Source organism: Patella vulgata, chromosome 1 (assembly GCF_932274485.2).
Source record: "Patella vulgata chromosome 1, xgPatVulg1.2, whole genome shotgun sequence".
NCBI lineage: Eukaryota > Metazoa > Mollusca > Gastropoda > Patellidae > Patella > Patella vulgata.
This window is the reverse complement of record NC_065879.2, coordinates 16,990,202-17,134,380: the sequence shown is the minus strand read 5'-3', so window position 1 is coordinate 17,134,380 and position 144,179 is coordinate 16,990,202. Positions and strand designations below refer to the sequence as shown.

The 144,179-nt window shown below is 37.3% G+C and overlaps 5 protein-coding genes and 3 long non-coding RNA genes across 15 annotated transcripts; 3 read left to right on the top strand and 5 right to left on the bottom strand.

Annotated features, from left to right (window-relative positions):
* Positions 1–31,010: 31,010 nt before the first annotated feature.
* On the bottom strand, positions 31,011–47,910 carry LOC130010237 (MAM and LDL-receptor class A domain-containing protein 1-like). 2 transcript variants are annotated; one of them, XM_050558881.2, is made up of 8 exons: positions 47,753–47,910; positions 44,918–45,005; positions 43,837–43,980; positions 39,744–40,015; positions 38,887–38,971; positions 37,892–38,035; positions 36,753–36,837; positions 31,011–31,371 (listed from the first exon to the last, which is right to left on the bottom strand). In XM_050558881.2, exons 2-8 carry the CDS (start codon positions 44,964–44,966, stop codon positions 31,083–31,085), a joined length of 1,068 nt encoding a protein of 355 aa, XP_050414838.1. In that variant the 5' UTR covers positions 44,967–45,005; positions 47,753–47,910; the 3' UTR covers positions 31,011–31,082. The 2 variants fall into 2 exon arrangements, with proteins under 2 accessions (XP_050414838.1, XP_050414880.1); XM_050558923.2 differs by having other exon boundaries at positions 39,744–39,871.
* A 1,365-nt stretch (positions 47,911–49,275) lies between these two features.
* On the bottom strand, positions 49,276–60,614 carry LOC126828845 (MAM and LDL-receptor class A domain-containing protein 1). The gene is made up of 8 exons (XM_050558892.1): positions 60,443–60,614; positions 57,819–57,906; positions 56,779–56,928; positions 55,955–56,226; positions 55,054–55,138; positions 54,367–54,498; positions 53,134–53,218; positions 49,276–50,412 (listed from the first exon to the last, which is right to left on the bottom strand). The coding sequence occupies exons 2-8, from the start codon at positions 57,865–57,867 to the stop codon at positions 50,121–50,123; spliced, it is 1,065 nt and encodes a 354-aa protein (XP_050414849.1). The 5' UTR covers positions 57,868–57,906; positions 60,443–60,614; the 3' UTR covers positions 49,276–50,120.
* Positions 60,615–64,648: 4,034 nt separating this feature from the next.
* Positions 64,649–67,009, top strand: LOC126828871 (uncharacterized). Its single transcript, XR_007683272.1, has 3 exons — positions 64,649–64,721; positions 65,647–65,920; positions 66,450–67,009. It is a non-coding gene; the product is annotated as an uncharacterized LOC126828871 (long non-coding RNA).
* Positions 67,010–67,034: 25 nt separating this feature from the next.
* LOC126828862 (uncharacterized) lies at positions 67,035–72,330 on the bottom strand. Its single transcript, XM_050558940.2, has 7 exons — positions 72,254–72,330; positions 71,769–71,803; positions 71,244–71,348; positions 70,488–70,595; positions 69,417–69,802; positions 68,714–68,838; positions 67,035–68,136 (listed from the first exon to the last, which is right to left on the bottom strand). Exons 5-7 carry the CDS (start codon positions 69,748–69,750, stop codon positions 67,720–67,722), a joined length of 876 nt encoding a protein of 291 aa, XP_050414897.1. The 5' UTR covers positions 69,751–69,802; positions 70,488–70,595; positions 71,244–71,348; positions 71,769–71,803; positions 72,254–72,330; the 3' UTR covers positions 67,035–67,719.
* A 701-nt stretch (positions 72,331–73,031) lies between these two features.
* Positions 73,032–106,209, bottom strand: LOC126828816 (beta-1,4-N-acetylgalactosaminyltransferase bre-4). 7 transcript variants are annotated; one of them, XR_007683243.2, is made up of 10 exons: positions 106,008–106,209; positions 91,181–91,390; positions 90,098–90,330; positions 89,642–89,829; positions 88,327–88,449; positions 86,800–86,895; positions 86,058–86,127; positions 74,532–74,786; positions 73,841–74,159; positions 73,032–73,131 (listed from the first exon to the last, which is right to left on the bottom strand). XR_007683243.2 is itself a non-coding variant. In XM_050558831.2 (8 exons), exons 2-8 carry the CDS (start codon positions 91,365–91,367, stop codon positions 81,400–81,402), a joined length of 906 nt encoding a protein of 301 aa, XP_050414788.1. In that variant the 5' UTR covers positions 91,368–91,390; positions 95,082–95,452; the 3' UTR covers positions 79,293–81,399. The 7 variants fall into 7 exon arrangements, 3 of the variants coding, with proteins under 3 accessions (XP_050414801.1, XP_050414788.1, XP_050414790.1); XR_008787019.1 differs by lacking the exon at positions 106,008–106,209 and adding an exon at positions 95,082–95,462 and having other exon boundaries at positions 73,841–74,353; XR_007683241.2 differs by lacking the exon at positions 106,008–106,209 and adding an exon at positions 95,082–95,462.
* Positions 106,210–114,504: 8,295 nt separating this feature from the next.
* LOC126816359 (uncharacterized) lies at positions 114,505–117,258 on the top strand. Its single transcript, XR_007678321.2, has 3 exons — positions 114,505–114,639; positions 115,301–115,389; positions 116,076–117,258. It is a non-coding gene; the product is annotated as an uncharacterized LOC126816359 (long non-coding RNA).
* Positions 117,259–121,898: 4,640 nt separating this feature from the next.
* Positions 121,899–128,743, bottom strand: LOC126828051 (SCO-spondin). Its single transcript, XM_050557636.2, has 6 exons — positions 128,676–128,743; positions 126,262–126,278; positions 125,536–125,797; positions 124,867–125,015; positions 123,878–124,069; positions 121,899–122,409 (listed from the first exon to the last, which is right to left on the bottom strand). Exons 1-6 carry the CDS (start codon positions 128,723–128,725, stop codon positions 122,093–122,095), a joined length of 987 nt encoding a protein of 328 aa, XP_050413593.1. The 5' UTR covers positions 128,726–128,743; the 3' UTR covers positions 121,899–122,092.
* Positions 128,744–136,765: 8,022 nt separating this feature from the next.
* LOC126819473 (uncharacterized) lies at positions 136,766–142,251 on the top strand. The gene is made up of 6 exons (XR_007679638.1): positions 136,766–136,841; positions 137,576–137,592; positions 138,086–138,347; positions 139,641–139,789; positions 140,824–141,015; positions 141,831–142,251. It is a non-coding gene; the product is annotated as an uncharacterized LOC126819473 (long non-coding RNA).
* The last annotated feature ends 1,928 nt before the right edge of the window (positions 142,252–144,179 follow it).

The following is a 144,179-nucleotide window of genomic DNA, read 5'->3' as shown; positions in this document are numbered from 1 at the left end:
CAGAGTTGAAATTGTGGCCGATTTAACGCTATTCGAGTGATTGGATTTGAAGTGAATATATTGGTCGGTGTGGGCTGATTTCCCGTGGACACTGGTACGAATTGAGTTGTTGGTTCTGGATACACAGACATCGAGGAAAGGTAGTTAATTATCATTTTTGGTTTCCATTGTTAATTTTATACGTGGGTGTTGCCTGTTGAGGTGCTGTAACAGTGTTTCTGGATCATCCTGTTGTTTGATAATAACAAAGGTGTCACCCACTCGCCAAGAAAAACATGCTCGGGTCATGGTGAACGCTGGAAGCGCCCTCTCTTCTAAATCAGGTAAAAATATTTCTGAAATTAAGTGAGAGAGTGGGCTTCGCATGAGCAATCCATTGGTCTAGTCGTAAAAGTCGTCATCCCAAGGGAAAATATATTGAATTGATGCATTGTTTAAACAGGAGTATGATGTTGTCTGTTGATAGGGAGGTCTCCAGTGGGATGTCCAAACTATCTATGCGCTTGCGTAGAATCCTCAGAGCCTCTTCCCCAGGTACATTTGTAAACAAATCTACAACATCATATAAGCCTATCCCCCCGGGGTTTTGACTATTCTGCAGTTTCTCACAGAATTAACCTGAATCTTTGACGAAGGACTATGCTGTTGTGCCAAGGGAGGAAAGTACTTTTGAAAAGTACTGGGCTGTGTTGTAGAAGAGACTGAATCTCGAGAACACACTAGCAGACGGGCTTTCATGGGCTTTTTGTGGATTTTTATAGTAGCTTCAGAGATCTGTTTTTCTTAAAGCAAGTTTTCATGGCTGTCCCTGTGCGCGTTTGTCTTTGTGGATTCTTCTATATGTTGCCGGATCTTGGAGTAAGCCAATGACAGTGGTGAGGTACTCATCAGTGTTCATGATGACTGTTGCTTTTCTCTTGCCAGTGGAAACAATTGTGATAGTTCTATCGTCTTTTGGGTCATTGAGGGCTTTCCCTTCTTGGCGGGAAACATTGGTCGTCTGCTGTTTAGTGTTTGCCTTTGCTAGTATTTCAGTTATTAGGTGCCTTAGATAATCGGCTTTACTACCTGGAGCAAGTTGGCATAATCCTTTCTCAATATTGACAATATAAGTGTCAGAAAGTAGTAAACCTGCCCTTCAGAATTCACAAAATTTGAAGCCATTCAAGATTTCTTGCTTTAATATTTTTGTACATTCATGACTGAAAAATTACATTTACAATTCCGTACTAATTCAAGTTGTCAGTCTCTGTCTGTAGTAAAAAGTGTTGAACTCAACGAAAATTTGGGGAAAAGTGTAAGCCCGGGAAAGAGACCAGAGTTAACATCGAGTTCAAATGTAAATTAATTGTGGTCTGTATGTATTAGTTATACGGGAGTTATCTCGCTTCAATCAGAGCGTAATTATCACTCGATGATGTTTTCTGCTGGTATCGTTTGACTTAATATGATTGGATATTTTATTCTTTCAAAATCTTTTTTTTTTTTTTTTGCTGTTTTCTTTTTTTTGTATCATTTACTCGGAACCATATGGGGATGTTTGATTTCGACATGAACTGTAAGAACTGTTATTGCCATTGTGGGGTGGGGGGGGGCTTGGTGTAGATTCCACGCTTGGACCTGATAAACAGTAAGGTCGCATATTCAACCTTGTGGGTATTCTCCGGGTCCCCGCTTCCTCCTACTGCTAATTAAAGACCCCTACATAACTAATTCATTCACGGCATCTGCATGAAAAACATTAACCATGTCACCTAAGCCTCTAGTGTTAGAGTAAGGCCAAAAGGGTAAATTCTTACCTCGATTATAAGAAAGCATGAATAATGGGCACCAACTGCATGAATAACAGAATTATGGTCAACATAAACCAATTTCAATCAAGCCATACAATAATGCGATGTTTCTGGACTGACGACATATTTATATAACTTTTTAAAACAATATTTGATTCATAAATGAATGAAAATTGTAGAACAGGCATGCCCTATATATTTAACCACTCTCCTGCTAACTTATATCCTAATATCCTAATCGAGAGATTTAACGGTGACACTACAAGTTAGAGTATGAAATATGGATCTTCAATTCAGAGAAGGCTTCAACTATACCATCTCGTTCTATTTTTAAAATCCCACCTAAAATACTAAAACGTCAGACAGTCTTCTCCCAAATGTTTGAGGTTAGAAGTGTGAGGTTGTAACGTGTACAGATCATTTAAAGTAGACCAATACACCCTGTAATTATAGAATAACAATTATATAGATATTTAAAGTTAAACTATAACCCTACAGCCGATTATATCATCTCTCTCTCTCTCTCTCTCTCTCTCTCTCTCTCTCCCAAAATCTGCCTCCATGAACAAAAACATTAAACCGATGTCATTGCTTAAAATCTCATTGCGTCATTATTGTTCTATATAATCCCTCTTGCAAGCTACAATGTAGTAAACACGAGTCTCTAATAGTAATATTATGAGAGACTAACGGTTGACCTGGCAGAGCACCGGTATAGTTATGAATCTGATAGTAATATTATGAGAGACTAGCGGTTGACCTGGCGTAGCACCGGTATAGTTATGAATCTGATAGCAATATTATCAGAGACTAGCGGTTGACCTGGCACAGCACCGCTATAGTTATGAACCGGAAGTAGCTTAACTCCGAAACCAGAAGTGGTAGTCCATCGCAACCAGGCCTATGTTACTCCCCTGTCCGAGCTACCCCAATACACCAAATTTCAGCCCCGGGACAGCCCTAGTGTAGCCGCCAATCTTGTACAGACAGGCAGACAGACAAACAGACAGTCTTTTAAACAGACTCTAGATTTATGATCAATCAACTGATTAACAGTTGGCCGACACTCAGAGAACAAACCATATTAGTGTGGATTGTTTTTATTATTACGAAATTTATATACCGCCCCTCCCCTCCCCCTTCACATATGTATTCAGAGATACATTTCAATATTAAATTAAAAGAATAAAGATAAAATATAAACATACATAAAATGAGAAAGCTCTTAGGAATAAATATGTTTTGACATTGTAGCAAAAAATGTCGGAGTTTTGTCATGCCGAGTTCTCGTTAAATTTTAATTTAATCCAATCGTCCCACGCTCAGATTAATTAACATCTATCTCTCGTAAACAATGGAATAATGAATCTGTTAATAGGTTAAAAATGAAACAAAACACTCTATTTGAACACGACAAATATTTTAATAGGTTTCGAATTCAGTTACTGCAATTAGAAATAGTATATTATTTGATGTCTAGAAATGAAGCTGTTTGGACGCGTTCTGGTTTGTTGTATGTTTAATGCATTGTTTGTTACAGGTAAGAACAAATTTTTCAATTAACGAGGCCGAGAAATGTATTAATATTAGATAAGAAAGTCACATCGGGCTGCTTGCCAGACTTGATTGTCAAATTTAAATATACCCCACGCGCATGGATCTATTCACTCTCGAGAGTCACGAGTAAGGCGTTGGCTCGCTAACCTGGAGCTCCTGTGTTCGATCCCTGGGTTGCCATTGCGTCGTACTTCCCCCCTGTCAGTGATGCACGACAGAGGGTCTTGCAATGGAAACCGCATAGTCTCTCGGATGGTACGAAAAACGGGGTCCCGTGTACACATGGACGTGCTCGTAAGAGATCCCTTGGCAGTTGAAATTTGCCGCTGTCTGGGCAAAATTTCCCTCATAGCACACTGTAGGCCTTGATTTTGAATGGATTAAATCCAATCCACATTTAATAATTTAATGTAAAAACGGATAATGGAGATGTTTATTATCGTATTAATGGTACTTGACAATGAAGAATTTATTAACAAAACTTTAAACGCTCAGAATAAAGTAATTTGACTTAAATTTCAATGTAAGAATGACCAGATCTTTATCTAAATCTTACAGGATATATCTTTAACGATTTTAAGTCATACACATGTTGTTTTATATGACTCAAGTCATCATTTTTTTTATTTGTGAATTTCAATTTACCCTTTAACATGAAAACGACTAAGCCGCATTAACAAACACCATGAAGTTCCCGTATAATTTTTCCTTTGTCCAACAGTTGCTTGTTATCTCGGCAAAGGCTATTTTATAACAGGATGTTGGATTTCAAGCACCCTGCAAGTATAGCAAGCAGAAGGAGGGTTGGGTGGTCGATGGTTTAACACGTTTGCTTTTTATTTTAGTCTTGTACGTGAAAAGGAATAGGGTCGCCTGTCCAATTTCGTGGACAAAGATACCTACGCGCATACGAATCAGTCAAATATAATTGAACAATATTTTAGTTCCGAAATGAGCTAGTTAGAAGTAATTGTCCTCGGAGTTTATAAGTTTCCATTATACAGGTGTCATTCATATTAAAGGAAATGGTGTTAATATCACCAACTTGCTAATTTGCTACCAACACCTTTTATTATATATTGTAAATTTATGTTTCAGGAGATGAACAACTGTATCTGTTAACAGATAATTATGAAATGTACCGGTATAACACGAAGACCAAACAGGCAAAGCAAATTGCTGAGAAAGGTATATATCATTATTGTTACGTCGATCTTCCGTATAATTTAAATAAAAAATGGAAATATAAATGGGATGTCAAATTTCATTTTATTTCGGAGGGTTGGGATAGTCTAGTGGTCTAGAGTGTCGCACTTCGACCTCAAGCTTACTGGGTACCTCTAGCTTGCGGTCGTGGTTTCGTTCCCTGGTTTGAGGATATGTGGATTGGAGATAGGAGCATCATTTCAATCTGGTGAGTTCACTCTGGGTACAACGGTATCCTCTCACAGAAAAGGCCACTGCGCGTGGGCAAAAATACTAAAGAGCCAAATTATCTGCGATGTCACCCTCGGTGGAAGCATACATTTAAAAACCGAGAAAAACAACATTGCATTTCATTTTCATTATCATTAATACTTACTGTTCTTAAAACAGAACTAGATCATTATAGTTTTCAATTCACTCAAAAGGACCCATTAAAAGACTAACAAGTGGCGGCACATTAATCGGAGATATTTTAGAATATCTGTGCCCATGTATAGATATTTTAGCGGGTTATGTTCCGTATAGTTGAAGTTTGGTCGAAATGAAATAAAATGCATTTAATTTCCTGACATTGATTGGCATATCTTTACAGTTGAGCACATGGCATGCGATTATGAAAGAAACTTTATATACTACGTACCCACAAGAAAAAATAATCAAGGTTTAACAAAGATTTTCCGCATGAATCCAGATGGTAGAGATGTGCAAACAATACTGGATAAAGGTAACGACAATATCAAAAAGTTCATGTTATTTATACTGTTTTATTCATTCTCGGACTGAAACCAGAGATTCGGGCACAATGTTATATACACGGGGTGAGTTAGATGGGAGCGTGGGACTGCTAGTGTACACTAATGAACTCATGTTTACCCACCCTCATATAGCATCACAAACCGAAATACCATATTATGTCAATAGAATATAATCGGCCAATGTCGTTAAAGTATGAGAAGGGCAAGAACCCCAGATGAGAATTTCCGGTGTTGGATTCCGGTTCTTACCAAAAGTGGAAATGTTGCTTACACGTTTGATTACAACCACAAACCAAGGTAGAACCCATAGCTTGCATGTAAAAGAACCCTTGTGACGCCTCCCCCTGAGCACAATTTCCCTCATAGCACACTGCATGACGTATGACAGTCTTCTTTAACCCGAACAATGGTTCTAATCTTGGCAAGGGCACAGAAGAGGCTTAGGGAGTTTCTCAAGCTCGGTTCCCGGGAGCATTTTTAGGTTTCAGAAAAGTGTGTTTTTTTCACGTTTATGTCCTTGTGTATGTAGTACACTGCACTGAAGTTATTTTGAAAATTAAAATTGTGTTTGTTTGTTTATGAGAGTTGACCAAGAAACTGGAAACTTGTAATATTCTTAAACAAAAAGAATTGCTTTTCATATTAATGAAATTATTTTGAAAATTAAAATGACCCTTTACGTTTATTTTTCATAGTAGCGAACATTACAGATTCTATTAGTATTGACCAAGAAACTGGAAACCTATACTATTATTCAATAAAAGGAATTGGATTTTATTCTTACCAACAGAATTATAGAAACACAGTTATTTCTAATGCAGCAGCGCCTTTTGCTATATATAATATTGAATTGCATGGGAAGGGAGACAATAAAAGGTATCTGTATTTGGTATAATTATTATTGTGAAAGGGTTTGTTATCATAAAAGGTATCTGTATTGGGTATAATTATTATTGTGAAAGGGTTTGTTATCATTACGCCACAAGAGTTTGATTTGATGCGAGAGAGAGAGAGAGAGAGAGAGAGAGAGAGATTATAAGATTATAATTTAACTGGTATACGTGCACACACTTTCAACATCTATATAATTTATTATAAATACAGGGTGTATTGGTCCACCTCAAATGGTCTGTATAGGTTACACACTCGCACCTCTGAACGCAAACATTTGGGAGAAGACTGTCGGGGTTTTACTATTATAGGTGAGATTTTAAAACTAGAACAAGATGATATAGATTAATTTAACCCCCGATGTGTGCCGTCTCTGAATTCAAGGTTCATATTTCATACTCTAACTTTTAGTGTAACCTTTCAATTTTTCGATTACCATATTAGGATATAAGTCAGCAGGAGAGGGGTTAAATATATAAGGCATGTCTGTTCTACAATTCCCATTCATTTATGAATCAAATATTGTTTTGAAAAGTTATATAAATATGTCGTCAATCCAGAAAGATCGCATTGGTTTGATTCAAAATTATCTATTTTCATTTTTTTTTCTTTTAATGGGGGGGGGGGGGTCTATTGGCATAACCTGTGCGCGTAAATCAGGAGGTCTTTCATTGAGTCAAGTAGCGTGGTTGAACGTGAAAAGTAGTAGCGTCGCCGGTCAAACCTCGTGAACAGTTTCTCTTCGCTGCAAGGACCCCGACGCGCAAGCGCATCATTGAAATGGGAACGGGGTCTTTATTTCCGATTATCTATCATCCTTACACGAGGATACCTTGATAGTCCCTGGGAAATAATTCGCCTTGGGAAGATTATATAGCCTAGGGGCGTCTTCCGATAATGCGCAACGGGTAACCCTTGTCCCATAGCAATGCTAAATAATGTTTATGACGATAAGATGTCGTTAGGGGGTGACCGTGGTACTGGAGCGTCTAAAAACTAGAGGAAAAGAATACTTTTAAGAACAACTGACGTTTATTTCGGGTGCTAGTATATACAGTGTGAGTGAGTAAGAGAGACGGTACTTACTCCCATATATACCCTAACAGTGCTAACTCGTATCGTCAGTGTTAAGTAACTTTTAATTCTCTTATTAGTTTCTAAACTTGGTCTGAACCTATAATTGCAGGAAACCACAATTAATGTTTCGACTCTAACCATATAAAAACTGAATAAGTGATCTTGAAAACCACTAAATATTTAAATAATTATAATGTACATGAACTGTGCAGGAAAGGGGCTTTTCGGGGAGATGTGATAAGAGATGTCTGACTAACGTAATATATGTATACTATAACAGAAATAAAGAGATTGGTCTACTTAAAACGATGCTAAATATATCAACATAGCCTAAACACTTGTCGCCTTATCGCAGGCTAACTGATGACTTAAACACCAACGCGAGGAAGCCACGCCATTTGCCTCAATGACAGATCTTATGATTCCATGCACATCCGTTAAAACACTAGACACCCCCTGTAAGACTATAGCAGTCGAATAAGACATTACTTAAGTTTTCACTGTCTTTTCTTCAATCGCAATATTAGATCAGGAACATGTTATTAGAAGATTGTATTTCCTTTTGGTCTAATATTTTGCTGTGAAATATAAAAAACTTCATACTGCATAATTGTTTAACTGGATTTAATTTAACAGATAATGGTATTGTGTGCACATCAGATTTTACAGAACTGTATTTAGCAAATCTGGATGGCGTGGAAACAGAATCTTTACCAAATATGACTATCACATCATCGATACTTGACCACATTTCTTGTTCGGGGAATGTACAAGATATGATAACAGTTAATGAAAATATGTATATCCTCTGTCAACTTCCGAATCAGTTAGTAGTTATTGTATCTTTCTAATGATATTGTTCACCACGAATGTTGGTGTCATGCGCAGACAGCACTCCACCACGCGTGTATTAATTGTAAAAATGAGAATACCTGTTAACATTCCACTTTGGTAGTTAATTAGATTTGGCCAGGATGTAAGGTCAGTGACACGAACGATAATCAATAACGTTACTAGAAATTGTTTGTCTGATTAACGGGACTATCGCGAGTTGAACAGAGTCTCAAAAATAAAAGTCTGAGTACGTATGAAATTTAAGCGCCAAAAAATAGCGGAATGGCGTATTTACCTTGTCTCAAAATTTCAGCGCTAACTGCTAATCCAAATCTGGCGCCCACATGCATTAGAAACGTGGTTAGCCGCCCTCCTGGGTGCCCATATAAGTACATTGTGTTGAAATCCAGGGTAGCGTCTGTGCAACTGACCAATCCTATAAAGGAAGTACCTGGTCAATTTCCCGGGGCTCAAGACATGCACGTATTCTCTTTATATAATAAGTAAGAGCGGGGTTAACTTTGCCTTCAGACATCATTTGAAGCTCAGGGGAACGTCATACCCGCAGCCTCCTCGGCTAAGAGGCCAGGGATACAATTATCATAGAGCAGTCCGAGGGGGGAACATCATACGCACGGTCGCCTCGGCTGAAAGGCTGGGTTAGAGACAAAAAGTAGTATTTAAACCGTTAGGTCTGAGTTATAAAGGATGCTAAATTCGGACCGTAGATATTTTAATAACGCCTAAAGTTTCTATAATAGATGTTGTAATTTTCCTGTATTTAACTTTGTAGTTTGCTGTATTTGTTATATAAATTTAGTAACAACATGAACAGTGTTTCAGACTTAATTGATAATTGGAAATAGTTATCACAACGTGAAGTCAAAGAAAGTCCTAGACGATAGTATCACCCTAGGATCACGGGCCGTTCTCTGGAAGTTCCTGATAAAAGTGTCACATCTAATTCCTTATTTAGTGCCTTCACGAAGGGAATAGTCACATCGACCCCGTGGTGCCACAATCGTTTTTATTTGGTACCGTGACACAGGATAGTGTCACAGGGACACCGGTCACCATTTCCAGATGAAGACTGACTGGTTTAAGTTGTTTGAAAACGTATCACATATGTTGAGTTAGTTGCTCGGCCCTAAGGTAGAGGATTGTAAGGGATTTTAACACAAAGTTAAGCAGTTTTATTCTCCAAAATATTACCGGGATTAGCCCTTTAATCTATATGTACTTTTATTATGATCTTGGTGGTCAAAACTATTTCTATTGTGACTCAAAACGAATTAATTTCTAATTTCGAAAGATTAGGTGTACTTTGGTTTATTTACTAATTTTAGTCTCACAGACTGTTTAAACTTTCGACTGTTGAACACAAAATGGCTTCCTCCAAGGATAAGCACTTTTGAAAAAAATGAAATGAAATGGGGTTTAACATCCTACTGTTCTGGGTCGACTGGGTAATGAAGGTGGACTTTGATTAAAACAAACTGTCGTTATGATGTAGTAATAAGCCAAAAGACAGTGAATCTACTGATTATCCTATGTTCTTAAAAATATTATTTATATTTATTTACCCTGTGTCTGTTATGCTGTCATGGTGGTAAAATTCCTGAAGACGGCACATAAGTGTTTCATTTTAATAAATATATATATATTGAATCAATGCCCAGATCTATTAAGCGTAATCATACACAGATTTATTTTACATTACAGAGTTTTAAAAGTGAATATTAAAAACGGCATCTTAAAGAAGTTAAATCCTAAGATACCCAAACGTCCACGAAGTAAGCTATGGTTTTCTATATGTTCATTTCCGCTTCAGACAGATGCTTTAACTGAACAGTCAGGTAAGATGTTCTTTTTCTAGTATGCTAAGTTCTCAGGAGGACAATGGGTTATGTGAGGCGAGGACATTCCAATGTGCTAAATTATGCATAGAAGACAATGGGTGTCCAACATGCTGAGCAAAGTATAGCGGATCAAAACTGACAGTACTTATCTACCCAGTATATTATTTGAAAATGATGACTAAGGTGATTTTCTTGATAAATGACCCTACATGGATACCTATCCATCTTTTACAGCGCGAATTCAGATTTGAACGATTGTTACAGTTAACTGCCTTACTGGTAGATCGGGTGAATATTAAACGGTTTATTTTATACTAATCTACCTTGTGTTTTATTTCTAGTTTTGTTTCCTGCTTTTACAATTTGGATGGTAGTTGGAGCTGTAGTTATTGGTATTGTCCAGGTTGTAATCCTAGCATTCGGTATTCGAAAATATAAGAACACAAAAGGCTCACGAAAATCTAATAATCCCCCCAGTGAAGAACCAGAAATAGCACGATATTCCAGTACCCATGACAACACACAAGACGATCATGTGTATACCACACTCCATGGATACGTAGATCTAACTGCAGAGCCATCTCCCGTATACGAAGATATTTCTGACCTTAACTCCGGAATTTCTCATGAATTCTGAATGCAGAACGGAAGCTTACTAAAAGGACAACGTTACCATAGTAGCACATACATTACCGATTATATAAATAGAAATAATTATTATCTGTTTAGTTTAATTACACTAGTATTGTATACATTGTTTAGTTTTAGTTCACTTGTATTGTATACAGTGTTTAGTTTTAGTGCACTAATATTGTATTTATAAACAGAGTACACATTGTTTAGTATACCTGTATTATTTAGTTTTATTACACTAGTATTGTAGATATTGTTTAGGTTTAGTACACTAGTATTGTATGCATTGTTTAGTTTTAGTACATCTGCATTGTACACATTGTTTAGTTTTAGTACACTAGTATCGTATACACTGTTTAGTTTTAGCACACTTGTATTGTAAACGTTGTTTAGTTTTAATAAACATGTATTGTTTAATCAGAGTACATATTGTTTAGTTTTAGTAAACTTGTATTGTATACATTGTTTGGTTTTAGTACACTTGTATTCTATAATCAGAGTACACATTGTTTAGTTTTAGTATTGTATAAACAGAGTACACATTTTTTAGTTTGAATATTGTATACACTTATGAATTTTACAGTATTTTTCTACTAGTATTTCGTAGTGTAGATAGCCACTCATCCTGACTGAAAATCATGTCAAAGGCATGGTAGTATCAAAAGCAACTATCTTAGAAGCTTGTCTAGAACTCAGTAATGCATTCGTTACCCCTCTCGCAAACAAGAACCAGGCAAAGGAATGTCGGCATACACGCAGATATGGCAATGGAGAGGAATTGGAAGAAGCGTTCACCGATCACTAAATTTAAAGTGAAAAAAAGAACAATGAAATTTATTTAATGTTAGAAACAGTGAAGAAATTGACATAGTATTTATGCTGTGGTAGCATGCATATCAGTGTAATGCTATTGTAGAGGTAGGACTTGAGATATTTAAAGGACACGCTAGACATTTTTAGTAACTATTATTAGTGATTATTTAAAGATAATGACATGGAATGGCAATTTTAAAACGCCATTCCGAAAGTTTTTATATTGTACTGTATTTGATGCATGCTAGATAACGATGTTCATTAAGCAACGATGCTTATTTAACGCATTGTCAAGAGGCGTGTTGTAATACTAAAGGGGTTATTTTAGTGCTATGAAAGTTGCTCCGTTTAATATACTGAAGTGGTTAAACTAATGAGTGACAAAGAGAAATCGGCTAAGTAGGTATTTTGCAAGATTCGACTTTGTTAGACTAACACACAGACAGTGCACAGAGTAGTACAATTAAATACAATAATGTTGCCGTAAAACGGTGCGCATGCGCATACGACATACTTATCGAAAAATGGTAACTGCCCAGCCCTAATAACTGACACATACTTTCTATATAAGAAAGAGAGAGGTTAAATTTCCCTTTAGACATCATTCGGATTTTCTAGGGGAAAATCATATCCACAGCCTCCTCGGCTTACAGACCGAGGGAGATCATCTTATAGACATGGAAAAAAGAGCGTAACGCCCCAAACCCCAAGCTAGGGGATAGACAACTTATATTTAGCTTATATTTAATGCAATAGCTGTGCGTGTAGTTTCCTTTATATAACCATTGTATCATGGATACTTGTATCATGGATACTATAAAGATATAAAAACATAGTTCCGAATTACTGACCGTAGGGTTGACGAAGGATAGTCACATCTATTCCCGTAGTGTCACATCTGGACTGCTAACAAAATATTTATTTTTAAAATAATATTTCTTTTTGAAATGAATGTGATTGTAGACCAGGTATGACCAATATGTTTATCCCCTCTCCTGCTGACTTATATCATATCTACCAACATTCTCCTCTATGAGCAGAAACATTAAACCGATTTTATTGCTTGAAATCTCATTATTCTTCTATATAATCCCCCTTGCAAGCTGCAATGTTCTGAACACCAGTCTCTAATAGCAATATTATGAGAGACTAACGGTTGACCCGGCGTAGCACCGGTATAGTTATGAATCAGATAGCAATAGTATCAGAGACTAACGGTTGACCTTGCGTAGCACCGGTATAGTTATGAATCTAATAGCAATATTATCAGAGACTAGTGGTTGACCTGGCGTAGCACCGGTATAGTTATGAATCTAATAGCAACATTGTGAGAGACTAGCGGTTGACCTGGTACAGCACCGGTATAGTTATGAATCTAACTGAAATATTATGAGAGACTAGCGGTTGACCTGGCGCAGCACCGGTATAGCTATGAACCGGTAGTCCATTGCAACCAGGCAGATGTTACTCCCCTGCCCGAGATACCTTCAACAGACAGACAGTGTCAAACAGATGATAGATTTATGATTAATCAACGGATTAACAGTTAGCCGACAGACAGACAGACAGTGTCAAACAGATGATAGATTTATGAATAATCAACGGATTAACAGTTAGCCGACATTCAGAGAACAAACCATATTAGCGTGGATTGATTTTATTATTACGAAATTTATATACCGCCCCTCCCCTCCCCCTTCACATATGTATTCAGAGATGCATTTCAATATTAAAATTAAAAGAATAGAAATAAAATATAAATATACATAAAAAGAGAAAGCGAGAATTTGACATTGTAGCAAAAAATGTCTGAGTTTTATCATGCCGAATTCTCGTTAAATTTTAATTTAATCCAATCGTCCCACGCTCAGATTAATTAACATCTATCTCTCGTAAACAATGGAATAATGAATCTGTTAATAGGTTAAAAAATGAAACAAAACACTCTATTTGAACACGACAAATATTTTAACAGGGTTTCAATTTAGTTATTGATATATATCTTATTATTATGAAGCAGCTCGAATTTGCCATTTGTTGCCTTTCTTGTCGACCTGTCAAGAATTGTAAATGATAATTGTATATTATTTGATGTCTAGAAATGAAGCTGTTTGGACGCGTTCTGGTTTGTTGTATGTTTAATGCATTGTTTGTTACAGGTAAGAACAAATTTTTCAATTAACGAGGCCGAGAAATGTATTAATATTAGATAAGAAAGTCACATCGGGCTACTCGCCAGACTTGATTGTCAAATTTAAATATACCCCACGCGCATGGATCTATTCACTCTGGGAGTCACGAGTAAGACGTTGGCTCGCTAACCTGGAGCTCCTTTGTTCGATCCCTGCGTTGCCTTTCCGTCGTGGTATCTTCCTGTCAGTGATGCACGACAGAGGGTCTTGCAATGGACAACTTATAGTCGCTCGGATCGGACGATCAAATGGGCGTGCACGTAAGAGATCCCTTGGCAGTTGGAATTTGATATAAGAGTAGGCCGTAGCCCGGTTGTCCGGGCAAAATTGCCCTCATGGCACACTGTAGGCCTTGATTTTGAATGGATTAAATACAATCCCCATTTAATAATTTAATGTAAAAACGGATAATGGAGATGTTTATTATCGTAATAATGGTACTTGGCAATGAAGAATTTATTAACAAAACTCTAAATGCTCAGAATAAAGTAATTTGTCTGAAATTTCAATGTATTCATTTTTCATTATCTATTTTCGAACTGTTATAGTAAGAATGACCAGATCTTTATCTAAATTGTACATAATATATCTTTAACGATTTTAAGTCATACACATGTTGTTTTATATTAATCAAACCATCATTTTTTTATTTGTGAATGGTCATCGTTAATTTTCAATTTACCCATTAACATGAAGGCGACTAAGCCCCATCAACAAACACCATGAAGTTCGCGTATAATTTTTCCTTTGTCCAACAGTTGCTTGTTATCTCGGCAAAGGCTATTTTTAACAGGATGTTGGATTTCAAGCATTCTGCAAGTATAGCAAGCAGAAGGAGGGTTGGATGGTCGATGGTTTAACACGTTTGCTTTTTATTTTAGTCTTGTACGTGACAAGGAATAGGGTCGCCTGTCCAATTTCGTGGGTTTTCTCATGGTTCCTCCAGTCAGTGTCCACACTGCCAAAGATACCTACGCGCATACGAATCAGTCAAATATAATTGAACAATATTTTAGTTCCGAAATGAGCTAGTTAGAAGTAATTGTCCTCGGAGTTTATAAGTTTCCTTTATACAAGTGTCATTTGTATTAAAGGAAATGCTGTTAATATCACCAACTTGCTAATTTGCTACCAACACCTTTTATTATATGTAAAGTTATGTTTCAGGAGATGAACAACTGTATCTGTTAACAGATAATTATGAAATGTACCGGTATAACACGAAGACCAAACAGGCAAAGCAAATTGCTGAGAAAGGTATATATCATAATTGTTACGTCGATCTTCCGTATTTTAAATAAAAAATGGAAATGTAAATGAGATGTCAAATGTAAACCATGGTCGTGGTTTCGTTCCCTGGTTTGAGGATATGTCGATTGGAGAAAGGAGCATCATCTCAATCTCGTGAGTTCAATCCGGGTACTCCTGTGTCCTCCCACAGAAAAGGTCATTGCGCGTGCGCACAAATACTAAAGAGCAAAATTATCTGCGATATCACCCTTGGTGGAAGCGGACGTTTAAAAACCGAGAAAAACAACATTGCATTTCATTTTCATTATTTACATATTATCATTAATATTTATTGTTCTTAAAAAAAGAAGTGGATCATTATAGTTTTCAATTCACTCAAAAGGATCCATTAAAAAACTAACAAGGGTCGGCACATTAATCGGAGATATTTTTGAATGTCTGTGCCCACGTATAGATATTTTAGCTGGTTATGTCCCGTACAGGTGAAGTTTGGTCGAAATGAAAGAAAATGCATTTAATTTTCTGACATTGATTGGCATATCTTTACAGTTGAGTACATGGCATGCGATTATGAAAGAAACTTTATATACTACGTACCCACAAGAAAAAATTATAAAGGTTTAACAAAGATTTTCCGCATGATTCCAGATGGTGGAGATGTGCAAACCATATTGGATAAAGGTAACGGCAATATCAAAAAGTTCATGTTATTTATACTGAATTATACTCAATACTGTTTTATCCATTCCTGGACTGGAACCAGAGACCATGCAAAAGACCGATTCGGGCACAATGTTATATACACGGTGGCGGGTTAGATGGGGCATGGGGCTGCTAGTGTACACTAATGAACTCATGTTTACCCACCCTCATATAGCACCACAAACCGAAATAATATATTATGTCAATAGAATATAATCGGCCAATGTCGTTAAAGTATGAGAAGGGCAAGAACTCCAGATGAGAATGGCCGTGGTTGGACTCCGGTTCTTACTTTTCAAGGACAGCACCGAAAGCGAGAGTGTTGCTTACGCGTTTGATTGCAACCACAAACCAAGGTAGAACCCATGGCTTGCATGTAAAAGAACCCTTGTGACGCCGCCCCCTGGGCACGTATGACAGTCTTCTTTAACCCGATCAATGGTTCGAATCTTGGCAAAGGCACAGAAGAGGGTTAGGGAGTTCCTCAAGCTTGGTTCCCGGGAGCATTTTTAGGTTTCAAAAAAGTGTTGGTTTTTTCACGTTTATGTCTTTATGTATGTAGTACACTGCACAGAAGTTATATTGAAAATTGTGTTTGTCTTTTTATGTGAGTTGACCAAGAAACTGGAAACTTGTAATATTCTTAATCAAAAAGAATTGCTTTTCATATTTATGAAATTATTTTGAAAATTAAAATGACCCTTTACGTTTGTTTTTCATAGTAGCGAACATTATAGATGCTATTAGTATTGACCAAGAAACTGGAAACCTATACTATTATTCAATAAAAGGAATTGGATTTTATTCTTACCAACAGAATTATAGAAACACAGTTATTTCTAATACAGCAGCCGCTATGTCTATATATAATATTGGAGTTCATGGGAAGGGAGTCAATAAAAGGTATTTGTATTTGGTATAATCATTATTGTAAAAAATAGTAGGGTTCATTATTATCTATACTAATATTTGTGACTGTCGTTTGTCTGTCTGTTTGTCTGTCTGTTTGGGGTTGGCGGCTACACTGGGTGTGTCCCGAGTCTGAAATTTTCGGGTGTTGGGGTATCTCGGACCGGGGAGTAACATAGGCCAGGTGGCGTTAGTCAACCACTTCCGGTTTCGGGGTTATGACCCCCGAGCGAAGCCGTGCATTCTTCTAGTTATTATTATAATTTAATAGGTATACGTGCACACACTTTCTACATCTATATAATTTATTAAAATTACAGGGTGTATTGGTCCACCTCAAATGGTCTGTATAGGTTACACACTCGCACTTCTAAACGCAAACATTTGGGAGACGACTGTGGGCATTTTACTATTATAGGTGAGATTTTATATAATAGAACGAGATGGTATAGTTGAAGCCCTTATGTGTGCCGTCTCTGAATTCAAGATTCATATTTCATACCCTAACTTGTAGTGTCACCTTTAAATCTTTCGATTACCATATTAGGATATAAGTTAGCAGGAGAAGGGTTAAATATATAAGAGGTCATGTCTGTTCTACAATCCCATTCATTTTATGAATCAAATATTGTTTTAAAAAAATTATATAAATAATCCATTAAAATATCATTTCCTGAAATAAGTAATACTGTGCGGATTAGCACGACGTATTAAAGTGCGGATTAGCACGACGTATTAAACATTTACTATTGAGTCCAAATTCGCCTAAGATTCCAGAAAATACACAAAAAGTGCACTTGTATAGTAGCGCCAAATCTCGTGGTCAGTTTCCCTCCACTGCTAAAAACCCCGACGCGCAAGCGAATTATTGAAATAAAAAAATTGAACCCTCCCTCTTAAATTTTGACTGTCCTTTCTTCAGGAACATATTATTAGAGGATTGTATTTCCTTTTGTCCAATATTTTGCTGTAAAATATAAAAAGGTCATATTGCATAATTTGTTACTTGTTTGACTGGGTTTAATTTAACAGATGGTGGTATGGTGTGCACGTCAGATCTGAAAGATCTGTATTTGGCAAATCTAGATGGCGTGGAAACAGAATCCTTACCAAATATGACTATCACATCATCGATACTTGACAACAATTCTTGTTCGGGCAGTGTACAAGATATTATAACAGTTAATGGAAATATGTATGTCCTCTGTCGACTTCCGAATCGGTTAGTAGTTATTGTATCTTTCTAATGATATTGTTCACCAACAATGTTGGTGTCATGTGCAGACAGCACTCCAACACGCGTGTATCTTATACAGAACACTATGACACAAAAACCCAATTTCAGTTCGCTTATTTTACAAATGAGAATACCTGTCAAAATTCTCCTTTGGTAGTTACTCAGATTTGGCCAGGATGTAAAATAAATTTGTTTTTAAACACCAAGTTGGGACAGGAGACAGATCAGGGACCGGAACCATAATCAATAACGTCACTAGAAATTGTTTGTCTGATTAACCCACTTTAATTATGATTATGATCTCGGCGGTCAAAATTATTTCCATTGTGACTCAAAACGAATTAATTTCTAATTTCGAAAGATTAGGTGTACTTTGGTTTATTTATTAATTTTAGTCTGACAGCCTATTTCAACTTTCGACTGTTGAACACAAAATGGCTTTCTCTAAGGTTGGGCACTTTTGAATAAAATGAAATGAAATGGGGTATAACATCCTACTGTGCTGGGTCGACTGGATTAAAGAAGGTGGGCTTTGATTAAAAACAGACTGTCATTATGATGTAGTAATAAGCCAAAAGGCAGTGACTCTACTGATTGTCCTATGTTCTTAAAAAGATAATTTATATTTGTTTAACCTGTGTCTATTATGCCGTCATGGTGGTAAAATTCCTGAAGACGGCACAGAAGTTTTTCTTTTAATATATATTGTCCAGATCTTTTTAAAGTGGCAGAAGAGCACGTTTTAAGGGTAATCAATACACAGATTTATTTTACATTACAGAGTTTTAAAAGTGGGCTTAAAAAACGGCATCTTAAAGAATTTGATTCCTAAAATACCCAAAGTTCTACGAAATAAGCCGTGGTTTTCTTTATGTTTATTTCCCCCCAAGACAGATGCTTTCCCTGTACAGTCAGGTAAGATGTTCTTTTTATAGTATGCTAAGTTGTCAGGGGGGCAATGGGTTGTGTGGGGCGAGGACATTCCAATATGCTAAATTATGCATAGCAGATAATGCATTATGTAAAACTACAACATACCTAAACAGATGAAAAGTTCACCTATACTTGCTATGCCTCGGATTGTGATTGTCACAAACACGGAATGTTCTTTCTCGAGTTACAAATCTGACTTGGTGAATGGATCCTATGTGTAAATTTATTGTATATATCGCATTGCCCAACATGCTGAGTGGGTAGACCGGATAAAAATTGAACAGTTTAATATTCCAGACTTGAATGATTATTCCGGTTAACCGCCTTACTGACCTCATCGGTATCCCCACTGATCCCATTCCGTTTCACTCCACTGACCCCTGGGTTCACCTATTTATAAGACTATGGGGTCTATACTGTGGAGGTTACCCAAGTTCTGTAGTGAGGTTCTGGTTAATGTTTCGTCGTCGTTAGCTAGTGCCACTGACAACAAGAAATAGGCTAACAACACTGGTGGTCTAAAGTCAGGCAATGACATCATAGTCTGATAATCCAAATATGATAGTCTCGTGTTAGAAACTCGGTTAGCCGCCATCCCAGGTGCAGCTGACCAATCCGATAAAGGAGTTACCTGGTCAATTTCCCGGGGCTCGATACATGACTCATGCACGTAACCTCTTTATAACGAACGTGCGCGGTTGAATTTCCTTTAGATATCATTGGGAAGCTGGGAACACCACAGCACCCCGTTAAGTCGTAGGAAAGCCATATGATGTTAGGGGGTACATCAGTAAACTTGTCCTACGAAATGGTGGGGTAAAGAGAATGATGTTAATCGTAATCTAGTAAACACAAGCTGGGACAAGAGAACTTATATGTAGCTTATATTTAATTCATAGATGTGTGTCTAGTTTCCTGTATTATGGATTTGTAAAGATATAAAAACATAGTTAGCGTAAAAAGTGTTCCAGTCTTAATTTAACATTGGAAATAGTTATCGAAGAAAGGCCTAGACGATAGTGTCACCCTACTATCACGGGCCGTATCACAAAGGGGAAGTAATTCATAATTGATCTATTTAACGACACCGTAGTGTCACACATCGATGAGACACGTACACAAATTATATGCCTTTGATGATTGTGCTATTTTCTATCACTGCCCGTTTTGACTGACATAAAAAAAACATCTTTCCCACCACCAAGATGTTTTAGGACACATGTTTGCATGTCACTTCTTTTATATTAAATTTCTTGCAAACTTTCTCATAATCGATTGAACAAGCCGCCATATTTTTGTGAACGTTAACAATGGAGCTAAGCCTGGTTTGTAAACTGTTTTTTGATTGGTTCGTAGAATTAAGCTTCGATCAAGCGCAAATAATTTTAATACGTCAATGAATCCAGGGTTCAGTGAAATAGAACGGAATGAGACCGCTGGGGGTAAAGAGAAGGCCTTACTGGTAGATCGGGTTAACATTAAACGGTTTATTGCATACTAATGTAACTTGTATTTTATTTCTAGTTTTACTTCCAGTTTTTACAATTTGGGTGGTAGTTGGAGCTGTAGTTATTGGTATTGTACTGGTTATAATCCTAGTATTCCTCATTCGAAAATATAAGAAGAAGAAAGCCCCACGAAAATCTAACAATCACCCCAATGAAGAACCAGAAATAGCACGATATGCCAGTACCCATGACAACACACTACAAACAGATCATGTGTATACCACTATGCATTCTGTTGGATACGTAGAACTAATCACAGGTTCATCACCCATATACGAAGACATCTCTGACCTTAACTAAGGAATTTCTCATGAATTCTGATTACAGAACAAAAACCTGCCAAAAGGGAAGCGTTACCATAGTAGCATACACATTACCAATTATATAATAGAAATAATTATTATTTGTTTACTTTAATTACATTTGTATCGTATACGTTGTTTAGTTTTAGTACACTTGTATTGTATACATTGTTTAGTTTTAATACACTAGTATTGTATGCATTGTTTAGTGTTAGTGCACTAGTATTGTATGTATTTATACTAGTACATTTGTATTTTTAAACAGTGTACACCTTGTTGAGTTTAAGTACACTTGTATTGTATACATTGTTTAGTTTTAGTATTGTATAAAAGGACTACACATTGTTTAGTTTGAGTATTGTATACATTGATGAATTTCACAGTATTTGTCCACTAGCATTGTGTAGTGTAGATAGCCACTCTACTTGACTAAAAAACATGTCAAAGGCATGGTATTATCAAATCAAATTACTCCCAAATTACTAGAAACTTGTCTAGAACTCAAAAATGCATTCTTTAACCACGCCCACTCCTCTTTCGAATTTTCCATTGGGAAGGTTCACAATATATCACGTATGATTTTTGAGAAAATCATCTTAATTAAATTGTTTCCGCTATGTACATTAAGTTCAAGTATCTATACTGACAATATATTCATCTGTACAAAGATATCCCCAACTAGATATTGGTTTAATATCAACTTAGGAATCAGGATGTCCTGTGTTGACGAAAAAACTTTATCGGAATTTTCCGGCGTGGTACTCCCTTTTCCGTGATGCATGGTGGAGAATCTGGCAAGGGACAAGGTATAATCGTTCGGAAGAGACGAAAAAACGAAGTCCCGTGTACACATTGGCGTACAGGTAAAAGAACCTTGACAGTTGGAATTCGATATAATAATATGCCGTAGCGCTGCCTGGGCCAAATTTACCCCCAGGCATATTGTGTGGTATATACCCGCCTTCATTAACACAGTCGGAGAAGAACAGTATGACGTTAAACCCCATTTCATTTCATTTCACACGTCAGCCTTGCAGGCCCCATGCTAACATGCCGTAGGTTGTTTTTGGCTGATGACGAAATTTAATTTCTTTAATTTTTGACACAGATTTCAGTTTGTATATTTTAACAGAGATGAGAAACAGACATGGAATTATCAGTCTCACAAAAAGTGTCAAAAATCTTGGGATTCAAATTTGTAAGTCTCTGATAGGTTTGTGTGCATTTACGCGTGATTTTTACTGGAAAGGAAAACATTTGCTATGGCAGCCCAGAATTAACTGTCTTTGGGACGTTCTTTGATTTATAAATTGTCATTTTAGTCTGGGCACAACCCCAGACCCTTGGCCATTTTCCTGGAAACAAGATTTGACGATGTTTTCTGATAGACGAAGTTTTCTGATAGAACTTTGTAGTTTGCTACCTCTGATAACGACGAGATAACTTCAGATGTACAGAAAATCCAAGATGGAGGCCACAAATGATCTGAAATAGAGTTTAACAAACAATGTTGACAAAATGACCCAGTAGTATGTTAGTTTGCAGGTTTTATTGGTCACCGGACTCATTTGTGATAGTTTTCAGTTCATCACACAAACGGTTGATCCAATATGGCGTCCAAATCCAATATGGCGACAGCAACTGGCGCGAAAGTATTATTTTAATGCTTAACAATATACACGTGTGTACTGGGGGACGCGAAACACGAATATGTCATTTCCTAGCGGATGGGGCTCACAGGAATTGAACAAATGCGCGACTACAGGCCTGCACCGGTAATAATAATAATTACATCGATAACGGTGGCTCGGGATGTAAGTCCCCGTGTTTTCAGTGGTGCAGGTCAGAGGTCCAGACAAGAGACAACATATAGTCGTCCGGATGGGACGACCAAACCGAAGTACCGTGTACACATCGGCAGGGAGGTGGCAGTTGGAATTCGATACAAGAGTAGGCCGTAACGCCTAACCGGGCAAACTTCCCCTCTCATGTAGCACACTGTATAATGTATGCCCGTCTTCATTAAATCCCATTTCATTTCATTTCATAAGGTGTTTTCCATAAGTATGTTGTACAGTTTATAACAATTTTGACCATACAACAATAATACATGGCTCCTTTAATTGAGATAATTGCAATTTGTGATATACCTCATAATAGGTGAAATCCCAGATCTATTTCAATGCTCATGTGTGGAAAGCTTTTAACGAATCCTTTATCTTAGTTTAAAGGAATACAAAACACCAGTTGTCAGTACGCCAAATTGTTCATGGAACAAACATGCCAAGTTTCATGTCCTCCATACATATATTGAGTAGCGTTAGACTTTTTTTTAGAAGAACAATAAGAGGAATAACGGCTGGGGTCCAGGTTTTGGTCATTAAATTGCGCTATCTGAATTACATAGATTATAAATATTAAAGCAGGTCGAACAAGTGCGCAACCCAATAATATACGAGGATAATTAGTCAGAAGGGATATCAAAGACTTCGACTGATTCAGGGGCGTGTACCGTCGCACCCTACCTCTCCAAATAGATAAATTTGCGACGAGGATTAAATAAACTACATGTTACAAAATATAACTGCGCCAAATTCCCTTTAATGATAAATCATCGGATAACTGAACTTCCACAATCCATTTCGTTCCCCATAAGCCCGGACCAACACGTTTAGCTTTAACTACCCTCGTTTTGAACTGTAAATTAATAGAACTTTGGTAAGAATTTAAAATTTTCGGTTCCCGTTAATACCACCACACACCCCAGCTAACGTAGCTTAACCCGGCGTAATGATCGCATCATTCACAAGACACTAAAATCTGAAGTAATTATCAGAAAATTATTTAGTTCTTTCTACTTTAAGATTGCTAGACATGTACCGCTACCATTAGCGAAATGAAATGAAATGGAGTTTAACGTCCGAATGGACTAAAGAAGACTTGCAGTGTGCTGCGAGGGCACTATCACTACGGCCTAATCATATACCGAATTCTAACTTACAAGGGCAATTTTACGTGCACGCCAATTTGTGCACAGGGCCTCGGTTTTAGTCCCATCCCAACAACTATTATCTGTCTCTGGCCAGGCCTTCAGTCCTGTACCACTTACAAGGGGGACCGGGATCGAACACGCGACCTCTACCATTTGCTGTTTGTGTTCCGGGATTTCGTTAAAATAGTCTCCGATTATTATGCTAACCATGTACCGCTATCTTCACAGTAATTATAGAATATCATTGGAAACTTTGTGGCGGACGGGTGGCACTGAATCCGCGAAATTTTGAGCCGTGTCGAACATTTTAGAGTTGATTTGCAGCATATCTGATACGTGGTATTATGATGGACATTGGTTGAGCTTTATAATTATCATTAAAGCGTTGAAATTTACATTAGAAAAACATAATGTTGTCCACTTGAGAGGGGACGACTCAATACAATGACGCAAAGCTCTTCATTTGACCCCTTCATGTAAACCTTGTACTGAATGCGGTCAAATTTCAATGTTTTGTATAACAACCAAATTCCTGATACTGCCTTTGGTAATTGAGGAAGACGGTAAGTAAATTGCATAACTTAATATGACATGTAATTAATTGATGTAAAGGTGTTAATAAAACAAGCACACATCATCCATTTGTGCCATATTCGAAACACGTGTAGGTCTAATTTGTAAACGTATGAAAAAGTAAACAAATAACAGAATGTTGCGTTCATGTCTAAAATATTCAAACTGGAATGTAGAAACAAGAATCATGAATATTGTCCCATTTGGTCTTCAATAATAATATACCTAATTTAGCTAATGAATCCACAGTCGCTAAAGTTCAGTATGCTCAGATATGAATCAATTGCATTACTGGCCGCTCTGTTACCAAAAACCCTCGATAACCCCATTTTGAATAATTCATATTGAATAAGCTACAGCTCCCAGGGAGTAAAACATTAACACATCAATTAGCTACAGCCTTCAAGAGAGCATATCCATCGCACATCAATGGCACCCTTTAGTCTGCTTACTAAAATGTCGGGGTGGTGTCTAATGTTAAGGGTGCATTGACGTGGTCATTGGAGGTGGATGAGTACACTCAATTTTTAAATCCAGATACGAAATGAAATTGGATCTTAAATCAAAATAAATTACAAAACAAATTATTCATAAAATTATAAAAACAATTAAATTAAACTATTTGGTAAAACAAGATAATAGGATTTTAAAAAAATAAAATAACATAACATAAAAATCATAAAAAATTAGAATTAAAACTATTTGGTAAAACAAATAAATAGCAAGGTACAGATAAAATATAAAACATTAAATTAATTGGCAAAAGAGATAATTATTTGAAGGCTTTTCGTAACAATTCTGTTTTTAGGTTCTTTTTTTTTAAAAAAAACAACGTCGAAACTTGAACTGGTCCTTGTTTAAAGGATGTGTTTTTCCAAAGTTTCGGTGCTGCTACCGAAAAGGAGCGTTGAGCGAGGAGTGTTTTACTTTTTGGCATCTCAAGGAGGTGAAGATTTGAAGAACGAAGTTGGTGGAAGGTTTTATAATAGTTAATAGTGTGCAAGTCACATGGTAAATTTATAGATAAGAGATATTTATTAAAATAATATACCAGTAGTTTATCAAATCAAAAGGTTGAGTTTGGATAAATTAGAAGTACATCCGCTTGCTACAAATTATCATGAACATGATAACAATGTGTTTATGTTGGTGATATAAAACAGGAGTTGAATTGTAGATTAATGATAAAATAAAATGTCTTGCGAATATACAGGCCATTGTTGATTGGCATTCTTGATATTGTGTAGGTAACACTGATGTTGGGAAAAGTGAGGACCCGCTTGTCTCACATTGTGTGTTTGTGGAGTCGATATCAAAATGGAAGTGAAACTTGTACAATTGATAGTTTAGGTCAAAAGGTTGAGCTACTGTTTTAGAGTATTGCTATTGTTTTAAAGAGATACATCAAGGTTTATTAATAATTAAATGAAGGTTTAATTTTAGTATAAATAAGAGTAAGGGTTAGGATATAATAATGTCAGACTAATATTAAAATAAAGTTTTAAATTAAGAATAGTTAATTCTTGGTCTGATGGCAATGACATGTTTTGATTTGACGGATGAAATGTCCACCCAACCAATCATCAAAGAAGAGTGAAGAAAGTTCTTGGAAGTCCGAAGACTTCTGGCTAACCTGATAATCTCAAGAAATCAAAAGATTCATTGTTGAGAATTGTGATAGCTGAAACAGACCAATGGAAATCAAAGATGATGAATTGCAGAAATTGAAGTGAAAATTGAACGTTATAAATACTATAGGACACTTCAAAAGCATCAAGGAACATTTTAAATACGTTTATCTACATTTTGTTAAAGTACTTTATTATAGGACTTTGTAATTGCGGTGATGAACTGTTGAAGAGCTTTTGCATGCGATTTTAGATTTTTGATTATTTGTGTTTTCAATTGATGACTTTGTTTTATGATTTTATTGAATGGTAATCGTATAGTAATCCTAAATAGTTGCACGTTGCATGAATAATTATATAATTATATGGATGTTGAATTAGAAAAATTGAAAGTCTTCATAGAGTCTCCTAACTAATAAGTAGCACAAATCCTAAAGCAGGGGAGGTAATGTAGTAATATGGAGGGAAATAATTTGTGCTTTGAAACATCTATGTAAAATAAAATTAGGGTTTTGGTTAATTATTTTTCATTGTCAAAATATTAGCTATGGTATAAGTTAATTCTGAAACGCAAATTAAAGTTGGTTAGGAATATTGTGACAATAACAAGACATGGGGTCTAAAGACAAGAATGTGGAAATATGATGGCTGGAACAATAGCGTTATCTTTCATATTATTGATTCTAACTTCATAACCACAAATATAGAAAGTATATGCTGGTTATTTTGATACGTTAACTAAGCTATAGATTAATGAACATGTTGGTCATTAACATTTTTCTTTGTTATAAAACATATATCATATTTGTTGACTAAATTAGGAAACAATCCCTGTCGATATACAGGGTTGGGGTTAATGTCCATTCCATATTTGGAATTTAGCTGTTATCAGTTGTTTACGTAAATAACAGAGACAAAAGAATAAACAGAAACAAAAGAATATGCACCTATATAAGGGAGCGGGGCTAGAATAATTCAGGGAGATCATGTGGATTCTTTAGACGACTATTTCATGCGGTAGTGTTTTTCTGGGTCTAGCCATGCTGGCTAGATTTTTACAGGACTGGGGTTGGAGAGAAAGAGATGTTAATATTGTAATGTAGACTACTGTGTAACTGTTGTGACATAAAATGTTTAGCAAAAACACTATCGTTGTTCCTGTTACTTATTTGAGTCGGTATCGTGAGAAAACACAATGGTGAAGTCCTTTAAGAAGAAAGATACAACAGTAGCAGTCCAGAGCCAACCAATCCCCAATTAGACGATCAGGCCAAAAACTAAGATGTGTAGTTGGATAGTACTACAAACTACCCCTTTGTTTGGGTCATACTGGAGTTATGTCCCCTTATTGACGTCGCTCTGTTATGTATGTAACTTAGGCCCCCGCCAGACCATGGTGGCGTTCTTACTGCTCTGCTGTGACCACACGGCGACCAGAAAATGCACGAGGTCGCTGGCAAATGTTAAAACAACGCAAGAAAAATGTCCAAAAAAATTACAAAATAGAAACAAGTCGCGATCTCGCAGCTTTCCGGGTCAGATCGCAGAACCTTTGTTGTTTGTTTTGAACATGTTCAAACAAAAGCCGTGACTCGGTGATCATTTTCGACCATGGAGAGCACAGCATGATATCTGGCGTTTCCACCACGCTTTTACCACGCTTATGGCGATCTTGACGCGCTCTGGGCCCATTTTCCGTTTCCTTAGCAGCGTAGTAAGGACGCCACCTCTGTCTAAGTATAAGTGACGTTATTGTCTTTTGTAGATAGCCTGAAGACGCCATGAGGCCGAAAGATCTTGGCAAATATATAAATGTAATTAAAATATAGATTTTTCCATCCAAATCTTAGTATTTTGGGTATATATATATATATACTGAATCAAGTTATATACATTATTAATATCTGAAGACGCCGATAGAGGACAGACAGCTAGCTTATAAGATTTAATGTATGTCAGAATGAAGTAAAGTGGAGAATATTTTACCTGGAGTACTATGAGTTGTGTGAGGCGAGGACATTCCAATATGCTAAATTATGCATAGCAGATAATGGATTATGTAAAACTACAACATAACTAAACAAATGAAAACTTCCCCTATACTTGCTATGCCTCGCATTGTGATTGTCACAAACACGGGATGTTCTCTCTCGAGTTACGGGGGGTTGGATGGCTGAATGGTTAGCGTGTGCACGCTGTATCATAAAGTCTGTCATTGAGTCAACTGGCGTGGTTTCGAATCCCCGGTTGTACGTGGCAAGGAGTAGGGTCGCCTGTCCAACCTCGTGGGTTTTCTCCGGGTCCTCCGGTTTCCTCCCACTGCTAAAGACCCCTACGCGCATGCGAATTATTGAAATCAAATTAAACCATATGTTAGTCCCGAAATGACCTAGTTTGTGTCGAGTGGACGTTAAACTCCATTTCTCTCTCTCTCTCTCGAGTTACAAATCTGACTTGGTGAATCGATAATAAGTGTAAATTTATTGTATATATCGCATTTTCCAACATGCTGAGACGAAAAACCGAGGTCCCGTGTACACGTTGGCATGCACGTAAAAGTACCTTGACAGTTGGAATTCGGTATAATAATATGCCGTAGTACCGCTATCTGGGCAAAATGTACCCCCCAGACATACTGTATGACATATACCCGCCTTCATTAACCCAGTCGCAGCAGAACAGTGTGACAAACCTCAGGTTGTTTTCGGCCCATGGAGAAATATAATTTCTCTTAAGTTTTGACACAGATTTCAGTTTGTATATTTTAACAGGGATGAGAAATTATAGACAAGGAATTATCAATCTCACAAAAGGTGTCTAAAATTTTGGGATTCAATTTTGTAAGGCTCTGGTAGGTTTTTGTGCATTTAAAGGGATGTGGTTTAGCGTACGCGTGATTTTTACTGGAAAGGAAAACATTTGCTATGGCAGACCAGAATGAACTGTATTTGGGTCGTTCTTTGATTTATAAATCGTCATTTTAGTCTGGGCACAACCCTGACCCTTGGCCATTTCCATGGGAACAAGACTTGACGATGGTTTCTGATAGAAGGGGCCCTAGTTTAGAAATTTGTAGTTTGCTACCTCTGAAAACGACGAGCTGACTTCAGAAGTACAGAAAATCCAAGATGGAGGCCACAAATGATTTGAAATAGAGTTTGATAAACAGTGTTGGCAAAATGACCCGGTTGTATGTTACAGGTTTTGTTGGTCACCGGACTCATTTATGATAGTTCCCAATTCATCACACAAACGGTTGTTCCAATATGACGTCCTAAATGCAATATGGTGACAGCAACTGGCGCGAAATATTTTTTCAATACATAACAATATACACGCGTGATATGTCGTTTTAAAGGTTCTGGCTGACGCGGAACACGTATATGTCATTTCCTAGCGGATGGGGCTCCTGGGAAATGAAATGAAATGAAATGGGGTTAAAAGTCCTACTGTTCTGTTCCTAACCTGTGATAATGAAGCTGCCAAGGGATCTTTTACGTGAACGCCAATGTGTACACGGGACCTTGGTTTTTCGTACCATCCGAACGACTAGACAGCTGTCCTTGTCAGGCCCTCCGTCCTGCATCACTGACAAAGGGGAAACCACGCCGGAAAATCGGGATGAACTTTCTCGGCCAATGCAGGGATCGAAAACCCGACCTCCAGGCTAGCGAGCCAGCGTCTTACTCACTTAGCCACGTAATTCCCGGCTCCTGGGAATTAAACATTAAATTACAGGCATACACCGGTAATAATAAGACATTGGCTCGCTAGCCTGGAGGCCCACGTGTTGTCAGTGGTGCAGTGTTCGTACAAAATCGAGATACCGTGTACACATTGGCCTTTTATGTAGCACATTGTATGATGTATGCTCGTCTTCATTTAATCCCATTTCATTTCTTAAGCTGTTTTCCATAAGTATGTTATACAGTTTATAACAATTTTGACCTTTCAGTAATACATGGGGTCTTTAAATATGCGGGTGATTAATAGATGTATTGTAAAGATGAGTAAAATGTTATGAGATAAATTCACCAGGTTCATTGATTGTAACTTGAGATAGGTACGCATATCAAACGAACTATTTTTCATCATTTGTGTAAAATAAACACTCTCGTTAAATATTAATTTCTAATAGGCATTAATACACTTCAACCTTAAAATAATAAATAAGAAAACGGTCTAGCACCAGCAATCTAACTAAATCGTGACTTTTTTTGTTTTTGTTCCGTTATTTTGATGGTTATGCTAATAAAGTAAAAGATGCATAATGTAAGATTTAGATAAAGAGCAGGCCTGTTCATGCTATAATAGTTCAAATTAAAATAACTTTAAGCAAAGTTAAAACTGGTAATAACCGATTGTCAAGTACGTTTATCATGATAATAAACGATGTCTCGATCGCCAGGCCTTTTTTAACGACTTCCATTTTAAGTTATGGCCTTTTAAATAACAGTGTAGTCTCGATTGTAATTGCTACCGTTGTTAAGATAATAAACAGTCTCAATTATCAATTTTTTAAATTAATTTATTAACTGGTCCGTTGAAAATCAAAACAATCCGATAATCTAGAGAGTTGATTATGGGCTTGGCATTTGAATAAATGTCTAATTAATGATTTATATAAAATTTGAGGCAAAACGAAAGATCTGCATTAGGCATATTTTGCTCTTACATAAGGCATCTTTAAGTAAACAGAGTGATAAACTGCATTTATTAGCGGGAACAAAACAACAATATATAATAAATCTAACCCTAAAGCTGCCCTCTGATCGGTTCCTAATCCACATGCGTAATAAATATATAAGAAATAAGCAGGTTACGACTATCACTGTATATATGAAGTCGGCGAGACAAAAACATGGTAGGTCAAAGCTTATTAAAATGGGGTTTTATTTGGGATTCTAAATAGTATTTTCCACAAATATGTCATAGCTTTTGATACCAATTTTCGTCATACCAGCATCGGAATTGCAGCTATTTTGGCACATTCCATCTGTTGTGGTACATTTTCCTGCCAATGTTTATGTAGCACTATATTAGCCTATGCATTAGGGTCGAGGCTACTATATTTTAACTGGAGCTACAGTTCTGCAATGACACCATACTAATACAGTTAGAAAGAATGAAATATATACAACCATAACATTAATGAAACCACTTAACTGAGAATATTTGTAACATTTTGATTAAATTCATAATTAGTATATAAACAAAAACTATGGCATATGGTTCAATTTTATTTCAATAATTCGCTTGAGCGTAAGAATCTGTGGCAGTAAGAGAAACCCAACGAGGTTGGACTGGCGTCTAAAATCAGTGCGCAAAAATAACCAGTAATTATATTTAACAGAATATTGACCTGTATATTTCAAGTTTAATTACTAAATGCCACTGAAACAACGGTGGATATTGTATCTAGGTAATGTGTATATTATTAAAACCTGACTGAATCGTCTGGATCATCTGAACCATTGATCGCCTGAATGTAGGTGGTTGGACCACAAGGTGGGGGTGGTGGTGGTGGAGGTGGTAGAATGTATCCACCGTCTTCAGGTAACGTTTGGTAATCTGGATTACCAAGATCAGTTTGGTTTTCTCTCATTTGATTATCATCTATGTAATCGTAGGTTTCTTCTTCTTCTACTGGCCTGTCGTAACTTTGGTATTGTATGTTTGAAATCCGGCGGCCGTAACGCGGAGGTTGAAATATTTCTGGCTTCTTCCTGTAAAAAGATTAATAACAACACTGCAGTCCCCTTAAAATACAAACAGCCCATACCAACACCTACAAAATCCCTTAAACCACAGAAGAGGTACAAGGTATACGAGCAGAGAAGCAAAATCCCTTCATGGCACAAAACCCGAAATTGATAATAACCTTTGCTTAATATGTTAACCAAAATGCACGGGATTTTTCGTTATCTCTTAAAATGTAAATCCAAACAAGGTAATGCACGCGCTTCTTCAAGTTGTTATTGCTTTCTCTGATCTCATGACAATCAATTCTTTTTATGAATATTTCGTTTAGGACTGATATCCTTTCACGGTCTCATATAACAACTCGTCGTCTTCACATAAAATATCAGTGAGGTGCAAATCGACTGTGTTTCTGATATCGCTCTCTACTGCAAACAATAACGATAACTGTTTTCATTTTTATGCGCCACTTCCCGATTCTTCAAATCGTTGTTACAAATCAAACGTGACAAAGATCTCTTTGTTACAATTATATTGGGAATATGTTTAGCCAATTCTTTCATGTAATATTGGTAGACACCAACATTATCCTGTAAAACGACAATAAGTTTAAGCGAGTAGGAATAATGTCCTGCCATTAATCAGCCTTTTATTATACTAATTAACAAATATATTACTTTATAAATTTTGAAAATTTAAAAAGAAACATTTTCAAGTAACGCCCATTGTTTATTCTTTAAAAACGCCGTTAAATGTCAACATGCGTTACTTTGGTTTCCAATCAATTAAAGAAACGAAGTTTTCAAACGCTTATTATTACTACCATTATTATTATTATTATTATTATTATCATTTCATTTATATAGCGCTACAATACATATGAAAATATTCCTAAGCGCTTTACAAAAACATAAAACTAATCATAACACTGTTCGAAGAGATGAGTTTTCAATTTACGCTTAAATATATGATACGAATTTGATTGTCTAATGGTTACAGGAAGATTGTTCCTGAGCTTGTTAAATTTTAGGATATAAAGGCCTGTTCTGTTATCAAAGATGTAGCCCAAGTTACGCTATGCAAATATTAAACATAACAGGAGTTATACGGATTAATAAAATTATTACTACTTTGGATAGACAAAAGCAGTAGTGTAGACTTCAAACAAAAATGACCCTAAATAGACCGGGAGCCCAGGAGGTTAGCCTAGCTGAAAAGTGTACCAATTTTCGCATATATGGTATCAAAGTATGCATATCTGGTATCATCAAAATGTAAGTCTGCCGGGTATCTGGTGGTGGGTGTGGCTGTGAGGGCTTCGATACTGGGTATGAATTCTTGAGCTAGATTAGCTCAAAAGTGTACCACATGAAAATGGTACAGCAGTGTACCATACATCTTCAAGTATTACAAAAACACTCTGACAGACATTTCTAGTTGTGGGGTACCCCCGACAGAGTTATGTAATTGCCAGACCACAGCTAGGCTAGATTAGCTGAAATCTGTACCACTTAAAACTGCTTGGAAATTGTTCAGAATCACCACAGGAATCAAGAATGATCACTGCCAGACAATTTGTGCGGTGGGTTATCCCTAACAGAACAGACACACCCAATATACCACGCCTCCCAGCTAGTCTAGATTAGCTTAAATCCGTACCGCCTAAAACTGCTTGGAAGTCATTCAGCACCACAGGAATAATGAGTGATCATTGCCAGACAGTTTTAGGTGGGCTACCCCTAACGCACATGCCCAAAATGCCAGCCCCGCCCCTCCCCACCTAGGCTAGATAAGCTGAAGCCCGTACCACCTAAAACTGCCTGGAAGTTGTTCAGCCCCACAGGAATCATGAATCATCACTGCCAGGCAGTTTGTGCGGTGGGTTACCCCTAACACTAACAGACACGCCAAAAATGCCACGCCCCCAACTAGGCTAAACTAGCTGAAGCCCGTACTACCCAAAACTGCTTGGAAGTTGTTCAGCACCACCACATCAATCAAGAATGACCACAGCCAGACAGTTTGTGTGATGGGTTACCCTTGACAGACACACCCAAAATACCACGCCCACCCCGCCCCCCAACTAGGCTAGATTAGTTGAAGTCAATACGATCTACAATTAATTGGCTGCTATTCGGCAAAACCTCAGGAATCATGGATTACCACTGCCAGACCGATTGTGCGGTAGGGTAACCTTGACGACCGGCCAAATTGCCACGCCCCAAAACTAGGCTTAGCTGAAGTCGGTACCACCTAAAACTGGAGGTTATTCAGCGCCACCGCAGGAATCAAGAATGACCACTACAAGACAGTTTGATCGTAGGGTACCAATGACAAAAAGCTCAAAATGTCACGCCCCGCAACAAGGCTACATAAGCTGAAGGATGATGCCACTCTGGGGAAATGTTAATATTCAAGATGGTCGTCATGAGACATTTTCTGGTTATTTACTTTAATTTAGTGGGGTAAAATTCGGGAGAGATTCTCTCGAACCTTGGTATGATGGTAGTTTCTATAAGAATTTGACCCATTGAATCTGACGAGCTTGGGTGTTCCTCCTAAAAGTGACTGCTAATTCCAGTAGGAAGCCAAATTCACAATGGGGGCTCAGTTTTGAAGGAAACTCATAATGTTCCCTAAAACAGCTTGTAATTTATTGAAATATAGGTTTTCGTTGTCAATTACTTCAAATATAAACATAAAAAACACGTTTCGACCAAAACGTATTCCAATCCGATGATATTCTGTCCCCTGTATTCTTTGATGTTGGCGTACCATTATTTCAAATAATCGTACGGGCAACTTGCCAATCGTACCTTGTCAAATATTAGACTCGGGTGACGTATTTCACTGTAAACGCACGTGCGGAGTGTCTGTATTTTAAGATGTTTAATGGTCTCGAGTTGACGGTCCTCTTGTTGTTACAATATATAACTTAATGTCTCGCTCTCGACCATTAAACAATACATAATGTATGCTTGACAATTCGCTCTATGAATCCGGCGAATCAGAAAACTTATAGTTTAAAACATTACTAACATCGTTATGTCTCGCGAAAATTGGCCACCACTTTGAATATGACCTCAACCTGGAATACCTTTTGGTCGGAATATGTTTTTATGTTTATATCTGAAGTAACTGACACTGAAACCCTATATTTTAATATACTGCACACCTTTGTTGGGGGACGATATGGGTTTCCCTCCAAAATAAGCCTCCATTTTGAACTTGGCCCCCTAGTGGAATAGCAAAACTCATTGGATTCAGCGGCTCAAATTACGATAGAAACCAGCTTCATACCGAGGTCCGAGAGAATCTGTCCTGACTTTTACCCAACTAAATTAAAGTAAATAACCAGAAAATGTCTCATGTCGGCCATCTTGAATATTTAAATTTTCCGAAGGGGGCCAGTGTGGCATTACCCAGATTCTGAATCTACACATATTAAAGACATATAATCCACGCAAAAAACCTATGGTTCGTATGTCAGTGGTCACTGAGTTGAACCACTACTTATTATTCTTTATACGATTACTTAATCTTTAATAGATATTACATACCCATGAAAATATGTAATACCTAGAATTCTCAATATGCCTGACCCAGATTTTTGGGAGGGGGGCTGTCGTGTCTCTTGGGAGAACCCCACCAAACAAACTCTCTAGCAATGGGCAGTGTGATCCCTGGGGTGCTGAACAATTTCCAAGCAGTTTTAAGTGGTACACACTTCAGCCACTCTAGCCTAATTGCGAGGCGTGTCATTTTGTGCATGTCTGTTAGGGGTTACCCACCGTACAATCTGTTTGGCAGTGATCATTCATGATTCCTTTGGTGGTGCTGAACAACACCAAAGCAGTTACAAGTGGTACATATTTCAGCTAATCTAGCCTAGTTGCGGGGTGGGGCATTTTGGGTTTCTTTCAGGGGTACCCCACCGCAATATCTGTCTGGCAGTAGTAATTCATGATCCCTGTGGTGGTGCTGAACAACTTCCAAGCACTTTTAGGTGGTACGGACTTCAGCTAATCTAGTCTAGTTGGGGGGGGGGGGGGTGGCGTGGTATTTTCGTCGTGTCTGTCGGAGTAACCCACCGCACAAATTGTCTGGCAGTGATCATTCTTGATTCCTCTGGTGATGCTGAACAACTTAAAAGCAGTTTTAAGTGGTACAGATTTCAGCTAATCTAGCCTAGCTGTGGTCTGGCAATTACATAACTCTGTCGGGGGTACCCCACCACTAGAAATGTCTGTCAGAGTGTTTTTGTAATACCTGAAGATGTACGGTACACTGCTGTGCCATTTTCATGCGGTACACTTTTTAGCTAATCTAGCTCAAGAATCCATACCCAGTATCGAAGCCCCCACAGCCACACCCACCACCAGATACCCGGCAGACTTACATTTTGATGATACCAGATATGCATGCTTTGATACCATATAATTGGTACAATTTTCAGCTAGGTTGACCCCCTGGGCTCCTGCTCTAAAATGAAATGACCTTTAACGCCTCTCTAGTAGGTCTGGGATGTACGTAAAGCCCAAAAGAATAAGCCCAGTACGCAGATACTAATGACGTATTACGTAATTATTCGCGCGAGGTTTTTTGGTATGTTTTTGATGTTGCCAAACGCGCTGGTCTAGTTCCAATTGAAATTTATAATTTTGGTAGGACACAATTTGGTATGTAAACTAAATTTATGTAAAAAAGTAGATAAAACACCCCTCTTTAATGTGGCTAAACTTTCCTTCCAACTAAGTCATATATTGAGGTGTATTTGTAAATTTATTAGAATGTTATTTACTTGCTGCCCACGTGTTGCAAATTGGCAGCCATAGCCCCATGCCATATAGCATGAAATGATTAAGTTTTGATGTGTGTCATTTCATATGAAAACGTATTTGTATTGATGTAAATGTAAGCATGATTTCTGTCTAAGCTGTGGAGTTTAATTCACGTATGTCTTGTTAGAAATCTATTATTTGACAGTATGCAGAAAAGGCCTAAATCTTAGGGACAGAGTCTAGTCCACGACAGATTAAGTTTACATTTTTAGATGTTGGGGTGTGTTCTTATGGTTGTCTGTTGTCTCGTTGCAGCTAATGTTATCACTTGTGTGAGTTTTCCCATACATCAAGCGATATTGAAATGAAGTTATAATGGCATAATTAATTTAGAAGAATGTCTTTGCTGATGTGATGTTAAAATGCTGTTAGTCTGAATCTGCAGTTCAGATCTATGTCTGTTATGAGATTGATGTCCTGAAGTATTATTGTCATTAAACATTGTCATCGAAGAATATTGTTCTGATGTTTGGAAAATTATTCAGCAAACCTACCGCAATTCTAGCAGCCGCAAGTATGTCTAGTTAGCAGCAGCTACAAGTAGATTTTGATAAAACTGTACTTACTTGTTCTTGTAACAGATGAAGGCTACCACACCTATTAGTATTAATACTGCTATGGGTATACAAGTAGCATATATCAAAATATTATCTGAAATAACAAAAGATTTATAATAATTTTAAAGTAAACAAATCTAGTCTCTGATCGTCCTCAATTTCATTAGCCCAGTCATAACAGAAAAGCAGAACGTTAAACCCCATTTCATTTCATTTCCTTTCCCTTGTTAACCTAAAGTGTGCTACTGTGCGGCGTATGACTCTCTTCGTTAGGACGTTAAACCCCATTTCATTTCTCTGGTCGTCTTTTGATATTAGCGGAGGTTATTGGTGACGGTGGCTTGTTTTGGTCATACCATGTTGGGGGGGGGGGGGTGATGGCCGAGTGCTTAGCACGTGCGTGCTGTATCATACGGCCTGTCATTGAGTCAGTTGGCGTGGGTTCGAATCCCCGGTTGTACATGACAAGGTGTGGGGTCGCCTGTCCAATCTCGTGGGTTTTCTCCGGGTCCTCCGTTTCCCCCCCACTGCTAAAGACCCCTACGTGCAATGAATTATTGAAATAAAATTAAACCATATGTTAGTCCCGAAATGACCTAGTTTGTGTCGAGTGGACGTTAAACCCCATTTCTCTCCCTCTCTATCTCTCTCTCTCTCTCTCTCTCTGTCTATCCCTCTCTCTCTCTCATATCTTTGAACGGAAGTAAACCATTTTTGTACCGATATCCCTTTTACAGATTCAATTTTTACAAGACACCCAGTGACTTTACATGTGCACGAGCCGTTTTTAACCTGGGAAACTTGAGTTTAACGTCCACTCGACACAAACTGGGTAATTTTGGGAGTAAGTTATGGTTCAATTTTATTCGTCCCACCCGAATTAATAGACGCTGTCTTTGCTAGGGCCAGCGTCTTGCACGGCTGACAAGGGGGAACTAATGGTGCAGGAGGGAGTACCGGAAAGGGACAGCGTCTAGTCGTTCGGATGGGAAGAAAACAGAGGTCCCGTGTAAATTTTGGCATGCACGTAAAATTTCCTTCCTGCCACAAGGCATGGCGTGTGTCTGTCTCCATTATCCCAGTTGGACGTTAAACTCCATTTCATATCATTTTGATATATTGGGTGGTTAAATGATTTAATAGAGTACCTGTAACAGGATTAAACGTCTCTTTTGTCGTCCCGGGGTTGCCTGGTTGTGTTGTAGGTGACGATCGAACAGGACTCGTCGAATTGGTTATTATATTACTTGGTAATGTCGTAGGACTGTCTGGTGATATAGTACCGCAACTTGCTTGAAAAGATAAACAACATTAAAATAACCTGATAATAACCAAATGCGTTAACGCCATTACAGTTTGAGAATATTTAGAGTTTTGAACGTACGGTTTATAACACAGGCGCCTGTAACGTGGAAATTATTTTAAAAAAACATTAAGCTATGACTAAGTATAATGTCTAAAGTCTGTTATATCCATGTTCCTAAGCGAGATTATCAAATAACTGACACGTAAAAGATCCCTTGGCAGTTGGAATTCGATGTAAGAGTAGGCGATAGTGCCGCAGCCCGGGCAAAATTTCCCTCATAGTACACTGTATGGCGTATGCCCGTCTTCATTAGCCCAGCATAGGAGCAGAACAGTAGGACGTTAAACCCCATTTCAGTTCATTTCAAATAACTGGTCTGATTCCGATTTCTAACTCCGGGGCAAATAACTCGTCTGAAACCGATTCTCTTTCAGCAGATATAATAATACCAAGGTGAGAAACAGATTGGATTAAAATAATTGGGAACACTGATTACTCTAGATTTCGTCAACCGGTGGCAATACTCACTAATTTGCGCTAGGTAGACAATCGAGTCTACGATGACGTTATAAAATTATCCACGTGGCCCTCTTTAAGTCACGCGGAGAATTTTTAAACATCATCGTAGACTGACGAGGGGGCCAAATTAAGATGAACTTTCTCAGCCAAAACCGGAATCGAATACGGGACCTCCAGGTTAACCAACCAACATTTGACCCACTGTGCCACAGCGGCTCCCAAAAGATAAAATAACACAAGGTGCAGATAGCAGGACGTTTTTTTTCTTCATTTCCTGACGAACGTCGAAGCTGAATAAATCAATAATTTAATACTTACAGTTACATTTGCCTTGGATTATCTCCAGATCATCTATAGCTATATCTCCAAATATATTCTCACCAGTTACTGCTTCAATATAGATCTAGCAAATAAAGTTATTTAAATATATCAATCATGAAATGAAAGGGGCTTTACCATTCTACTTTTCTGCCCCTACCGGTCTAATGTGCTACGAGGGGAAAGTTTCCCGAATTCCAACTGCCTGGGCTCTTTTACACACATATTAACCTGTGCACATTACCTCAGTTTTGTATTCCACCCAAACGACTAGACACTGTTCCTTGTCTGGCCCTCCACCCTGTATCACTGACAAGGGGCAACCATGCTGAATAACACCAAGGAACTTTCTCTACCAACACGGTATCTCCTGTTAAAGCGAGCGCTTTACTCAGTGAGCGACAGTGTGTCCCGCTTTCCAAGGCACTCATGCACTGAAGCTAATTATGCTGACGCTATCAACAAGTGGTACTTGATGACAATAATGCTCATTAACTACTACGGCGATGACTATGGGGTTGCTTTATTGGGGGTGATGATGGGTGATTGCGACGAAAATGGAGAGGTACAGGAGAGAGGAGGGTCTGATGCCCTTTTTATACCAACATTGAAACCACTGATAATAGAACAGGACAAGGGCGACAATAATAAGTTTGAGGGTATCGACAATGCCATAATACGCGATAGACGCTTTACGACAATTACGGCGTGGACGATGGCGATGGTCATGATGATGCTTTACTGGTGGTTGTGATGATGGGTGATTGCGACGAACATGAAGGGGTGCAGGATCGAAGAGGGTCTTTCTTACCAATCTTTATCGAAAATCAGTTATAAAGTCTTATTTTTCAACATACCTTTGTATTTACTGTCGTCTGAACATCAAAACTACCACAATGCCATGAATTATTTTGATCTCCAGTTTTAATAAACATCTGCTGCTTTTTACTGTCATTCAAAATACCCATAGATAGTCTATTTATAGCTGCACCGTACATATGATAATAAAACCGAAAGCAGATATCAGAATTAATTGAAAGACTCTCACTGACTAGTACAGCTGTTGTGTTAGGTATAACTATTTTGTTTACATCTTTATAATCTCGTACATTTAAGTAAGCAAAATAATCTAAAACGAAAGTAAACAATATGCAAATAAGAGAAAGAGAAATGGGTTTAACGCACACTCGACACAAACTAGGTCATTTCGAGTTTCAAGTTTATTTCAATAATTCGCTTGCGTTTAAGGGGTCTTTAGCAGTGAGAGGAAACTGGGGAACCTAGAGAAAACCCACGGGGTTGGACAAGCGACCCTACTCTTTGTCACGTGCGTGCAAGCGGGGAATCGAAACCACGCTGCTTGACTCCATGGCAGCCCTTCTGATCCAACGAGCACGCGTTAACCATCTAACGCTGAAGCTAGCCATCATGCTTACCCTATCCCTAACCTACAATCTCGCCAACAATCATTTGCCATAAACCTTTTTTACATCTCAGCGACCTTGATGAAAATTGATCTGGCCTTAACAAATAGATTTAGCCGCCGACATAGGACCTTGTCGGCCATGTTATTAAATACCCTGATGTTCACTTTGTGATACCATCAATCGATCTGAGTCAAACTATACTCAGCCAAATTAAAAACTTGACACTCGGGATTTTTGGGACTAGATTTTTAATATTTGGTTTAAGGCAATTATTTTAGTGTTATGTTGTGCACAGGCGACCTTGACATCAACAGAAAGCAAGAATACGTCTCGCCGAAAGTCCTTGACGTTGATAACGTTCGTGATGTCACAGTACCCCCCAAAATGAAATTCACAGACTTGGAGTGTTTAGTAACGGTTGTGGCCTCCTCTAGCGTCTCGTACTGCCACACAACGTCTTCTCATGGATCTCAGAACATTAGTAAACACTACCCGAGGAAGACGTCGTCACTGCCCAGCAAGAGCATGTTGAAGGTCCTGCAACGTCAGTGGTGGATTCACTTGCTGACGAACACGTCGACCCAGTTCGTCCCAGATGTGTTCAATAGGATTAAGGTCAGGGCTAAGCGACGGCCAATCCAGGACTTGGACACCGGCATTTCTTAAAAAATTCTGGGTAGCAATTGCTGTATGGGGTCGAGCATTGTCTTGTCGAAACGTTAGTCCAGGCACATGCATAAACGGAAGAAGAACAGGTTGCAAAATCTGATCCCTGTACTGGACAGCATTTAATTTCCCTTGGACAACAACAAGAGGAGAACGTCCATGTGCACAAAAAGAACCCCAAACCATGACGCTGCCGCCACCAAATCGGCCAACTTCTCTGACGCATACTTGAGCGTAACGTTCACCTCGTCTGCGGTACACTCGGACCCTGCCATCGGCAAATCTCAAAGTGATCCGAGATTCGTCACTAAAGACAACCGAATTCCACTGTCTTTGAGTAAATCGTATGTGTCTTGTGGCCCACACAAGTCGGTTACGGCGATGAAGAAGTGTCAATATTGGTCCATTGTAGGGCCTCCGAGCTCGAAGACCAGCAGCCTCCAAGCGATTTCGAACAGTTTTTGCAGTTACCCTTCCACCAAACATCTCTCTACTTTTGGAGGTTGCAGTGACAAATCTGTTTCTAAGATGACGTAATCGTATTGCTTGATCTTCCTGGAGTGACGTCACACGTGGCGCTCCCGTCCTTGGGCGGTCGGCAATAGTTCCAGTTTGAAGCACTCTCATTCTAAGATTAATTATTGTCTGGCGTGAACAATTAAAGGCTCTTGCAACAGTGACCACAGACTCACCAGCATAGAGCCTACCTATAGCACGTAGCTAACAAAGATGAAAATAAAAATTTTAATTTGTTTTTCCAGTTCAAGTTACGTGTGCGTGTTCAGTTTAAGCAAACTTGCATCGATTGACCTCACGAGTTTGTGTTTGCACGTGTTTTTCAGGTTTTTCATCTTTATATGCTCAAAAGTCACGTGATCCATGTGACTTTACAATTTTATGAAATTAAAGGCTTCTTACTAATTACTATCGTTAGAAACACTTTAAAATTTATTTGACTTACCAGAAAAAAATTTTTGTTGAAATTCATCAGTGTCAAGTTTTTAATTTGGCTGAGTATATTATTAAATTTTAAAATTTTCTAACTCAAATATTTATTGTCCAAAAAAACCAATAATACAGATTCACGGACCGACATATCTCCCCACCACTCTTTCTACATGAAGGTTATAGAACAATTTAAATTTGACATGTCAGCGATTTCAGCCGCAGTGTCTTTTCGTCTACTTTACCTTCTTCGCTTTCTCTTTTAATTTTTATTGAAATATAGGTCTTTTAAATTATATGTATTCCTATACAGTAAATTTGGTAAATTTGCCAACTTTTAACAATACAAGTGAACAGAAATCAATAGCCCGCAGAATCATATGTACCGGTATTTTGATTATTTGTAAATTATTTATTTTAGAAAATTCGGGAATGAAAAGTGAAGTAAAATTAATAGCCTACGGAAAATGTTGTATTTTCATTTACCGGTATTTATTTATTTGTTAATTATTTTTAGAAATGTATTAAATTGAAAAGGGAAGAGATATAAAAAAAATAAAAAAAACAGCCTGCAGAAAATGTTGTATTTTTATTTGTTTACTTGTTAATTTGTTTTAGAAAAATATGGAATGAAAAGTGAAAAAAATTTAGTAACTTGCAGAAAATATTGTATTTTTATGTATTGATTTGTTAACTATGGAATGAAAAGACTTTTAAAATAGCCTACATAAAATGTTGTTTTTGTATTCTTTTTATTAGTTCCGATGCCTCATTTTAGCGGTAAAGGAATCACTTGTAAACAACAATGAATGATGAATCTCTAAAAAGAATATCAATCCAAAAATGGTTAAATTCCGTTCAGTATTTACAAAGATGTGTGGAATTCAAATGTCATCGATATGTAATCTCAATTTATTTTAAATCAGATTGAATTCAAGCCGGGGTATTAGTATTTTGAATAAATAAATAAAAATACAACATTGTCTCTTTATTTTTCAGTTCCATATTTTTCGTTAAGATATCAAATTACTCTCAGCTTAATCCATGTTAATATATACCCAGATTAATTATCTAATATTTAATAAAGAAATCAATATTAATTCGTTATAACGAAATATTAGTGAGGTTTCGCAGGCAGTACGAACTACGAACTACAGAGTGTTTATGTGCTGACGTCATCACTTCGTGTGATGTCATTGACATAAGCGGCGTTCAGTTCGTCCATTTTCTACGAAGAAATCGGGAAAAGTTTGTGGTTAAAAAACAAAGTACGACATCGTGATTTTCTCGCTGATTTGTGGATGAAATTCGTATTTTTTGCGGTTTTATAGAAAGCCTGAACATTTACACTTCAGAAGAAGGTTGATCAGCGTCAAAGTGGTCGGCAATTGTTCTAATTTTGGGCAAATTTTCGGCGGTGGGAGGAAACAATTACAACTAGTACAAAAAACAAATCCATTAATCTAAACTTCAAGATTTTTCCCCGGAACATCTGCGTTCACATACGTTTAAAAATGTAAATAATGAATTAAAAAATAGGTCTTCGTGTTCTTCATTATTCCATATACTTAGGAACATTGTCGCAGACATACCAGGAGCTATCTCAAAGTAGAATAAAAATTCGGTACTAAAATTTCCGACATAAAAAAATGGGGTGGCTAGGAATTGAGCGCTGTCTTGCCAATACCTCGCCATATAAACTCGATTCTTTGCAGAATCACCGTCAATTTGCCGGAGCGGGATGGCCAGCAAGATTTCCGGTCACGTGGGAAATTTCAATCGCCATTCCACCTGGGTGACCACTTCGACTCATCTCAGAGTAGAACATCATATTTTCCATTAAGTTGTGAATATTTTCCGAAAAATGCATTTGCCTCTCAGCACTTTAAATGTAAATATTTGTAAAACTTACTGGTTGTATTCGTTGTGTGTCCTCGATCGGGGCCTGTAGATGTTGTTTCAGTAGCAGTATTTAATCTCTCCCAGATGGCGCTGGCCTCATTTGTCCAACCGCAGAAATCACTTTCAAAGTCACAGCTTTGACTGGATACCAACCCTATAAAACATGAACCCGTCTTCATTAGTCCAGACGGACCAGAACAGTAGGACGTTAAACCCCCATTTCATGTCATTTCATAAAATATGAAGGGACATTATCACTTGGGCAAAAAATAGGAAGGAATATTATCACTTTGGCATAAAACAAAATGAAGTAATATTGACAACAAGTTATTTTACACGGTCGTTTATTAAGATCCTTGTAAACCACACAATTGTATTATGGAAATGAAACGTTGCATTTTTCTGAATCAACCAATCTAAAGAAGACTGGTATACGGGATATTTTGGCCGGACCGCGTCATTTCTACCTACTCGTCGTTAAGGGTATTTTTACGTTCACGCTAACGTGGTTTGTTATCCTAAGACAAAACCAGCCTGGAAAATCCCACGGAACTAGTTGGTGATTCTGCGCCTTAATCACTGAGGCCGTTTGGCTTCCCGAAACATGAAACCTCTTTTTCTCAGCAAAGGCATAGAATAATTGAGGTTTTGCACATACAATTTTCAATGTAACTGGTTAACAGACTTTACTGATGTTAGTATTTGTTCCTAAACACTATCAGTACAGGTAATATCATTGGTGGACGTTTCCTGTCATTCCGGGTGACTGCCTGGTCTAACGCGTGCATTTTAGTTCATAAGTGACGTGGGTTCGATCCTACATTTGTACGTGACAAGGGCCACCTGTCCAACATCGTGGGTTTAACGTCCACTTGACACAAACTAGTTAGTCTTTCGAGACTAACATAGGGCTCAATTTGTTTCTTAATTCGCTTGCGCGTAGGGGCTTTTAGCCATTAGAGGAAATGGGAACCGGGGGGAAATGATCCTATTCTTTGTAACGTACAAGCTGGCAATTGAAACCGCACCACTTGACTCAACAACAGACCATATGACCTAAAGTCAATGAGGAAATAACTAGTACTACATACCAGCAAAAATGGTTATCCATAAAGTTGTATACAGTCTTGATCCTATCATTTCTATTGTTGTACCTTCAGTAAATGTTCATAATAATATCTGAAACATGACAAAACAAGAGATTTAGATGAACAATAGAAATCTAGATGGGGTAAAATTTATTTTAAATTGGAGTTTGTTTTGCAAGATGAATACTTGCCTTTCTGAAGGGGTGTAAGAATTAGGCGGCTAATTCTATGCCATGTACGTAAAAAAAAACAAAAGGCATCTAGATGAACAATCGTAAATTGAAGTTTGTTTTGCCAAATGGATACGTGTCTTCCTCTAGGGGTGTGAGGAGTAGGTTGATCCCATTCCGTGTATATGAAGAGTAACAGGAGGGACGTAAGAAGTGGGCTGATTACGAGTTTTGCTGTGGAAATATAAAAGTATAGTGAAGAAGAGAGGTATGTAAATAGAATAGTAGAGGTCTGTCTCCAGATATGTAAGAAGTAGACTGATTCCATGCCAGGGACGTATCGCTGCACTTGGATATTAGAAGTGGGCTGATTCAGAGACTTGCTGTGGATATGTAATAGTAGTGATGTAGGATATGCGACTGCATAAAGGATACGTGGGTCAAATACGTGGCACAGTAATAACACGTGTGCTGACATTAGAACCTTAACACAATTAGCCCCCTCTAGAACTGAGCTTGGATGACAACACGAGCCAGACAGAGCACCCACGCAATCCCCTCAGCGGTATGGATTAGACACTGCCCTAGACTATAATGTACCCAGGAGCTACGCCTTTGGATGTAAGAAGTGGGCTGGAGGCGACTGCACAGACACGTGGGCCAGACACGTGGTACAGTGATAGAATACACGTGTGCTGCCTTTAGAACCTTAACACAATTAGCCCCCCCCCCCTCTAGATAGGAGCTTAGTTTATCATGGCAACATGGGCCAAATACTAACTAAATACTACCAAATACCACCACGTACTACCTCAATATTGTGAAAAACTAATATAATATTTCAATTATATAATTAGTTCCCTTGATCACCCAATACTAACAAATATTAACCCATACTATCAGAAATCTCTCTCCATTTCTGTAAAATAATGGTCAAGTATTACTCAAAAATGTGATAAAAGTACAATTATTTGAAAAACAACACGATTCAATGTATTCAATGTTTAGCCGTTTAATTTATCACTGTTAGTATAAATAGATATTTCAAATGTTTGCACTTTTTATAGGAATTAACTCATTGATATTGAAGTAATTATAGAAGTTGACTAGACTTTTAAACGCTTGAGCTACCGGGTCTGATACTATAAACAGACTTTTCCATTTTATCATAAAAAATGTTGCTATTTCACCGATTTAATTCAGTTTTTTATATAATTGAACTATTATGTTAGTTTTTCGCAATAATAAGGCAGTTTTTGATGGTATTTGATTAGTATTGGGTGGTATTGGGTATTATAGGGTAGTATTGGGTAAATCGTCCTATCGTTTAAAATTGAATGAAATTGAAGCAGGTTGAATCCGGAAATGTACTTTAATAAAAGAAGGCCGACAAAGGAAATGAAATAAAATAAAATGGGGTTTCGTCTTACTTTTCTGCACCATTTTGGATAATTAACACGGGCATACGCCATGAGGAAAATTTTTCCTATTCTTATTTCGAATGTCAAGAGTTCTTTTACGTGCACGCAAATGTGTACACGGAACCTCGGGTTCTGATCCCGTTCGAACGACTAGACACTGTTCTTTATCAGGCCCTCCGTCCTAAACAATTAAAAGGGGGGGGGGGGCAGCACCAGAAAATCCAGAAGAACTTTCTTGGTCAACACCAAGAGAGAACCCAGACCTCCTGGTTAGCGAGCCAGTGTCTTACTCACTTGGCAACCGCGGCTCCATACACACAATAGATTATAAGGATTCGATTTTAAAATGGGTTGCGAATTTTGCCCCATACTGAGAGGGGTCAAGATGGATCCCATAGAATAATAGGCAGATAAACGGTAATGAAACATACAAGGTTTGTCTAATTTGTACATACGGTTTGTACAGGGAACTGAGCCAAACCCAGGAAACAAGCCAAACCGGCACGTCATCTAATTTCGACAGTTCCATCCCTACATATGTACACGGTACTGGGTCAAACCGGTAACCAAGTCAAACTGTGACACTGGGATCCAGTGACACTTTTATCTCACTCTCTATCATAGTTGCAGGGGCGGATCCACCCCCCTGATTCAGATACATATTTTTTTTGTAAACCAACACTTTTTATGAGAAATGTTTCTCGGCCGTGTGCTTTATCCTTTATCGTCAGATGTGGGACAGGATGGGCACTCAAAGCACGAGATAATGATATAGACATTATGTGATATTTGAATCACAATGTAATTGTATTAATTCATAATCAAAATTGACGTCAAACGAGGTGTTGAATTTCTCTGTTTAAAAAGCTCAATGTGTATGTATACGCCAAAATGACAACAGAGGCCATGGGGGGGGGGATACATTGTCTCAGGCACCTGGCAAACCACCTCCTGCAAAAATTCCTGGATCCGCCCCTGAGTTGTTGTTTTCCATAGAGGTCAATGTCCGCTTCCACCGAGGATGATATAGCAAGCAAATTAAAGGCATGTGAGAGTACACTGAAGTAGCCGGGGTAAACCCACATATACGCTCACACCTGGTTTCGAAACCACGACCACAAGCCAGAGGTGACCGGCCAGCTAGATGTCGAAGCGCGACACTGCAGATCACTAGGCCACACCAACATACACCTCTCAAAGCCTGCCCCGTACTTAATAGAACACCTTGTATATTCAGTGTGACTTACCCATTCCCTTTAATACAGCGTGACATATCCTAATGATCTAGACCTTCTAAAAACAACAGCATGTTAAATCACAGAGTCCCTATTTAAACAGATTTAAAGGTTCCAGCACCTAGATTTGTTACAATCTACAATCTATCAATCTACCAATGGATGCTAATCGATCTACTTCCTGCTTGGGAAATGTGATATGTATAATATATTTGTTTTTATTTTGTTAACCAGTTTATGTAAATACCTTTATATGAATAGCTGGTGTCATATTTAGGTTACAAGCAGTGGGGCGTACAGTGAGTGATTTTGTTGAAGACAAACTAGCTTTATTGTGTCACTTACGAGAGATAACGTTAAGTCATTTAAACCGAGGTCCCGTTTAGACAATGACTTGCACGTAAAAGAACCCTTGACAGTTGGAATTCGAAATAAGAGTATAGGCCGTAGTGCCGTTGTCCGGGCAACATTTCCCTCAAAGCACACCGTCTGTTTTAACCCTGTAATGTGAATTCTCGCCAACTTGAGAACCGTCGTTCGAACCCGGTGTCAGCCGAGCAGACCCTCCGGACTTTTACGACATGCCTCCTCCCCGCTTGTCAGTGGTACAGGACGGGGGGTCTGGCAAGGATACAAGTCGTTCGACGGGGCAATTACTGTTATATCGATGGGGTTCCTCTGCTGACAGCACCAATGGTTCACACACAATTTGAAAATGAAATGTTAAAAACTGTAGCCTCTATCGCTTTCAGATTCTTTCGGCAATACGGTTGCAGGGCTCATCCATTACGAACCGTTTGTTAAACATTTCCTTTCCTACGAAGGGTCCATTACCCAAGAAGTTGCGGTATGAAGCGCATTAAAATCGAACTCTGGTTCCACGATCATACATTCTCATGTTTCATCTGAATCAGACAAAAATTGTCGCCTCTGGTCATTTGCACATATTTCACATTTTTCATAAATTGTGGCCTCCCGTCAGAAAACGTCGTCCATATTTCACATTTTGCGTAAAAGGCAGGGTTCAAAGCACAACATCGAACTCATCCAAGATCTGGTGATCCTTAAACCTGCATTATGCAAGAGCTAAATCTGCCTATTGCAGGTCATTCTCTGGGCCTAAAATGCTATTTAAATTATTAATTAGACGTTAATTAACTTATCCAGACCATAATCAACTCTCGATGGCATCGTTAGCCTTCGATATTTAGTGGATTGGAAAACATTTTGCGATGGATAATTTAACGTAAAAATGGATAAACGTTAGTAATGACGATCGAGCTCTTTATCTAATCTTACCTAATGCTTCTTTAACATATACATATTTTATGTTGCATTGTAACATCTAGAGGGTGCACAATTTTCATCTGATATACTCTGTCACTATTTGCGTAATGGAAAAATCCTAACAGGAAGTTACCGTCCGATTTCAATAACATCGAAATCACCCGCGAATTTTTTTATAATAAACATATGTGAACGGACGTCCGGTACGATGACATTACATGAAAATGTTGGCGTATATAAATAAAAAATTGTTCAAAACCAATTTATTTATTTTTAGGCATCTTACACATAATACATACAGTAACAACGTCTTTGCTTTGGAAGCTCTTAAATTGCATGACAAATACCAAAGTTAACCTAACTGAACTGAATAATAAACTGAGTTTATTAGAGAAAAAACTTTTTTTTTTAATAAATACATATATAACATGCGTAATAGGATATAAGAAATAAGCAGGATACAACATCACTGTATATATGAAGTCAGCGATACAACAGCGCAGTAGGCCAATCGCTTACTAAAACGGATTTTTATACGCCCACATTTTTATGTGGACGTATTATGCCATCGCCCCTGTCCGTCCGTCCGTCCGTCCGTAATTTGTTTGTGGACACTCTACAGATTACAATTTCTATCCGATTTTGACGGATATTGGCATGTATCGGACCATAACTTCATGATTTACATACTTAACGATAAAATGGATAATCGAGACTTAGATTCGACTGTCAAGTACAGTTGCTACATCTTCAAACGTTCATAACTTCGCTCAGAATAATTTGGATGAAATTTTCAATATATTCTCTTTTCATTATCTAACTCTTTATCAAAATCGTACATAATGCATCTTTAACATTTAAATTAAAATCATAATTAATATAATCATATAAACACGAGCTAGGATATTCTGAGACTAACATATAGTAGAAACTTCACGAGGTTGGATGGACCACTAGAAACGTCGTTCAGTATATACTTAGCAATGATATTTAACAGAATTTTGACCTGTTTATTTCAAGTTTAATTACTAAATGCCACTGAAACAACGGTAGACATCGTATCTGGGTAATGTGTCAACAGTCTTGTATATTACTAAAACCGGACTGAATCGTCTGGGTGATCTGAACCATTGATCGCCTGAAGGTAGGTGGTGGTACCACAGGGTGGAGGAGGTGGTAGCTGGGGTTTTACATATCCGTCTCCTTCGGGTAACGTATCGTAATCTGCATTGCCTAGATCAATTTGGTTTTCTCTCATTCGATTATCATCTATGTCATCGTAGATTTCGTCTTCTACTGGAAGGTCGTAACCTAGGTATTGTGTGTTTGACACCGGATGGCCGTATAGGCCGTAACGTGGAGGTAAAAATATTTCTGGCTTCTTCCTGTCAAAAGAATAATAACATGTACTACAGTCCCTTAAAATGAAAACAGCCCATGCCAACAAAAGAGCCAACAAAATCCCTTAACCAAACAAACAAACAAACCACAGAAAAGGTTCAAGATCTACGAGCAGGACCGTGGTGACGCTGATTTTGCACGAGACACAGAATCTAGTCATGGCACAAAATTTTTCATTGCTTTCTCTGATCTCATGACAATCAATTCTTTTTATGAACATTTCGTTTCGGACTGATATCCTTTCACGGTTTCATATAACAACTCGTCGTCTTCACATGAAATATCAGTGAGCTGCAAATCGAGTGGGCACCTGGTATCGCGTTCTACTGCAATCAGTAACGATAAACGTTGTCCTTTTTATGCGTCACTTCCTGATTCGTCAAACCTTTGTTACGAAGCAACTGCAGCAAAATCTATGTGTTGAAATTATATGTGTTTAACGAGTTCTTTAACATATTATGTAATTTTGATAGACACCAATATTGTCCTTTAGAATGGCAATAAATGAAATGAAATGAAATGGTGATTAACGTCAACTGTTCTGCTCCGACATTGTCCTTGAAAGTGCCCACATTGTCCTTTAAAGCGACAATGAGCCAGTAAGAATAATGTCCTGCCATTAATCAGTCTTTAATTATACTGACAAATATATTACTTTATAAATTCAAACAATTAAGATTCTTTATTTTCAAATAACACCCATTGGTTATCCTTCAAAAACGCCGTTAAATGTTAACACGCAAAATTTTGTTTGCTAACTAATTTAAGAAATACAGAAAGCTGAAAATAACCATAATATGTTTTACACTATGCAAATATTGGACTTGGTTTGGGTTATATGAAGCACTAACAATATTGATTTGGGTTATATGTAGTGATAACAATATTGAGCATGATTTGGGTTCTATGAAGTGATAACAATATTGAACATGATTTGGGTTCTATGGAGTGATAACAATATTGAACATGATTTGGGTTATATGAAGTGATAACAATATTGAACATGATTTGGGTTATATAAAGTGATAACAATATTGAACATGATTTGGGTTATATAAAGTGATAACAATATTGAACATGATTTGGGTTATATGAAGTGATAACAAGTTTATCAACACAAGCATTTGGGATTGACTTTTCAGAAAAACTGCAAATGGGACAAACACGTTAACAATATTTTGACTAAAACGAGTAAAATGATTAATTGTCTTACGTCTTTAAAACACCGCCTCAATAGAAATACCTTGAAAACTATATATACCTCTTTTACTCTTCCACATTTTGACTATTGTGACGTCATATGGGATGGGTGCACAGACGAACTAAAAAATAAATTAGAACACTTACAACTAGATGCACTCAGGACTATATGCGGGGCTGTGAAGGGTACCAGACATAGGTTATTATATGAAGAAACAGGATTTATCACTCTGCAAGAGAGGCGAAGGCGTCACAAACTCATCATAATGTACAAAATTATTAATCAGCTAACCCCTCCATACCTCCACAATTTAATCCAGTTTTCCAAAACTCCTTATACTCTTCGTAATAGCAATAATTTAACTGATTACTTTCGTCGAACAACTTTATTCTCTAAATCCTTTATACCTTCCACCATAAAAGAATGGAATAACCTTGATATAAATATTAAAAATGAGACCTCTATAAGTAAATTTAAAACTAAAATAACTGATAAAGATAAAAATATACCACCGTGTTTTAACTTTGGCAAACGTAAAAATCAAATATTACATAGTCGACTTCGTCTCTCTTGCAGTGACCTAAATGGGCATAAATTCTAAAGACATATTTCGGACAGCCCCGAGTGTGATTGCGGTCATTCCTTCGAAGATACCGATCATTTTCTTTTACATTGCTCCTTACACTCAGATGCACGCAAAATATCTATAAATCTTTTACCACCGAATTTTTATTAATACACATAATCTGTTATACGGTGTAAGCAGCAATCATATTTCGTTAGCAATCTTTGAAAAGGTCCACATGTTTTTTGAGAGCAGCAGAAGGTTTTAAGATCAGTGTAACATCTATATCGATTAAAATGCGAACATGAACAACTGCGTAGCCAATGTGTAAATATGTATATATAAAATGTTGATGATTAAGTATTCATTTTATTGTTTTGTTGTTTACTCACTTATTCCTTTTACATATCTATATTAATTCTTGTATTTAGGCTATGCCTGTTCCTCAACCCCTTTCAATTTCTGAATAAAATATTGTTTAAAAAAAACCAAACAATATTGAGCATTGAACATGATTTGGGTTATATGAAGTGATAACAATATTGGGCATGAATTGGGTTATATGAAGTGATAACAATATTGAACATGATGTGTCATTTATATGAAGTGATAACAATATTGAACATGAATTGGGTTATATAAAGTGATAACAATATTGAGCATGATTTGGGTTATATAAAGTGATAACAATATTGAACATGAATTGGGTTATATGAAGTGATAACAATATTGAGCATGATTTTGGTTCTATAAAGTGATAACAATATTGAGCATGAATTGGGTTATATGAAGTGATAACAATATTGAACATGATTTGGGTTATGTGAAGTGATAACAATATTGAACATGATGTGTCATTTATATGAAGTGATAACAATATTGAACATGATTTAGGTGATAACAATAGTATTACTTTGAAAATAATAAAAGTGTATTTACTTGTTCTTGTAACAGATGAAGGCTACTACACCTATTAGTATTAATACTGCTATGGGTATAGTAGTAGCATATATCAAAATATTATCTGAAATAACCAAAGATTTTTAATAATTTTACAGTAAACAAACTTAGTCTCTGAAGGAAGGTTGGATGACCGAATGGTTAACGCATGTGCGTGGTACCAGACGGTCTGTAATTGAGTCAAGTGGTGGGGTTTCGATTTCCCTGCTTGTACGTGACAAGGAGTACTTCGCCTGTCCAACCCTGTGGGTTATCTCCAGGTCCTCCGGTTTCTGCCCACTGCTAAAAAGCACTACGCGCAATCGAATTATTGATATACAATTGAACCATCTGTAAGTCCCGAAATCAATCTCTAATTAAATTCCAATAAATTATTAAACTACCAATTTATTTCTTTTTGTGATTTATTTTCCCGATTGTATCTTTATATGACTGCCAACAGAGATAATTAGGGCGTATGCTACAATCTATAATATGACTTATACCAGTATTAAGGAACCGCGATGGCTCAGTGAGAAAGACGCTGTCCGCTAGTCTGGAGGGGTTGAGTTCGCTCCCGGTGCCGTCCGAGAAAGTTCCGTGATTTTCCAGCGCGGTTTCCCCTTGTCAGTGGTGCAGGACGAACAGCCTGAGAAGGAAAGCTGTCTAGTCAATCGGATAGAACGACAAAACGAGGTCTCGTGTATACATTGGCGTGCACGTAAAAGATCCCTTGGTAGTTGGAATTTGACATAAGAGTAGGTCCGGCTAATTTTTTCTAAGAGCATACTGTATGGCGTATACCCGTCTTCGTTAGCACTGTGGGTGCCGAAAAGTAAAAAGTTAAAGCCCGATTCATTTCCAATACCAGTATCAGTGTAGAGACGAATGGTTTAAGGCGTACGCTTAGATCATAAGGTCTGTCATTGAGCCATGTTTGTGGCGTGGTTTCAATTTCTAACTTGACCAGGAGTACAATTGTCTGTCCAATTTTTCGTGTGTTTTCCCCGGATCTTTCGGTTTCCTCCCACTGCTTAAGACCCCTACGTACACGCGAATTATTGAAATGAAATTGAACCATATGTCAGTCTCGAAATAACCTAGTCTCTCTCTCTCTCTCTCTCTCTCTCTCTCACTCTCCATTAACCGTATGGTGCAGAACATCAGTAGGACGTTAAACTCCATTTCATTTCATTTTGATATATTGGATAGTTAAATGATTTAATAGAGTACCTGAAACCAGATTAGAGGTATCTTTTGTCGTCTCGGAGTTGTCTGGTTGTGTTGTAGGAGTGGTCGTCGGGACGTTTCTTGTATTACTTGGTAATGTCGTAGCACTGCCTGGTGATGTAGTGCCGCAAGGTGCTTGAAAGGATAAACAGCATTGAAACAATCAACAAATAACATAGCACAATAATCGAACGCCATTACAGTTTGAAAAGATTCAAATGGTAGATGGACAATGATTAACAAAATTAAAATTGACGAAAATGTTAAATATCAGATAATTAAAAGGTAAAATAAAATCTTTAACGTCCTACTATTCTGCCCTGATTGTAATAGTGAAGACGGACATATACGAACTCCATCTATCGTGGGATCTTTTATGTACACGCCAATTGGTACGCGGGACCTCTGTTCTCCGTACCATCCGAACGACTATTCGTTGTTTCATGCCATGCCCTATGTCCCGCGCCACTAACAAGGGGGAAGATGCCGACAAATCACGATGACCCTTCTTGCCCAACATTGGGATCGAACACTGGATCTCCTAGTTAACGAGCCAATGTCTAACCCAATGAGCCACAGAGACTCTCAACGGATAAAAAAAACAGGGTTTAACGCCGGTGCAGAAAGCAGGACGTTATTTCATTTTATGACAAATGTCGAAGCTGAACAGATCAATAATTTAATACTTACAGTTACATTTGCCTTGGATTATCTCCAGATCATCTATAGCTATATCTCCTAATATATTCTCACCAGTTACTGCTTCAATATAGATCTAGCAAATAAAGTTATTTAAATACATCAATCATGAAGTGAAATGGGGTTTAACATCCTACCTTTCTGCACCTACCGGGGATAATGAAGACAGTCACACTGTGTGCTAGATGGGATATTTTGGCCGAACAGCGGCGTTTCGGTCTATTTTGCACCAAATTCAAACTGACAATCGTTCGTGTAAATGTATGAAAACGTATATACACCGGACACGGTTCTTTGCCAGGTTATCCCTCATGCACCACTGAGGAAAGAGAAGCCACGTAATCGAACCTGGAATGTTCTAGTTGATTGGTCAGCGTTTTACTCACTGAGAAACCGTGGCTTTCGGTATCCGAGGCACGGATGCCCTTTTATCTCAAAACCGAACTTTTTAATCAAATATACAACTGACGGAATACGGTTCTAGCTGAGTACGAAAAATGTTCTCTGTTTTTTATTTACGTCTTTTTTATGGATTAATGTGTTGTGATTGTTGTAATTTTATATTAGTTGTACTTATGTAAAGCGCCCAAGAGCAGCTCGCCGAGTTGAATTGTCGGTGCTATATAAATAAATATATTATTATTATTAATGCCAACATTGAAACCATAGATGATAGAACAGGGGGAGGACGACAATAATGAGGTTGATGCTATAGACAATACTATAATGATAGACGCTTTATGACAATGCTAACGATTGATTACGACGACGACGGCCGGCGACGACGATGGTGGTGCTTTACTGGTGGCTGTGATCATTGGTGATTGCGATGAAGTACACATTCTTAATGAAACAAAATAAAAAGGCTTTAAAAACCTGCTTTTCAACGTACCTGTGTATTTACTGTCGTCTGAACATCAAAACTACCACAATGCCATGCATTATTTTGATCTCCAGTTTTAAAAAACATCTGCTGCTTTTTACTGTCATTCAAAATACCCACTGATAGTCTATTTATAGCTTCACCGTACATATGATAATAAAACCGAAAACAGATATCAGAATTAACTGAGAGAGTCTCACTGACTAGTACAGCTGTTATGTTGGGTATAACTATGTTGTTTCCATCTGTATAATCTCGTACATTTAAATAAGCAAAATAATCTAAAACGAAAGTAAACAATATGCAAATAAGTACGAAGAATGGTTGGTCCAATAGGCACAGTAGGACATTGCGCTAGGGATCACGGGTGCCTGGGGGCCCACTGGAATCAATTTGTGAACGCGTATAACATTGTTTCAAGTGTACACCTAAAAACATTGGGGGCACACTGGCGAGTTTGATCAGTAGGTAAAAGCGGCCTTGAGAAGGTTTTACATGTAGAGATGTCAGAATATATACTGTCCGGAGACAGTTGTACCTGAACTCTGATTAAAGATGCGAGGAGGCAATAACGTGCTGCCGCTTTAAAAATAGCTCATATAGCTTACAACTGGGACAGTTATTAGCACTTCCTGGGCAACAACTACCTACCCCGCTCCATGCTAATGTGGCTATGGCTTGGCTATGAATTAGGCGCTGCCTGGACCACAATTACCCACTCCGCTTCATGTTAGTATGACCACTTCAATTCGTCTCAGACTAGAGCACCATAATGTCCATCAAGATACATTTGCCTCACATAGACTTTAAATTTAAATATTTCTAAAACTTACTGGTTGTATTTGTTGTGTGACCTCGATCAGGGCCTGTCCCCTGTGTTTCAGTAGCAATATTTAATCTCTTCCAGATGGCGCGGGCCTCTGGTTCATTTGTCCAATCGCAGAAATCGCTTTCAAAGTCACAGTCTTGACTAGAAACCAGCCCTATAAAACAGGAAGGGACATTGTCACTTTGGAATTAAAAGAAAATGAATGGATGTGATTTTGAAACATGTCATATTGAAAATGACCGTTAGTCCAGGACTACATAGAAAATCCGAGGACTACTGACAACTTTATTTTAAAATTTATTTATTTTATTAAGATCCTTGCGAATCACTAAATTGTATTATGGAATTGAAACGTAAATGAAATGGGGTTTAACTTCCCATTTTTCTGAATCAACCGATCTAACGGAGATTGGTATACGGGATATACCTACTCGTCATCAAGGGTTATTGTACGTACGTTCCCGCCAACGTGTACACGTGCCATTGGTTTGTCGTCCGATCTACACAGCTGACCAGGCAAAACCAGGCTGGACAATTCCGAGGAGGTCGTTTGGCTTTCCGAAACATGAAGCCGTCGTGTCTCAGATATGCCATGGAATGCTCGAGATTTTGCATACACAATTTCCAATGTAACTGTTTAACTGATTTCACTGATTTTAGTATTTGTTCCTAAACACAATCATTGATATCTGCACACTCAGTACAGGGAATATGATTGGTGGACGTTTTCTATCATTCAGGGTGGCTGAGTGGTCTAACGCGTGCACTTTAAATCGTAAGGTCTGCAATTGAGTCAAATGACGTGGTTTTGATCCCACACTTGTACGCGACAGGTGCTAATTCGTGGGTTTTCTTGGCGTTTAAATTCCACTCAACATAAACTAGGTCGTTCGGGACTAACATAATTATGTTTCAATAATTCGCTTGCACGTAGGGGTGGTGGATCGAGAGAAAACGATCGAAGTTTTACATGTCACGAACAAGCTCGCAATCGAAACCGCGTCACTTGAACCAAAGAAAAATCTTATGACTAGCACAACATACCAGCAAGAAGGGTTATCCACAAAGATGTATACAGTCTTTCTCCTACCATTTCTATTGTTGTATCATCAGTTAATACTCAATACAATATCTGAAACATGATAAAACAAGAGATTTAGATGAACAATGGAAATCTTGATGGGGTTAAATTCACTTTAAATTGGAGTTTGTGTTGTGAGACTGGTACTTGTCTTCCTTGAAGGGGTGTAGGACGTAGACGGCTGATTCCATGCCATGTATTTAAACACAAAAGAGCGACGTATTCCGAGACTTGCTGTGGAAATATAGAAATGGTCTGATTCCGAGACTTGAGGTTGTAAATATAATAGAAGAGGTCTGTATCCAGAAATGTAAGAAGTAGGCTGATTCCATGTCAAAGGGACGTATTATCGCTGCATTTGGATGTAAAACAAAATAGACTGATGCCATTTCATGCATAAAAAGGGTCGTATGCTGCACTCGGGTGTAAGAAGTGGGCTTATTCCGAGACATGGTGTGAAACTATAAACTGTAGGGATGTAGGGTGCAACTGAATAGAAGTACTTAAATAAAAGACACGTGGACTGCCTTTAGAACCTAAGCTTAGTAGATGACAACGCGGGCCAGTCTGTGTACGCATGTCAACTGCTCAGCGGCACTACCCTAGACTATAATGTACTCAGGAGCTACGCCTTTGGGTGGATGTTTGGAATGGTTTATTAAACCCTGTATCTCAAAAGGCACACATGGAATCGGTAAACCATCTTAATCGCTTCTTTATCCGACCTAATGTTAGATTCTCACTACCACCGTTCGCGCTACGGTTGACATCGTGCTTTTAATCGTGGAGTAATCGTAGTGATCCTGTCAGGTCTTATCATATATCCTATCGTAACGCATCACACGACAGTGCGAACCTGACATAAGGTAGGGTCCCACTAGCAGGATTCGCGCCACGATTGTCGTCGTGGTTTTAACTGTGGAGTAATCGTGGTGATCCTATCGGGTCTTAAAGGAGCTAAATCGCTAATATTTGAGACCTAGAAATTGACACGAATCGGACGCAACGCCTATAATAATGTAATATGAATATATATAAACGTCTGGGTATTCCAGCCTACACCGATAGTATTTATTGCGCAAGCTCTCGAGATAAGAATATGGCGTCACTGTTTGACATGACTTGTGAAATATGTCTAGTCTCGTTTTTCGAGTCCGTTGTTACAAATGACACTGAAACGCATTATGGTACACGATTCGTGTATCAATGGTAAAATGTTTATTTGATGTTAAATATTGGATATCAGAATCCTACCCTTTCCCGGCAAGATCACATCAATGTTGATTCAAATTGACAAATAATTCGTGTTTTCAGTGTCGAAGACTTTGGATGATACTGAGTTAGAGATTTGGCTACTTTAACATATATTGAGGTCAGTCGTAGTCATCGCATTGGTTGAATCAAAACGTATCCGAACGTATTTACACGTACCAGATCGTGGACTCAATTGGGACAATTCTATCGTAACGCATCGCACTATATTGGGAACCTGGCATCAGGAAACATTAGTCGGTCATGTCTCGCTAGGTGGAAAAGAACGTTAAGATCGAAAAAAACAACAATATTTAATTTCCGGTAATGTAATTGGCCAACCAGGGATGGGATCAAACGTCCTACTTCTCTGCACCGTTTGAGCTAATGGGGGAAATTTTGCCTAGTCTTATTTCGAATTCCAACTGTCAAGAACTCTTTTACGTGCACGCCAATGCCTACCTCGGGTTCTCGTCCCATCCAAACGACTAGACACTATCGATGTCAAGCCATCTATCCTGCCCGATTGACAAGGGAAAACCACCCGGAAAATCCCGAGGAACTTTCTTAACCAACACCAGGAGCGAACCCGAGACCTCCCGGCTAGCGAACCAGTGTCTTTCGCGCTGAGCCACCACATCTCCATACACACAATATCGTACATAATAAATTATAAGGATTCGGAAACACGTTTTAAAGCTTATATTTATTGGTTTCCTAGTGATAAACAACGTACAAATTACCGATTTTTGGGTGGTGTTGGGAATTTAGCCCCAAGTGAGATAGATTCCATAGAACAATAAACAGATAAGCTGTAATGAAACAGTTCTGTATATACATATGTACAGGGAACTGGACGCAATCAAAGAACCAAGTCAACCCGTCACATCATCTAATCTCGACAGTTCCATCCTTACATATATATAAGGAACTGAACCAAACCCGGGAACCAAGATAACCGTGACACGTAAACGGTTTATCGTTCCATCCCTAAATATGCGCAAAGAACTAAGTCAAACTCGAGAACCAAGCCAAACCGTGACACTGCGATCCAGCGACCCTTTTATCTCACTCTCAATGTTGTTTGTAGGGTTTAAAGTCCACTTCCACTGACGGTGATATCGAAGACAATTCTTTTTTTATTTTTAAAAAATGCGCTTGCGTAGGTGTCTTTCCTGTTAGAGGAAACCCGGAGTAAACCCACCTACGCTCACACCAGGGATCGAAACCAGCTAGAGATCGAAAAACGTCACTTTAGACCACTAGGCCATACCATACCCCAACTCACAAGGCCTGTCCCGTATGTTATATAACACATATATTCAGTGTGACTTACCTATTCCGTTATATAGCGTGACATACCCTAATGATCTAAACCTTCTACAAACAACAGCACGTTAAATCACAGAATCGCTATTTAAACAGATTTAAAGTTTCCAGCACCTTGGTCACTTTCTTAAAAAAAAATTATTTGTTATAATCTACAATCTATCAGTCTACCAATGGACGCTAATCGATCTACTTCCTGATTGAAAAATATGACGTATATTTCTTTTGTTAATTTGAATGACTTATTATAACGCCCCGTAACGTACCTTTATATGAATAGCCGGTGTCATTGTCGGCGATATTAGTTCGGTGGAAGCGAACGTTATATAAAGCTATTCCACACAATAGATCGTGTCATATTTACGATATAAGCAGTAAGGCGAACAGTGAGTGAATTTTGTTGAAGGCAAACGAGCTTTATTGTGTCACTTTGTAAACAGTTCAATATTACAAAGTAGTACTTTTTGACAATAAGAATAGGCTGTAGTCCCGCTGTTCGGACAACACTTCTCTCATAGCACACTGTCTGCCGGACTTCATTAGCCGAGTCGGTTCAGAAATTAAAGACGTTGAACTCCATTTCATTCATCGTTAAGTCACTTAAATGCCTCGATCGATGTTTGATTTCGATTAATAACACCATTTTAAAAAATGTATCATTTGAAATTTCAGGTAGGTATAGAAAGCATAAATTAGTTGTTTTTAGTGGGGGTGGGTGGCCGAATGGTTAGTGCGTGCGTGTTGCAACACAAGGTCTGTCATTGAGTCAACTGACGTGGTTTTGATTCCTCGGTTGTAAGTGACAAGGAGTAGAGTCGCCTGTCCCACCTCGTTAGTCCCACTGCCAAAAACCCCTACGCGCAATCGAATTATTGAAATAAATAGAACCATATGTTAGTCCCAAAATTACCAGTTTGTGTCGAGTGAAGGTTATCACCTCCTCTCTCTCTCTCTCTCTCTCTCTCTTTAGCTTCATCTTTCCACGTACTCATTGATCCACATAGTCGCGTCACAAACAAAAGACTCGAACATTAAATACTGTATGTGCTATTATTAATGGTAATTTTCATAAACACATAGATTTCCATAAAACAACCATTTCCGGTTTCGAACAGTTGATCCCCCTTGCCAGATTCTGATTTTTGTTATGGTTTTATGCGATGGCTTTTATAGTCATTACATATGGATCACATTTTCTGCGTCCAATTGATTATATATGTTTTAAAAATATATGTTTTTATATTATTCTTATTTTTTTTATTTAAACATGCATTATGCAAGAGCAAAATCTGCTTATTACAAGTCTTTCTTTAGGCCTGAAATGTTATCTAAATTATCAATTAGACATTAATTAACTTATCCAGACCATAATAAACTCTCGATGTCAAGGCTAGCCTTCGATGTTGGCTGGATTAGATTCCTATATGCTGCTAACGGCCATTGATAATTAAATCAGAAAAAGTGGATAATCGAGACTATGCTGTTTATATTAATGATTTTAGTAATGGTGACCGAGACTATGCAAAAATTTCACCCGCTTCTTTCTCGGCTCATAGTGGATCAATTTGACTGAACTTTTCAGCAAATTACCTTTACACTATCTAGTTTGTATCTATTATAGCGAGAACTGCCATCTCTTTATCTTATCTCCCATAATGTATCTTTAAAGATACATTATGGGAGATTCAATAACGAGTTGGCAGTTCTCACTATAATAGTTAAAAAACTAGATAATATAAAGGCAATTTGCTGAAAATTTCATTCAAATTGATCCACTAAGAACCGAGGACATAGCGATTGAAATTTCCGCGTAGCTTCGATCATCATTACTAAAGTCAGTACAATAAACAGCATAGTCTCGATTATCCAGTTAATCGTTAAATAGTGAAGTAAATCGGCTCATAATCCACTAAAGATCGCAGGATAGTATGGAAGGGGATCGACGCCACATTAAAAGACATGTAAACACGAGTAGAAGTTACTATGTCAGCATATGAAAGTGTTGTTTTGATGATTTTTCCATGATTGATTTTACAAAATAGAAAAGTATTGTCCACTAACGAAAAAACACATGTACAAATGCGCCTTGTAACGTTTGTATTTTCTACATCTGATCTTTCAACTGTTGTAATTTCTACTAGTGCATAATCAACATCGGTAAATTCGACATCGGTATTTTCTTCCAATGTAATTTCTTCACATGTCACATCCATCAAGGCGTGGTTCCGAATGCACGTCTTGTACCGCCCCTTTTAAAATATCGCTATCTCAATAATAAAGTCTCCCGGGAAAGGGCGATAACTGGCATAGAAAGTAGAGACTTTTGTAGAATATCTTTATAACAATTAACATGACCGATAACCTTTTGTTTTTCGAGTTACACAGTCGGATTTTGAAGTTAGCAAACTGTTTGAACAAACCTAGCGAATGTATTTCGTCTGTATTAAATGAATGTCGGAATGTATGGAAGGGGATCGACGCCACATTAAAAGGGCGATAACTGGCATAGAAAGTAGGGATTTTGTAGAATATCTTTATAACAATTAACATGACCGATAACCTTTTGTTTTTCGAGTTACACAGTCGGATTTTGAAGTTAGCAAACTGTTTAAACAAACCTAGCGAATGTTTTTCGTCTGTATTAAATGAATGTCGGAATGAACTGGAGCTTGTTGCTGGTGTTATATCGGAAATCAGTGTAGAGTGTGAAGCCGAAGAGATGCAGGTTTATTTGTCGCACTTACGTCGAGCTTTCGATTTACTGGAGCTATCTGTTAGTGTACGTAAGACCCAGTTATTTAGTGAACCGAGAAAAATCTATATTTCTTCTGGAAGTGTTGGGCCATCTTCAGTGTTCATTCCGGAAGAGCAGTTGTGCTATTTTGCTGACAGAAACTTTAAACTGATAGAGATTGCGAACTTTTATAATGTCTCGAAGAGAACAATTTGCAGAAGACTAAATGAATATGGTATTTCTCTTTTAAAGAAGTACAGTACTTTAGATGATGTACAGCTGGACAATCTAGTGACAAATATATTATCACGCTTGCCAAATATTGGTTATAGAAGTGTCCAGGGTCATCTAATTAGTGAGGGATACACTTTTCAAGAGGAAAGAGTAAGAAATTCTATGAGGAGGGTTGATTTGGAAGGAGTCCTGTACAGACGACTAACCTTGTTGCCGGTAAGAAGGCGAAGATACTGTGTCAAAGCTCCAAATTCCTTGTGGCATATAGATGGCTATCACAAGCTTATAAGGTACTGTACCATTATGTACTTGATTGTCTTTCTTTTAATACAAGCCACTGTAAGTGTAATATATATTGCTCCAGTGTACAGTAGAAGAGGATAGAGCCCCAAGATCACTGCATTACAACAATACTGAAGAGGGGGTGTAAGAGTGTGTGTGGGCAGTGCCGTATTTACCCAGGGGCCACTTAAAAGAATTGGATCTAGGGGGCCCCCAAGAAATTTTTTGAAGAACATGAATTTCAAATCAAATGCGTGTTTTAAATGCAGAACATGCTAAGTTAAATAAGGGCCCTTCATCAACTTTTAGCCCAGGCCCGCCATAGTTTTCAATGCAGCCCTCTGAGTGTATCCAATATATTTCCAGCTATTTGTTATTCAACCAACCAGCATTCAAGTAGGGACCATTTAGAGCTAAACCTCTCACTTGTTTGTTTCTACATCTCTGTATTATTGTCTTATAGTCAAATATCTTGGTCAGCACACAATATTGATGGAATGATTTCATTTACATGATATCTATAGATAGACCCTTATTGGCGTATATAATTAGAAAGAATAGTGTTAGCTAGATCATCATCACCTGTTTTACCAAAAAGTATATCAGATACCCTATCTTAATATTGTAATTTAAATATAGCTTTGAAATTTTACACATTTCATGCCAAATAACTTTGTATGCACAATCATAAAAGATATGTTCTATATCTTCAGTTACTTCATTAAGCCAAACTGCAGATGTTACTGTTCATAGTTTTCTACCAAGGTTTGATAATTTAACATTTCAGCTGGCGATTTGTAATCCATGGTGGTACAGATGGGTTTTCAAGGCTACTAACAGTTTTGAATGTTAGTGACAATAATAGGTCTGCAACTGTTCTAGAATGTTTTGAAGAAGCTGTTGCTGAATACGGTTTGCCAGAACGTGTTAGATCGGATAAGGGTGGCGAGAACATAGGGTTAGCAGATTTTATGGTCAGACACCGGGGAGCTGGTCGTGGTAGTCATATCACAGGTCAAGGTGTGCATAATCAAAGGTATGATCTTCAGGGTTTTTTTTCTGGGAGCCGTGGTGGCTCAGTGAGTACGGTGCCTGCTGACCATGAGGCCTCGGGTTCAATCCAAGGCGTGAAAGATCCTCAGGATTTACCATCTGGCTTCCCTTTGTCAGTGGTGGGGTGGGTCTCAAATCCATACCGCCAACCGGCCCCTACCGCCCCAACCGGTGTTGTTAAATTTAAGGAAATGTGTCAAACACGAAGGGGTTCCCTGTGGCAAACATATCCGTGTGTCTTGGTTATATTTAAAGAAGATTGCGAACGGCGTGAGCCGTGAGCGGAGGATCGGTGTTATACCGGTTGGGCGGGTTGGCGGTATGGATTTGAGACCCACCCTCAGTGGTGTATTCAAGAGAGCAATTGACATGTGCTTCAATGTTTAATGGAAAAGCAATCAAATGTGCAATACTTTCTGTGCTGGATGGCCTTGTGGTCTAGGGTGTCGAGATCTAGATGGTCGGTCACCTCGGGATTGCAGAGTGGGTATGATTCTGGTTGTGGGTGTTTGTGGTTTGGAGATCTAGGGCCATTAAGTTTCCGTAAAAAGCAAAGATCCCTGCGCATGAGTTGAATTCAATTAAATAAAGGTACCATGGGTTCGAAATGAAATGAAATAGGGTTCAATGTCTTACTTTTCGAGACCTTTTTGGGCTAACGAAGACGGGCATATGCCATGAAGGAAATTTTGCCTGGACAGCTGGCAATAACTCGCCTACTCTTCTTAGATTTTCAACTGTCAGGGAGATTTAAACAAAATGATGTATTTAGAATTATCGCTGTGGATAACTATAGAAGAATAACATGAGAACTACATGTCCTTCCCCCTAATTCTTTTACAAGCCCTCTTTTTACATAAATTACAAGTATGCATTAAAATTATTTAACATCACCATTTTTGTTTCAGAATCGAAAGATTTTGGCGTGATTTATGGTCTGGATGTGTGTGTTACTTTTATAACATATTCTGCTATTTAGAAGGACAAAATATGTTAGATGTTTCAAGCGAATCAGACATGTATTCACTTCATTACATATATCTACCAAGAATTCAAAAGCATCTAGATGATTTTAGAGCAGCAAATATAAGAAGACCACGTAGAACTGAAAATAATAAAAGTCCACTTAAGTTATGGATAGGGGGTCAAATGATAGATACAAGAGAAAATCTTATTTCAGAGGTAAATAACTTAAACTCAATCTTTCTGATTGTGAAGTACACACCAGAATTTCATGAATGTCCGAAATTGATTAGCCTCAGGCCTGAAATCTGAATTATATCATAGAATCGAGACAACCCATGGGGCAAGTTTGACTAAATGTTCAGAGCTGTTAATGCACACTTTCTGCTCTGTTTCATTGAACATAACAGTATTTATGCATCTATTTCCACATAGGCGTTGCTCTTTATACTTCATAGAGTTACATTGCAAATATCTAGGTTCTCTTAAAGGTACAAGTCATAATTATCTATATCATTCAGCTTGCAAACCTATTACAATCGATGATGGACTGGGACATATTCAAATGCCAAAAGACTTTTCACTTTTCAAATCGATCCATATTATGAGTATCTACACAACTTGACACAGTTCTTTGTTAGGTTATTTGCATATGCACTCCAAAAAAAACTATTTGTGTATGCCGACATTCTCTTAAATACAGTTTTAAAGACCACATTTTAATAAATATTGTTCTCTATATCTCTAGGAGGACATTTCACTCTATGGATCAAGTCAGGAAGGTTTATGGACAGAGGAAGCCACAGACAATGTTGTACAAGTTCCAGATATGTCTTCATTATCGCCACAAAAGTTTGCTGACTTAAAGAACTTAGTGCAACCAATGGCAATATCAGAAAATCAAGGGATGGATTTATTTCTGATGACTAAGGAATTCGTAATTAACAACATGTAAACTTTGAAACAGTCAGTTCTATGGATATACTACTTCTGCGTTTATTTACATAGTAGTAGTAAAATGTGTTTAACGTTGTGGTATCGCAGGCAATTGTCCCTGCTGGAACTGACTCGGTTCCATAAGGTAGTGCACGACTGAACCATCTACTCAAGTTAATCGTGCATAATGACAGTCCATAACAGGGGCAAGGGAAACCATTGGAGGGGTACATATCTTTCATAGCCAGGGAGGATGAAATGAACTGGGATTTAACATCCTACTTGTTCTGTGCTAATGAAACAGACATGTGCCATGCAGTGTTCTTCTTTGCATCTCTATAACACTATTATTCATACCAAGAAGATATACAATCATGTTTATTAAGGAATGTTTTACAGGCAACTAATAACAAACAATAAAATCATAATCATTGAAAATTTACAACATATTTTAAGACAAATTCAGATTATTCAAAATCATTGAATACATATTACCGGAACATTTAGGTAAATAACTGAATTCACTAAGACCTTAATTGGAATAATGTCTTCAATTAAGTTACTTATAAAACTCTTAATGTATGTATTGTATGAATAAACTTTGAAAATATGGATACATTTTTTTTTTTTGGGGGGGGGGGGGACCCCTGTACATCTGTGTATAAGAAATATCATTTACATAATTATATTTTATGATATCAATTTCAAAAAAATGAAATTCAAGTAATTTTTGTATGGTAAATGTTCAATGATTCACATTGAAATTGTAATGGGAGAGTGAGAAAATGTATTCCATAACTCAGGTAAATTGTCTACTTCAGAGAAATTCAAATTATAGTATCTTTAATTAAAGACATGTAATGTATCTCTCAAATAAAAAACTAAAATAAAGAAAAAACATTTATATGATCAACAAATATTAGATTTGCATAAACGATGTAATTTTATCATAAAAATAAAAGAACGATTGGCACGCCAAAGTCAAACTATGCAGGGGCAATAATTGTAGGTTAATTTTTCATACGGATAATTCCTACACCTTCCCAATTCTAAAATTCTGAAATCAAATTGTGTCGATGCCATTATACAATACCGAAATATGAATTTGAAAATGCATAATCAAAAAGATCAAAAACCTGATCCCTGGTTTTATTTCCTGTTTGTTTGGGGAGAAAGAGTTTAACTGAGCAAGTGCTGCTTGTAGAGATAATTGATTCAGTGTCTACAAAGCAAAAGCAAATTTTAGGAGGAAGTTTATACCCGAGAATCGGAACTTCTGGAGATCCAGTCACAAACTGCAACAAACTTTGAATACCTGCAACCTCTTTCACATAATCAAGAAACAACCTATAAACGGCCATTTCAAACTGTCTGCCATTAGACCCCTCTTCAGAGAAATTAACTTCAAATAACTTTATTAAGCTTGAATACGTGAGAATATTCACTTTGGGACTGTTGACATCAAATAGCCTTAGAATCTCTTTCTTCTTAGAGCAAAGCTGGAAAATAAAATTAGTTTGACAGTTAATTAATATCAGACATAATTTTCTCATTTCCTGTAACACAGAACATTATAATAACTTGAGGGGATACCCGTCCTACGAACCCGGTTTTTGGCGACCATGTTGGATTAATATATAAGATTATAGAACTCGCCCTATAATCAATGTCTAATGTCAATCGGTTCAGCTGTTTTAGAGTTTACTGGTGTCCGACAGACAGACAGACATTCGTCAAATTATAGTATAGATGACATGTTGAACATAAGAGTAATAATAACACTAAAACCAAACTTATGATTTGTTAACATCATCATTATTCACCGTCTCCGCCTGTGGCAGATTGTGCACTAACATGAGACAGTTGCCTCCAAAGATTTCTATTTTGTGTGATCGGACCTGCCTCGTTTGGAAAAAATGTTGATTTTCAGTCAGATGAATTGATATAGTCAATCAGCATTTATTGTTTCATCAGAAAGGGGGATCCAAGGTGAAACAAAGCAAGTTCCACAAAATGCTGAATATTTTGACACAGCCCTTAAGATTATAAACTGTTGAATACTTGTATTTTACAAACCTGTAGAAGTCCTATTTTATCTAAGCCTTCACTGAAGAGTTCTTCTCCCTTATTCGAGGGAGATAAAAACACATCTGGATTTTTAAAAAGTGTAGGTACGGGACCACCTTGTAGAAGTGACAAGCCTAAAAAGAAATATAAAATGAAAAACAGCATTTAAAAACAAGCTTGCAGTTCAAACTCTTTCCTGTATCGAAAATTTTGATGTTTTTCAAGGATTTCAGGGGGAAGGGGAGTCGACAAGAGCAATCAGTAAATAAAACCTTCAGAGAGTAACATTTTACTACAAGAGCTCTTTAAGCTGATATATACAAACGATTTTGAAAGTCAAGGGCAATAACTCAGTCAATGAAAATCGGACAAACTCAAAATTTCGATAGGCTTCTTACTTATGCTGATATATACACAACCATAGCAAGTTTCATCCAAATATGTAAAGAACTTGGCATTGTACAGTGTCCACAAGGTTTCAAAATCAAGGGCAATAACTCAGTAAATAAGAATCGGAGAACACTCATGATCAATTCCATAAGAAACTGTACCCTGTGTCCAAAAGATTTAGAAAGTCAAGGGGATAACTCGGTAATTAAAAGTTGTCAAATATTCGCATATTGCCAACAGATATTTTGAAGTTAAAATCGCATCCGAGTTTCAACACTAATGGACTAGTGCAGCTTCAAAACCAGTACATGTATAGACTTACCAAGTAACAAACCAGCTGTTCGAAATGCATTTTCTTTCTCATACTTTATAAACAAGTCTTTTCCAATGTCCTTTTCTGTTATTAATATGCCATCCTTTATGAATTGGTCATTTAAATTGTGTACACATGATGTTAGAAACTCCTTTCTGGGTCCACCTAAGTCCAGTGCTTTTTCTCCAGTAAAAGTAACTTCTATTGGGAAGCTCATATCCCCAGCTTCCTTCAATTCCGAAAAGGCATCTTCTAGTATTCTATCCCTTGATACAAAAATATCCACCGTCTTTCCTTCCACTACCCCATATTCGTCAGTTATATCTAGCGGTCTTCCTCTCATGAACTATGATATGTACTTGTCAATAATGTATTCAGGATTTGTCACTTCAGACCTGGAATGAAAATAGCGATAACCATTGTAATATGCCCACAATCATAATGGCAGCCACGTCATTCGAGGGGGTCGACAAGAGCAATCAGTAAATGAAACATTCAAAAGTGACAAGTTTCATTCAATTCCATAATGAACTGTGCGTTGTACAGTGTCCACAAGATTTCGAAAGTGGAGGGCAATAACTCTGTCAGTGAAAATTGTAAAACCCAAAACTTCGTTAGCTTCTTCCTTATGTGGATATACACAACCATAGCAAGTTTCATCAAACTTCATAAAGAATTTGACTTTGTACAGTTTCCACAAGGTTTCCAAAGTCAAGGGCAATAACTCAAAAAATAAATATCAGAAAACTCTGAATTTCTAAAGGCTTCTTCCTTATACTCATATAAACCAAAATAGCATGTTGCATTGCCATTACCACAACAATTGTGGATAGACGGACGCACATACAGGAGCGACAACTATATATGCTCACATTAATGTGTGGACCTATAATCATAGTTCTCATGAAATGTCATGCTTGGGAATGACATGAACTCAAGATTAGATTCCAACTGACAACATCTTACTATAGCTAAACAGAATAATTATGTTATCTTCAATGCTGCTAAATTGGAATTTTTTAAATCAATTTTTTGGGTGCATTGTCAATTCATTCGAATAATATCAATTAACAGTCTTACATTTCCATCACTGTTTCATTCACACATCTCATCATGTGGCATTCTTCAGCGTGATTATCAGCACTGGCACACTGGCACAATCTTTCTTCATCAGCTTCATTACACAGTCTACAAATAGTTTTAATCAGAAAAATGACTTGAAGCAGCTATGTCAGAGATTAAAGACATAATTAATCTAAAGTGGACATTTTCCAAAAATTGTCCAAATCCGTCAATTCTACGCTAATGTGTGAGCATTCAAACATTATCACTGTTGTTTACATTTCGATATCGGAAAAAGACGAAGTTTTCCGGTCGAGACTGGATGATCGCATCTATATGTAATTTTTACTTTTTGGACTCATCAGGGCTTTTTGGTGACGTCATCGCACACCATCAATTTAATCGACTTAGCATTTGTTGACATATCGCAAAAAAATCCAAGTTAATCTGAGCGATCGATTTACTTTTGAAATTATAATTGCAAGAATCTCTTTATTAAATATTACTCTTTCGAATTAATCATCATATTAGCGTGTATTCAGTGATATAAGGTATCTGTTACATAGTGGCTTTAAGAATGCAGTAGCTTATATTAGATGACATAAACAAATTCTGCTAAAATATAAATTTCGAAGTTACGATGAAAAACAAGAATATTCTTAAAATTGAACAATTTCGATAATGAAGTGCATGCTGTCAAATTTAATAAACAGACTTTAAATTTCACTAACAATTTGTACTCATTACCACATTTTAACAACAAAAATGATTTACCCTTTGACAAGTTCTTCCTCATCTTCTATAAGGCTAATACATAAGGCAGCATGGTCTTCAATTGCATTCCTTTCGAAATCCTCGTTACAAACGGGGCAAGTTACTCTACAAAAGTGAATTTCATAGATCTCAAAAGTAAAACCAGATTATTTATTTTGGCTGATATGGTCTTGTGTCTCCCTAATTCTTACTCATCAACAAAAACGCATATTTTCTTTTGGTAAAAGCAGTTAAAAATAGCATCCTCCAATCTAACTATTAGTAGTAAGATGAAATAAACATTTTCATTCCAACAAACAAATTCTTTGATTGCTAATGAATCAGGTGTAAAAACTGTATATTTAAAGGACTAGCTACCTTTTCCTTGCCAGCCCCTTCGGCCTGTGCCACTTACAAGTGGAGCTGGGTTGGAAAATCCCGAGGATCTTATCCTGCCCAGGATTGAACCATGGATTTTAAAACCATGCATAAATGTGAACAATTTTAAACAAGAACAATATTCCAATACAAAACTAATTTGCTTACTTCTCTTTATTTATAGACAATTCTGGCTCTTTTTCCTTTAAATAGATTAAAAAGTAAAAATAATTATGTCCATAAATTTCATTTTTTTTATTAAAGGAGGTTTGCTGTGCTGTACTGTACTGTTAACGTGAGAAACTATTTATCAAACCAAAATTACAGAAAATTTCCACCTATCATAAGAAAAATTGACGTTGGGAAGATTTTACCATGAATAAATATGTATGATCTACAATATCAATCCAAAATCTAGCAACACAAACTAAAATTTGTCAGCAGCTCTGAAGAATAGGAATTTGAAAAAAACACAAAAATCAATGCCATATTTAAATGTTTATACTAAAAAAGGCAGTAAATGTTAAAGGAATATATACAATCCATATAATCCGATAAATCCATAAAACTAAGTAAGTTTTTCAAGTGTATATATTCCTTTAAATTATGGAATCAGGATTCAATTCTTTACTCAATAATTATTTCCAACTTACACATAAGAATGCACATATTGGTAATGACTTGGACAGTCTTCTTTTCTTAACAACTGGCAAATGATCATCTGGACTCTAAAAAGATAACAGTAAAAATTTCCCAATTTCAGAATATTTTTAACAACACTATTTGTAGAATTCACGATATATTTTCCTTTCAGGTTATATAACTGTATGCCGCAAATGAACGTATTCATGTATTTTCATACCCGTCTGATATTGAGAATGTACCACCCGAAACAAAGAATTACTGAATATTTGACCAAAACAATCATTTTTTAAAATGATTGCAGATTCAAGGAAACTAAAAGACAAAGATCAACACATACAGACATACTTTGTATTCACTGCAAACAAACAAACCACTGAACTGGTTTTGAACCAGTTTCGAAACTTTAAAACCAAACTCAAACTGGTTTACGCACAATGAATTCCCCATTAATGATGTTATTTTGATTGGTGGAGCTTAACTGTACCATAACTTAGTTTCTGTATAAATCATAGAGAAGTAGGAGAAGCTTTTCAAATGCAATAGACAGTATTATTAAAAAGTTTGATCTTTACAAATATGCGTGACAGTGCATGTATGTACATTCTTTGATCCCATTGGTTGACAAGTCAAATATCTCACCCACATTGACAGGTGTCAGTGTTACAAGTCTTTTTACAGGTCGCTTTTTTCATTTACACAGCAAACCATCTAGCCTGTAGAGGCCTCATGTTTTAATGTGTTAACGAATACAGTGGACCTGTTATAAATATAATTTAGATCAAATACTTGCCTTGCTGTTATGTTCTGAAATATGCACTCTCATATTAATAACAGGAATCAACTGTTCACACTGAATACACTTTTCCAATAAACAATCATCTGCAGGCTTAATAGAAAGATAAAATGGTCATTCGCACAAAACAAATTCAAAGCCAAATTGTAGTCCTGTAGATTTTTGTTGGATCATTCTTCTGAATATTGGAATAAATTCTAAAATTTTAGTAAAACTAAAAAGACATGAAAATAAATTAGAGTCTTTGATGAAGTTAATCAAGGGCAGGTAGATGGATGAGACAGTCAAAGTGTTGGATTTGTAACCTTGTAACCTATAGGTTGCGGGTTCGAGCCCTGAAACTAGCAAAGTCCTTTCATGTGTTCTCGAATAAGACTTAATTCCTATTATTCCAGTCTACCCAGATACCAAATAACTGGTATATATCGTTGGTAAATTCTCCCAGGAGAAGAGAATGAGCGCAGTGTGGTGCGTTCAGTGTCTTAAAGTCAGGTAATAATTTTACCTTCATCGAACTGGATATTAGACGTTAACAACAAAAATTTCTCTCAGGACTCAGGGAATATATGTGATGTCCATTATTCAACTAACTATTTCATAAATTTAATTCGAATATCACAAATTGAATTAAACTGGTGATGAACGAATTACTATTGAGTTATATTATTACTGTTATTAGTATCAATGCATTACATTCACATTACATTTTAGGAATACCAGTACTATCTTTCTCCTCCAGAAATATTAAGTTGACAATGATATAATATGGCCAAGAGGACAATAAATTATCATCAAAACTTACCTCTTCTGTGTCAATGTTTTCAAGAAGTTCTAGATCTTTCTGAAGTGGTCTTATATAAATTATAGATTGACCTATCACAGCATCCTCTAACAAATATTTCACGGAATATCCTTTATTTGCTGGTGGAATCAACTCTAAAGACTTTCGGCCACTGCTTCTCATAAGATCAAAACCCCCACCTTCTTCAAGCTGGTGATAGGCATTGTTCAGTTGTTTACGGAAGTACTCTGGGGAACTATTTTTTTCAAAATTCAAGATTTTTTCCCCCAAGTCCTCCATTGTGAAGTATTCTTTTGTCGTTCTTATCTGGGATGGTATCCTGAAATAACAACAATAAAATACATTATATGTACTACAGAAGACATGTAGTGACAAAGAGATGAGTTGATTGACTTACCCTAATACTGGGTACATGTAATACATGTACACTGTGGTAAATAATCAGGCAGCTACAAGTCATCCAGAGTCGAGACATCTAAATGTAGAAGTTGAGTCATCCAAACATAGGTGTTGCTGAAGTCAGAGTTGAACAAGCATAAGAGTTGTGTTGTCCAAATAATTTAGAGCTGTCAAGAAGTATCTGAGAGAACTAACAGTCAGAAAGTCTAAGATAAAGTGTTTAGTCAAATCCATCATTCTTTATGGAACCAGACAAAATAAATGAAAATTCTACAAAGTTACATAGATTTACCTGTACATGATTTGAAAGGCAAACATATTTATGCGTCCATTTTGAAACCAATGATCCCCTGTTGAGAAAGCGTTGTTTACCCTGTAGCTGTACTGTTGGAGGCCGAGGATACGGGGCAAATAATTTTCGGAATTCTGATACATTTGGACTTGGTGCTGTAAATGTTGTTAGAGGATTAACATTCATGTTGATTAAACTATTCGCCGCTTTCATTAAAGCTTCTGATGCTTCACGCATCATATCTTCTGCATTTTTCTGAAATGAAGAGTAGTCCACTCACTATCGGACACAAACGACTATCATGCATCCAGTATTAATAGGAATTTGATACCCTTTTTTTTTACACCAATGTAATACATGTTATGTTCAAAACAACCCCCATCTAATAGAAACTCGAAAATATTGTTTGTTTACTATAATCTTATAATAAAGCTAAACTACACTCAATCACATAAGAGCTTATCTACCTTGCATTGGCCTTGATTCATTATAATATAATATGCAGGCCCGTAGCCAGACTGTAATCAACGGCGCAATTTCAGGGGGGCATCAGGCCATGATCAAGGTAACCTTCACCCCTACCCCTTTCTAAATCTATGCATATTTGATGAATAATGGACATCCAGATCAGATGATCATTCATGATATTTAGTTAGAGCTATTTATTTATCATTCTTATTTATTATATGGGGAGCAGCAGTGGCTCAGTGACTACAGAGCTTGCTTACTAACCAGGTCCAGGTTGTTGATTCGATTCCCGGTCATAAAAACTCATGACGGATTCCCCTTCCTTGTCAGTCACAGTGGTGCAGACCCGAGCTGAAGGGCTGGCAAAGAATAGCACCTAGTCGTTTGGATGGGACGAAAAACCGAGGTCCAGTGTGCTGCATCAGGACAGGGCGCATGCTAAAAATCCCAGACAGTTGGAAATTGTTAGAGATACTGATAGTACTAGTAGTAGTAGGTCTAGTGATTCATTTCATAGACATAGTCTAGCTAGGGCTAGGCGAGTTATTGATGGATTTCCTGACAAAATTTCCCTCATTGCACCCTGCATGGTATATGCCAGTCTTCATTAGCCAATACAAAAAATACATCAAGATAGGACGTTAAACCCCATTTCATTGACCATGTGGTATCTACGGCGTCTACGCGTGAAACTATAACGACTGAACGAGTGTAGAACTGTAGTGTAGATAGTGCTACAATCTGACAACCAAAAAAAAGAAGAAAGACCTGTGTCACTTATGTAGTATATTTGTACGCTTATGTGCTCTAAGAACAAGTTTTTTGTGGAAGATATTCAAACATAAATATACCTGATTATTATTGTCCATGGCTACGATTGAACGATGTCACCAATGTGGAGCAGACGACAGGGCCGACAGAGGCGGTTCTTTATTCGAAACTATAACTATGCATTCAAAATTATGTTAACGACATGAACACCAGAAATGGTGAATTCAAGACACATACAAATAACAAAGAAAGCAAATTATTAAAAGTTGTATTAAAATTTAGCATAAAACAATATGTTAGTGTTAACTTCCGTTAAAAATTATTGATGCTCCCCATGCAACTTTCTGGTAGTAGGAATGACTTTCCTCGAAGGGTAGCCTCGGTCATCCAAGCCCGTTAGTCGAGGGAGCTATCGCGGAGGAGCCATATTGTCTGGATGACCGAGACTACTTGAAGGGAGGTTTTGTTTTTATGACGCAAGCTTCGGCTAAAATCGGAACCACGCCTTGATGGATGTGACATGTGGAGAAATTACATTGGAAGAAATTACATTGGAAGAAAATACCGATGTCGAAGTTACATATGTCGATTATGCACTAGTAGAAATTACAACAGTTGAAAGATCAGATGTAGAAAATACAAACGTTACAAGGCGCATTTGTACATGTGTTTTTTCGTTAGTGGACAATACTTTTCTATTTTGTAAAATCGAACATGGAAAAATCATCAAAACAACACTTTCATATGCTGACATAGTAACTTCTACTCGTGTTTACATGTCTTTTAATGTGGCGTCGATCCCCTTCCATAGGATAGCGATATCATCTAGGGTTGATTATTGTCTGGATAGGTTAATTAATGTCTAATTAATAATTTAGATAACATTTCAGGCCTAAAGAAAGACCTGCATTAGACAGATTTAGCTCTTGCATAATGTATGTTTAATGTTGGCAATTGTTTTCCAAACAATTTTTGTGGCCGTTTTAGACACCCACCTTTTGTAATGTATACTGAAGTTTATATTATTTGGTTTGAAATGTTTTGATCATTGTGTATTATATAAATGTTGTTTATATTATTATTATTATTATTATTATTCCACATTTGTCATTTTAATCAATAGCCTATTTCTATTCACACCGGTGCTTGTCTATCATTCAGACAAAATGAGCCATTACCGAGTAAGGTAATCTTAAAAATATCTTTAGCTGTGTGAGAGTTACTGTTTTTATCTTAAACGTAAGATCCCTTGAAGATATAATTGTACAGAGTGAATATTGGCCAAAATATATATTATTAGTATAAACGGAAAATACTTTTTTGTGTGGTACAGTGTACCATTCAACTAATTAAAACACGGTAAGTTGTATGGAGGCCATGATGGCACGGTCAGTAAAGCGCTTGCACGCTAATCTTGAGATCCCATGTTCGAAACCGGTATCAGCCGAGACGGTTCCGCGGAATTTAACGACACCCCCTCCCCCTTGCCAATGTTACAGGACGAAGGGCCTGGCAAGGATAGGATTCTGATCGTTCGACGGGAGCAAGAATCCTAGAATCCCGTGTACACATCGACGTGCATGTAGAGAACTGGGGAAATGTCTCTTAGAGCACACTGTATGGGATATGCCCATCTTCATTGGTAGGACGCTAAACCCAAGTTCATTTCATGTATTACAAAACTGGCATGTGTTTTGTTAAAGTTATTGAACTCTTTAAATCCCTATTCAAGGTTATATGAAATATATATTTAAAGGGGCATTAGGTAAGATTAGATAAAGAGCTGACAGTTCTCGCTGTAATAGATAATAAAAATGGAATATGTTGAAAATTTATGTCAAATTACTATGAACCTAGACAACAGTATAGTCTCGATAGTCATTGCTACCATTGTTACGATAATGAACCAAAGTCTCGATTATCCATTTTTCGGTTATTTCATCAACCGGAAAACGTATTTAAATCTGCTTAATATCGGATCCATCCGATGGCACCGAAAGTTGATTATGATCTTGATAAGTTAATTAATGTGTATTTAATAATTTATATAACATTGAAGTCCTAAAGAAAGACCTGCAATAGCCAGATTTAGCACTTGCATTATACATGTTTAAACTGTGCTTACACGAAATCTTACTTTAAAAGTTACAAATGGTTCATAACACTGCCGCCAGGAACATAAGCAGGACTTCCAGAAGATCACATATAGCCCCCGTTCTGAAAGAACCTCGCTGGATGCCAATCGGTTCTAGAATAACATTTAACATGTTGTATCATGTGTTTAGATGTTTATATGGATCCAACCCCACCTACCTATCTGAACTTGTACAGCTCTACATACCATCACGAATCGTTATCAACCAAGATCTGATAGATGTGCCAAAATTTAAATTACAGGGTTGTGGTTATAAATCCTTCAGATATAAAATGAAATGGAATGAAATGAAATAGGTTTTAACGTCTTATGGTTCTGCTCCTAACTGGACTGATGAAGACGGGCATACGCCATACAGTGTGCTATGAGGAATCTTATATCGGATTCAAACTGTCAAGGGATCTTTTACGTGCACGACAATGTGTACACGGGACCTCGATTTTTCGTCCCATCCGAACGACTAGACAGCTGCCCTTGTCAGGCCCTCCGTCCTGCGTCACTGACAAGGGGGAACCACGCCGGAAAATCCTGATGAACTTTCTGGGCCAATGCAGGGATCGAACACCCAATCTCCAGGCTGGTGAGCCAGCGTCTTACCCACTTACCCACCGTGACCCTCCCCTTCAGATATAACACACCAATTTTATAGAAAAGCTTACCACATAGTGATGAAACTTCAAGCCCACTCGAAGCTTTTAAAGAAAATGTCATAACTATTTTGTTTATCTCTGAACCGAAGTGATCGGGTTACTAGTGTGTCCATTGTGCAGGCCCGTGGCTAGCAGGCGTGGGGGGAGGGGCAAGGGGGCAGCCCAACCAATGTCACACATTGTGGTCGTTGGCTTCGCATTGCGTCCAATGGAAAGGGCGCGGTTCGGCGCTCCCCGCCGCCCCCCCCCATCCCCGTTAGCTACGGGCCTATAGTGTAACGCGTAAAGATACGGCGCCTTGAGCATGTGGATGGAACAGACGCAATATAAATGGCGCAAATTTGAATTTGTTCTTAATTATGGATCTTCTAGTTTGGATTCACGTATTCAAACCCAACTCAAAATTGTCATAATTCGATCAGATATTGCATATATGATCATTTGGGGGGGGGGCTGTATCATAAGGCCTGTCATTGAGTCAACTGGCGTGGCTTCGAATCCCCGGTTGTACGTGACAAGGAGTAGAGTCGCCTGTCCAACCTCGTGGGTTTTCTTCGGGTCCTCCGGTTTCCTCCCACTGCTAAAGACCCCTACGCACAAGCGAATTATTGAAAAAAATTAAACCATATGTTAGTCCCGAAATGACCTAGTTTGTGTCGAGCGGACGTTAAACCCCATTTTTCTCTCTCTCTCATATATGATCATTCAGGTTTATAAAACAGTCTAACTTTCTTTTATTTGACACTCAAATTATTCAATGAAACATTCTAAAATAAACATAAACATAAAAAAGACAGCATTGTTAGGGTGACCCACCATAAATAAATATCTCCATATATCTCGACAATTTCGCCACAATATTTATATATATGCCAAGCCTCAAATCAGTTTCACACAATTATAGTCACTAAATAAACGATCATGTTGTACTTAATAAGCTATGACCATTAATCATGTATAAATAATAGACTGAAAACTGGTTCCATGTGTCGTCCATAACATCCAGACACTTTTGAGTAAAAGATAGGTTACGTGCCCTTGTTTTAAAATTAGTCTCGCTTAACCAGTCTATCGACCATTCTAGGGCTGATTGACAGGTCGGGATAATCAAGACTACTTTTTTACGAAACATAACAGAAAGCTAGAACAAGAAATTGAATTTAGAAATGAGCACGTTAGCTAGCTCAACAATTGTTTTAAGAAGCTTGTAAAAGTAAAATGAAACTACTGATAGTATCATGTTCCTGTCTAACCCGAGTGTTTCAGAGATATTATTTGTACTAAACCAAAAGATGCCGCTCTTAACGGTATAGTTAATGATAAAGCGATTTAAAAAATGAAACGAACGTAATTTCTAAATCTGCTGTAATAACCAAGAAGCTTAATTTTACTGCTTTCAAAATCGTCAACAATAATTTTTTTACGGCTGTAATAGTTGATAGATTTGTAGAGAATTGCACGTGCCATGGCTATTTATAGTATCATACTGTCAGAAAGTTGGCCTCGACACGGCGAATGTGCACGCTTCAGTGGTAGTCTCGAACTATCAGCGGTTGACTGTATTTCTGTAGGTGCGTGGGTCACCCTACAATGGCATTGTTTAAAACAAATTTAAGTATTTTTAGGCATCATCGTACACATAATACATACAGATGATGTAAAATACACATTATGGACAACAATTATTATGGTTTATTACACTACAGCGATTTAATCAGATTTCATGCAAGTCGTCATCAAACATATAAACACAAATAAATAACATTAAATGGTGTTGGTTTGTAGGGCTTAAAGCCGCTTCCACCGAGGTTGATATCGTAGACAAATAAAGTCATAAGGCAGATGGTTTGGGAGGCTTAACGTCCACTTCTGACAAGGGTGAGATCGCAGACAATTCTTCTTCTTCTGAGGCTTTACGGGGTTAATAATGCAGACAAATCTAATGCGAATTATTCTTTGTATATACCCATAATATAGAAACATGATAAGATAGTATATACAGAAATTAAAATATTGAGGAAAGAAACACAGTAGTATGCATGCGGCTAGCGTTTTGCCTATTCCCCTATATTCATTTATAGTGAATAAAATATATCTTTAAAAAATTATAAATAATATATATATAGTTAAAAATGCATTATGTAAGATTTAGATAGAATGATGATCGTTCATGTTATAATAGTTACAAAAAGAAAGATAATGATCATTGAATATATTCTGGGCGAAGTTATGACTGTTTGAAGATGCAGCGTAGATCGTTTATTATCGTATCAAGGGTCCTTGACAAGCGAGATTTAATCTCGATTATCATTTTTATGGATAAAGTATTGAATCTCGCGGATGGTCAAATCTATTTAAATCTCGGCCATTCGATGTTCTAGTGAGTTGTCATGTGATAAATGTCTAAATAATAATTTATGTAAGATTTGAAGCCAGAAAAAAGACCTGCAATAGGAAGATTTAGCTCTTATATAATGCATCTTTAAAATAAATTCGACAGTAGTTGCTGTATTGTGTTGCTATGGGAACTATAGTAACTTGGCATAAAAACACAAGACTAAAAGACAATATATTAGTTCAAACTGTTCTAAAATCAGTCAATCTCAACATAAGCTTTCCTTTAGTTCTTTCCGTTTTGATTGCCTCCCACGACTACTTTCGTTGCTTCTCCCTAATGAGATACGGATGATCTGATTTCTGTCCTAGGTGGTTATTGGATTTCTTGGTTTTCGCATGCCTTCATCTAAGAAGTTCCAACACAGGACTGATGATGACTAAAAAGGTTCAGTTTGCTCAGCCCGAAGGATTGCATCATACACACATTTTATGCGATCTGGAGAACATAATTTGGTTAATATTGTACTTGGTATTGATAAAAGATGAATTCCTATCCAGTCGGCGTCTCTCTTCTTTGACATCTTGCAAGAGGTCAAGTAATACTATGGACATTATATAGATGGACAGGCAACGAGTCTTGTTTTTTTTGTTTTTTTAAAAAGCAACACTTTTATTTACGTCATTATTTACAAGTATATGTTACAACATTTATTTATATTGTGCTTTATAAACGCTTAATTACAAGGGTCCCTTCTGTACACAGATCTAAGTACATAAATCCATCAATGAGGAATCAGTATGGAGGGTGTCTTAAAAAGATATTTCCATTTATTTATGTATAGTTCCGGAGATATCTCAATCTCCAATTTAGCATGTTCTACTAAAAAGCTTTCATACTTATTAATATTCAGTATTTCGTTTCGTAGTTTAGTCCGATATATATAGAACTTAGTTAAAATAATTACATGATTAATGAAGATCCATTCAGTATTATTTATATAATCTGGTTTGTTAGTTAAACCAAGATGTTTGATATGTGTTTTTATATCTATCTTTATATTGCTGCGATCTAAAATGGTATGAAAATGATTCCATATTATTTGTGAAAATGGGCAGAAAACAAAGAAATGTTCTACATTTTCTATATTAGATTCACAGAAAGTGCAGAGTGTGTTATCTACTTTTCTAGTTTTGAATAATTTATCATTTGTGAATATAATCCTATGGAAATATTTGTATTCAAAGCTTCTCAGTTTTGTACTAAGACATACAGTGTTTATTATTTTAAATGTGTTTTCTACGTCTTGATCGCTTAACTCGGTATTTAGAATGTATTCCCATTCTGCAATGGCTCTTGGCCTGCTGAACTTTGCTTTTATCCGGCTATCATAAATATCTTTTGAATCCACGTTGTAAAAACCGGTATTATATATTTTGTAAAAATTAGTATTTATATCTTCCAAAGGAGTTATATTACAATTAAAATTGGTATGTATCGCACTTTCAAATTCGTTCGGTTCCTGTACATACCTCAAAATACATTTTTCTATTCCATTTAAGATAAATTGATGTTTTTCTAAATATTGAGCATCGATCTTATTTATTTTATCAACATATTCACTAACATACCAAATATTCTTGTTAAAAAAAACTTTTAAAAATATAATTTTATTATTAATCTTTATATTTGTATTATTCCAAATAATTTGATTTTTAGCTTGGACAATGTTCTTTATATGTGTTGTGTAAATTTTATACCAGTTGTCATAAAGGTTTTTATAAAAAGGAATGTTTAAATTTAGCTTTTCTGGAAAGTTGCAAGCAGGTAATAAATTTCCACCATATTCAGCCATAATGAATTCATATGGTATGAGCCATGTTTGAAAGGGTGACTGGTATATTTTTTTAATCCAAAAAATGCTATTACATATTAGGAATTCTTTTAAGTCAATCATTTTTAATCCGCAATTTTTATTGTTCTGTATAAGAATATCTCGCTTTATTCTATCAGGTCCGTTCCATAGAAATTTGTAAAATATTGAATTTAGTTTTTGAATAGTAGAGTCCGACACTGGATTAACAGTTGCCGGGTAAAGAATTTTTGAAATACAAAATGTTTTAATTATTTGTATTTTTCCAATTAAAGATAATTTATGTTTATCCCATATTTTTAATATTTGTTCTATTTCATTTATTTTATTTGTAAAATTTAACTCATCGGTAATATGAGTGTCTTTTGATAAATGTATCCCGAGAATTTTTATGACTTTTTCGCATAAAACTATACCGGTTGATTTTAATTTTTGCATTAAATTCATATCACAGCTGTTTAAATCTATAGCCTCTGTTTTATTAACGTTAATTATAAGTCCTGAGACTAAACCAAAAAGTCTCAGTATCTCAAACAAATGACGCGCAGAGCTAAAATCTTTTAATAATGCCGTTATATCGTCAGCAAAAGCTACAACTTTTATGGTTTTACGTCCAAATTTTATTCCATTTATATTTACATCGTCTCTAATAGCGTATAGTAACAATTCTATGATTAAATTAAAAAGATTGGATGACATTGGATCGCCTTGTCGAACACCCCTTTTTACATGAAAATAAGGGGTTGTAAATCCATTGTTTATTACACAACAGGTGATATTCTTGTAAAGGGTTTTTATCCATCTAATAAAATTACGCCCGAAACCGAACGACGATAAAGCTTTGATTAAAAAATCATGATTTATGCTGTCAAAGGCTTTTTTGAAATCTATAGCTAAAAGAAAGCCTATTATTCTTTTTTGTTTTGCAAGATCAAAACAATCGGAAATAATACGTGTATTTTCATGAATGTGGCGACCTGGTATAAACGCGGATTGATTAGGGTGTATTAACTGGTTCAAAAATGGTTTTAATCTGTTCGACAAAACCTTGCTCACCAACTTCACATCGACATTAACAAGCGTAATGGGCCTCCAGTTAGTTAAGCATGTTCTATCTTTATTACCTTTAGGAATGAGTTTAATAACTGATTGACGTTGTGTTACGGATAAAGATTCTTCTTCAAAGCTACAGTTATATGAGTCTAATAATAATACATAAATATCAGGCCAAAAATGTCGATAAAATTCAATTGTGATACCATCGTTTCCTGGAGATTTATTTATTTTAAACGAGTTTAAGGCCTTCTGAAGTTCGAAGTAGTCAATTTTGAATTCAAATAAATCTTTCTGATAATCATTTAGCCTTTCTACAGGCCTAAAATTTGTTATAAAATTACTTTCCCTTTCAAAACACGAATCTCTCGACGCATATAAGTTTGTATAAAATAAGAATATTTCTCCCGATATTTCAATGGGGTCAAATATAATAGAATCGTCAGATTTTCGGAGCTTTTTTATTGTAGTAGCACACTTTCTTTCTTTTTCTAAGTTTAGAAATAATTTTGTGTTTTTTTCACCGTTTTCATACCAGTTTTGTTTGGACCTAATAATTGCTCCTTGTGTCTCGTAACCAACGAGTCCTGTTGGTTGGTTTCTCTGCCGCTCGCGCGAGACACGACGAGATCTCAATGTCAAGGGCAAATCAAGCGATGTGATCTTTAACAGTGCGAGATTTTATACAGATTTTATATTACTCGAACTCCTCTTTAGATGTTACGGTATTCTTATAGTTACATGGTAATGTTTCAATCCGATAAGTATTCCTATCCGGTAGTGACGAATTTCTCCAGTTTAGAACTTTGAAATTTCCAAATGCAGCAGTTGAAAATTGTGAAATGATCGATTTCAATATTTTCGTAGTTTTTGTAAGCATAATGGTTTTGCTTAATACTCCAAATTCCCGCAGGTATAAAGGATTTTAAAATTATGAAAATAATGATCAGGTATAATACTATCCGGAATGATGATTAATTGTGCAGAAGTAAAAATTAAAGAGTGTTTTAGTAGGTTTGTTTTTAAAGAAAACTCGACATGTTTTATCGGATTCACATGGGCGAGTTCGAAGTAAACAAAGACGATGTTTTGATACATTTACACCCCAATCATCAGTTAGTAGTCTATCTATGTATGGGTTGCAAGATTAAAAAAATATTATGAATTGATTTCTGTTTCTTTGCTTTTAAACTTAATACTGGTAATTGCGCGATGGGAGGTAATTTTACTTTAGTCACGGTTGTCCGGTCTATTTTTTTGCCGCGCCACAGAATTCTAAAGGCTTCGTGGATGTTGCCTGTCCATCTATACACGTGGTAATACATCGGCAACGATCTGGTCATATCAACTCGGTATTTCGGGGAGGACAACTCTGTACAAACTTTGAAATAATAATAATGGTAAGTCCTTATATCGTGCACAATTCCATCAAGGTGAGATCTCCATTTTAACAGCTTCTTAAAACAGTCAAGAGAAAACGAATTCTATATGGTCAAGAGTGATGAAGTGCATAGGTTTGGAACAGTTTATTGGAAGCATCTTTGACCGAAAGACGTAGTTCGTGTTGGGATCAACAATCAAGACATAACAGTTCGCTTATGAATATCACAAGTGACAGTGGAAATAGTTGAAATGTAATGAAATAGGGTTTAACGTCCTACTGTTCTGTCCCTAATGGGATAATGAATATGGTAAAATGGTTGAACTGTCGTTAGTTAAAAATGGGATGAAACTAAAATGGCCACCAGAAACTGGAACTGGGAGGCATTTCAGGTGCACTTCCGACCAATCTAATTAAAATACATGTACAGATCTATGTTTCGTTTCGGTTTTTTATACTTTCGATGGCCTGCACTATATGAAGATCTGACAAGTTGTACTATAAGGTCGTGTCAGGGGTCGTACAAGCGGCTTTTGACCCTATGACGTCATACATTGACTAATCAATCAGCGTTGGCGTTTCTAGTGGTTTACTCACAGTTCCGTGCATGGCACGCCAAGACGTCGTCGTAATAGACTGTTTCATTGGCTTATCCCATCACTTCAACCAAAACGCCGGTAATATAACAACTCTTCTAGATCCTAGTGTTTAAAAGACAGGTTACAACGAAATTTTGAACTATAAAAATCGAAACGAAACAGGATCTGTGTTTTAATCAGATTGATTTCCGACATCCACTTTAATATTGGTAAACAGAGCATGCTTGACAATGGTGACTACCTTGGTCTTTGAGAAAACTATATTGAGTCCATCGTTCCAATTTTCCCGCCATTTATCAAGTCGTTTGTGTCTGTAAGTCAATAATAGTATATCATTATATTGTGTAGATCAAATGGCTGACAATATATAGGGAATGGAGTGAAACTATTCTGCTCCGACTGAGCTAATGAAAACGGGCATACGCCATACAGTGTGCTTTAAGGGAAATTTTGCCAGGACAGCGGCGCTACGGTCTACTCCTATATCGAATTCCAGCTGTCAAGTATACCTTTACGCGCACGCCAATGTATACACTGGACCTCGAATTTTCGCCATATCCAAACGACTATACGTTTGTGCCCTACAGGTAGCACACAAACTACACATTGTAAGCAATAAACAAATTATATAAAATCAATGGGTCCGCCATTCTGCACACAGAAATCCATCTAATTCATACTTTGAATGGCCGCCATATCCAAAAATTAGTATATTGTTTTGTAATACGGTTGTACTATACGTTTCGCATCTGGCATGTAAACAAAGATTAAATAAATAAATTCAATTCCATTAAATATTTCTCAAAATTCTCGAAGTATACTTCGATTTAAGACTATAATATGTTGGTCAGCTAGCTTAGTGTCTGTTCTCAATCGGATCTAATTGTAGGTAGGCAGTCTAAGTTTAGTATGTAAATCTGGGGGCCAGCCGTATGCGTAAACGCAACATCATTTAAATTTCAAGGTGACAAGAACTTACTTACCGTATTGGAGATTTATGTGATTTTAAATGTTTTATCATAGTGTATCGGCCTATAGAATTAGGCGGCCGGGATATCAACATTCCGGAACTGATTATTCTGAAAATAAGATTAGAGATGGGATTGAAAAGGTCTTAAAGTCCGACCGTTCTGTACCAACCAGGCGAATGAAGATGGGCATACACCATGCAGTTTACTATGAGGGGAATTGGCTGACCAATATGCAAATTTGATATATGCAAATTGATTTTACTGGTCAGCCAATCGAATTGCAGTATTTCTTAAAATTTCGATTGTATCTTAGTTTAAGTTTTCGTGAATAAGGGCCCAGACAATACAGAGATTGAACCTGCGACCATCTAGCTACTAAACCAACGTCACCGTGGCGCCCAAACAAGATTATAGCTGATGAAAAATGATGGAAACATGGTTGTAAAAGTTTTTAAATTTACATTTGCGACATTTTCAAATATGTTGTGACAATCAGCCTTCTTTATTCCATTCATGCATGGCGTGTGTGACCCAATGGTTTAACGTATGTGCTATAGATCACAAGGTCTGTCATTGAGTCCAGTAGCGTGGTGTCAATTCCCCGCTTGACAAGGTGTTGGGTCGCTTTTCTAACCTCGTGGGGTGTTTATTCGGCTCCCCCGGTTTTCCCCCACTGCTAAAGACTCCTACGTGCAAGCGAATCATTGAAATAAAGTTGAACGATATGTTAGTTCCGAAATTACCTAGCTTGTTTTAACCCCATCCCTCTCTCTCTCTCTCTCTCTCTCTCTCTAGTCACACCCTATATAGATTAGTGTGGGGCCAACTGTTAACGCACCGATTGTGCTTGATTGATTTTAATATCTAATAGAATGTGAAGGTACACATGTAAGCGATACCCTAACTTATTATATATTTAATCGCTTTTGTCTAAAGAACATGCAAGGAACAAAACATGCGAAACATTTGTTTCTGTGTGTTAATTTGACAAAACTGGATTACGTGTGGGTTTGAGTGTATGTGAAATAAGCTGATCTCTTACAGGGAATTTTGAAAAACAAAATATACAAAGCTCTTTTGTGCGAACGTCAGCATCATCACGCTATGTCAAACGTCCCTCATACCCTCCGTAAGAACTCCCTACTTTGGCGCTCGTGAATGGGCTTCGTCGAGGTTCACAAGTCCGTTTGTTTGACACTTTATCTCAACTGCCAGGCTGCATTTCCGGCAGCCTGTTTTTCAAAAATTTCTGGGGGAGGCCCCTACCCCTAGTTGTAGCTCATGCCTTTGCCCCCTTAATATTGAACTTTGTTCCATTTTTGCCCCTCCAACCACCGGCGGCTGGCGCCGCCACTGCTCAAGGCCTGTCCCGTATTTTATATAACACATATTCTCTCTCCCCCTATCTCTCTCTCTCCCTCTCTATCTCTCTATCTCTCTCTCTATCACGTATAACACAAGAATCACCTGTTAGCTAAGACGTGATAGAGAGAGAGATCTCTCTATCTCTCTCTCTATCACGTATAACACAAGAATCACCTGTTAGCTAAGTCGTCATCTTCAGCTCCCCATCCCCAGTAGCCATTAGAATAACCATTTATCCTCAAGAAATTCCTTGATCTTATGGCGAGGACTCCGCCAACCAATTTATAGTACTTCAGACTGAAATTGAGAACAGTAAAATTTAAACCTGATCCATTGAAGGAGACTAGCTTCGAAATGGGGCTAGCTCATTTATGAAACTTAAACAAGTTCCACTGAAGGGGACTAGCTTCTAAATGAGAGTAGCTCTCCACCTCAAATAATCACCCTGTTGCTATTACGTCCACTACATTGTTGATTTAAGAATAGTTCACCCGCCTTGTTTAGAGGAACCGGAAGAAGTTTACAGTTAACATGACCCAGCATTACTCCGCTTACATTACTGTCTAAACCGGTGTAAACACGTCACACGTTATCGCTCCGTTCTGAGAACGGTTCCTAACTGGACCACTCAAGTGATGTGGCCCCAAAACCGCACTGATAATGTTAAAATTTCGGGTTGTAAAACAGCCGTACGGTGGCGGATTTAGGACACGCAAAAAAAAATAATATCTCGAGCGCTCGAGATATTAAGTCGAGTGCTAGAGATACTAAGTGGTGCGCTTGAGATATTAAAGTAAAGCGCTCGAGATACTAAGTCGAGCGCTCGAGATAATACAATCGAACATGTCTCAACCGATGTTTTAAGCTGTATAATTTTGTGCATTATTTTTAAATTGATAAACTTGCAGAATAAAGATATTCATTTGTTCGTTGTTACAGTCCATCCAAAGCTGCAGTGGCGGAACGGTTACCCTCTCCCCCACCCACCCACCAAACACACAAATTCCATCCCATGCTCATCACCACCACTAAGTATTTACCGTTGTATTTACCCACTTCCATGTGGGGAGTATATCGCATGTTATTATACGAATCAATAATTGTATATATCAAGATTACAGAGTTTTACTAGGAGAGATTGAGATTTCCTCTTATCTAGAAGCTCAGGTCTGATCCAAGGATATTTGTTTCATATGCAGGAACTGGGCATTGTCTAATTTACCCTGGCGCAAGTGGCGCGATCGATGGGCTTCTACACCCCCCCCCCCACGCCCCGCCCCGCCCCGCCCAGCCGGTCCTTACATCGGTTGAAGCGCTCTCGACTTAGTATCTCAAGCGCTCGACTTTGTATCTCGAGCTAAATCAGCAACCGTACTATCGCGTTGCATCGGGTATTTTCAAATTAGATTGCAACCAAATTTGGCACATATCTATCAGGCCACCACTGATATACAGACAATAACAAAAGTTTCAGTGATCTTGCACTCACCTATAACCCATTTCATCTACTGCTGGTGACAAGTGACGGGCGTAATCATCACACATATACAGATTTTGGTCATTTTCTGGAATCATGTCAACATCATGGAAAATAAAACAATCAAAGTCGGTAATCCCCAAGGCTTCTATATAACCTCTGTTCAACAATCGTCCTTTGTTAAATAGACCATTGTTAACCTAGTAATAGAAATAACAACACAACATCAACTTCCCTCTCTTGTGTCGCGTGGACCCGCTCTCTCTCTCTCTCGCTCTCTCTCTCTCTCTCTCTCTCACACGTATAACACAAGAATCCTCACCTCCCCAGTAGCCATTAGATTAACTCTGTGCGTGTTAAGGAATAGGGTCGCCTGTCCAGCCTCGTGGGTTTTCTCCGGGTCCTCCGGTTTACTCCCACACCCATACGGGCATCTCCCCCCCCCCCCCTCTGCGATCTGTAAATTACCTGTTCAACTACAAATATTGTATATCGTAATAGTTGTTTAGTCAGCATATTATGTAATCTATATAATAATATCTTCAGATGTTCCAACCGATCTTTATATGGTATTATTATGGCAAGTTTCTGGCTGGCTTCACAGTTACTTGGTTTGCCAACACCCCCTTTCATAACATGTGTGTTAGCAGAGATAGCTGTTGAAAATTCTGGCACAAATGATGGAATGGGTTCAACTTGACCTGAAAAAAAGATTGCAAGAGTCCAATATAACACTTCTCTATCTTTGATTTTGGATATTAAGGTTTTAACGTCCTACGCTTCTGTCCGGGCTAATGAAGACGGGCATACGCCATGTTGTGTTCTATGGGGGACATATTTGCCCGGACAGCGGCGCTACGGCCTTCTCTTTATTTCGAATTCCAACTGTCCGTACAACTGGGGAATCAAAACCACGCCAGTTGACTCAATGACAGACCCGGGTGTGTGTTTAGACACCAACGCGCGCCACAATCTCTAGGCCAAGTAAGAAAATATCTGTGTTGACGATTACTTTGCCTCTAAAAAATATGGTTGGTTGGTTAGAAAATCTTTTTATTTGTATTATCTATCTCCTAGCATTTCTAGCTTAATTTCTGGGTAAGATTATTGACAATAATATCGAAATATCACAGAAGATCACAACAATTAATAATTGTATATATCGAGATTACAGAGTTTTGCTAGGAGAAACTGACATTTCTTCTTATCTAGAAGCTCAGGTCTGATCCAAGATTATTTATTTCAGATGTAGGAACTGGTCATTGCCTAATTTACCCTGACGCAAGTGGCGCGATCGATGGGCGTCTACATTCACCCCCCCCCCCCCCACACACACACACACACACACCCACACATACACACGCGCGCGTAAAAGATCCCTTGACAGTTGGAATTCGATAAAAGAGTATCAGCAGAGTGTCAGCGCTAGGGAAATGAAAGACAAAAGTTTATGTTTGGCGATTGAGGCTAATAAAAAAGGGGTGGGTAGCATAACTGTCAGGTATTTCTATTTTTTATATTGTATTGGCCTTACAGTAAATTATCACCTACCCAACTGATGTAAATCTACCCGACACTTTCCCGCCGGTGGTATCAAGGAGGCTGGCGAGGTATAAACACAAAAACCACAATACATTCCAAATAGTAATTTGCATATCCAACAGATACCACAACAGAAAAAGAATTTGCTTTTATGAATTAATAACCACCTCCACCATTTTTTTGCGAGTAAATACATTTGAACACGGATTTGAGAACATTCTGCAACAAAAGAAAGTTTTATAGTGAAACATACATTATGCAAGAGCTAAATCTGTCTATTGTAGGTCTTTCTTTAAGCCTGAAATGTTATATAAATTATTAATTAGACATTTATTAACATGGAAAGACCTTAATCACCTCTCGATGACATCATATGCGTCGGATTTTCACTGGATTTGAATCCGATCTGCTGCTCAACGCTCATTGGTGATTAAATCAAAAAATGGATAATAGAGACTATATTTTCAGTAATCGTTAATATCTCGGTTCAGAGTGGAGCAATTTGACTGAAATTTTCAGCATATTCCCTTTACATTATCTAGTTTTTAACTATTATATTGGGAACTGTCAGCTGTTTATCTAATCTCCCATAATGTCCTTTAATATTTTTCTATTTCGTTCCATGTGCCCCAATACACAGAAGGGAGCCATGGTGGCAAAGTTCGCTCCCGGTGATGGCCGAGAAAGTTCATCGAGACTTTCCGGACTGGTTTCCCCTTGTCAGTGGTGCATGACAGAGAGGCCTGACAAGGACAGTTGTCTAGTCTTTCGGGTGGGACGAAAAACCGAGGTCGCGTGTACACATTGGCGTGCACGTAAAAGATCCCTTGACAGTTGGAATTCGATAAAAGAGTAGACCGTAGTGCTGTCCGGGCAAAATTTCCCTCATATGCCCGTCTTCATTAGCCCAGTTCGGAGCAGAACAGTAGGACGTTAAACCCCATTTCATTTCATTTTCTGATTGGATAAATATTGTTAGAAGAAAAAAAAACATCGTAGCTATCTGATATTTTATATTTTATATATAATGTCAATATGACCAATAAATAACTTACATAAAAAGTCTAAACACACTATATCTGACTTGGGGCTTTTACAAAACAGTATACACACTTTAGCTATTGACACTGCTTTCGAGTATTTACTATTACTACTACTAATATTATACCTCCCGAAATTCACCAATACAAACGGATTAGAAAAAATATGATAATGTTTGCACTACTAAATCAGGGTTTAGGAACAGATTTTTAAAAATGTGCATACGTGCCTACGTATCTTTTTGAAATATCGGTAGCACATTTAAAATTGGCAAAATGCCGAGATCATTTATTAAGGTCTGAATTAATATAGACAATTTCCTTAGAATCTTAACTGAATTTTTCCACTTAAAGATACATTATGGGAGATTCGATAACGAGTTGGCAGTTCTCACTATAATAGTTAAAAACTAGATAATGTAAAGGCAATTTGCTGAAAATTTCATTCAAATTGATCCACTATGAACTGAGAACTAAGCGGTTGAAATTTCCGGCTAGCCTTGATAATCATTACTAAAGTCAGCACGATAAACAGTATAGTCTCGATTATCCATTTAATCGTTAAATTGCGAAGGAAATGTATTCAGTAAATCGGCTCACAATCCACTAAAGATCGCAGGCTAGCGATGCCATCTAGAGTTGATTATGGTCTGGATAGGTTAATTAATGTCTAATTAATAATTTAGATAACATTTCAAGGGTAAAGAAAGATTTGCAATAGACAGATTTAGCTCTTGCATAATGTATGTTTAATGAAGTTAATAAAATATAAATTATTTATATTTGTTATTATTCACATATATCTAATAATGTTATAAGCAAACAGTTTTTCTTACAATCTAAAAAGGAAATTTTAGCCATTAACATACTTTTTTGGGGGTTATGAAGAAACCTTGAGGTAATAAATATAATACATCAAAAAAGAAAATGTAAAGATAGAATATGACTAGGTGTTTGAAATGAGATAGTCATAGTAAGAGGTAATTGGAGGTAACTCTTAATAGCTTTAAGTTCCTTTAGTGTCGCTAGAGGTCGTGGAGAGTTCGGGGGAAAATGAATGTTTGCTTTACATCGTTGTTTTGATTGATATCGTTTGTTTATATCATTAATTGTACAAGATGTGAAGATTCATTAAAATTATAAAAATTCATCGTTTCGTCATTCTTCTGGGATAGTATCGAACACCAGGCCTATATAGCTCTGTTTAAATAGAAATTTGTAGATTCTAGACTAACCCCATAGTTTTTATTAGGTTCGGCGAAATATTATATCAAATAAAAACAAATTAGGTTTTCTAAAACATGTTCCGGGACTCATTCTTACTGAAAATGATTATTATTATAATTTGTGTAGGTCTGCGCAGATGATATCCTTTTATACGAACGACAAACTTACTGACAACTAATCGTATTGATACAAAATAGCTTACACGTTTAAACATTCATTTCGGATATATCTTGGTTATATTGTGCAAAGGAAGTTTTATTCTTATTTTATTCCAGTTCGGAGCAGAACAGTAGGACGTTAAACCCCATTGCATTTCATTTCTTATTTTATTCTGAAGCTCACACTCTTTTCTTCATGTTTTTTTTTTTTGGGGGGGGGGGGTTGGATGGCCGAATAGTTAGCACGTGCGTGATGTATCATAAGGCCTGTCATTGAGTCAACTGGCGTGGTTTCGAATTCCCGGTTGTACGTGACAAGGAGTAGGGTTTTCTCCGGGTCCTCCGGTTTCCTCCCACTGCTAAAGACCTCTACGCGCAAGCGAATTGTTGAAATAAAATTAAACCATGTGTTAGTTCCGAAATGACCTAGTTTGTGTCGAGTGGAATTTAAACCCCATTTTTCTCTCTCTCTCTCTCTTTTCATGATTTGGTTTAACCGGAAGTAAGTTGTGATACATCACTTTCGCGCATGCTATGTATAAACGACCAGTTGGGTTTTATTTCTAGTACAGTTCTATGGTTTTTCTTGACGGTTTTGTTTGCGTATAGTGCGGTTCTCCTACATTTACTACTATTATCGATAATTCAACTCGCTGGTTGAAATGACATGGGGTTTAACGTCCTACTGTTCTACAGTGTGCTATGAGGGAAATTTTGCCCGGATAGCAGCGCTATGGCTACTCTTATATCGAATTCCAACTGCCAAGGGATCTTTTACGTACACTCGCATGTGTACACGCGACCTCGGTTTTTGCGTTTCATCCGAACGACTAGACAACTGTCCTTGTCAGGCCCTCTGTCCTGCTCCACTGACAAGGGGAACCTAGCAGGAAAACCTCGATGAACTTTCTCGGCCAACACCGGGAGCGAACCCCCGACCTCCAGGCTAGCGAGCCAGCGTCTTATCCACTTAGTTGCGCTAACTGTGGTGTTGAGCACAATGAATGCAACATCACGTACTAACGGTTGAAATGAACAGGGCTGAACTATTCCAATATGTCTCTGAAATAAAATGAAATGGTGTCTTACTATTCTGCACCGACAGAGCTAAGGATGACGGTCGTACGCTATACAGTGTGCTATTAGGGAAATTTTACCCGGACAACAACGCAACGGTCTACTCTTATATCAGTGTTCTTTAACGTTATGTGCACACGGGACCTCGGGTTTTCGTCTCATCCGAACGACTAGACGCTGTTCTTATCAGACCTTCCGTCTGCACCACTGACACTGAAGATCCACGCCGGAATAGCAAAAGGAAATTTCACAGTCAACACAGGAAGCGAACCCGAGCCAGGGCCTTTAAAGTCTCCGTCTTCATTAGCCCAGTCGGAGCAGAACCGTAGGACGTTAAACAGCATTTCATTTCATTTAAAGTCTCTGACCGTCACGAAGCAAATTTCTTTGAAATAATATCATACTTACAAGAACCGAAGACATAACTAATTATCCAAGATTGAAGTACTATTATCCCCCAGTGTGGTTTTAACAAAACCACTAAATCTTTTAAATTATCCAAAATTCAAATACTATTATCCACGAGTGTTGTTTTTAAACACAAAAACTTCTCGAAAACTACCCAAACTTTTAAATTATCCAAAATCCTAGTAATATAAACGACCCGTAAATTGAAAGATGCATTGTCTGTGCCTGAGCGTTGACTTGGGTTGACTGATCTCAAATGTGCATACGCTCTAAGCTAAACATACTCAATGTCGCTATATACTTTACATCACGTTAACCAGGACCTTATTTGTTTATTAACCAAAGCGTTATAGTAATGATCTAATCGATTGGTGTTGTACTTGCTGTCTGTAATATACCACATAGTCTCAGCCATCCAGACCCGCCAATCTAGTAGCTAACTTTCGTTGCGCGAATAATTACAAACCAAGCCACTTAACCCATTTTGCAAGGGTAAGTAGGCTGTTCAAACAGGATGTTGTCACTGTTGTGATACTATCTACAGTTGATGGCTCAGAATATCTTCATTACCACATATGGGGGCACATTCCACGTGAAAATACATTGACATGTCATGTGACATTTGTTAGTAACGCATATGACATGCGAGCATTGCTATATATTATATATTTCAATGTATACAGTGGATATGCAATGGGGTTTAACTCGCTGCTTTTCTTCTGCAAACGGACTAATAAAGACGGACCTGCGCAGTACAGTGTGGGGTGATGAAGATTTTGTTCAGACTGCGGGGTATCGCCTATTACATGTACTCATCCAATTCCAAATGTCATGGATACTTTTACGTGTTTATTATTAATAGGGACCTTTCGCATCGGTACGAAAACGAACATGGGTGGCGTTAATTTCCACTTCATGAACTTCTCTGTCCAGGCAAAGTTTTCAATCGATTTTTTGGCAGATGTACAACAAATCAAGCAGAATATTGCATTTGAGCACATTCTAAACACTCTACACAATCAACAATATACACAAGACCTCGAAAAATTGTGGAAAATTTAATATATGAGACAAAAAAACATTTTCGTTTGCATACCTTTAATCCATCTCCACACGCGTAACGTTTTTCACCGGCCGAACACTAATTACGGGTTGACGTCACAAGTACACACGAATCTATGACTTTTTTGTTTTCGTATTCGTTTTCGTACTTATGCGAAAGGTCCCTAATGTCCTGGAGTAAATATAACACAGTTCCTGTTTGACACTCTCAGTGAGTAAGGCTTCCTCTGGGTAATCACCCAGTGATTAAAGTCTGAATCCGTCGCTACTACAGTGACTATAATTGGGTAGCTAAACATGATATGTGAATTTCCTCTATTAAGGTTAATACTCATGTAATGGGCCACTAATTTATATTATATAAACCTACGCCCAGTGCCAAATCGACAATGGGGCCTACTAGCTATAGGACACGGGCCGCAGACCCCACCATATCCTCTGGATTTTCCGGCGTGGTTTCTTCTTGTCAGTGGAGTATGTCTGTTTTCATTAGCCCGGGGGGTGTGGGGGGATCATCAGGTCTGTCATTGAGTCAAGTGGTGTGGTTTCGATTCACCGCTTCCGCCTGTCTCTCCCCTGACCTTCTTCGCCCATTTCTCTCTTTCAACTCTCTGTCCCTCTCCCCCTGCCTCGCCCTGTCTTTCTCCTCTGTCTCTCTCTATCAATACCCCCTGTCTCTCTCTCTGCCCTTCTCCCTTGTCTCTTTCTATCCTTTTCTCCCTGTCTCTCTCGGCCTTCCCCTTCCCCTTTCTCTCTTGCCTTCTCCCTTGTCTCTCTCTATCCTTTCCCCCCTGTCTCTCCCTGCCCTTCCCCCGTCTCTCTCTCTCTCTGTCCTCCCTCTGTCTCGCTCTGTCCTTCTCCCCCTGTCTTGCTCTGTCCTTCTCCCGCTGTCTCCCGCTGTCCTTCTCCCCTGTCTCTCTCCGCCCGTCCTTCTCCCCAGTAGGGGATCTAGTAGCTGTGAATGGGGGAGAGGGCCAAAATTAGGGCGCTATGCACAATCCCACTCCACAGGCTATAACCCTGTCTGAACGCCCCGGTGGAACATAGATCGTATTGCCTATATAGTTGTTCGCCGATGTTATCTCGCCGAAAAGTAGTTTTATTCAAGTGGACATAAAGTTCATGTCATTGATTGTTATTGATTTTGTTATTGATTTTTGTCAACCTTTGCGAAGTGGCCTCGACAGGAGGCGGGGGTTTCTGAGGGAGGGTTCTACCTCTGCGAAAATTTTGAAACTTTGAGTCAATATCCTCGCTTTTGAGGTCATTGCTGCACTGAAAAAAAACTTGTGTTGGATCTCAACAAAAGTACTTGTGTGAAAATTATTCTACACAAGTTATGTGTTGTTTTGCATTGCATTAACACAAACTTGTGTTCTTTTTAATGCATTAACACAAATCTTGTGTTTTTTCCATATAATTAACACAAGTAATGTGTACCGTCAACAAATATTTTTTTTTTTAAATTTGAACTCCATACAAAGTCTTAATCCGGGGGTCCACAAGTAAGAGAAAGGTATTTTTTACTCAGACAATATAGCCAGACAGACTTGAATGCTTATTGGTGTTAAGATGTCTGTAGTTAAAATAAAGTTGGGCCCAATAAACTGGTAGATCAAAGGCCTGTTGAGCGCTCATGCCCGGTGTGATTTTAACAATTGACTCCAAATGCGTTGACAAGAAAATAAGTAAAACTGTTTTTGAATGTGATTGGTTGATAAAATCAACGTACTATAGACTACATTTTTTCTGCGATATCATCTCGGTGGAAGCGGACATTAAATGAAGTGATTTCACACACTTAATTTAACATTTAACAACGTGCTGAAATGATTTTGGAGCAGTGATATGTTTGACAAATGTAAGCTAATGGTCACATAGAATACAAGACCGCAGGTTTGTGAATATTTATATAAAAAAAATAATACCATGTATGTAATTTAGCATCGATATTGTTTCTCTGTATAATATTAGTATTTCGTTTCCTTAAAAAAAAAACCCAACAATTTAAACCGGAAGTTCATGTTTATAATATGGCGCGGTCAGGAAAAAAATTTCGGCATGTTATTATCAAATCTGTTCAATTTTTCTGAAATCATGCTTAATTAACATTAGTTGTTCGGCGCTACGATGTTGTTCAAATACTTACATTACAGAATCACATTATGATTAAAGCAGAAACGGTTCGACTTGAACCAGCAGGTAAGAATCTGTTTTGAAATTATATCTTGGGAGGTTGGATTGGCGTTGGAGACCCGATTGGCGGCCATTTTGATTCTTGTTTCATGATTTTTTTTTTATATTATAACGATTTTGTCAAGAGTAGACATAAACGCGGGCACAGACTAGAAAAAAATCTTTTTACACTTTTGTGTTAGTTGAATTGTAATCTAATTTATGTTTAAAAAAACAACCTTAAATCTAATAAGCAGACGGAAGATATGGACGAACAACAAGAAGAAGTTATGGAGGTTCCAACAACTGAACCTATGGAAGTAGAAGAATCGTTTACAGCCGAAACCCGATACGATGTGCCAGTTCCGGTTATGGAGTCCTCCATCTCAGACGATGCCGACGTTAGTGTCTTCTGCGACGAAGAACCCGTAGTGGCGTATCACTATAAACCTCAGAATGCCTCGTTCGGCATTTCTGTCCAAACGAGGCAAAAACGTGTTAAAATTTTTGCCCCGATTTTGCCTCGCTGTAACGAGGTAAAAAAAATACGTCGTTTCTCTGGAGTTCCAAAACGTGTTTTTTTTTTTAAATTGCCCTGTTTTTGGAACGAGGTATTTTGTTCAGAACGAGGCTGGGTAAAATTGCCTCGTTTACTAAACGAGGTATTTTATCCAAGATAATTATTAGCGGTATTTGCTGTCAACAAATAGAGCCATACAAATAATGTTCGGACCATCATGTGACCAATTGCAGATCTACAAATTAGATTATTTATTTGGGACATGATATTGTTCATAGTTATGGCTTACTACACTGGAGTTCTATTATGTATAATAAACGCTTCCCGAGCGAAACAAAACATAACAATGTCACGTGACAATATTACATATGGCGGATACAAGCGTTCTTTGATTACATGCTGTTTGGTTTGATTATTAAATAATACGGCAATCTGTATATATGGGAAAAGGAGAATGAATTTCCCCAAATCCAAAACTAGATGACTGGAATATTTATTGAATCCTAGCTTGGATGGATTTGTGATTTGAATCTCGAACTCAGTGTTTTATACATTTTATTATAAAATTGTAATAAATGTTTTACATGAATGAATAAAATCTACAATTTAAAACAGTACAATAACATTGTGATTTGACGCTCTACAAATCACTAAGAGTATAACAATTGCTTGTTGAAAAAGCGTTAATAATATGTTTTTTTCCATTTATTATTTTTTAAAAATATATTCAAAAAGAATGCGTCTTTTACAGATTTCAATATAACCACAAATGGTTGATTGTTTTAATGCTAAGATAAGTATTAATGGTTTGTATTTGAAAATCAAATTATATAAGCGAAAAATAGTAAGATACATTATGTATATCTTAAAACACTCCCTTCTCAGTTACTACTTCGGCGAATATCATTTGATAATGTAGATGATCAGAATTAAACACCGTTTTGCTATGTTATTATTTTTTTATGATTGGGTGGGGGTATACTTAATTAGGGGATTGGATTGAAAGATTATAGCTACCATCTTATGGAGACATAATGTGTGGTGTATTTACGGTCTTATAAAGCTCTATTCTTACATAAAGAATTCTTGATTCGCACGGAAGTGTTTTAGCCGTGATCATTTTAAGTCATGCTTATGCCAAGATCTGGGTAAGTGTTAATTTAACTAGATATCAGAAAAGTACCACGTTTTCATAAATGTACTCTTTAGATAAATTGTACAATATTTATCAGTTCACTAGTTACAATAAAATCATGCATTATAGCTATTTTTATTTATTTATCCCTGGTGCTTCAAATTCAATTTAGGGTGCCTCAACATATTTAAAAATATGTTTTAAAGCTTTAGGTCATTTTATTATATCTTTCTACCATAAATAATAGCCCGAATTTAGGTATACCAAAAGTTAAAGAAATATAAACAGTTTTTGAGTCATTCAGATATGACTGCCAAAATTGTCACCAACACACATGTCGTGTTTAGGCTAAAATCTAACCAGAAAAGTATTGTCAATACATAATAAAATATATATTGCATTAATCAATTCCATTCCGCAATTGGTTTGTCTTAAACTCGTCATTTGTGTTCACCAACACACATGTCGTGTTTAGGCTAAAATCTAACCAGAAAAGTATTGTCAATACATAATAAAATATATATTGCATTAATCAATTCCATTCCGCAATTGGTTTGTCTTAAACTCGTCATTTGTGTTCATGGGCATCAGGGTCGAGATGGCAACGTTATATGTTTTATTCGTCTAATTTACTATAAAACATCATTCGGTTTGCCTCACGGGTTAACGGCATATTAATAGCTTTATTCACTGAGATGGTTCCTTTACTTATAGGTTTTTTTTCGAATTGCTTTTTGTATTTATTTAAATGGAAATATTAACAACATTCTATAAGTCAATCCACGAACATACCCAATTTCAATATTTGCGTGTTGACCTTTAACATCACACTTAGATCCTGTACGCTTTGTGTCTTACAGTCAATACATGTCATGAAGAACTCTTTAGACATAATTTCGTTTATAATACTTTACTCGTTTCTTTTGAGTTGTTTAGCAGAAGTAACCCATGACAACAATATGTTGAGACGACTACGTAACAGAATAGGACGATTCAATGTTATTAAAATGACACAATGACAATTTTAATTTTATTACCAACCCTTTCACAATATTTGAATGAAATATCTCACACAGGGTGTTAATCTGTTTTCAATTTCTATTCCAATTCAATAAAACATTTAATACATGTCTTGGCTTGATTCATTATTTACAATTTAATACGTTAATCGTGTATTTTAAATAATACAGTTCAAGAGATCAAAACATTTCCGAATTTATACATTCAACATTACACGTAGACCTAAATGTATTTTTCAAATACGTGTATAAACATTTATATGAAATATATTATAAACAGATATGCTATGACCAGAGTTGCCATTATCTTTATTATTCGACTGGAAAACTCCTGTCATTCACTCTGTCGTTCGACTGATCCACCATTCACGTTGTCATTTCCGAGTCTGAAATTTGGGGTATAGGGGTAGCTCGGACCGGGGAGTAACATAGGCCAGGTGGCGTTAGTCTACCACTTCCGGTTTCGGAGTTATGACCCCCGAGCGAAGCCGGGCATTCTTCTAGTATATAAATAAATATATAAATAAATCATCTTCATGGTCATCATCATCGTCATCATCATCATCATCATCACTATTTAACACCAATCATCGTCGCCTGACAATTACCTTATCTATTCAAAGCGCTTGTTTAGTTTTAATACTTGTGAACTTTACTAAAACTCACTTTGTTGAACGGGTTACTTTCGTTGGTATCGCCATATAGGAACGCTTTTGTATTTATGGATTTAAATGGGAGGGTATTCAATGTTGAGATACGCTGAGACGAATAATTTGGGCAGTGCAGAAAATAATGGTCGCTGTCTTCTTGAGTATGACCACAACTGCATGTCGGGTTATGTGAAATATGCATTAAAAATCTATGGAAGTTTAGAGCACTTTTACAATTACGAAGTCTGGAATGTATAATCTGAAATTTACGTTCTCCATAGTAACATCTTACTGACATCAATAAATACAAAAATATGACTAAGTCGAAAGTCAATAAGACGGTATACAAGCCAAAATGCAAGTCGAAAATAAGAAATTAGGAAAAAAAACGAGGGGCGCTATTATCGCAGTGTATTATTTCTTGATTTCCTATTTTCGAGTCGATTTTGGCTTGTATAGCGTTGCTGTCGCCTCACATTTTGTCGTAACTGCTACTTTTCGACTTTCGTGTTTTGGAGGGCGAAAAGTAGAAATTAAGAATGGTAGGCTTCTATAGTTAGGCGTTTGTATATATGACTGTATACTTGACACATGTACGACCTGAATGGCTGAATGGCCGGTAACCAAATATGTTATTGTGAGTGTTAAACGACATCGTAATTATTTTATATTTTGCAAAAAAAACAAACAACAAAAAACAAAACAAAAAAACACAAGTCGTGATTGCCATTACTACAATACGGATTACTAAATATACTTTGTGTTCAATTTTATATTTTAATACTGAAGGCAGGGCCGGACTATAAATGAACAAGGCGGATCCTTTTGGCTTATATTGAGTAATTATTGCAACGTGTTACAGTTGAAAGTTCCAAAGCATTTTCACATTCCATGTCCGATAAATTTAATCATCATGCAACTACTGATTGGTGGGTCGTCGAAACATTTAGATGCATACATCACATCACCGTGGTTTAGACAATTTGCAATTGAACTAGTTTTATTGTTGTACACATAATGAAAGAAACTGTGTTATTTCACAGCTGAATTCTATGGTAAGAACCGTAGAACCACCTTGTAGGGAATAACTTTTAAACTTTAACACCCTATACACACTCTGCCAGCGGCATCTTTGACCCACACTCTCTTAACATTAATCCAAACTTTAAATCTTTCAACGGTTTAACAAGAAGGTGCTAAATATTTCCATTTAAATAAATACAAAAAGCAATTCGAAAAATAAACTATAAGTAAAGGAACCATCTCAGTGAATAAAGCTTTTAATATGCCGTTAACCCGTGAGGCAAACCGAATGATGTTTTATAGTAAATTAGACGAATAAAACATATAACGTTGCCATCTCGACCCTGATGCCCATGAACACAAATGACGAGTTTAAGACAAACCAATGCCGGAATGGAATTGATTAATGGAATAAAATATTTATTATGTATGGACACTAAGTTTTATGGTTAGACTTTTAGCCTAAAAAAACATGCGCGCTGATTACAATTTTGGCAGTCATATCTGATGGACAGTATTTTACTTTCAAATAGATTTCAGTAGATTTTAAAGGGTAATATCCAATTTGTTGTCAATGGAAATAAAATAAGAATGGGTCCAAAAATAATTAGACATTGCCAAGTAAATATGTGCTGCCATGATGTAGTAGGGAATCTGGATTTGCAGACAATACATGTATGAAAGGGTGAATAGTTGACCTATTATGAGACTTCAGTCCCAAATCTCAAGACTTTTTTCTGACTTCTAACTCATTTGATTTGAGCATAATAATCTGCCTGGGTCTGTAACTGGACAAGCCACAATAAGCGTTACGCAAAGTTGAAACCAAATAGAGACCGGTCTCGATGTGGCAAAATAAATTGTTTATTTAAACGTTGTGAACCATAGAAAGTATTCTTATCTCCTACTTTTTATTTTTTAGGCTGGAACACCATTGAAAGAGTATTTGCTGTATGATAACAACAAGAAAACCCAAGCATCAATTTATTTTATACTTCTGGGAAAGAATGCATTTGACCCAATTTTTAAATATTTATTTTTTGTTATTAATGTTAAATTTTCTTCCAAAACACAATTAGATTTTAATTCTCTTCAGAAATGTATGTATAATATAGCAAGTAAAGTGGCATATAAATCACTTAGAATTTGTTCAGAAATCATAAAGTATTTAATAGGCATTACTAGAAACCAAATGTAGATCAAATGCACCCAGAATTACAAAAAACCTTGACCTACATAAAGGTGACTTTCCCTTGCTTATGAAATGAAATACGGTTTAGTATCCTACTTTTCTGTGTTCTTAGAGTGATTCTGCAAAATAGTGCATTTTTCTTTTGTTAGTTTTCAGTGTATATTAGTTATTTCTATATGTCTCACAAATCACTTGTAGTGTGATTTTGTAGCACTTTTCAGTTTTTGAAATTGTTTCAATTTAGTGCATAATTAATCTTAGTGCCTGGTTTGGATGTTATTAAATTTAGATATTATTTGAATTATATATTTTGGAGTATGGGGTAGGGATACTGTGTACATATCTTTATATTCTCAGTTCTTGTTTTGGGGTAAAGAATAATTTATATAGCTATTTTATATTTTGTGATAGGTAAAGTGTGTGGGGTTAAGAACAATTTAAATAGCTATGTTATATTTTGTGATGGGTAAAGTGGGGTGTGTGTGTGTATGTGTGTGTGTGTGTGGGGGGGGGGGGGGGTCATTATATATAACACAATATAATTAGTATTAGAATTCTCTGTTTTTCTGTTAACATTTCAAATATCTATTTAGTTTTGATGTATTAATTTACTTTTTCCTATGATTTTATGAATAAATAATGATCTTACAAAAACAAAAACAAATTTTGTTTCCTTCTTTTATCAAACTTTACAGGTCTAACAGAGCAAAGAGATGGGTCCTGCATAAAAAGGTTGCTATACTGTATATAAATTGGGGAAAAACACAACACAAGTTTTTGTGGATGGTTATACACAAGTTTGTATGAAACCACACAAGTTTCAGAAATTTCAACACAAGTTTCAGAAATTTTAACACAAGTTTCAGAAATTTCAACACAAGTTTCAAAAATTTCAACACAAGTATTGTGTAGATTTTCACACAAGTTTCAACACAAGTTTGTGTTGTTTGATAAATTTTAACACAAGTTTTGTGTTGTTTCAACATTTAACACAAGTTTTGTGTTGTTTCAACACAAGTTTGTGTTGTTAAATAGAGACACCTTACTTGTGTTGAAAACAACACAAGTTTGTGTTGTTTCAACACAAGTTTTTTTTCAGTGTGGGAACAAGAGAATTAGGAATGGGGTTAACGTCCTACTGTTCTGCTCCGACTGGGGTAATGAAGACGGGCTTACACCATTCAGTGTGTTACGGACTGCGGCGCTACGGCCTACACTTATATCGAATTCTCCTACTTTTCTGAAACAAACGGACTATTGGAGATAGGCATACGCTATGCAGAGTGATATGACGGAAATTTTCAGTGGACCGTGGCATTTCTTCATCGAATTTCAACTGTGAAGGATTATTTTACGTGCACGCTAATGTGTACACACTGTTCTTTGCAGGCCCCTTGTCCTGCACTACCGACATGTAGAAACCGCACCGCAAAAGCCCGGGGAACATAATCATAGTATTGAGAGGAATATGTCCGATAACCCGACACCACGACAACCCGACATCACGACACCACAACCCGACAACCCGGCATCACGACACCACGACAACACGACATTTTAAACCGACAATACGACATTTTACGCGACATTACGACATTTGTAATGTCGTGGTGTCGGGTAAAAATGTGGTGTCGTGATGTCGCGTTGTCGTAGTGTCGGATTAAAATGTCGTGATGTCGGGTTGTCGCCTTATGAAGGGCGAAACCACGACATCCCGACATGATACCATTAAGCCACCATATATAAGAGGACAGAGGAGTGGAGGAAGAATGATGTTATAGTGGAATCGAACGCCGTAGGCGCGAAAAAAATTCAGATAATATGTAATTTTGGAACTATCGGTCTGAGGGGACTTTGTCTCACGGGGCCCTCATGCGAAGGGGAGGGGGCGGGTGTCCCCCCCCCCACACACACACACCCTAAATCCGCGCCTGCCCGCCCCCTTCTCACTCGGTCCCTTCTCGCCCCCTCCCTCTCTCTCTCGCTCTCTCTCTTCCCTCTCTCTCTCTCTCTCTCTCTCGCTTTGGTGATTGGTAAAGCTGATGATCGATTTGAACATTATACAATAATTCAAAGAGTATATATTTCTCGCGCTTGGAATTAAGGACAATATTCAATTATCTACAGATATATAGAATAATTATACTTACAGAGTCAACATTTATATTATTGATTGATCCTCGCTCGCACCAACATATTACATATTTTAAATCTAAACTGTGCACTCGAGCGTGTTACCGAAATAATAAAATACTACGTCATCATCACACTACTAATCGATATGGCAGGTACCATTGATTTTGGCGTACAGGTGTATGTAGGTTTTATATACGTCACATATCGGCATCTAAAAGTTGACAATATTCAACACATCGATAAAACACAATGGAGAAATGGAGAATAAGACGCAGGAATTTGTTTATCTGTTGCTATGACGATACAATGTGCATAACATGGAAGCAGGATCGTTATAACCGATAAACAATATTATTGTGAATAACTTGAGGAAGGTATTACATAAAATACTTCTCGTCGACACTTAGCATTGGCTAACCTGATCTCCAACTAATAGTAGGCCTAACTTTATCAAATTCCAGTTGAGGCAAGTGGCGTGGTTTCCATTCCCAGTTTGTACGTGACAATGAGTTGGGTAACCTGTCCAACCTCACGGCTTTTCTCCGGCTCCTCTAATATCCCCACACACATAAAAATTCAAATGTGTAATAGTCAATCAATATCCCATACTCATCTATTATTTAAGTTACCACGGCTGTTACTAGTTCTATTGATATTTAAACCACTGCTATTATAAATTAGGCTACAGTCAACTTGAAACCGTCTATTTAGTATCTCTTTATCTCGCTAATTTTGGCTCGCTAACCCGGAGTTCCCGTATTCGATCCCTGCAATGGCCGAGAACGTTCATCGGTGTGGTTCCACCTTGTCAGCAAAGCCGTGTATAGATAAAGTTGCGACAACTTTACTGTGAAGCCAGGAATTTCATATGACGTCATGCAAATATGACGTCAAGTGTACAAAGACGCCAAAGCCGTATATATATAAATATAATCATAGAACTAGAATACTAACTCTAGTTCTATGATATAATAGATAAAGTTGCGACAACTGTGAAGCCAGAAATTTCATGTGACGTCATGAAAATATGACGTCAAGTGTACAAAGACGCCATCTTGGGTCCCAAGTATTTGTTACTCACTATCTATTTTATGTCCTATCATACTGTTGTATCGAAGTTGTCTGCCCCCGATAGGGGTGTAGATGACTATTTCATAGAATTCCGCGAAAAAGAGATAAAACATACATTTTATCAACGAAAAGTATAGCTGAACAAACTATTATTAGTATTATTATTATACAACAAAAAGCGCACCTAATTCATAATAAAATGAAATGAAAGATACACCAGATAAAAGCGCTAATATGTAACAGGCATTGCCTGAGTAGAGCGAAGCTGATTATTGTCAAATATAAAACCTTCATAATTAATTTTCTCAAGTGATACAAAAAATGTTAAATAATTTAGTTTTTCCAAATTGATTTTCATTTAGATCTAAATTGTATACATTAATTTTGTTTTTTAAAAAAGAACAAAAAAGTGTGAGAATTATTTTCATTGACGTCAAAAATATGTGACGTCATTGATTAGACGCGTCATAGAAATAGTTCTATGAGGCGCGTAATCTCGCTTGGGCGAGATTTGGTAAGTTGACATGCGCATTGCCTGTTTTGCCCAGTGTATCCGGTTCCGGTCTGATTTTTTTTTTAATCAACAGTCTGTGGGTGACAATTTCAGTTACGCTCCTGTGTTACCGGAAAAGAGCTTTGCTGTAGAGCTTCGCTCTATATTAATTATATTTAACTTGCATACGCTTTTAAAAATTAGGCCCCGAGTTCACAAAGCATTCTCAGATTTACGTTAAGAATTTACTCAACTTTCAACCACCGTTTATGGGAAATTTTATTGATCCAGAAACACAAAACTTTGCACATTGTGTCTTATTGATGTATTTGATACATTAAAACAACAAAAGTTTTATAAAGGGTTATAATTGTAGTTAAAATAAGGCCAACAATTTTGAGTAAATTCTTAACTTCAGTCTGAGAAAGCTTTGTGAACTTGAGGCCTGATTTTTTGTGCAGACCGGTAAAGTGAAAAATGAAAATTTAAATAGTAATTTGGGAGATAAAAACTTTTTACCTTCTAGCCGACAAAATAAATGCCTGAAATTCCATATTTTTTTGGTCTGGAGCCAGTCCGGATTGTGTGTCAGTTTTCGGTCATCGATCATTAATTGTATCATCAATTTTTCGAAAATAGAAATTTCTTTAAATTGTCTAATTGATAAAACATTTAAAATCCGTGTAGCTTAAAACCAGTGTAAAATCAGTGTAATTTAAAGAAAAGGTGTCAAACAGCGTTGCATGTGTTTCAGACATATGTTTCATAAGTGACATGTGATACGAGATAGAGCTCTCCGAAACTTTCTGGTTTCTTTTGAAATTTGTGTAAATAATAATATTAATCTAATATATAAACCGCACAAATTTAACAGATACAAATTATGTACATGTTATTCCACAGGTTGACAGGCATTGAATGGGCCCAGTGACGGAGACAGTTGGTTTAGAGTTTGTCCGACTCCTTTGGGTATTTGCGCCCCATTTCAAATGAAATAATCATGTTGTTCTGATGCTCAACTAGTATCAAATATATATCGTGTCTGAGGTTTGTCACAAATCGCCTCGACCATGTTCCATACATCTCAACATTTATCAGCTTTTTGTTCAATCTATAAAAGCCAACATTCCTACAAAATGTTTTGTTTAGTCTATGAAATAAGATACTATTATGATATGATTCAACCGAAAGGTCCTATATATTCAACCTTAGATATATAATATCTACATTCAAGTTAAACGAACTGAATCTATTCATGTTAAGCATTGCGCCGAGCTGAATAAAGTATACGATTTATTGTCATTAAAACATCTATGGGTGGTATAACTAAAGTATAACTAAAAACTATAATTGGATCTTTATTGCCAACATTTCAATGTACCGAGAATTTTCACCACCAAGTATATTGCATCGCTTGCATAACTACTCTGTGTTTAAGGAATTTAAAAAGAATAATTTATCCTTCCACCATTGAAAGACACTCAGTACAAGTTATCGCTCTCCGATAATTCCTGAAGAACGCCAAATTTAATTCTATTAATCGTGTCACTTTGCATTGGCCGATTTTGAGTATGATTTTGTCTGACATATTTATCATTGAACCAAACTGCATTGGTTTCTTTTGCAATTTGTTTAGGACCCGTAAAACGTTATACCAAGAAAAAAATAAAACGTTTTGTTAAGTAAAGCTATATCAAAGCCGTGTATAGATAAAGTTGCGACAACTGTGAAGCCAGGAATTTCATATGACGTCAATTGTACAAAGACGCCATCTTGGGTCCCAAGTAACTCTAACAACCCATTATCTATTAATATGCCCTATTATATTGTTGGATGTCATAGATTTCAGCGAATAAGTGTCTATAGGAGATAAAACATACATTTTTTAAACGAGAAGTATAGCTGAACATACTATTATTAGTATTATACAACACAAAGCGCACATAATTGCTATATAGCCTTATTCTATAAGAAAAATCAAAATAAAAGATACACTAGATAAAAGCGCTATTAAACATATTTAAATTGCATTCGCTATTAAAGGAGCTAAATAGCTAATATTTGGGACCTAGAAATTGTCACAAATGGGTCGCACTAACAGCAACATTTGCTTCGGGCATATTTGTTTCATCAGTGACACGTCTGGTGTCATGTAAATGTAACGACAACAGCCTGATTGATTGATTTGTTGATTGGACCACTTTCAGGTTGCCGTATTCACGGCCTGGCAAGACAACGCGTTTTCCGGCTTGAAATTTCTAGAAATCCCCCGACGGTGCGTTTCACGACTTCGGCGGTGACCTTTAAGAGACGTCGAAAACCATTTAAAAGACATAGTAAAAGTCATATCTTACGAGATTATCGCTGGTCTTGTCGGAAAATGCCATTTTAAATTTGACAGTCATTTTGAAAGAAATGCCCGGCGCCATACATTTGAAAAATACATTTTTTGATTTTTGTCAAATTCGTTTTTCGGCATATTTCGCCTCTATGACCACTTTGTATTTGAAAAATTTAAAAAGAAATTATTTATTCCCCACCTGCACTAAAACACACTGATTACGAAATATCGCTCTACGAAACTTTCTGGTTTCTTTTGCAATTTGTTTGGGGTAAGACGTTATCACCCCCCGCCTATGTATAAATAATATCAATCTGTCTACCACACAAATTTAACAGATACAAATGCATGTTATTCCACAGGTAAACAGACAGGGCCCCCTTTGAAGGGGCTCAGTGAAGGGGACGCAGTTGGTTTAGAGTTTGTCTGACCCCTTTGAATATTTGCGTCTTATTTCCAATGAAAACAATCATGTTGCTCTGATGCTGTTATCAACCAGTATCAAACATACATCGTACCTGCACTGAAAAAACACTTGTGTTGGATCTCAACACAAGTACTTGTGTTAAAACTAATCTACACAAGTTATGTGTTGTTTTGCATTGCATTAACACAAACTTGTGTCGATTTATAAAATCTTGTGTGTTTTTTCATATCATAACACAAGTAATGTGTACCGTCCACGATTTGTTTTCTTTAAAAAAAAAACTCCATATAAAGTCTGAATTCGGGAGTCGACAAGTTTAAGAAAAGTAATAAAGGGCTTAATTCACATCCGGAAAATAACATGCTGTTCTTCACTGGAAAGGTGTGAGTAGCAATTAATCAGACAATTGCCAGACAGACTTGAATGTTATAATTGGTGTTAAGTTGTCTGTATAGTTAAAATGTCTGTCTTTAAATTTTTTTTATTGGCCCAATAAACTGATAGATCAAACGAATATATAGCGTACATGTGATTTTCAGCACCCTGGTGTTTTCGAAAATTGATTCAATGTGCAATAGAAAAAAAAATGAGTAAAACTCTTAATATTGTAATTGGTTGATGTAATAGAAATTGGACAGTATTGGTTAACTGAAAAGTAACCAATCAAATTTAATTGATCATCCACATGTATCTCATAATCGACTTATTGATATAATGGTTCTCCAAGTTATCTATACTTTATTCATTGCGACAAATTGTTTCTTTGATATTATATCAGCGACATTCAGTTAGATATCTAAATGTAGGCCTAGTGAAGTTAGCATCAACAGAGTGCTTTAGCCGTGATATTTTTAAAAATTATAATGGTCACATAGAATACCAGACCGCAGGTTTGTAAATTTTTACAAAAAATAAAACCGTGTATTTAATTTAGAATCGATATATTGCTTCTATGTATATTAATAATTCGTTTCGTTTAAAAAAGTCAGATTTAGAACTACTGCCACTGGCTGGACCGGAAGTCTGTTAATGGCGGACAAAGATTAAGAAAAATTTTTTGATGAGTTCTAAAAGTGTTCCGCTAATTCAGCAATCTAACGATTCTGTCTTAATTTTTCTGAAATCGTGCTTAATTATTATTAGCTAATCGGCGCTACACCGTTGTTCAAATACTTATAATTGCAAGAAACCCACGACTAGGACCAGCAGGTAAGAATCTGTCTTGATTTTATACCCGGTGAAATTATTATTGGCCGCCATCTTTGATTTTTATAGACGTTCGGTCAAAATGAGAAATAATGTAAATCCAGACATGGACGCTATAGCTAGATACTAACTTTTGTGTTAGTTGTTTAGTTGAAATGTAATCTTATTTCTGTAAAAGAAAAAAAAAACAACAAACAAATCAGCCTTTTTTTATCAATGTCATCAATGTGTAGGCCTAATATTAGACTTCCACTGATTCAGAAGTTTCTCTATAGTTTCGTTATTTTTTTTTTCCAGTCATTGATGTTAGCATGTACTCTACAAAGAAAAACAGGTAACAGAATCTCATTTCCCTTTAATATATTTTTTTTAATAATGCCCAATAATGTTATTGTATGTAACACGAAAAGTATTTATCTCTGTAGAGAGAGAGGGCGAGGAAATGGGGTTTAAAGTTCACTAAATTCACTTGACACAAACTATGCCATTCATTTCCTTGTATTAAATTGGTCGAATCAAGTAGGTCCATGCTATATATATGTCCTAGAATCAAGTAGGACAGATTGTCTTCTTCCGTTTCTGCCCTTTTCCTGAACTCGGTCTCATTCTATTGCAATCTGTGTATGTTGTGTTATATTAATTCTGCATAAACCTAGAGTTGTTGTTAGTGTTTGTTGGATATATCCTTTATACTTACTGGCGCTAGGTAATTTCGAGACCATTATTGTTCAATTTTATTTGAATGAAGTGTATTAGAAACAGTGTTCGCACAGGTTCGAGAACGGCGGAAGAACAGGAAAACACATTCATGAGTCTAGAACATGAGAGAACAGTATCCATGGTAACAAGATGAATTAAATTTATACAATCTGTTACTATAACTTGTTTAGTACTGACTTCACTATTAAGCATAATTTTGATAAATTATGACTCAGTTTTACTAATTTTCAATGACGATTACATCACCTTTTGATACGCCCACATGGAAATGTGGTCGCATATTGTCGTCCGTCGGTTGGTCCGTCGTCTACAGACCTGATTATTTTGAAATTGATATGTTGTGTATTTTAGTGAGATGAAGCCTATTTAATTTCAATAATTTCCGTTATTTTCTTCTGGAGTTATGGCCCTTGTTTCACTTTGTGAAATTCATTTGCATCATTTAAATTAGTGAAACGAAGACGCCTATTAAATTTCTATAATTTCTGTGAATTACTTCTAGAGTTGTGGCCCTTGTTTCACTTTTTTCTAACCTTGTGAACTCGAGGACAACAAAATTATCATCCGATCTGTATAAAATTTGTATGCATTATTTAAATTAGTAAAACACAACACAAAAAAATCTGTCAAATTTCAACAATTAAGGCCCTTGTTTCAGTTTGTAGGACCTTTGTAAAGCCACAAACAACGAAAATTATAATCTTGTATAAAATTTTCTTGTAAATGCCCCCATTACCTACAAAAGAATAAATATGCGACAATCCCTGTTGACCGCGCGGATAATTTAACTGCTGTAGGCATATGTTTCGTTGCCTGGCAACCTAACTTACTTTATGTTATACTGGCCATATACTACATCCAATTTTTGAACGGTATTAAACTTTTAAATTAATAAATGCACCCATGATGGTGTTTTCTCGGCAGTTATCGATGCGTCAACCATGTTTGTTCTTGCCTCACACCAGCTATGAGGTAGTGTGGGATTTGAGAACGGGAACGTGTTTGCAAACGCATTCCAGACTGCTCAAGTCCGACAAGAACCCATTCTCCGTCCGTTCTCTGCACCGGACCACTGTTTCGAATACACCCTAGGGGTATTTAGCAAAGGGAGGAAAACGGAGGACCCGGAGAAAACGCACAAGGCTGGACAGACGACCCTATTCCTAGTCACATTCAAGCGGGGAATCACATAATAGTATGGCCTATTTCAAATATGATATTTGCATATAAAGAATAAAGGTCTTCAGCCTCTTTCAAATATGATATATAAAGAAAGTACAGACTTAAATCGTCAGTGCTGAATAAACTAGCCAAAGGATTCGGCTTAATCAATCGGCGCTAAAATTCACCTAGTGTGTCCACTGACACATGTTTGATATATTTGGCCGAATTGTATTTGAGTGCTGTGTCCGCTTCGCTGAAGCATTCGTCTGATTTAAGAATTCATTAGCCAATCACCTTCATATCGAGTGGGTATCACAAACTAGCAGTCAAACTGTGACACGGGTGCTACAGCCAACAAATTCCAACTACCATGCTATCGGCTTAAATGCACGCCAATGGGACCGCAGGTTTTTTGTTCCATTGAAACGACTAGAAATGAAATGAAATGGGGTTTAACGTCTTACTGTTTTGTTCCGAACTGGGCTAATGAAGACGGGCATACGCAATACAGTGTGCTATGAGGGAAATTTTGCCTGGGCAGCGGCACTATCGCCTACTCTTATATCAAATTCCAACTGTCAAGGGATGTTTTACGTGCACACCAATGTGTACACGGGACCTCGGTTTTTCGTCTCATCCGAATGACTAGACAGCTGTCCTTGTCAGGGCCCTCCGTCCTGCATCACTGACAAGGGGGAACCACGCCGGAAAATCTGGGTGAACTTTCTCGGCCAATGCAGGGATCGAAACACCCGACCTCCAGGCTAACGATCCAGCGTCTTACCCACTTAGCCACCGTGACGACTAGACAGGAAATCCATGCTGAAAAATCCAAATGAGCTTTCTCGGTCAACACTGGGAGCGAACACGCAACCTCCCGGGTAGCAAGCCATTGCCTTACTCACTAAGCCACATGGCTCTCTTCAAATTACTGTGACAGTCCAGTCACATGACAAACAAGTGTTATTAAAACAGATTTTTACGGCTTGGGTAAGATCTTCAGGATTCAAATGGTTTTAGATATCACACAGTTTGTATATGGTAAGGTATATTAAACAGTTTATTACATGTCACATATTCATATTTTTCAGTTTCCATATTAAATGCCATAGCAAATCAAAGATCATATAATAAAATAAGTCCAAAAACCCAAATATGGGAAAATAAAGAGCTGAAGAAATGGTGATTTGAGCACCTATGATTTCTCAAAGGTATTTTTGGAGGGTGAGTGTTCAATTCTAATAGAAAAGATTGTTGTTATGGTATTTTAGAATCTCACTATAATGTGTTTGGCACAATATAGCCTGGTGGGAGATGAAACATAAACCTCCATTTCATTTTATTGTTTTGAAATTTAAAATTCAGTTTAGTATAGTAAAACTGTACACGTACATGTATGTGCACAGGCAGAATCTTACTTATGTCCAGATACATTGGATATGACTATCTCATCTGTGGGGAACCACGGTGGCCAAGTGGGTTAGACACTGGCTCACATATTTTAAGGTCGCGGGTTTGCTCCTGTTTTTGGCTAAGAAAATTCAGGATGGAGGGACTGACAAGGACAGCTGTCTAGTCATTTGGATTGAACAAAAAAATGACGTCCCGTGTACACATTGGCGTGCATGTAAAAGATCTCCTGTCAGAAATCGATAGGCCTTAGGATCGCGGTACCCGGCAGAAATTCCCTCATGGCACACTGTATGGCATATGCCCATCTTCATTAACCCAGTTGGAGCATAACAGTAGGACGTTACACCCCATTTCATTTCATTTTTTCATTTCATCTCATCTGTGACAAAGCAAACCAGCACATTAAAACGTCCATTTTTTAACTGTCTGGTCAATTTTAGTCAACTAATACATAGTATGTTTTTTTTCTCAGTTAACTACATCAGAAAGATCAAGACAGTTGGAAAGGGCTATTCATATTATGGAAACTTTTTCTCACAGAGCTTGATAATCAGGCAAAATGTAAGTACCAATACATATTTGTTTTTTTAATTAGTAACTAGTACTATACACATGGTAATCTAGTTATTCTTCTTGGGGCAATGCCTAGGGCTCTGCTATTTCAAGTACTTGGCATGCTTGTGTTTTGACAATCACATCCATTGATTTTCTTCAAGTTGTGATATGTCTATTTTTACAGTAAATAGTTGACCTATTATTAGACTCTAGTCCCAAATCTCATGACTTTTTTTTCTGACTTCTGACCCATTTGATTTGAGCATAATAATCTGCCTGGGTCTTTAACTGGACAAGACACAATAAGTGTTATCAAAAGTTGAAACAAAATAGAGACTCAATCTCGATGTGGCAAGGGGGGTTGGATGTCCGAATGGTTTGCATGTGGGTGCTGTATCATACAGTCTGTCACTGAGTCAACTGGCGTGGTTTCGATTCCACGGTTGTACGTGACGAGGAGTGGGGTTGCCTGGGTTTTCTCCGGGTCGTCTAGTTTCCTCCCACTGCTAAAGACCCCTATGCGCAAGCGAATTATTGAAATTTAATTGGAAAATATGTTAGTCCTGAAATGACCTAGTTTGTGTCGAGTGGACGTTAAACCCCATTTCATTCGATGTAGCAAAAAAAATTGCTTATTTAAACATTGTGAACCATAGAAAGTGTTCTTATTGTCAATTTTTTTTCTTTTTTAGGCTGGAACACCCTTGCAAGAGTATTGATGTATGATAAGAACAAGATAACCCAACCATACCTTTTGAATATTAAACCATTAATTTATTTTATAGTTCTGGAAAAGAATGCATTTGACCTATTTTTTAAATATTTTTTAATTTGTTTTTAATGTTAAATATCCTCCCCAAACACAATTAGATTTTTATTCTCTCCAGAAATTTATGTATAATATAGAAAGTAAAGTGACATAAATCACTTAGAATTTGGTCGGAAATCCTAAAGTAGAAACCAAATATATGTAGAATTACAAAAATCCCATGACCTACATTAAGGTGACTTTCTCTTGCTTATCAAATGAAATAGGGTTTAATATCCTACCTTTCTATGTTATTATGGTAATTCTGCCCTACAACCTACTCTTTTATCAAATATTTCAAAAGTTTCTTTAAAATGAACACAGGAAGCGATGGGTGGCGGAATGGTTAACACGCGCACATTGGATCAGATCTGGCATTGAGTAAAATATTTAAATTGTCAAGGTTTCTTTAAAGTGAACACATTGGGGGTGGTTTCGATTCCCCGCTTGTACATGACAAGGAGTAGGCCCAACTCTCAAACCTCGCAGGTTTTCTCCGGGTCCTTTGGTTTCCTCCCACTACTAAAGACCCCTATGCTCAAGTGAATTATTGAAATAATATTGAACCTTATGTTAGTCCCTAATTGACCCAGTTTGTGTCGAGTGGAGACTAAAACCCCATTTCTATCTTGCTTTAAAATACACACCAAGGTGTTTATGAGACCTAGGTTTATTGTCCTATGCGAACAACTATATCATCAATTGTCATGTCCTACACCACTGACATGGGGGAACTGTGCCGGTAAATCCAGATGAAATTTGTACATATTATTTAATATTTGCCATTTTCTCTGATATTTTTATTTCATTTATTTTACAATAACCTGTAATCTTGGTGCTTTCATTATTCAATGGGCGCTCCTTTTATGTACAAAAGATTCATTTTGTTTGTTTATTTAAAAGGGTTCTACATAATTTTATAACTCCTGCAATAGTGCATTTTTCTTTTGTTAGTTCTGTGTATGCTACTTATTTCTAGATGCCTCACAAATCACTTGTAAAATGACTTTGATGCACTTTTCAGTTTTTGAAAGTATTTTAATTTGATGCATAATTACACGTCATTATATAACACAATTTCATTAGTATTGGAATTAATTTTCTGTCTATATAGTTTTGATTTGACAGTATTAATTTACTTTTTCCTATCATTTTTAAATAAATAATAATTTAACAAACAAATTATTGTTCCGTCATTTATTAAACCTTACAGGTTAAACAGAGCAAAAGAAGGGATGCTGCATGGGAAAGGTTGCTATACTGGATATAAATTAGGGGAAAATACAACACAAGTTTTTGTTAATGTTTATACATAAGTTTGTATAAAACCTCACAAGTTTCATAAATTTCAACACAAGTTTCATAAATTTCAACAAAATTTCATAAATTTCAACACAAGTAATGTGTAGAATTTCACACAAGTTTCAACACAAGTTTGTGTTCTTTGATAAATTTTAACACAAGTTTTGTGTTGTGTCAACAATAGAGACACCTAACTTGTGTTGAAAACCACACAAGTTTGTGTTGTTTCAACACAAGTTTTTTTTCAGTGTGAGATTTATTAGCATGTTCCACACAACCCAACGTTTATCGGCACCAGGATTAAGGGTATATATCTTTGTTTCTAACGCTTATTGGGAATACGTCACGGAAACTACAATAAAAACTTATTTACAAAAACATTCTAAAGAGTGAAAACGGACATATTTCAAGCTTTACTGTATTTAAAGAAATAATTTAAATCAGCCGGCTGAAACCCCGTCTCCGCTATTTGATATAGCAAACAAGTGTCCAATCTATAAAAGCACACATTCCTAAAAAAATGTTTCTTTAGTGAAACAAGAATATTCATAACTATGCGAGGGTGGGGTGAGTAAATTCGTGGTAACAAGTCTGAATAGGCTAATGGGACAATAGAACAAGTTCGCCTTGATGTTGACGATATGAACATCAACTAAAAAGATATATAATGTTATTCAGCTGCAAGGTGATATATGCATATATGCAGCATATATAATTAAAATCTCTATTCAAGTTAAACCAACTGTATCTATATTTAAGTCTCACGTCGAGCTGAATACAGTTTATGACTTATTGTCATTAAAACATCTATTGGTGGTTAACAGTGTGTAACTAAAAACTAAAATTGGATTTTATTATTGTCAATGATATAATGTACCTTGAATTTTTTATCACGAAGTCTATCGCATCTAGATATTTAAAGCGCGTTTACAATATATTCATTTTTATACGCCCACATTGAAATGTGGTCGTATATTGTCGTCGCCCCCGTCCGTCCGTCCGGCGTCCACAATTGCTTGTGGACGCTCTAGAGGCTAAAGTTAATATCCGATTGACTTTAAATCTATATACAGTGTTTAAGGCCATGAAACGAAGAAGCCTATTGATTTTCAGCGATTTCCGATAATTACTGCAAGAGTTATGGCCCTTGATCACTTTAAATTTATACACAGTGTTTAAGGTCATGAGACGAAGAAGCCTATTGATATTCAGCGATTTCCGATAATTACTGCCAGAGTTATGGCCCTTGATCACTTCAAAAAATCTTGTGGACGCTCTAGAGGCGAAAGTTAATATCCGATTGACTTTAAATTTATACACAGTGTTTAAGGTCAAGAGACGAAGAACCCTGTTGGTTTTCAGCGATTTCCGATAATTACTGCCAGAGTTATGGCCCTTGATCACTTCAAAAAATCTTGTGGACGCTCTAGAGGCGAAAGTTAATATCCGATTGACTTTAAATTTATACACAGTGTTTAAGGTCATGAGACGAAGAAGCCTATTGATTTTCAGCTATTTCCGATAATTACTGCCAGAGTTATGGTCCTTGATCACTTCAAAGAATCTTGTGGACGCTCTAGAGGCCAAAGTTAATATCCGATTGACTTTAAATTTATACACAGTGTTTAAGGTCATGAGACGAAGAAGCCTATTGATTTTCAGCGATTTCCGAAAATTACTGCCAGAGTTATGGCAATTGACCACTTCAAAAAATCTTGTGGACGCTCTAGAAGCGAAAATTAATATCCGATTGACTTTAAATTTATACACAGTGTTTAAGGTCATGAGTCGAAGAAGTCTATTCATTTTCAGTGATTTTCGATAATTACTGCCAGAGTTATGGCCCTTGATCACTTCAAAAAACCTTGTGGATGCTCTAAAGGCTAAAGTTAATATCTGATTGACTTTAAATTTATACACAGTGTTTGAGGTCACGAGGCGAAGAATCCTATTGATTTTCAAAGATTTCTGATAATTACTGCCAAAGTTATGGCCCTTGATCCCTTTGAAAAATCTTGTGGACGCTCTAGAGGCCAAAGTTAATATCCGATTGACTGCAGATTGATACACAGAGTTTAAGATCTTGAGACGAACAAGTATATTGATTTTCAATGAATTTTTATGACTTGGAACAGCTAAATTCATGATACAGTATTAACATGGGCCAGAACTTTATAAAAACCAAACAAATTCTAATGGTTTTCTGATTTGTTGCTCTTAATCAGATTTTAGTGTATTATAAATGTTTCATTACCGAAAAAAGTAAAAATATGCGACAATTCTTGTTGACTGCCCGGACGATTTAGTTGCCGTGGGCGTATGTTTCGTTGCCTGGCAATCTATCTTTTGTTATTTCAGGATGGATATATCGTAAAGTTCATCTTCATTTGACGAACTACACCCAAACTACAGTGTAAACACGGTTTGGAGACTGTATCTTAACTACGGGGTACATCGAACTACCGTGTACCTCATAGTTTAGAGACACTATCTAATATCCAACAGGAAAAATGACGATTAATTTAATATCCGCCAATTTGTGTTGCTGCTATTTTGTATTTTCAAAATTTATATTCAAATTCAGAGACATCGAAAACCATATAAAAGACATAGAAAAAGTCATATCTTACGTATCTTAAGAGATGCTCTTTTATTATACCAAATTTATGGGTATTTTGTTAAATGGCCTTATATTGCCAAATTCGGCAGCCATTTTAAAAGAAATGCCCGGCACCACATGAAGAATACATTTCTTTAAACGATGTTTGTCAAATTCGATTTCCGCTCATTTCGCGTACATAACCACGATATAATGGCCGAACATTACGTACATGAGATCATGGACCTTATATCCTTTTAAAAAAACAACTTAAAACACATTTATTTAATCAGGCTTTTAACTGACTCTGTATACAATCGTTAAAATGTCCATAATCTTGTTGTTTATTTATGATTACATTGTCACTTTGTAAAGTGCCCCTGAACATGTTTTATGAAAGGGCGCGCTATAAATATGCTGAAATAATAATAATAATAATATTACCAAATTTGGCGGCCATTATGAAAGAAACACCCGGCACCATATAAAAAATACTTTTTTTAATTGATGTTTGTCAAATTCGATTCTTCGGCACATTTCGCTTGCATAACCACTCTGTGTTTGGGTAATTTTAAAAAGAAATCATGTATAATCCCACCAGTAAATAGTAAAACACACTGATTACGATATATGATTGAGTATGATTTTGTGTGATATATTTATCACTGAACGAAACTGCATTGGTTTCTTTTGCATTTTGTTTAGGGTAAAACGTTATCCCTCAACGCCTAATAGGGCAGAGCGGGGATGGTTCGGACATTTTTGGTTTTTTTCACATTTATGCAACTACTAATGCACTTGTCTCTGAACTTAAGAATGGAAAATAGACTTTACCTTATTGGCTATATTCAGTCAGTGATACAGCTGTGTAGCTATATTAGTCTTTGTGTTGGACTAATTTTTGGGGGGTTAGTAAAATGTCCGGATTTACCCCATTAGCAGGCAGACACCGGTCAGCTCTGGGGGATACTTTGGACAAGTGGAGGACGATTGGACAAAAGCAAATTGAAAAGATTCCTTTCACAGTTTAGTTCTATTTCTTCAAAAAGTTCCTTTAACAATAAAGTTAATACAGTAGTGATAAATTTAAAGCTGAATGTCCTCTAACTGAAACATATTTTTAACATAGCTGGACGAAAATAAATGAACGTATTCAAAAAGGAATTAACTGATAATTCTAACGCTTTAAATCTTCTTGCGTTTCTCTAGGTATGACATCAATCCGAAATTTACATCGAAAAAGATAATGAATGTTTATTCCCGCAAATGACGGACCAAATTTGTCGTAATAGAGAGAGAGAGAGAAATGGGGTTTAACGTCCACTTGACACAACTAGGTCATTTCGGGACTAACATGGTTTAATTTATTTCAATAATTCGCTTGCGCATAGGGGTCTTTAGCAGTGACAGGAAACCGGAGGACCCGGAGAAAACCCACGAGGTTGGACAGGCGACCCTACTCCTTGTCACGTACAACCGGGGATTCGAAACCACGCCAGTCGACTCAATGACAGACTTTATGATACAGCGCGCGCACGCTAACCATTCAGCCATCCAACCCCCCTTGTAGTAATTACTTTCCCTATATAGGGCTTGGCTTGTCAGTGGTGCAGGACCGAAGGCCTGACAAGGGACAACGTTTGCATGTTTTCATTAACCCAATTGGAGTTGAACAGTAGGACTTTAACCTCCATTACAATTTTTTTTTATACATTCCAAATACTGGATACTGGACAAAAAGAGGCAGGAACTAATTCAACTAAATGCTAACAATTTATTTTTTATTAACAAAAATAGGGATCAGAATACAAAATCAACATATTTCTAGTATCTACAGGCGCTTAAAACCTAATTTAAACAGTGATCGATCAGAAAAAAAATGTAGACTTAAAATTAAAACTATAATAATAATTAAGCTTAAATCATAAATGAATAAACAATTAGTTTAGCTATAACGAGGGTATGTTTCGTTGAACCATAGGAAATGAGTCGTGTATTCCTTAACATTCGAGAACGCTGGCAATGAAATCACAGTTTCCTGAGTAAGGGTTGAAAGCTAGGCCATCTGGACAAGAAACTGCGTCTCCAACGGGTAGACCGAGAACACATTTATAGAATTTAGTACAATCAGTTTGGTCAGCTGTGAGGAGTATGCCACTGCCACAGCCAGAGCCATGGACACATGTCCAGTACTTTTGGTTCCAGACTGTACCAGGTGCACAGTTCATTGGTCTTGCAACGCGGTTATCACATTGACAAAATCGCCTTCTATCGCCTGGGTAAGGGAAATATTTTACTGTGTTTGCTGGGCATCGATCTGTAAAAGAAAATGCATTTGATTTTAACGATCAATACCAAATGATAATACTACTCTACCCAATGGCGTCTTCCACTTGCCGTAACGAGAACGAGGTTGATGAACCATGTTAAATTTGGATGTGTACTGAAGTCTGACATCTTGAATAACTATTTTTAAATTTCGATAGTGACGTTAATTGTTGTAGGTATTTGAATCTCACAGAATTTTTTCGACTGGTTAATCGTATATAGAACTATTTTATCCGAATAGTTTCAATAAAGGCTAGCAGACCTCATCACGGCTTAAATGGCCATGGTGAGTCTAATGAAAAGTAAAAAGTAAATCCGCACAATATCAACAAGTCATAAACATGTCGTCATTAATCGGCTTTGTAACCATAATAAATCATTTAGGTCAAAATAATGTATTTAATTGGCATGATCATGTGCGCTATCTCGTGAGAATACAATTTTATTTACCAATTTGGGGAGGGTGACCGAATGGTTTAACACTTGCGCTTTAGGTCATCGGGCCTGACATTCGATTCACAGCTTGTACGCGACAAGGATTGGGATTAGGACCGCATGTCCAACCTCATGGTTTACGTCCGGTCCTCCACCGTCTCCCTATAGCTAAACCAGCGGCTGAAATCGGATGAAAAGTATAACCTCTATAGGGTCCAAAAGCTAAAACGCGATTTTCCGTAAAATCAGCGGCCATAATTCAAGAAGTTATGGTCCGATATGTGCGAATATCGAAAGGAACCGAGATAGATCTTAGGGTGATAAACTTATATTTCAAGTTTCATTGAAATCGGATAAAAATTGTGACCTGTAGAGTGTTCAAAAACAATATTGTGGGTTGACGGACGGACGGACGGACAATATACGTCCACATGAAAATGTGGGCGTATAAAAATACCAGGCGCAAGCGAAGTATTGATCTAACATTGAACCACATATGTTAGTTTCGTAATGACATAGTTTGTGTCCACTGGATGCTAACCTCCATCTTTCTGTCCCTCGCCTTACAAATTTTAGTTTCATCTTTGGCTGGCTCCATAACCTGGAGATGTCGGATTCGCTCCTGATGATGACCAAAACAGTTCCTGTGGATTTTAGTGTTTTTTAGGCGTGGCTTCCTCTTGTCAGTGGTGCTGGACGGGGGGGGGGAGGCTGCTGGCAAGGAAGGGTATCTATTCGTTCGGAAGAGGGATAAAAATCCGATGCCAGGATACACATTTTTCGTGCACATAACAGAACCCTTCACAGTTGAAATTCGAAAAAAAAAGTAGGCCGTAGCGTCGTTGTCCGGGCAACATTGGCCTCATAACACATTGTATAACGTATGCCCGTCTTCATTAGTCCAATCGGTGCAGAAACGGAGGACGTTAAACCTCATTTGTAGTCTGAATGGGTAGGGGATAATTGCAAGTAAAAATGTTATGGCTTTTATTCTTTGTGTCTGAAAAGACTAATATGCATACCTTTACAGGCCCCGGTTAAACAATCTGCTGTTCTGAATTGATAACTTGAACCCACACAACCGGCACCACCAGGTCCAGGGGCGGGGTTAGTACATGTTCTTGACCTCCATTGCTTTATTTTACCAGTACCACAACAGGCTTTACATGGACCATACGATCTCCATTCAGACCAATCGGACCAACCACCATTTACTACAAACAACAAAACAAAAAGGAAATTACTAGGCAACGAAACATATGCCCACCCTGCAGCAGCTAAATGTCCTTTGAACAAGAAACTGTTCTATCCTCTAATGTCCTTTGAACAAGAGACTGTTCTATCCTTACCTCTGATAACCTCTCTACAGTAGACTGTTCTATCCTTACCTCTGTTAACCCTGCTACAATAGACTGTTCTATCCTTACCCCTGATGACCTCAATATAATAGACTGTTCTATCCTTACCTATGAAAACCTCTCTACAGTAGACTGTTGTATCCTTACCTCTGATAACCCTGCTACAATAGACTGTTCTATCCTTACCTCTGTTAACCCTGCTACAATAGACTGTTCTATCCTTACCCCTGATGACCTCAATATAATAGACTGTTCTATCCTTACCTATGAAAACCTCTCTACAGTAGACTGTTGTATCCTTACCTCTGATAACCCTGCTACAATAGACTGTTCTATCCTTACCTCAGATAACCCTGCTACAATAGACAATTCTATCCTTACCCCTGATGACCTCACTAAACAGACTGTTCTATCCTTACCTCTGATAACCTCTATACAATAGACGGTTCTATCCTTATTTCTGATGACCTCACTACAACAGACTGTTCTATTCTTACCTCTGATAACTTTTCTACAATAGACTGTTCTATCCTTACCTCTGATATTTTCTCTACAATAGATGGTTATATTCTTATTTCTGATGACCTCACTACAATAGACTGTTCTATTCTTACCTCTGATAACCTTTCTACAATAGACTGTTTTATCCTTACCTACAATTACTCTTCTACAATAGACTATCAGATCCTCTCCTCGATATCCGCTTGTCCAAATCCATTCCGCTTTGCCATTCAGAGAAGATGGATTTGAGCCCCAGTTATAACTTGCAAGTATAGCGTTTTCCCATGCACCGTCATCAAATCTGCAAGGCAGAGAGAGAAATGGGGTTTTCTGCACCAATCCTGCTGACGAAAACAGGAAGCTTGAATGAAATGAGATGCTGAGTCTTTTCGGGACTAACATACGTTTCGATTTTACTTCAATAATCTGCTAGCGCGCAAGTGTCTTTAGCATTGGGAGGAAACCGTAGGACTCAGAGAAAACCCACGAGGTTGGACAATAATCCCTACTTCTTGTCACGTACATTCCGGAAATCGAAACCACGCCAGGGACGAATTAAGCCTAAATGGTGCCCCCGGCTGAAGATATTATGGGTCGGTTGCATCAACAATGAAAAGGTCATTGCCCATCACATTCACACCAATGCAATTTGTATACCCTGTTTACCTTAACAACTAATTAGGGGCCTCCTTTAATACTGTGGCCCCTGACTGCAGTCCAGCCAGCCCTCTCTTAACGGACGCGTCCAGGGTATTTTACATATTTATATATGTACGTATTCGGGGTCTTGTTTTTTTTTATAGGAAGTCATTTGAACTCACCCAGGTAGATTCCATCCTTTTTCATACTTAGCTGAACATTTCCACGTAGCGTCAGTTTTGATACCGTTACTTAATGCCAGCTTGATTCCACCTACCACACCTTGGTCTACACATTTTACAGCAACAACTTGGGTATCACCAGGGATACTGACTGGTGAAGATCGAGGCCAGTTGTTATCATTAGCATTACTGTACAGAACACCATCAGCATAGAAAGACATCTGATTGTCACATGTAGCATCACCAGTGATGTATGTCTGCCCTAAGAAAGAAATTGGCATCCGACTCAGCATCTCATTTCATTCAAGCTTCCTGTCAGCAGGATTGGTGCAGAAAAATTAAATGCAATTCGGGCACTTTTCTCTGTTTAAAATAGAGTCGGAGTTTTAAAGCATGGGGGGGGGGGGGCTCGATGAATTTGGAGGTGGGTCGAAAATGAAGTGCCCGAGGAATGCCCGTTTAGAGTCTGCGATAGGCACGACCTATTCGGGACTGTGAGAACATCAACTAAAAAGTGGTCCCACGATAATCTTATTTATGTGGGTCAATTGGGAGTCAATCAACTAGGGGTCAACTTCGAAAAAATTCGTCTGGCTACTAACCCAAGAAGAATTGCCCATGCGGTAAGTGGTGCTTAAAGGAGACTACTGCTTATGATGAGGGCTAAAAAGTTATGTGACATAAACGTCATATAATGAATATCTTAAATATGCAAAGAGTACATACCGCTGGAACTGGCCACTCTGTAAGTAAAAAAAATAAAAAATAAAATAAATAGAACTCCAGTACAAGAATATACTATTCAAAAAAAGTAGGGGATATTTGATTTTTAAGTGTTATTAAAGTCACCTAATGAAACTGACGAAGAAACAAATGACAAAATGAAATGAAGTTCACATTCATCGATTTATTCCAAATGATCGTTAGACTAAGTAAGGCACAGACTGACCATTATAAGGGTAAAATGATACCCGGGGTCAAACAGCAAAGTTACCACAGCATCACAACCAAGTCAGTAACGGGTAAATCCTCCTCTGTTTGCCAAACAAGCATTGATCCGACGTGGCATACTCCTAATGAGACGTCTAAGGTCATTTTGGTCCAGATTGTCCCATTCCTGTTGCAACGCAGCAGCAAGTTCTTGGACATTGGCAGGACGTTGTTGACGTTGACGTAACCTCTGTCCAAGCATGTCCGAGACATGCTCGATGGGGGAGAGGTCGGGACTCAGTGCTGGCCAAGGTAATGTGGTGATGTTCTGTTGTTGGAGGTAACCTGTAACGATCCTGGCCCTGTGACATCTTGCGTTGTCATCCTGGAAGATGAAACGGCGGCCATGACGTCGTGCGAACGGCACAACATGGACTGCCAAGATGTTGTCCCGGTAGTACTGGCCTGTAACACGCCCTGCAACAACATGTAAAGCCGTTCTTCCAGCAACAGTGATGCCTCCCCACACCATAACAGAACCACCCCCAAATCGATCATGTCTGATGACGTTAACGTCTTGGAAGCGCTCGTTTCGACGACGCCACACCCTCCTACGTCTGTCCAAAAAATCAACAGTGAACCTTGACTCATCTGAAAACATCACATTGCTCCAGCGTCGATTATCCCAGTGTTGACGATCCCTACACCAACGACGTCTTGCCTGAATGTGATGATCTCTCAAACAAGGGATCACGCGAGGACGTCGGGCGCGAAGGTGACCCCTATGCAGTCGATTCCGAATCGTCTGGCCACTCACTCTCACACCAGTGTCTGTTTGAAGACAAGCGCTGATCTGATTTGCTGTGATGACACGATTTCTCAAGGCCAAGGTACGGATAAATCGATCATGGGCTTGAGTTGTCGCCCTTGGTCGACCTGAGCGTGGTCTGTCCTGTACAGATTGTGTATCACGGTATCTGGACCATAGCCTGCTTATGACAGACTGAGAAACATTCATCGTCCGCGCCACAACCGCCTGTGTTGTGCCGATCTGTAGCATGCCAAGGGCACGTAACCTTTCATTTTGGGTAAGCCGACGCATATCAAAATTTGTTTTCTGGTCACTAAAACAATTAAACTGATGTTTCCACCCTGGAATTCAATGCCACAATGACTGTAACATTCAAAGTCAGAGTCGTGCAAATCTTGGGTTGGACCCCCATGATGATCCCAAGCATCACCTGCATTCCATGCGGTAGCTATTGGTGCGTTTGGGCGTCACATGTAACTAGAAATGTTTCTTCTGTTAGGTTCTATAGTGACTTTTTTCGTAGTCATTTGCATATTTTAGTATTATGCCCCCAAAATCAAATATCCCCTACTTTTTTTGAATAGTATATTTCACAGCTTAGGTTCGAAATGGTGGGATACTAACGTTTTGATAGCTTGACCAGAGATAATAACTGATAGATAGCTTGACCGCCGTGAATATTTCTAACCCAATAGAAGTTGATAATTTTATATTCTATTCAATAAGGCTATCCATCTTTGGGGCATATACACTCAAGCAATTGACCCGGGCCATCAACAAACATCTGCATGCCACTGAATTGAACCTTTTGGACCAGGACATGGTGCTACTCATCTTGCTGTTTTTGTTTTGTTCTTGGGGTAGCACTCTTCGAAAAAGGGGGATCACGTTTAGCCGTCTTCATTAGCCCAGTTTAGGAGCAGAACAGTAGGACATAAAACCACATTTCATTTAATTTCATTTCTTCTAAATTCAGGTCCGATCGACATGAAAATTCGCATACTTCTTCTTTGTGGAGACAACAGTTGGTAAAGGAAACTTGGTAAAGCCATTGGCTGGCTAACCTGGAGGTACCGTGTACCGACCCTGCTATTGAATGAGAAAGTTCATCGATACCTTCCCTTGTCAGTGGTGCAAACACGGAGGGTCTGGCAAGGAACAACGTTATCTACAGATAGGCAGGCATATAAAAGAATCCTTGGAATGTCGAAATAAGAGTCCATCTTCTTAATACTGGATGGAGCAAAAAAGTTGGACGTTGAACCCAATTTCATTTCTTTTCATTAAACAAAAAATAAGGAATTTAACTTACAAAAAAAACGTCTGATTTTAATCGTTGGCTCAATATTAAACAGTGCCATATTAACAGTGTTATATATATTTTTAAAAAATAGCTTACGTGACAACCAGGAGGCTGAGAACCAAAACCAAGTCCATAGTCAACTTCATTGTTTGACTTCGGGTGAATCCGTCCACTACTCAAAATGAAATGATTGAAGTTCTTTAACAGTGCATACTTTTATAATAAATTGTAGTGTATCTTTGACCATGCAAACAATGTATATAAATTATAAATCTTCAATCATGCCGTATCATTGAAGTTTTTATAGTATACATGGGGATAAATCATTCCTTTTATTTACTTGGAAATGTGTTGGGCTTTTGTAGTGTAGCCTACGCGGTTGTAATCAGGTAGAAACGTACCCACAAAGTGCATAATATAGTCTCTAAACCAGGGCCTTTCCAGGCAAACTAAGGGTAGAGATGGCTTGAGAGTCGATGACCTTAAATTGGCAGATTTATAGAGAGAGAGGGAGAGTCATTTCGGGACAAACACATGGTTCAATTTTATTTCATTAATACGCTTGCGCTTAGTGGTCTTTAACAGTGGGTAGAAACCGGGGGAACGGGAGAAAAACCAACAGGCGTAGGACAGGTGACCATTCTCCTTGTCACGTACAAGCGGGGGATCGAAACCACGCCAGTTAACTCAATGACAAGTCTTACCTGATGATGCAACGCGCGCACGTTAATCATTGGCCCCCTTCCTGTCCCCTATGGTCGTAGGAAGGGTGTGTCTTAGTACATTGAAGTTTAAAAACAAAAATATTCGTTAATTCATATATATTCCTGCTCAGCACAGTTTTGTAGGTAAGCTGGTGACCAGGCTTGGTGGGTGTAACGGGTGTGGGGGATACATTAGCCAATGTCGACAGAAAACAGAAAAGCTGCCTGATTTATACAGTAAAAGGGTGAACATATTAATTGAAAAGTCGTGAAATGAGATCCAATGGGGTTTAACAACATACTGTTCTGCCCCGACTGGGCAAATGAAAATCGTCATACAATGTACTATAAGAGAAATTTTTCCCGGCGGACGGCGGCACTAAAGTCTGCTCTTATTTCGAATTCAAACTGACACGGTACCTTAGCTTTCCGTCCCATCCGAACGAATATAAGGGGAAAACCACTCCGAATCGAACACGGGACCTCTACGCGAGTCAACGTCCTACTCACTGAGCCACCGCGGCTCCGATGACGCTTGCCATATTACTTTATGTATATTGATTCCTTTGTGGTTAAACTTGCGATATATATCCGATATAATATTGCAACATTGAGAGTATACATTTTTCTCTGTGTAATTTAAACTTTTATATAATTTATGACATGATCTATTTATATTTGAATAAATAATTTTTTACAGGAGATGAATTTATATAAGCTCCGTATAGTTTTTAAATCCCATATATTATGTAAATATTTATTGAATAAATAGTGTTAGGAAAGCAAACGTGTAAAAGTCGCGCAACCAAATAAAATTTCTCGATATATTTTCTCCAAAAACAAGCAACCCGACAATCGGCAGTCGTTTCAGTCACTGAGTAAGACGTTGACTCGTTTACTTGGAGGTCACGTGTTCGATCTCGTTGTTAACCGCGAAAGTTCATCGGGATTTTTCGGCATGGTTCTCCTTTGTCAGTGATGTAGGATGGGTCAAAAAACCAAGTTCCCGTGTAGTTATACAACCCGCGTTCTGGTGGATTGGGTGGGGGATTAGCCAATGAAACGCTCTGTTGCAGCGAGTTCTTGGCGTGCGATGCACGGAACTGTGATTGGTTAACCAGTTGTCTGACGTCATAGAGTCCAAAGCCGATCTCCCACAACAACTGGTCAGATCTTCATGTATTCTCATCAGGATGCGCCATATTTGAATTAATTGATAAGTGAAATCCTATTTAAATCCGAGCTGTAGCCGAGCCATCCGTGGGTCTACAGAGTTGATTTTGGGCTTGTTGTTTAAATAAAGATCTAATTTATAATTTCTATAACATGTGAAGCCTAAATTAAGACTTGCAATAATCAGATTTAGCTCTTGCATAATGCATGTTTAATCAGCTTGGTAGATATATAGATTTACTTGGTAGAAACGTATACAACATAATAAAAAAAAATTGAGGGCCAGACCCCCGTCACCCTCTTAATCCGGCTATGACAGTGAATTATTGAGTGAGTTAAATACGACCCGGAATTTAAGCACTTCAGACAGCAGGATGCACTAGTGTTTACGTAAACTAAACTTATTGAGTATGTTTATAATTGTATTCTTATGTGATTATACTAAATACTTTTTTTTTTGGACCAGGATGTAGCCCGCAAGGGGTGCTCATCTTGACCTTGGTTTTCTTCTTGTGGAGATCGCCACATTACTTTTCAATGTATCTATTGGCGGTACAATACGCGTACTACTTTCTCTAAAACACACATTGGTAAAATTAAGACATGAGGAGTGCCAAAGGTGATGTGTCTCTTATGAGCATTAATTTTATTATGTAGATATTGTTCTTTTCATAGCACACCGAAACATGTCCTCGGGAGAGGAAGGGTGGGGGGGGGGAATTTACCTTTAGAGCCGTTTTCTAATATTAAAAAGGAATAAAGAGTTTGAATTACTAGTCAATTGTAATCGCGTTTTGAATTATTCATTTAATGATTTTCAAAAGATTATTATCCTGTATTTATTCTCGACATTATATCTTTAGACAATACATATACATTCTTATTGCGGTTAAACTGTCAGGAATCTGTGGATTTATGAACGTGTTTGTTTGATTTATATTGCTACTTAAACTGAAATGAAACGAAAAGAAATGGGGTTTAACGTCCTACAACCGGAGATTCGAAACCACTCCAGTTAACTCAATGACGGGCCTTATGATACAGCGCGCACGTGTTAACCATTTGGCCATCCATCAGAATATAGTCTGACAACTCTCTCCGGAATGACGTCAAAATGGGTATGTCCAAACAGAAAGTCACATGACGGGGCACGAACACGGACGTTATTGCTGTATAGGCAATTGCAGCCACTTTTAAGACATCCTAGTGAGTAACCATGTGGGAGGGGATTTTGGTTTTCTCTATCCGTTTTAGAAACGGCCGATTTGACGGATGAAGACACTGGGTAAAACAATACGGAAGTCCAGATAATGACCTTTCGATACAAAGATAGTCAAATTTTAGAGCCCCAGCATTTTTGTCTCACATATTTAAGCAAATAAAAATGGCCAGAAGTCTTTTGCTAGTGACTATAATTGGGTTGCTAAAAAGGATGTGAATCTCCTATTCTGCCATCTTGGGGATTATAAACGACATTTACACAGATATGAAGTGCTGTGTTCGGGATAACAATCAACTGTCAAATGATTTCACATTGGACAGAGGTGTAAGACAAAGCGGTGCTCACTCATCAAGGCTGTATTTCATTTTCATCAACGATCTTCTGGATGATGTCGTCGTTGTCAGCCCATCACTCAATAGCTTACAGAGATTATTACAAATATGCCAGATGTAGAAGATGGAGATATTGTTTTTCACCAACCAAAAGCTTGATCCATAATTTTTCCATATAAAAAGCAAACTATTGGAAAGGAACAAATCTTCCGCTGTAACCAAGAACTCCCCATTAAACATGCTGACTCTTTCAGTGCTTGTCGCGCTATTCATTGTGGTATCACTATCCTGTCTAAGTCTGGTGTTCACCCTTTCTCAAATTTAGTTTTGTGTATGTTTATTCTCTGCATTGTATATGTGTTATGTGCTTGTAAAGTTTGTACTCTTCATAATTGGAGGAAATAAAGAAAATATAGACCTACGTAATAGCTATCATTCTAAGTATGGGTATTGGCTGAGAGAGTTCCTCTGGATGATCACCCAGTGATTTTAGTCCGAGCATGTCGCTCGTGACTATGATTGGGTAGCTAAACGAGATATGTGAATCTCTTCTATTCTAAGCAAGGTTAATACCCGTGTAATGGGCCATACATTTTTATTAGATAGACCTACGTGATAGCTATAATTCTAGGTAGATGTCGAGTGGCACTCGGTAAAAACATATATTACACGATGTTGATCTGGTCAACTTTTATTATATAGACCTACGCTAGGACTTAATGTAAATGTTATGTCGAGTGGCGCGTGTTGATCATATAACACGATGTTTATTGAGTGGGGGAGCCGCGGTGGCCCCGCGAGTAAGACGTTGGCTCACTAACCTTGAGGTTCCGTGTTCACCGCGATTTAAAGACGTGGTTCCCCCTTTCCGGTGGTGCAGGACTGAGGGTCTGGTAAGGGACAATGTATAGTCGTTCGACTGGGACGACAAACTGAGGTTTCGCGTACACACTGAGTGTACGTGAAAGAACCCTTGGCAGTTGGAATTCGACATAAGAGTAGGCCATAGCGCCGTTGCCCGGACAACATCTCCCTCATATTACACATGGTGCATGCCCGTCTTCAGTAGCCCAGTTAGCAGAGCAGTGTAGAACTTAAACGCCCATTTCATCGCATTTTATAGTGAGTGTGTTCAATCCATGGCCGACAAGTAATGTTAACAATTTAAAACGCTGTTACCTTTAGAGAGCCCCAGAGTGTTGCGCAAACACTAGTCAACCCACACTCAATATCTACTTATCAGATTATTGGGTCGTATTTAACCAACTACTCTTGGTAGGATTTCACTTGAGTGAGCTTACAAATATCACGATCAACATTTATTTTATTGTTATTAATTTCAGATATAGATATAAGGTTAAGAGCCAATGAAATTGAATAACATGTTCAGGATCTATGACATAGTTGTCATTTTAGGTTTATGACGCAACTTAACTCTCTTATAGAGAACTTGTACTTTTTTGTGAAGTCATGCGATATTTGCCGCGGTTTTTGGGTAGCACACTATGTTCGAGAACCAATATAGGGGTTAGAACAGGTTACAATTGTACTGAGAATGGCTTGTTAATGTATAAATAATTTTGTACATGGTTTTATTTCAATAAACCTTTGACTGCTATACCGACGACATAAATATACTAATCTACCAGCACCTGCTCTAGCTAAGTTGCAGCATTGGACAAGAATAGCGAATTCGAAAATCGTATGTTTCTAAACTCTAAAAACCTAAGACTTCAATTTCCTAAGAACATACAATATCAAATATTGCGTAATGATAAACAGTACAATTATACTTATGTACACTGAAAAAAAACTTGTGTTGAAACAACACAAACTTGTGTTAACATTTCTAAAACTTGTGTTGAAATTTCTGAAACTTGTGTTGTTTCATACAAACTTGTGTTGTATTTTACCAATTTATATCCAGTATAGCAATCTTTCTGATGCCGCCCCTCCATTTGTTCTGTTTAAACTGTAATGTTTGATAAATGACACAAACAATAATTTTGTTTTTTGAATTATTATTTATTCAATATATGTTATGAAAAATTAAATTAATGCCAAATCAATATTAAACAGACATTTCGAAGGTTAGTAAACAAAGTTAATTCCAATACTAATAAAGTTGTGTAATACAATGAAAAAAATACCCCCGACCTACTCCCAATCATACAAAAAAAATGGCTATTTAAATTGAAAAAAAAATCACTGAGACATTTGGAATATTAATAAACAAAGTTAATTCCAATACTAATAAAATTGTGTTAAATAATAACAAAATAAATCACCCCACCCTCACTCCCCAATCACAAAATAAAAAAAGCTATTTATATATTTTTTTTTTAAATTAACCTTAAAAAGAACTGAAAATGTAATAGATATATACACAATATCCGTACCCCATGCCCCAAAACATATATTTTATGTATATCTAAATTTAATAACAACCAAACCACGCACTAAAGACATTAATTGTGCACTAAATTCAAATATTTTTAAGATGAGAGTAGCAACAGAAATATTCCCTTTTAAAGATTATGAATTTAAAAACATCTAAAGACATAAAAGTGGACTAATAGATAAGGTACAGGACATTTAATTACAGATAGATAAAATAAATAAATAAAGCATAAAAAAATTTAAAAAATGGAGAATATTAAAAAATAATGTTTTTTTTTATAAATAAGACCATCTCATATTAAAGAGGGATTAACATTTGAAATGTTCACCAATTGTTTAAAAGTAAAGGTTGATTTCACCATACAGCAATACATTCGGACATCTTACAAGCACAAATACTTCACTTGAGGTCAGCGCTTGAATTTTTTATAATTATCGACTGTTATTATAAATTATTGATAATTCCTCTTTAATATTTCAAGTTTTCAGATCAAATTCTTAGTGCTTAGGATTACACTGCAGTCTATGTAATGAAACAATATTTAGAGAGGTTGTGGTATTTGACATTAAAAACCAAAAAAAAACGATTAAAAAAGGCAATGGTGTCAAATAACTTTTGGGTTTCCACAATAAGATCTATAAAAAACATTTGATGGCTTTTGGTTTTTTCTATTTATAAATACCAGTCATGGGTATACCCGCTTCTCTGTGATCAAAATAACATAATAGCAAGTGTATAATGTGTTTTGTACAGTCTTTACCCAGTAAGATATCTGAGAACCATATTAAATCTATGAAGTTTAAGTCCTACCTGTAGTTCTTCTATAATATATTTTATTATTATTTCTGCTCAAGGCAATTACCAGTGTTCCATGTTCTTGGCCTGAAGAAATAAAGTCAAATTTTATTATTATGCAATTGGATAAATGCAATTCTCGGTGGTATGATTTGAATAAATACAACGTATTATCATGAAGTTTGAATTATTATTTCCCTAAGAGAACTAGGCATTTGCAAATTGAAATATCTACTCTTCATAAAGCAAATACATGAATATTTTCCCAATTCACCTGGATTTTATTGTAGGTCTATGTATGAATTCAGATTTCCTTTTAAAGCAATTAGACTGCACTATCGCTGGATTATGCTAAAATCTACTGCAATCTGAAAATAGAACACAATCAGTTGCTATCAACTATCTACATGTATGTAGGTCATGTCTATTTTCCGAAATGGCGCCTAGAAAGCAACAGAATACAAAACAAACATTGCAATTCAGGTCTGACTGGAGTCGTGAGTACATCTTAAGGATGATTATTTGAATAATTAATCACACAGAAACGCAATTATGCACGAGGATATAATACAATATTGAATTAGCCTACCTCAAATACCTAGAAATATACTGTTTGGTCAGTTTGTCCGCCCGCCATATTACTATTAGCCACACGTCCTTCGGCAAATTAAAATTGACGTATATTTTGTTTTAACCGAAACGAAAAATTTGCGTTAAATACATTGTGTTTAAAAATAAAAAAATCGCAAACCTGATATTCTTGTTTTCTGAACATACTTTCTTCACAACAATATCACTTTTTGAGTTGGTTCTAACAATGCCTCCAGACTATGTAATTAATCGATACTCACCCAGGAGAATATTACCACACTGCTTACTACTACTACCTGGTGCTTTAACGTCTGCTTCCACCAAAGTGATATCGCAGACAAGACGTAGGAGAGCCGCAGTTTCCTCGTGTTTGTTTAGAATATGATTTTGCAATCTTTCCCATTGATTGACCCATTGGCGGTGGGCAGAGGTTTGGCGAAGTCTGGCCCCATCATCCCATGTCAATGACGGTAGGCCCCCCAAAACTCAAGTATAAAGCCCTGTATGGAGAAATGTGAGAACGGAAGACATTTTGAACATGTAAAAACAGACCCAATAAACCTCTTACTCAATTTAAGTAGACCAAAGTTAACAGCGATAATTTCAAATTTTGAAAAACATAATTTTAATCTCACTTATTGATTGGCTGGCCCTGAAATGGATACCCGACACTCTCGCCCCATCCCCATCCCCATCACCCGTTCCCCTCCTATACCCCCTCACTAGATAGTAGATTCTATTGGTTTTTTTTCTGATGTCCTGCATGCGCATATAATACAAAAACACATTCCAAGTATAATAAATAACAGTTACAACCAACACTTGAACGAATATAACAATTTTCAAGTATAAAATAAAAACTTCAAAAACATATCATTAGAAAAGAATTATGAATTATTTACATAGACTTCACATAGAATATAAAAGTATGCACAGTTAAAGAACTTCAATCAATTTATTTTGAGTAGTGGACGGATTCACCCGGAATCAAACAATGAAGTTGACTATGGACTTGGTTTTGGTTCTCAGCCTCCTGGTTGTCACGTAAGTTATTTTTTTAAATATATCTAACATTGTAAAGATGGTACTGTTCACTTTTGAACCGACGATTTTTACTAATGAAAATTTATGGTACTGTTCTCTTTTGAACCGACAATTTTTACTAATGAAGATTTATGCGATTAACTATACTGATCATCATTATTTTGAAGTAATATTCAGTATTTATAAAAACAATATGATTATAATTAGACGTTTTATTGGGGTTGGGGGTAGGGGTGTGGATGACCGAATGGTTAGCACGTGCGCGCTGTATCATAAGACCGGTCATTGAGTCAACTAGCGTGGTTTCGAATCCACGGTTGTACGTGACAAGGAGTAGGGTCGCCTGTCCATATAACCTCGTGGGTTTTCTCCGGGTCCTCCGGTTTCCTCCCACTGCTAAAGATCCCTACGCGCAAGCGATTTATTGAAATAAAATTAAGCCATATGTTAGTTCCAAAATGACCTAGTTTGTGTCGAGTGGACGTTACACCCCATTTATCTCTCTCTCTCTCTCTCTCTCTCTCTCTCTCTCTTTATTGGGGTAGAAAATTAGCCATCATTCAAGATGGGGTGATCTGTCAGCAATTAAGAAAAGCGCGTGACATTTCTTCGCTAAAAATATTTCAACTCATTTCTGTATCATCCATTAAAACTCTTCATCGTTTCAGTTTATTTAATTTGAGAAAGACATACGGCGCCGTGCGATATTTATTTTATTTATTTTTTACTTACAGTGTGGCCAGTTCCAGTGGTAAGTACGATATTTGATATTGGAAATATTCTTATCAGTTCTCCATTAGCCATAGACCGTTTGCATTGGATGGCTGCACAACGTTTTAGCCATATTACCGTTTACCCTCATACCTAACCAGTAAGCGCTTACTATGAATAGTTGTCGCCCTTAGTTGGTCTCTGGTCTCTGGGGTGTGAGAGTGACTAATGTTGAAACACCGATTTTGTTAGAGAGAGAGAAAAATGGGGTTTAATGTCCACTCGACACAAACTACGTCATTTCGGGACTAACATGTTCAATTTTATTTCAATAATTCGCTTGCGCGTAGGGGTCTTTAGCAGTGGGAGGAAATCGGAGGTCCCGGAGAAAACCCCACGAGGTTGGACAGGCGAACGTACTCCTCGTCACGTGCAACGGGGGAATCGAAACCACGCCAGTTAACTCAATAACAGACCCTCTGATCCAACGCGCACGCGCTAACTATTTGACCACCCAACCTCATTCTTTTTAGGGCAGACATACATCACTGGTGATGCTACATGTGACAATCAGATGTCTTTCTATGCTGATGGTGTTCTGTACAGTAATGCTAACGATAAAGATTGGCAAAAATCTTCACCAGTCAGTATCCCTGGTGATACCCAAGTTGTTGCTGTAAAATGTGTAGATCTGCATGTGGTTGGTGGAATCAAGCTGGCATTAAGTAACGGTATTAAAACTGACGCAACGTGGAAATGTTCAGCTACATATGAAGAAGGGTGGAATCTACCTGGGTGAGTTCAAATACATATATTAAAAGACTGGAAGTGTCTGCAATTTTTTTAATTTGATATTTAGCTTCTTGGAGAGAGAGAGAGGAAGAGAGAGAGAGAGAGGGATGGGGTTGAACGTCTACTCGACTCAGATTGGGCTGTTTCGGGACTAAAACATGCTTCTTGAGGAATCCAGAGAAGCTGGCGAAAACCCATACAGTTGGACCCTACTCCTTGTCACGTATAAGCGGGATATAGAAACCACGCCACATAACTCAATGACAGACCTTATGATGCAACGTGCACGCGTTAACCATTCGCCCCCGCCCGCCCCCCTCCCCGGTGTCTTGTCGAACCTCAACTAGAATGTCAGTTTTCAAGCCCGGTTCGGCCTGGAAGAAACTTCAGGAGTTTTCAAGCCCGGTTCGAATCCCGGCGCGGATCTGGAAGAACCTTCAGGCGTTTTCAAGACCCGTCTCACTTGTGGGACTGACAAAGAAAACCGATTTCTACCCATGTTCATATTGACGGGTACTAAAAAAAGGAATAAGTACAGAGGCTGTTGTCCGGGCACAATTATTCCCCTCACATTGTATAGGTCTGGTAGTATCTTTTGGATTTTTCAAGTCTGGGTCTCACTTGCGGGACTGGCAAAGAAAGTGTGCCTAATATCTACCCGTGTACATATCGGCGGGTACGTCAATGAATCAATGGATTTCGAAAATGCTAGCAGAAGTGCCACTGTCCGGACAAAATTCATCCCCTTGGATTACACACGTAACCATAGAAATAAAAATTACCATATGTTTTCTCAAAATAAATTAAATAGTGTATTAACGGGATATTTCACTTATGATGCCTTCACTATCCCGGAAGGTGCAGAAAAGTAGGACGTTAAACACCATTTAATCAATTACGTTGTCTCCTGATCAATTCCTGATGTTGGCCGAGAAAGTTCATCGGAATTTTCCGGCGTGGTTCCCCTTGGTGGTCACAGTGGTGCAGGACGGAGAGCAACACAACACGCTAGGATGAGACGAAAAACCAAGACCCTGTGTACATACTGACATAAAGATTTCTTGGCAATTGGAATTTGATATAAGTGTAGGTCGTAGCGCCGCTGCCCGGGCAAAATTTCTCTCATGGCGTATGCCCGTATCTATTAGCCCATTCGTGTTTAATGATTATCTAGTTCCGGTATATTGTATATTGCAATAATTGTATTCCATAAAGTTGTGACCTGTACATTCTGGTAAAGTAGTGTTCGTGGCGCTAATTATGATTAACGATCCACAACGTATCCCTTTCTTGTAGATTTGATGACGGTGCCTGGGACAATGCTATACTTGCAAGTTATAACTGGGGCTCAAATCCCCCTTCTCTGAATGGCAAAGCGGAATGGATTTGGACAAGCGGATATCGAGGAGAGGATCTGATAGTCTATTGTAGAAGAGTAATTGTAGGTAAGGATAAAACAGTCTATTGTAGAAAGGTTATCAGAGGTAAGGATAAAAAAGTCTATTGTAGAAGAGTTATCGTAGGTAAGGATAGAATAGTCTATTGTAGAGAGGTTATGGGAGGTAAGGATAGAACAGCCTATTGTAGAATGGTTATCAGAGGTAAGGATATAACGGTCTCTTGTTCAACAGTATATTGTAGAGAGGATAGTCTATTGTAGCAGGGTTATCAGAGGCAAGGATACAGCCGTCTATTGTAGCAGGGTTATCAGAGGCAAGGATACAGCCGTCTATTGTAGCAGGGTTATCAGAGGCACGGATACAGCAGTCTATTGTAGCAGGGTTATCAGCGGTAAGGATAGAACAGTCTATTGTAGAGAGGTAAGGATAGAATAGTCTATTGTAGAAAGGTCATCAAAGGTAAGGATAGAATAGTCTACTGTAGAGATGTCATCAGAGGTAAGGATAGAACAGTCTATTGTAGAAAGGTACAGATTGGACAGTTTATTGTAAAGAGGTAAGGTTAGATTAGTGTATTGTAGAATGGTAAGGATAGATTAGTGTATTGTAGAGAGGTACAGATGGAACAGTCTATTGTACAAAAGTACAGATGGGACAGTCTATTGTAGAAAGGTAAGGATAGATTATTGTATTGTAGAGAGGTACAGCTGGAACAGTCTATTGTACAGAAGTACAGATGGAACAGTCTATTGTAGAGGGGTAAGGATAGATTCGTGTACTGTAGAAAGGTCAGGATAGATTATTGTATTGCAGAAAGGCAAAAATGTGGCACTACTGTGTGTTAAACTGTCTACAAAACTGCACCAAAAAGAATAGATACAAATGTTATTCGTAAACGTCACCAATTCTTTGCTTCACGTTGTGTTTTAAGATGGACTTCGAATAGACTTACTTGCCCACAGACTAAATATGACTTCCAACATATCTCTATAATAACCTAGAAACACACTGTCAGACGATGTAGCTGCTGCTGGTTGAGCGTATATTTCGTTGCCCGGTAACTCCTTTTTTGTTTGTAGTAAATGGTGGTTGGTCCGATTGGTCTGAATGGAGATCGTATGGTCCATGTAAAGCCTGTTGTGGTACTGGTAAAATACAGCAATGGAGGTCAAGAACATGTACTAACCCCGCCCCTGGACCTGGTGGTGCCGGTTGTGTGGGTTCCAGTTATCAATTCAGAACAGCAAATTGTTTCACCGAGGCCTGTAAAGGTAGGCATTTTAGTCTTTTCAGACCCAAGATTAAAAACACTTAACCCTTATCCATTGTGACTACGAATTAATGGAATGCCAAGGGATCTTTAACGTGCAAGACAATGTAAACACGGGACTTCGCTTTTTCACACCATTAGAAAATTAGTTAACATATAAAATGCAGTAGCGACAGATTGCAAGAAATCCCAATAATATAATATTTTTTGATTAACAGAATTGCTACTTTAAATTAACACCCCGCTAGATATATACTTAAAATCTTTTTCTAGCTACCTCGAAAGAAACGGATTTTCCCCGATTACTTTATTTTACGTTCACAATTTACGCGAATGTTAGTAGTGTACAATCAGGGAATCGATTGACAGTCCTTATTATCAAAATCGCAAGCGTTAAATCATTAGGCCAATGATTCCAAAATTGGTAAACAAATAAATTATGTTTTCGCAACATAGTGCACATGATCATCCTAATTCAATAATTCAATTGAAACCGATTAATATTTCTAATACTTTGCGGGCATACTTAATACTTCCCATTAGACTCACCGTAGAGATTTTAAGTCGTGATGAGGCCTGCTACTTACAAGCAACCTATATTGGAACTACTCGTATTAAATAGTTCTTAATACTAGATTAACCAATCGGAAAAGCCTGCTACAATCGACGTCACTATCTGAATCTAAAAATAGTTTTATAGTACACATACAAGTTTAACGAGGTTCGTCGACCTCGTTCCAGGAAGTAGAAGACGCGATTAGCTAAAGTAGTTTTATCATTTGGTATTTATCGTTAAATTCAAATATTTTTTTACAGATCGATGCCCAGCAAACACAGTAAAATATTTCCCTTACCCAGGTGATAGAAGGCGATTTTGTCAATGTGATAACCAGGTCGCAAGACCAATGAACTGTGCACCTGGTACAGTCTGGAACCAAAACTACTGGACCTGTGTCCACGACAACTAAAACCAATGATTTAATGAAAAGAATTATTCAATTACGATTGTTAATTGTTTATGTTAAACCTTTTTCTTTGGTGGGTTGGGTGGGGGCATGGCGTTTGTTTTATTTGGGTTTTAAGCGCCTTGCGATACCAAAAATAGTTTGAGTTTGTATTCTGATCCCTGCTTTTGAATGTTTTTGTTGATCTATAATAAAAAAAAATGTTAGCATCTGGTTGTTGATTGGATAACCTGGAGCAGCATTATTCATCTGAATAAATTTAGTTGAATTAGTTCCGGGCTTTTGTTAGTTTAAATAGCAATATGAATAGCGTTATGGTTTAAAGTAACATTATGAATAGCGTTATGGTTTTAAAGCAGCAGTATGTAAGCTCTAGATGCTGAGCTGATGGTCTATGCTAAAATAGTTTAGAAATAGAAAATGAAAAGTTATCATATTGAAAATTTCTTTCAAATTACTTTATTCTGGACGAAGTTATAAATGTTTGAAGCTTTGACTAGAAATAACGCAGTCTCGATTGTCACGTAGCATTACTAATTTTAAGTCCTTCATTTGACATCGTCTGTGAGTGTCGTTCATTTTAACGATGGTCTAAAGGGTTGTCATGTGAATAAATTTGTGAATAATAGAAGCCAGAAAAAGAACCATCAGATTTAAATTTTATATCTTATTACTAACCACTAAATTTTTTAAACACGTGAACATATGTAATTTTCTAAACTAATGAGTGCGTGAGTGACCCTTGAGCATTTCGAGAAATTCAAGATGGCGTCCAAGACGGTCGCCATTTCAAATAACTTCAATAGTATTTAGTCTAGGATGCTAATTTTGGTGTCTAGCCTTATGGTTTTGGGACCAAGGCATTCACTGCACTGACGTCGTTTATTATTTTGTAGGGTGATTAGATGATAGTAAAATCCAAAATACCAGAAAATATGGCCCTTAACTCGATAGCGGCGGTTGTGGGTGATTTTTTCACCAAACCAAACCTATCTAGTGACAAACTATATATTTCTGGAAATAGGGGCATACGAGTGATACGATAACACCACATACATGCCTATCAGGGGTACCAGGGCGACATGGGACGGCCCTGAAAAGGGGGAGCTCAAGCTGTTTTTTGAACATTTAAAAAATCAAGTTCTACCCGCAAAACACACAAATAACACCCACAAAACTAGGTAATATTAAATTTAATCCTTTAGTCGAGTTTCTGACTGCAAAGCAACCCCTAGTGCAGCTACAAGCGAGCGCACTACAAGGGGTGTCACTCTTGTATCCACATCCGATGTGCCATATGACAGATTACGGAGCAAGTTGACCGGTTGTAATGTTATCAATTTAGTATCTTTCACCCAGCAATACAGTTCCGGATCAAGTTCCGGCAGATTACGATCTTCCAGTGAACGCCTCAATAGCTTGGTGATGACATCTTTTTACGTTCCCTACAAATGCATCATTCGTTGGAACAAGACTAAATGGTTAAGGTGGGGATGAGGACGATACAATTCCAGTTTTGGATGCCTATACCTTCCAGCGTGTTACAGGCATCGATTTGTAAGAGCTTTATCCATAAAAATGTCGGATTCGGAAACAGTCATACCATGCATTTTGGGACTAACACATGGTTCAATCAATACAGAGCTCGCGCGTGCGAGGGAGAGAGGGGGGTTTAACTGGACAAAATCTATGTCATTTCGGGACTAACATATGGTTCAATTTTATTCCAATAATTCGCTTGTGCGAATTTAGCAGTCGGGGGAAACCCAGAGGCCCAGAGAAAACATTGAAAACTCCTAGCATTATAGTTGAGGTTCGACAAGACCCTGGGAGCGGGGGGCAAATGGTTAACGCGTGCATGTTGCATCATAAGGTCTGTCATTGAGTCAAGTTGCGAGGTTTCGATTCCCCGCTTTTACGTCACAAGGAATAGGGTGGGTTTGGGTGTGTGTGTGTGAAATAAGCTGATCTCTTACAGGGCATTTTTTTTTAAAAAAAAATACGAATCTCTTTTGTGCGGACATCAGCATCGTCACGCTATGTCAAGCGTCACAATTGGCTTACCCCACTGATAAAGATCCCAAGACGAAATACAACTATTGTTATTACCATCATAAATTAATCGCCAGTTATCTCCCCTACTATTATAAAGCCAACGTGGTGTAAACCATAGTCATATGATCTGGTAAAAAATAAAAGT

Excerpts from the sequence above, each read along its gene's own strand:
- LOC126828862 (XM_050558940.2), bottom strand. The coding sequence starts at position 69,750 with ATGAGAGGAAGACCGCTAGATATAACTGACGAATATGGGGTAGTGGAA. Across the intron at positions 68,839-69,416 it reads AACAGCTGGTTTGTTACTTG|GCTTGTCACTTCTACAAGGT; the intron begins GTAAGTCTATAC and ends ATTTCTTTTTAG. Across the intron at positions 68,137-68,713 it reads ATAAAATAGGACTTCTACAG|CTTTGCTCTAAGAAGAAAGA; the intron begins GTTTGTAAAATA and ends TTTATTTTCCAG.
- LOC126828816 (XM_050558831.2), bottom strand. The coding sequence starts at position 91,367 with ATGTATTTACTCGCAAAAAAATGGTGGAGGTGGTTATTAATTCATAAA. Across the intron at positions 88,450-89,641 it reads GTAGATGAAATGGGTTATAG|TCTGAAGTACTATAAATTGG; the intron begins GTGAGTGCAAGA and ends TCTCAATTTCAG. Across the intron at positions 86,896-88,326 it reads GATGACGACTTAGCTAACAG|AATAATCAGTTCCGGAATGT; the intron begins GTGATTCTTGTG and ends TCTTATTTTCAG.
- LOC126828845 (XM_050558892.1), bottom strand. The coding sequence starts at position 57,867 with ATGGTAGGAGAAAGACTGTATACATCTTTGTGGATAACCCTTCTTGCT. Across the intron at positions 56,929-57,818 it reads GTGGATAACCCTTCTTGCTG|GGCTGGTTTCTAGTCAAGAC; the intron begins GTATGTTGTGCT and ends CCTGTTTTATAG. Across the intron at positions 53,219-54,366 it reads TACCTCTAATCTGGTTTCAG|ATAATATTTTGATATATGCT; the intron begins GTACTCTATTAA and ends TGGTTATTTCAG.
- LOC130010237 (XM_050558881.2), bottom strand. The coding sequence starts at position 44,966 with ATGATAGGATCAAGACTGTATACAACTTTATGGATAACCATTTTTGCT. Across the intron at positions 40,016-43,836 it reads ACACACAACGAATACAACCA|ATTATTTTGCTTACTTAAAT; the intron begins GTAAGTTTTACA and ends CTTTCGTTTTAG. Across the intron at positions 36,838-37,891 it reads GACGTTTAATCCTGTTACAG|ATAATATTTTGATATATGCT; the intron begins GTACTCTATTAA and ends TTGTTATTTCAG.
- LOC126828051 (XM_050557636.2), bottom strand. The coding sequence starts at position 128,725 with ATGAAGTTGACTATGGACTTGGTTTTGGTTCTCAGCCTCCTGGTTGTC. Across the intron at positions 125,016-125,535 it reads AAAGGATGGAATCTACCTGG|ATTTGATGACGGTGCATGGG; the intron begins GTGAGTTCAAAT and ends TCTGCCTTGCAG. Across the intron at positions 122,410-123,877 it reads TTTAACCGGGGCCTGTAAAG|ATCGATGCCCAGCAAACACA; the intron begins GTATGCATATTA and ends TTTCTTTTACAG.